This window comes from Micromys minutus, assembly GCF_963924665.1.
Source record: "Micromys minutus genome assembly, chromosome: 21".
Lineage (NCBI taxonomy): Eukaryota > Metazoa > Chordata > Mammalia > Rodentia > Muridae > Micromys > Micromys minutus.
The window spans coordinates 36,871,162-37,015,340 of record NC_137956.1 but is presented as its reverse complement, the minus strand read 5'-3'; the positions used below and the strand labels follow the sequence as shown (position 1 = coordinate 37,015,340).

Sequence of the window (144,179 nt, the reverse complement as noted above, 5' to 3'; positions counted from 1 at the left end):
CCAGGGCTCTCAGGTTTGTTTGCCTCTGCCTCCCCAGGGCCAGGATTAAAGGCATGTACTACCACATATTGTAAAAAAGTATTCAAAGTGAGGATATAAGGAACTTATTGCAGATGTCCAAAGAATGGCAAACGGGCCTTGGGGAGCCACTCTAACATGGAGCAGGGTAAGAGGCAGATTTGAGGGGACCCTGGATTATGTTAAAGGTTTCTTTTTGAAGATTTATTTATTTTTATCTTATGTGTATGAATATTTTGCCTGCAGGTATGCCTGTGCACCATGTGTGTGCCTGGAGCCTGCTAAGGCCAGATGAAGATGTTGGATCCCTTGCAGTTGGAGTTAGAGACAGTTGTGAGCTACCACGTGGGTGCTGGGAACTGAACTCAGGTTCTTTGCAAGAGTAGCAAGTTGTCTTAACTCCTGAGACATTTCTCCAGCTCCTTTTGTTTGTTGAAAGCTTGACTCATGTTTTCTGTCTTTCCAGTGAACTGGGATCATCAAGATGAATGATGTATTTATTCACTCTGGATTGAATTAGCTCAACTTTTCTAGGAATCATCTCTTTTAAGAAGGCCCTAACTATTCTCCCTTTGCTGAATTTTCTTTCTTTTCTTCTTTTTTGAGTCAGAATCTCACTTTGTAGCCCAGACTGGCTTTGAACCTTTGGTCCCCCTGTTGGAACCTTCTGAGTGCTAGGACTTGAGGCTCTGTGTGCTTGGTCTCTTACATCTCTTGGCCACTTGCTATCCTGGAGTCTCTGAAACCTGAACTTCAACCACTTCTCTTAGGTATTGCCACAGCGATGAAAAACTGAGAAACACAGGTCTGTTTTGTCAACTTAGGGACCGTTTTAAAAGAAGTTGGGGTTCATACTAGAAATGCCATTCATCTCCTTTGAGATACATCTTTAGACTTCACCAGGTAGGCCTCTACCCTCATGATCTGCCTGTCTTTAGTTCCCCAGAGCTGAGATTACAAGCTCATGCTATCATGCCCAATGTTTTTATGTGAGCTCTGGGGATTGAATTCAGGTCTTCATGCTTGGGCAACAAAGCCTTTATCACTTGAGTCATGCCACCCATCCCCGGAAGAACTCATATCTACTTACTCCAGGGGAAAAGGAACTTGTGAGTCTCGATTGTAGGTTTTAGACCATGGCCCAGGAGAAAACGTTTGAAACTTTGTCTTCTGGTCAGCTGACATTCCAGTGGCTACAGCAATCAATTGTTCTGGTTTTCTTCAGAGAGCCCATTTCAGTCTTGACCCAAAATACTTCCTTGACCAGACTAGAGTTCCTATCTGGTGCAAAAGTTTGAGGCCCAATCTACTGTTTTAACCTTCTTCTCTTTTTAATTCTCTTCACTGAGACATAGCTTTATAATTTCCTCTATATTCCTCTCATTTCTCCTTATTGGAGTTCCCTTCTGTCTTATTTTCTTTCTTAAATTTATATTTTGTAACAATACTTACATGATTTTAAATTTAGGCTAAATTAATTTTTCCTCAATAAATATATTTATGCTTTTCTTCTAATTTTCTCCTTAAAAATGTAGCTTAATTTCTTTTTGTATTCTGGGCATATAGAATCACACTTGCAAATTGGTTTTCCATATACCAACAGCTTATGATAACACTTTTATGAGTAGATCAAAATATATATTGTTTTCCTAAGCATATTTGAAATTAATTTAACAATTGATCTAGCAGTTATTTTTTATACATATATTTTAGATCTTTTATTTTAAGTATGTGAGTACACTGTCACTGTCTTCAGACACACCAGAAGAGGGCATCGGATCTCATTTCAGATGGTTGTGAGCCACCACGTGGTTGCTGGGAACTGAACTCAGGACCTCTAGAAGAATAGTCAGTGCTTCTAACCACTGAGCCATCTCTCTAGGCCCCAATCTAGCAGATTTTTTAAAAATTACTTAGAAAAAACTTGGATTAAAAAAAAAGATTTACTTATTTTTATTTTGTATGTGTATGAGTGTTTTGCCTGTATATATGTGAACCCTGTGTGTGTTTGGTCCCTGCAGAGGGAGTAGAGGATATTAGATCTCAGGAACTAGAAGCATTGAGTGAATCCTGGGAATTGGACCCAGGTTCTGTGCAAAAGTACCAAGTCCTCTTAATTCTTCTGACCATCTCTCTAGTTGCTCAGATAAATCTATCTATCAACTTGTCTGTCCATCCACCTGTCTGTTTGTCTATTTATATATTTGAGACAGAGTCTTGTATATCTCAGCCTGAAATACTCTTTCCTGTAGGGAAGCTCATTAAGATGAAAAGTGAACAACTCAAAATAGTTGCAGGAAGTCCCTGAAACTGACCAGACTTAGTAGGTTTCTCCCTCCCCAGTAATAACTACATAAACAGAAAAGATGGCTGAGAATCACTCTCAGAGGAGTCAGGCTGTAGAGACTTTGAGACAAGCCTGGCTGCCTGGAAGAGGCAGAGACCAGCCGAGCTGCCTAGAAGAGGTTTAGACCACTGGAGCCACCTGGAAAGTACACTCTCTAACCTGCTTGCAGGCTGTGTGGTATGACTTCCAGCTTTTCTGTTGGGTTTTGATGATGCTCTCTTTGAATCATTTCTGCTCCTGTAAGTAACCCCCCCCCCAAAAAAAAACCACTTTGGTTTGCCAAGTTGAACTTCAGTGGTATTCATAGTTTTGGTCTGTCATGGGCTCTCTGTTTGAGGTGAGTCGACAGGTATGTGTTGTGTCTCCCAGGAAAGTCACAACAACGTCATGTTGTACTTTCATTTACATATGTGTTCTCAAGTCTTTAACATCTCATAGAGATAGTAAAATCTTGATGGGGCAAGCCAAGCATCACAATCCTACACCTGTACATCTGTAAAGGAGTTCAAGATAATCTATGGTGGCTTGAACTACCTAGACTGTTTAAAACACAAACTGGTTAGGATAACAGTTCAGTGGGTAAAGTCTTTGCTATGCAAACATGAGGACCTGAGTTAGGATTGCTAGCACCTAAGTACACCAATAACCACAGCATGGCAAATATGGGGAGAGGACTGGTAGATACCAAGAGTTCATTTCCTGGTCAGTCCAGCCAAAATGGTGAGCTCAATCCCAGCAACCACATGGTGGCTCACAACCATCTGTAATGGGATCTGATGCCCTCTTCTGGTGTGTCTGAAGACGGCTACAGTGTATTCATATAAATAAAAATAAATAAATAATATTAAAAAATAACTATTAAAAATGCAGGGAAAAAAATCTTGTGCTCCACCCCCACCCCAGGCACCTCCATTAAAGCCGAATTACATTTTACCCGATATTGTCTCTCAGACCCAGTTAGTCTGTCAACTCTCATCTCTTGTCTGGGTGTGGAGGTACACTCCTGTAATTCCATCACTTCAGAGATGAAGGCGGGAAGCTTACTAATTGGAGGTCAGCCTGAATATATAGTTAGTTTGAGGTCTGTCTTTAAAACCAAAACCAAACACATGGTTTGGGGAAATGGCTCAGTGGATAAAGCACTTTCTGCCCAAGTGTGAGGATCCAAGTTTGGCTCCTCGGAACCCACATAAAAATGGACAGGTGTGGTGGCTACCTGTAACCCTGGTGCTTAGGTGTGTGGAAGGCAAAGGACAGGAACCCAGGAGAAGCTGGCTACCTAGACTAGTTAGAATTGGTGAGCTCCGGATTCATTGAGACTACTTCAATAAGTAAAGAAGACCCCTGATGTAAACCTCGGGCTTCCATACAAACACGCATACATGCACATTTGCATTTCTCCAAGGCACCAAGCTCACATGGGCATATGTGCAGGGAAACACCTGTAAACATAAGAATAATTCTTTATAAAAAAATGAATCAAGCTGCTTAGCCATTGATCACGGGTAAAGGTGCTGTCTGCCAAGCCTGACGGCACTCATAGCTTTCTGAGAGAGAGGTGGGTCCCTAATTCAGGATATGTTTCCTATGTGCCTGAGGGGACAACTGGTCAGACAGATGTTGAGCCTTCCGTCTTTGATTTATGCACACAAGCCCACAACCATAAGCTTAAAGTTACCCCACCACAGTTACAACACTGGGCACAAAGTCCAACAACTATTTCTGTCTTAACGTTACTACTTTTGGATTTCAGAAGGCTCAGGTGACAGAGAAAGAAGTTTTTGACATGCATGTCACAGTGTTTTTACTCAGGGCAGGAACAAGTCTGTTCACCCAAGTTGTGTGTGTGTGTGTGTGTGTGTGTGTGTGTGTGTGTGTGAAACAATTACAATTGGGTACCCTGTGCTATGATTCTATGACGAGGAAGGCAAGAGAGAGATAATCCCTGGAACCAAAGAGAACAAACTATGCTAGAGGTCACAGGGCTGGCGCACCTCAGTCCTCCTGGCTGGCTCACCAGATATCATCCACAGATCAAAGTCCAGTGGTCTAATTAAAAGGCAAAGTTTTGACGCAGTCTGATTTTATTATTTTCTTAAATATTTATAATTTTAATTTATGTGTGTGTGCATGCGCCTGTATGGATTTATGTGTACCACATGTATGTAGTTGCCCATGAAGGCCAGAAGAGGGCATCAGATTCTCTGGATCCAGAGTTACAGTTAGTTGTAAGCCATCTGATGTGGGTGCTGAGTACTGAACCCAGGTCCTCGGCAAGAGCAGTAAGTGTTCTTTATATTTGTGCCTTCTTTCTGGCCACAGGATGGCTTTATTTGAAAAGCTATCTAATAAGATGGAAGACCTCTACCTAAAGTCTATCTTAAAGACATTTATTTTTAAAGTCTGTCTTACAGGGAAGCTGATGTAGGGGCAGTTTGCACAGGAGATGGGTCATCTCCGTGCTGGGTGTTTCTCCCACGTGCAGGTTTATGGCCAAATGATGTACATCTGACTCTAGTCATCTAGTCAGACATATGGCCCAGTTACATAAAGCTTTTTTGTATTATTTTGAGACAAGAGTCTTACTATGTGGTCAAGGATAGCCTCAGACTCACAATCCTCCTGCCTCAGCTGTTTTGTAAAACTTAAGAACAAAGGTCATCCATCACTTTGCCGGGTATTTCTGTCCCTGAACTCTGTGCTTATTTTTGACATTACACAATGGCTATGCTGGAGGGGACAGCTGTCCCAAATGCCTCCTGCACGACAATATAATGACGGTGAAGGAAAACGTGCTTCACATAACTTTGGGAGACTAGGGTCAGGTGAGGTTAAATAGGGAGAAGGGTACCGGATTTGCTCTCAGTGCTGGCTTCATTTCTGGTGTTGCCAGATTGACAAATATCCACTCAGTCTCTGGGATGCTGCTCATGAAAGGGAAATCCCATAATTCAGGAAGCCCAGCCACTAGGCTTGGATTAGAGAAAGGGGATGGGGGGACCCCAGATCCTTCTACCTTTTGTTTGAGACAGGGTGTCTCATTGACTTGGGCCTTGGCCAGCTAGGCTAGCTAGTAAGTGAGCTCCAGTGATGCACCTGTCTCCACCTCCCATCTCTGCCTCCCATCTCACCATCAGGTCACTGTGTGATATAAGCATATGCCGCCACGCCCGGCTTTTGGTTCTGGGACTTGAACTTAGGCCCTTATAATTGCAAGACAAATGCTTTTCTGACAGAGCCATTTTCCCAGCCCTCAAGTTTGTATCATATTATTTCTGGGACAAGGCTGGTTTCAGCGCCACTGCTTGCTTAACTCCACAGGTGTGTCTGCTGATTGTCTTTTCCAAGATACATTAACCTCTTTCAGCTCTAGCTTTTCTGTAGAAGGGGGAGCGATAATAGCCATTGCCCTCTGTCTTAGTTAGGGTTTCATTGAGGTGAAGAGCCATGACCAAGGCAACTCTTATAAGGGAAGATATTTAGTTGGGGCTGGCTTACAGTTTCAGAGGTTTGGTCCATTATCATCATGGTGGGAAGCATGGCAGTGTGCAGGCAGGCATGCTGCTAGAGGAGCCAAGAATTTTCTGCATATTGATTCTGAAGGAGCCTAGGGGCATTCACCAGCCTTACACCCCTGCCTCAGGTCAAGACTAGACCAAGCATCAGTTTCCTGCCTCGGGTCAAGGCTAGGCTAAATTTTATTCTCCACCCACAGGAGGAATAAGGACATTCTTGAAAAACTGCAGAATGTACTGACTGATAGTCACCTGACCCTCTGGTCCCAGATAGAGTTTGAATGTATGTCATATGCTTGCTAGCCAATAGAGTCAAAGGTCAATATGCTTAGCCAATAAGTTTAAACTGTAACCTTGCTGATATAACTTGTAGCTCTAAAAAGTATAAAAACTTCTTGTTATAGCCATTTGGGGTTGCCTTCCAGTCATTCGCCATGAGGGGTTGAATAAGGGTTGACCCGAAGTGCTGGAAAATAAGCCTCTTATGTTTTCATCAAACTCTGTTCTTGTGTCTCACTTGGGGAGTCTCCTGGTAGTTAAGACTCACTTTGAGCCTTACAATTTGAATGCAGCAATAGGAGACTGTTCTATGTTCCACACTAGGTAGAGCTTGAACATATATGCGACCTTAAATCCCTGGCTTATAGTACCAGTGGATAGTGAGAAAGGTAGACCCTGTGCCCTTCTGGTCTGGGTCATCCAGTGACAGAACCATAGCCTAGGTCTAAACACTACTGTTGACTTTGCTATTGATTCCTTGAAGCTTAGCTGTGTGGCCAGTCATAGGGGAAGAGGTTCATGAGAAGAGAAAGTGACATTCTTGGGACAGCAGAGCTGTGACAAGATACAGGACCACTCGTCTGGTTTCCAGAACCTGGTTTCCAGTGGCTTCTCTGTGCAGCATCCACTCCCAAGGACAGCAGCAGGGACAGGCCCAGCCACTTGCTCTGTTCCTTAGGCCTCTCACTTGAGGGTCCCATGGGGAGGGGATAGCTGATCTGATGAAGATGCTGGTTGCTGTGCTCTGAGGACCACATTCCTCATGAGCCTGGGATCCTTGCAGGATGGTAGACTATAGATCATTGTTCAGGATGCCTAGAATCTGTAACACTGGATGTGTACTGAGCCCACGACAGGAGGCTTGCAGGATCTCCTGAATCCCCCCTATGCACAGACGATGCAGTCCAGGAAAGAACAAAGGTGAGCAGGGTGTGGTGGGATAGGCCTTTAATCGCAGGGGTAAGGGGCAGGAGGAAGGGGGCAGGAGGTAGAGGCAGGCAGATCCCTGTGAGTTTGAGGCCAGCCCGGTTTATGAGCCAGTTCCAGGACAGCCAGGACTGTTACACAGAGAAACCAAACCAAGCCGAACAAACGAATAAACGAACAAAGGGTGTTCCTACCTCATCTCTATAGCTACCCTGTTGCCTTCCCACTGGCATCCCACCCCATCCTATCCCAGGAGCCCTCATCTGCTGGGCTGTGGCTTCTCTCCTGCTTCAGCTCAAGGGTTCTCTAAGACAAGCCAGGGCCATCTCAGGGGCTCAGACAGTGCTGATCTCCCAGTGACTATAGAGCAGGGAGAAAGCAGCCATTCAGGGGCTGTGGAATCCTGCAGGGGTGAGGGTGGAAGAGCTGGAAGGTAAAGGGAGGCCTCACTTTTTGTCCCCCGCTGAGAGATCCTCTTGTTTATCTCACATCGATGGGGGTTGGGTTATGGGAGGCAGAACGCCATAGGCCTCTTTACCCACTCATCAAGTTCTTGTTTCCTCCCCGTGGGAGTGTCAGGGAGAAACAGCTGTCAGTATTGTGGGTGAAGTTTGGGGGCCTGAGCCCTCGAGGACCTGGGTTCCCAGTAATTCTGGCTTTTGTCATTTGCTCCCTGTGGGTATGATTCAGACGAGGGCCCAGCTTTGCTTTATGCCTCAGTTTCTCCAGTTGTACCAGGAGTTAAAACACTTGTTTGCCCTATGCGCATTTGCTTCTCAGAGCCATGGTGCACCAAGGGAATGGGGTGATCTGGGGCTCCATTCACAGATGGGAAAAGGAGGCTGAGAGGTGGGACTGGAGAGCCTGGGTCCAGGGTCATTCCCAGGCCGGAAGCTGCAGCTCTGAGAATGTGGCCAAGCAGCTTGAGAAGAGGCTCTAGGGGGCCACTGGGCAGCAGAACCCAGCCTTTTTACATCTCTAATTTTCTTTAGTCTACCCTCCAGTCCCTCATTGCCTGGGGTTCACAACTCCACCCCAGCTGAGGCTGGTCCCTTCCCCCCACTTCCCAATTATGGTTGTTCACAAAAGCTGAACCATGACCAGACAAAGGGACAGGGATGAAAGTGTTCGTTGTCATGGCAACCTGGTAGGGTTGCTGGGACCCAGGGGAGGGGCCTGGCTGTGTGCCTGAGCCCATGCATCCTGAGGACCTCTGAGCATGAGCCAGGGTGGCCCAGGGGCTCACAGGAATTCCCCTTCTGCCCTGAGCCCACCAGAGCTGGCTATACAATGACAACTTCACCCCCACCCCTCATGGGCAGCACCTGCTCCCTGGGTCTCCCCTGGTGGCCCTATTATCCCGCACCTGCTGCTTCCCCACCTGCTCCCTATTCTTAGCCCCCTCCCCACAGCGTACCCTGTTCATCACTAGACCCAGCTGCCTGCTCTGACAGCCAGCCAGGAAGGGGTGTAGAACCAGGAGAGGTAGCCTAGAGGGCCCTAGGGCAGAGGGTCCAGAGGCCAGTCTAACTCTGTATGACTAGTAGTCTGTATGCTTACATTGGACTTCATTTCAGAGCCTTAGTCTCCCCACCTGTGAAGTGGGAGCAGCAATCTCTGACCTCAAGTTTCTACAAAAATCTTATGCTTAGGAAGATCTTAGGCCATCATGTCCCAAGATATGATGAGTAACAGTGGGCAGCCAGGTTGGAGAGAGAAGAGGGAGGTGATATACCTTAGGATGTATTCTCAGGGCCATGTTTGTTAGACCACAAGCAGGCCGGGACACTTCTCTAGTTACTGAAGAGTCCTCGGTGGGCTATTTACACAAAAGTGTGGGCCCAGCCTAGGTACCTGGCAATAGGTGAACGGATAAGAAGAATGTATTTATACACCATGGAGGTTTATCTATCCACAAGAACCAGTGCTGTTTGCAGGAAAACAAATGGAGCTGAAAAGCCTTGTGTTACATCAAAGAAGTCTGATGCAGAAAGACAAAAGCTATGATTTAGCCCATGTAGGAGATATATATATATATATATATATATATATATATATATATATATATATATATATATACATTGAGAGTAGAAAGGGTTTATGTGGGCAGGAAGATGTCTAAGGAGGAGGAACAAGGGAGGAGAACAGGAGGGATAAAAGACACATCATGTGGTTTCATATTTAAAATCTAGATTTTAAAAGTGCATGTTAAAAAAGTATCTCACATGAAATCAAAACTACTTACAGGAAAGAAGGGGATCATGAAGATGAGGAGGGGACAAGGGAGAGTGACATACAACCTTCATGTGCATGAAGATGTTAAAAATTCATTATTTTATATGCTGAAGAAAAAAAAATCAAAAGGACTAAAACAATTGCCATAGTTAAAACAAAATAAGGAAAATCACTTCTGGGGCTGGAGGTGACATTTCTGAAGAGGGTTCTTGAGAACTGGAACCACAATGATGTTTCACAGAGAAATGACAACTCGGTTGTACGCTGTCATTAGCCAAATGCTCTGATGTTAAGATTAGGTGAGAAATGTGACATTAGCTGATATTTACATTTGTTTGTGACAGACATGACAGTGAAACATATCTAATGCTTTATTTTCTTGGTAAGGAGAATTTGCTAGATGGGATGGAACTAAGTGGCCTACTGGAATGAGGTATGATGCTGTCTAGGTGCTGATGGGCATAGAGGAGGTAACTGCTGTGTGCTGGGTGGTGATGATGGAGGAAGTGACGACTATGATGGTGGGCAACTCCCTGGAGAGACATGAGCAAGCACCTGGATAGGGCAGTGATGACAGATCATAGACACAGTTCCATCTAAGTCCAGCTTAGTGAACCAGAAAGTTTATAGTTACTTACAAGGAACATGAGTGACTCAAAGTATCTTCATGGCTAAAAGGCCTACTCTAGGCAGCTGTGGGTGGAGATTCATAAAGGCTGCATCTCTGGAGCTCTCCACACAACTCAGCATATAAAACTTTGGGGTAGGGCCTTGTGAATCCTGTAGGTTTTAGGATCTTCCTGTGTCCTGTAAGTTTTGTTTACTTCCTGAACCTTGTGAACTTGGCACCTCTCTCCAGTGGGTTGGAAAAAGGAACATGAAATAAGCACTCCAAGAATGATGGAGGGGGTGGCTGTGATGGTACTGAGGCTTATAGGAGTACGGAAGGTAAGGACCAAGGTGGGAGTATTAGTGGTGAATATGGGAGTGGAGGGTGTGGAGGTGATAGTGGTAGTGATGGAGGTGCTTGTGATGATGGTATTAGTTACAGTGTTCTGGTGGTGGTAGTTCTGGAGATTGTTATGGTGAAGATGGTGAAGGTATTAATGATGGTCTTGGTGTTGGTAGTGATGGTAACAATGGCAGAAAGTATGCATGGTGACGATGGTGGTAAATATAAAGCTGGTGATAATAGCCTAGTTTTAAAAATAAATTTAAAATATGGGACATGGTCACTGTCTTAGGATTCTGTGGAGAAACGGAATTGATAAAATCTATCTATCTATCTATCTATCTATCTATCTATCAATCATGTATGTATGTATGTATGTATGTATGTATGTATGTATGTATATATCTATCTATCTATCAAAAGGGGATTTACTAAAATGGCTTACAGGCTGTGTTCCAGCTAGTCAAACAATGGCTGTTTAACAGTGGAAGGTCCAAGAATCCAGTAGTTGTTCAGTCCCTGAGGCTGGTCTTCAGTATATGCAAGACTTCTGAAGTAGGCTCTAATGCTAGTGAAGGAATGGACTTGCGAGGGAGAGTGAGAGCAAGCAGGCAAAGAGAGCAAGCTTCTTTCCCATGTCCTGTATGTAGTCTGCCAGCAGAAGGTGTGGACCAGATTAAAGGCAGATCTTTCCACCTCGAAAGATCCTGCTTAAAAGTAGGTCTTTCTGATTCAAATTTAGTTAAGAAAAAAAAAATTCCTCACGGGGGCACTCAGCCACTTGGATTTTAGTTAATTCTAGAACTAGTCAAGTTCACAATGAAGAATATTCATCACACTCCCAAAACTTCAAGGGCTGGAGATGTAGGTTTGTAGTTTAGTTGGTAGAGTGTTTGCCTAGCATGTGTAAAATCCTGGGTTCCTCCAGCTCCAGCACTGAACAAACTGGCCATGGCAGAACACTACTGTAAATCTCAGCTCTAGAGAGATGGAGGCAGGAGAATTAGGAGTTCAAGGCCATCCTTGACTACATAGACAGGCAGCTGAAGCCCAGTCTGGGCTACCTGAGACCTGTCTTAACAAGAGGCAAACCTCAAACCACTGGCTTGGGTTTCCTGAGGTCCTTAGTTGCAGTTGACACTGCCCTTGTTACATTCTGCTGCCCCAAGGATTGTCCTCTGGCTTTGCTCTGTACTCAGTGTGGGCACATGGTGGCCTCTAGGTGGCACTAGTGGACTTTCCACTGCTTTGAGGCTACCCACCTGTGAGTTTGATTTGGTCACAGTCACATTCTTTATGGAAAGTGTGAGCAGCATTTACCAACCCTTAATAGAACTCTAAAACAGCATTCGGAAGACCGTGCTGAAATAAATGGCATCTTTTTATTTCCCACATCCTCTTTCTATAAATCGCTCTCTGATGAGTTCTCTTTCAAAACAGCCTATAGTTGCCAGCCTCTTGGGACATTGTCTGCTATGCAAGCAGGGAAAGAAGGCTGTTTTTTTGGATATAGGGTCTGGGTATAGAATTCAGGCTGGCCTCCAGCTTCTTAACGACAGACCATCAAGTTCTAGGATAACAGGTAAGAGCCATATCCCCAGCTGGGAAGGCTTGCTTGACGCACACACGAAGGCTTACCAGCATCAGAAGCTTTTAGATGGTGGGATTGAAGATTCCAGAGTTCTTCCCAGACACATAGTGTTAGATTCACTTCAGAGGCTATAGTTTGCACACATACCAGGGGATTAAGATATAATTATTTTTATTAGTGTGTATGTGTATATTTGTATGTGTTTATGAGTATTGCATATATTCATGTGCTTGAGGAAGTCAGAAGAGGGTGTTGGATGCCCCTGGACCTGGAGTAACAGGCAGTTGTGAGGTGCCTGATGTGTGTGCTGGGAAAGGAACCTGGGTCCTCTGCAAAAGCAGTGAGTGCTGTTCACCACTAAGCCATCTTTTCAGCCTCACATATCAGTTACTTATTTTTTAATGTAGTCCTACTAAGGAATCTAAACACGGACTCTAGGTGATGTCGCTCTAAAAGGCTAACATATCCACACTTTGCCTTTAGCTGTCTCTCTTATCTGCTACCAGAGTCCTCTGAAGAAAGCTGTATGTTTCATCATGGACAAGGCTGGCATTTAGGAACCCAGGTCCTCTGGGGGAGCAGTATTCTCTTAACCACAGAGCCATCTCTCCAGCCTCAGGGCTGCCATTTGAACGGCCCCTCTTCTCTTCAACAGATGTTTTAAAAATCAACAACTAGTCAGAACTGACTGACTGTTTTGCTCCTTTGATTCTCTCTTCCCTCTGATTCTCATCCCCATCTATAGCTGGCTCCACCTTAGAACCTTCCAGATCCAGGGACTAGAAGGATGGTTGAGTTGGTAAAGTTTCAATGTATACAAACATGAAGATGTGTTGGATTCCAGCATGCATGTAAAAAGCCAGGGGTGGCCATGTGTGCCCGTAATTTCAGTTCTGTGGGAAGTCGGTGGCAGAAGGTCACTGGGGTTGGATGATAATCCCAGCTCCAGGTTCAGGGAGAGACCCTGTATCAAAGGACTAAAGATAGGACTGGATAGTGGGCAATTGTCTTCTAGCCTCTGCCTGCACAAGGACACACATGGACAAAGGCTATCCACACATACAATGGTTGGATTAGTCTATGAAGAGGGGTTATCCTCTTAGGGATAATCCTGCTTAGCTCAGGATTCCACCAACACTGGCATCCTTTTTACATACTCTTATAAAAAAAATCGTAAAGCTGGTTTTGCAATTACTTGTGGTGGTTTGCTGGAGATGTCCCCTATAGTTCAGGCATTTGAATACTTGGTCTAGAGTTGGTGGCCCTGCTTTGGGAGGTTTGGGAGGTATAGCTATGCTGGAGAAAGTATGTCACTGGGGGGAGCTATGAGAGCCATTTGCAGCATTTGGAGTTTGATCTGTTTCCTGCTTTCGGTTCAAGATGTGAGCTCTGGGCTGTTCCCACCTTCATGCTGGCTGCTTGCTCCTGTGATCTTCCCCACTGTAATGGGAACAGACTCCTATCTCTTGGAAACCATAACTCCAACATAAATCCTTCCTTCTATACGTTTTCTTGGTCGTGGCATTTTATTACAATAAGAAAGTAACTAGTACACTTATTATCTTAGGTTTCCATAAGATTCCAACCTGCCCTCCTTCCTTTAAGACAGTTTAGGAAAACCACAGCCTTTCTTTCCCATCTTGCAAGATGGCAGCCGAAAAAGCCAAGAAGCCTCACACGAAGGAGCAGAAACCTGACAGGTACTCCCGCTCTGCGCTGCATCCCTGAAATGCCTTGTACAAAAGAGGAAATACTCAGCTGTAAAACCCAAGGTCCCTGTTTACTGTCACAAACCATTTGGTGGCAACAAGAATGGTGGTACCCGGGTGATTAAGCTTCACAAAATGCCTAGGCATTATCCTACTGAAGACGGGACTAACGCTGCTGATCCAGGGCATAAAGGCCTTCGGTCAGCACGTGAGAAGGCCTGCCTGTTAGCATCACTCCTGGGACTGTCCTGATCATACTCACCAGGCACCGCAGGGGCAAGAGAGGGGATTTCCTGAAGCAGCTGGGCAGCGGCTTGCTACTTGTGACTGACCTTTTGCCCCCAACCGAATTCATCTGTGCAGAACACACTAGGAGTTTGTTACTGCTACCTCTACAAAAGTTGATTTCAGCAAGGTTAAAATCCCCAAGCACCTAACAGATGCATCCTTTAAGAAGCAGCTGCCGCATAAACCCAGGAGAGTGAGATTGTCCACCTGGAGAAGGAGGAATACGAGATTACAGAGCCCCACAAGGCTGGTCAGAAAATTGTGGGCTTGCAGATTTTGCTAAAGATGAAAGCTGTTACTCAGATTCAGGGTTATCTGTGATCTCGGTTCTTTCTGAAAATGGGATGTACCCTCACAAACTGATGTTCTAAATTGCTAACAACCTAATCAAATAGCTTTGTATGTTAAAAAGCAAAGCAAAAACCCCAGGGGATATTTTGACTTTTGTCAGTTACTAGAATTTACATTAAAGTAACAATTCAGATATTGTCTGGAATCCTGACAGGAGGAGCTCAACAACACAATGGAAGGTGGTTTTGTTACCAAAGAATCCATCTCCTGTCCTTTCGTGTGCTTGCTTTAGCAGAACATCCCTTCACCTGTGTCTGCTTCAGTGAAACGGTCCTTCACAAGTCTGCTTTTAGCAGAACATCCTTCCGCTTGTGTCTGCTTCGGAAGAACACTTCACCTGTTTGCCTCAGCAAGGCGCCATCGGACACAGCTGACTTTCCAAAGAACCCTCAGGTTTCCACTTCATACCATTATGGATTGAGCGGGTTGTAGTGCTAACGTTTAGGAATATATCTGCAAAGAAAGAAAAAGAAGCTGTACATGTGGGCGAGCACGGGAGGATCTGTGAGAGGGGTTGGAGACAGGAAAGGGAAGAGGTAAAACGATGTAATTAATATTAATTATGTTTAAATTTCAAAACACAAGAGAATATTGAAAATAAAGTGCCAAATCGTCCCAAAATCCCACAACTAAAATTGGAACTACCTATAGAATACCAACCCTGGGTGTGTGATTGAAGTGTGTAAGGCAGCACAGCACAGAGGTTCCTGTGTAGCCAACTCATTGCTCTATATGCCCAGTAAAACTTTACTTAGCTATAAATAAAGATGGAATTGTGACATTTGCCAGAAAGTGAACAGAACTGGAGATTCTGTGTTAAGTGAAATAAGCTGGATTCAGGAAGCCCAATATCATATCTGTGTATGTATTTTATCTCTCTGTACTACCTGTCTATGTGTATCTGTGTGTTTGTCTACCTCATGAGACGGGAGAAAGAGCACTAAGGGGACAAGAGAGGGTCATGGGATCTAGATGACATGGAAGCAGAAGGGAGGACTCTGGGGAAATCCAGGGACAAATGAAAGAGAGATGTAGGGTACGTGTGCTGCGCTCTGGGGCAGAACTGGTAAGGCTGAGTGAGCTCAGACCCGGGAATCTCAAAGACTTGAGCTTGGCAGTAGCTCAGCCACTCCCTACCCATCTCTGTACCAGCTCTGGCACCACACTGTGAGGGCCATGGGCAGCTGATCAGATATTGTAACACCCAGAGTCTGTCCCCATGCAAATAGAGCATCAGTAACTTCTCTTACTGAGCCAATAGGAAGCACCTACCTTTAAATCCCACCCCAGTGTTTATAAAGTCCTGTCCACATGGAATAAAGCTTACAAGTTATTTCACCGAGGATCCTCTGAGAGTGGCTGTTTTTGTAACCCTTGGGGAAGAGTCCTCTCTCCTGAAGCATCCATCATGAATCTTGGACTTGCCTGGCTGGTCCAGATCACACCGCTGCTGCTACCTCTGCCACTGGCACTGTCCTTGCGAGAGAGACCATGGACCATGGCTGCTAACTGCCCCCCACAGACCACCCAGATCTTCTTGCTTCTCTTCTAAGAGCTGTATGTAACACTCCCAGCGTTTCTGACTGGACCAGAGCCCTGTGTAACATCTTTGTCCCCAGCTCTGCTTCACCCTCTGAGCAGACAGTGGATGACAGGAAGAGGAGGGCAGTGAAGGACAAATATGAAGAAAGTGAGCTGATATGTGTGTGAAAAGTCACGATGGAACCTGTTTCTTTGGAGTCTCACCAAAACATCCAATACCAGGAGGTCAGCCCAAAACTATATATATATATATATATATATATATATATATATATATATATATATATATATGTCTCCTTCCTCTCCTCCAGTGCTTCTCACATCACGGAACCCAGGCCAGCAGCCCCAGAGTCATCCACACATGTCAGTTGGGCCTCATCTCAGATGCACCGAACCAGGCACTCAGACTGGGTACCAGCAATGTATTTAAAGCTCTCTAGCTAGGTTGGATGGCAGATACCTGTAGCTCCAGCACTTACAGAGTAGAGGCAATGGGATTAGGAGGTTCGCTATGGTTGGGCAGAGGATATGACTGAAGGCCCATGTGTTAGTAGTTGGAGATGGTAGAACCCTTAAAAGAATAGCCTAGTGGAAGGAAGTCTAGGCCCTTGGGGGTATGTCTTTGAGTGCTGTATGATTGAGTCATCTGCTTCTCCTCTTCCTGCTATTTGGCTTCCTGGTCACCTTACAGTGAGCATCATTGATTGCTTCATGGCACAATCCCACCACTGCTTGCCACCCATGATCTGCCTCAAAATCCATTGAAGCCCTAGAAATGGTGTGGTGATACAACCTTTCTTTCTTAGAAGCTGTTTGTTTCAGGGATTTTGTTACAGCAATGAAAAGTTGAAGCCCCTGAAATGGTGAGGCATGAACCTTTCCTTCTGAGAAGTTGCTCGTCTTGGGCATTCTGTTACAGCAATGAAGAGCTGCCTGGCACAAACGACACCAAATGATCTTGATTTAGGTTTGGGCCCAGAAGGAGAGGTAGAATTAAGAACTGCAGAGGGAAGCTGAGAGAATGCCATTTGGGAGACAAAGCGTGCAGAAAGCATGGTAGGGGAGAATAAATTTGTTTTAAGTAAAGCAGAGAAGAAAACAAAATGGAGATCTATCTAGTGATGCTTTACAGTTGTTAGCAAGGGCTGTGCCATTTTGTAAAGCTCCTTTGTTTTGGTTAAATGGTTCTAATTCTTAAAACTTTAATAATTTGTATTAACTAAAGTAAGTTATTTTTCTACTTACATTCCCGTCTGTTTTCACACTTTCACCTCCAGTAATGGCACAGCAGATTGTCACTAGTCCTCCATAGTCTCACTCCCCATTCCTGACAACTTTTCTACCCACTCGGCTCCTTCTGCCTTTCATCCTCTAACTATGCCTAGTTAGGAACGGAACAGTGAGTCTCCCCCTATGCAGGCCTCCCTCCCGACGTTACACCTGTCTTGTGGGGTTGTTTGGTTCCTTGTCTGGCTTTCCCCTTCAGCCTTCCAATAATGACTTTTTTTTTTTGTAATCTCGTGTTCATTTATTCATGGAAGAAGCCTGAATTAATTTCTCTTGAGCAGTCTGGGGAGCTCTTGTGAATGTCTGAGCAGGTGAGTGATTCATGCAGCTTAAGAACTAAGAAAAGGCTTAGCTGAGAGAGTGCTTTTAAAAAAAAATATTTCATCTTAAAAAGCAGGGGTGAATTTCAGTTGCAAAGTGTGTGGATGTGTGTGCCCTCCCTCATGAGTGTGATTATAATACCATGTGGAATTAACCCCTTTCTTCCATAGTGAAACTTAACAGACTCAGGGAGTGGAACTCCAGCAAGAGGCTCTGCCACCCATCCTCAATCCCAAAAAAAGGAAAAAAAGAAAAAGGGGAAGAGGGACAGAGAGTCAGTGACCACGCCCTATCTACCTTTGGGGTCCTGATGAGGGTAGGGCTTAAATACAAAGCAAGAAAGATGTGTAACTAAGTTCAGCCAAGGTGTGGCCCCCTGTCCATCACTGCCTCAGCCCAAAGTCTCTTCAGCAAGGTCATCTGATGAATTGTAAATCTTTCTCCTTGGGCTGGAGAGATGGCTCAGTGGTTAAGAACACTGACTGCTCTTCTGAAGGTCCCGAGTTCAAATCTCAGCAACCACATGGTGGCTCACAACCATCTGTAATGATATCTGGTGTTCTCTTCTGCTGTGTCTGAGGACAGCTACAGTGTACTTATAATAAATAAATAAATAAATAAATAAATAAATAAATAAGTAAGTCTTAAAAAAAATCTTTCTTTTGGAGACAAGTTCCTTCTCTGGGGACCCCAGATATTGTTCTTCCCAGCCAGAGATTGCTGGGGAAATGACTTTCTTGGGATCTGTTCTTTCAATAGTGTGATAGCCAAAGAGTGGAGCACAAGAGGTTGTTAAGACGAAAACTTTCTGTACATCATTTCTGCTGGTCCAGTTTAGCCCTTGTTTATTGCTCTTCTCTGGATGTGACTGAACATCTTTTGTGACTGTTAGGTAGATCCTTTGGAATGAATAAACAGACCACAGTTTCACCAACCAAAGGGCTAAGACTGCTGTCAGACCACGTCTGTGGTTAACAGTCTGTTGTTAGCTTACGATTTTCTTCATCTCGTTACTATAAAAGTTTCATGAAATCACTACCTCACTGGAATATGGTATTTGGGAAAACCTAAATCTGTTCTGGGCTGTCATCTCATGTCTGGCTCTGGAAGATGTCTCTGTCTTCCTTGAAGTGAGAGCCACTTTTCTCCCCAACAGCTTGAGCTTGTGACCATCCCTCAGCCTCCCAAACAGCTGGTGTTCCATTGCTAACTGTGCCTCCCAGCCCCAGCTTCTGGATTAGCAATAGCATTTGTTCTTAGGTCTCTCAACTATCTAACAACTTTGCCAAGAGCAGAGAGCAGGACAGACTAAGCTAAGATTCAATTCTTTCCTTCCTTCCTCTCTCCCTCCCTCCTTTTTTTCTTCTTCTCAGCCTCTTCTTTCTCTCCCTTTCTTTAGAAATATAAAAGGCACAAATATGCAGGCTTTACTTCCTTTTCGGAAGCTTTGTCTGCAGATTCTTCCACACATGTCCCAAGGAGAGGCAGGGTCTATGTCTCTTCCTTGGGGATCTGAGGATGTTGTCTCAGTGGCTTTTACAGTGTGGGCAGGTGTGATGCTGTCATATGATTTCTGAAGGTTCATCTGTTTTTTTTTTTTTTCTGAATGTCACTATAAAAGAAGTCCCACTGTCTGGGGTTCCCAGCCAGGCAAAGGCTGTCCCCCTACCCCTTCCAACTTTGATTTGCTCATTAACTTCATGTTCCTCCTCCAATTCCACCTTGTCAATCAGAAGCCTCCCTTCCCAGCCTGGGTCCTCTCACCCTCTGTCACTAATTGCTACCTGACAGGGCTGAGTTTGCCTTTGCTCCCCCTGCTCTGGAATAAAGTGTAGCTAATGATTCTTTTGAAATTGTAAATTGGCAATTTACAGTTGTATAAATTGTTGGGGCCCCAAGTGAGGGCAGGATGTATGGATACCAAGTGCAATAATTAAGCTAGTTAAATTGAACACTGCCTTAAACTCTTTGTTCTGAGGACATTTGGAACATTCCACGGCTTTGAAATGTATCCTACTCTCTTCTCAACTATTATTCAGTATTCGGTGCAGAAGAACTGGAAAGAACAATCCCCTGGCCCGATATTTGTGCCTTTCGACATCACCTCCCATTTCCCTCATTCTCCAGCCTCGGTTACCATCTCCCTACCCCCTGCTTCGTTGAGTCTGAATGTTTTAGATTCCTTGTCTAAGTGTCATTGTGTGTCTGGTGTATTTCAGTTAGCCAAGTGTCTCCAGTCCTATATAAATTCTTGCAAATGCCAGAACTACTTATTCTTCCTGCCCTCTGCCCCCTCCTCCGCCCCCTTCTGCTCCCTCTTCCTGCTCTCTTCCCCTCCTTTTCTTTCTCCCCTCTTCTTCTGCTCCACGACTCTTCCTCCTCTTTCCCTTCCTCTTACTATGCATCTCACTCCCACCTCCTTCTTTAAAAATCTTAGCATCTACTTACATTGGCACGCATGTGTGTGTGTGTGTGTGTGTGTGTGTATGTGCATGCACACCTGAGTGTGTATATATATGTGGACAACATTTGTGAAGGCTGCAGAGATAAGAAGGCGTCAGATCTTCTGGAACTGGAGTTACCCGTGGTTGTGAGACTCCATGTGGGTGCTGGGAGTTGAACCCAGATCCTCTGCAAGAGCAGTAATCACTCTGATTGGACAGGACTATCCTTTGACTTGAACTGCCATCATCTTGAGGAATTGTCCTGGGCCTGTGTGATTGTCACACAGCTAGACCTATTGATTGGATATCTGAGTATTCCATGCCCCCTTAATCAGGTGTATGCAATTTCTCCTTAATTGTATGTGGTCTTGGGGGAAGGGCTAGAGGACACTAGTGGAGAACAGTAAGGAGAGAGGCTCCACCTGCACAGGTCTGGGGACACCAGCATCCCCGCTGGCTGCAGCAGACTTTCCAGTGTGCTGTTTGAAGGTTACTCACCTACACAGCCATAGAGCCACATCTCCTGCTATGTATGTACAATTGATAAACTCACTGGTTCTTCTGGGTGAGCTTTGGTGGGATTTGACTTTAGAAGGAGGGGTAGACATTTGTCTTTCTCAGGGAAGGAATTTTAACAGCAGCTCCCAACTGCTGAGCCATCTCTCCAGCCTCAGTTTTCCCTCTTTTAAGGCCAAAAGATATTCCATTGTTCATAATACAGGTTTCTTTTTTTGTTGCTTTTGGACACAGGTCCTCACCACATATTCTTTGCTGTGCTGTAATTTGCTAGTTTACAGGCAAAGTTAGCCCTGACCTTAGGTGATTCTGTCTCTGCCTCTGGTGTATGAGATTACCGGCTTGTGCTGTCACATGCAGTTTGGCTAATGATCCTTAGAATGTGACCTCCTGGGCCAGCAGCCTCAGTGGTGCCTGAGACCTTGATGGCAGTGCAGGTTCCAAGGTCTCAGGGACACTTGAAGTGGGGCCCACTTGCCTATGCTTTAAGAAGGTCACAGAGCTGAGGTTGGTAGCTCAGTGGTAGAACACCTGTCTAGCATGGGTGGAGGCGCTGGGTTAAAGCCAAGAGACAAAGATTAAACAAACAACTCGGATAGTTCTCCAGGTGATCCTGAACCACTTAGGCTAGTGAGATTCTGGCAGAGAGGGTAAGAGAGTGGGCCTTATTCGGTCGTTGTTGCATCCTCAGGCCTTAGATGCTCAGGGAATATTTGTTGAATGAATGCTGAAGCTTATGGAGTGCTTTTTGAGCTAGGCTGACCTTTTAAAAACTTTGAAAGTATGTGCTTGGTTAATCCTTGTGCCCTGTGCTGAGTTAGGTCCTACAGCCATTTCCCGATGAGGTCGAAGTCAAAGCTTAGCTCCCCTTCTTCCTGGTGGCGCAAGATATACTCACATATTCCAAACCTCTGCAAAATGGGAAGGAGTCTGGAAACTTTGCACCTGACAGGGCTGTGGTAGCTCATACAGAATAGAAGCAGACATAACTGATGCGTAGCACCACTTCCCCTGGGCTTTCAGAGGGAGCCAGATGCACAGATAAATGTCTCAGCCTCTCTGACGAATCCTGTCTGTTGCTCTGGGTTTGCTGTACTGGGGGGCGTCGAGCTGATGGCAGCTGAGACCCATCTTGTCTTCCTCGGTCCTGGGTTCATCTCCCGGATAAAACACCCATCTCAAATTTCTTTCATCTAAAGCTCTGCTGCAACTGAGACACCTGTGTTCTTCCAGATTGGAAAAGGAGAAAAGGAGGTGTTTGGGGAGATGCAGCTATTGAGGGAGGACACGGCTTCTGCACAATATGGCCAGCAGATGGCAGTGTGTGTCCACGTCCTTGCAACTGGGTCCAGCTGGTTCAAGCGCAAATCAGATAAAGAGAGCTTTTTCCCTCTTGTTCCTGGGGTGATCAGCTTGTCCATTTCAGCTTTTGGAAGGGCTTTACCGAGAGGCGGACATCTTTTGTGCTTAGGAGCCCTGATGAGAGGCTGGAATTTGCTGGAAATTTAGCCTTTATCTTTTGGACTCGGAAAAGGCTTGCCTAAAAATCTCTGCCAGTGGCCTATGCTGGTCAGATCAGAGAGATGCTGGAGCTGACAAGTCCACGACCAACTGACCCATTCATCCGTTCAGAACCACCTCATCTACCAATGAAAAGAAGAAGCAAACAGCTTTTAAAGAGCAAAGCAAAAGAAGATGTCCTTTAAAAAGGACCTTGAGATTAGTTCTGACTGGCAGGGTTACCTGAATTTTAACATTTTATTAATATCCCGGATTGTGAAGTGTTTTTGTTTGTTTGTTTGCTTGTTTTGTTTTGAGACAGGGCTTTATTTAGTCCAGGCTGTCCTGAAATTTGCTATGTATACCCAGTGGCTTTGAACACATGATCACCTTGCTTATGACTCTCGAGTGCTAGGATTATAGATATCCACAATCCCAGTTGTCCATGGAATAGTGTTCTGTGCAATGTAGAAGGTTAAGAGAGAGTCAGCTGCACAGAACATTTATTATGTAAGCTTGTCATCAAAATGGCTGAATGTAAACAGGTTGGGGTTAGGGACTCAACTTTCTGTCAAAGTACAAAGTTAAAAGAATAGTCCAGGGGCTGGCAAAAGATGGGCGTTTCTGTGGCCAGCATCAACCTTGGACAGCTCATAACCATGTGTTCTCCAGCTCCAGAGGATCCCATGCCTCCAAGGGTTCTGCACTCATATGCACACACCCTGACAAATAATTAAAAGATAATAAAGGTAAATTTCAATTTAGCCTTTGAAAACAGATTTATTTATTTATTTATTTATTTATTTATTTAATTTGTGTGAGTGCTCACTTGCGTGTTTGCATGTGTACGATGTGCATGGCTGGTGTCTGCAAAGGCCAGAAGAGGGCATCAGACATCCTGGGAATGAAGTTATAGATGGTTGTGAGCTACCATGTGGGTGCTGGGAACTGAATCCAGATCCTCTTGAAGAACAGTTAGTGCTCTCTAGCTCCATAAAAATAAATCTTAAAAAGCAAGCAAGCAAACCAAAAATGCAGAAGACAAAACAGAAATGAAATCTGTACCTTCTGTAGTACCCTCTGAAACAATGGAGTAACATGGATCTCAGTTTATTTATGATGCTAAGAAGTTTTGTCTTTTGCAAACCAAAGGATGTCAAGTTGTATACTGAGTGTTTTAGGTCTGAGACAATGAATGGTAAGCCAATCAAGAAGATGGAGTTAAATGATTCTGTTCCCATGCCTTATCTGTGTTAACTCACTCCAAGGTCATGGTAAATTTATATGATTGATTAGAAGTATTACTTGAGTTGTAGAGATGAAAAAAAGAACAGGTAGACCAGTTGGCCCAGGATCATGTTACCTAAAGCAGAAAGAGAGTTCCTGTTCTCAATAACGTTTCTGTATGTTTTTTTTTCTCTCATTGTCATGATGGTTTCTTCTAAGATTCCCTCTATCTGACTTGTGGGGAATTTAATTGTAGGTAATGACTGGAATTCTCATCTCCACAGGCTGAATTAGAAGAAAGAATGGCTCCTGGTCTCAGGTTGTTCCCACTTGGGCTGTAGCTGCCTGGTTCCATAATAGGGGCTACTTCTCTCCCATGTCCTTGCAAACTGAAGCAGTACTCCTCAGGCTGCACTGTATTGCAAAGACCTGCCCTCCAGATTCCCCATCCCTGGGCATATGGCACATAGCCTGTGGACTATGTATACTCTAGCGATGTACACTCAGGATACTTCTGTCTCCCTTTTTAACCTCAAGTCATGACCTCTGCTACTTATGGGTATCTTATTGAATCTTCTTCAGTTGTATAGATGCAGAATTTAAAAACAATTCCTAGGAACAAGAAGGAGTTGTCTTAGTTCTGGTCATTTCTGTTAGGGAGGGAGTTGAGAAGGGGCAGTGTACTGGCTGGTTTTGTGTGTCAACTTGACACAGGCTGGAATTAATTACAGAGCAAGGAGCCTCAGTTGAGGAATTGCCTCCATGAGATTCAGCTGTAAGTTTTTTTTTTTTCTCAACTAGTGATCAAGCAGGGAGAGCCCAACCCATTGTGAGTAGTGCCATCCCTGGGCTGGTAGACCTGGGTTCTACAGTAAAGCAAGTTGAGCAAGCCAGGGGAGCAAGCCAGTTAGTAACATCCCTCCATGGCCTTTGCATCAGCTTCTGCTTTCTGACCTGCTTGAGTTTCAGTCCTGACTTCCTTTGGTAATAAACAGCAATGTGGAAGTGTAAGCTGAATAAACCCTTTCCTCCCCAACTTGCTTCTTGGTTATAATGTTTTGTACAGGATTAGAAACCCTGACTAAGACAGGCAGTGTGTTTGTAAATCATTTACCCAACTATAAATCTTCACAAATCAACCATAGGAAGGAAGTGAATCACAAATTATAGAACCAGAAATGGGACAACTTTTGGTTTAGAGATTAGAGAAGGCAAGACCTAGACCTACTGGGAGATGATTGTTATGAAAATAGTGAACTGTATTTTAAGGCTGGGAATCAAAATGCTCCAGAGGATTTAATAAACACTTAAATGTGAGATCCTTGGGTCTGTAAAGTCCAAAATTGTGTTTCATGTATGAAATGGCATCTGGCTATTGACCGAAAAGTTTGGTGATATATAAAGTCCATCAGGAGACCCCAGGCAAGCCTGATGGATATGCCCAGTGGTAATGAAGTGTTTAGAAGGTCTATCTGTCCATCCATCTATCCATCCATCCATCTCCATCCATTCATCTTTTTATGTATATAGGTTTTTTTTTTTGACTGTTCACGGTTGTTTTGCCTTCATGTATGACTATATATTATATGTGTGCCTGGTGCATGTGGAAGCCAGAGAGGGATCTCTTGGAACTGGAGTTACAGATGTTTGGTCAGGAACTGGGAACTAAACTCAGGTTCTCTGGAAGAGTAACTACCTCCAGACTGTATTAGAGTTTTTTTTTTTTTTTTTTTAATTTTTGTTTTTTGTCTAGGCTGGCCTTAAACTCTATTTCTATCTCCAAAGTGTTCAAGATATTACCATGCCTAGTTTATGGGGTGCTTGGGGTCATACTCAGGGCTTGGTATGTTGCAATAAATATTAAATTGAATCTGGCTTATCTCTTTATTGGCCTCCGTGGTGCGCACAGACTCTATCACTTAGTCCACAAGCTGTACTAGATGCATGGTTCCCTTCCCTGGCAGTTCACTCCACCCACCCTGCTGCCTCTGTCCCGGGAGGAATTACTGTTCCAGCATCTTCTTTACCCTATCGCCCAATACAAACATGACTCTAAGGCCCAATAGCTTTTCATACAGGTTTATATAGTCAATTCTCAATCCACAAACCCTCTATACAATGAGATTACATCCAATGGACAAAGATACAAACTGCCCTACCATATAAGATAACAGACCTATAAAATCCTTAAAATATTCATAGCTACCTATCGCCAATTAAATCCACCTGGATCCAACTTGTCCTTCTTGAGCTCCAACTTGATATTCTCCCTCTCTCTCCTTCTGCTCCTGATCTTCCTTTTCTCCGTCTACCTCTCCCTGTTCAATCATGGAATGCCTTAACATAAATATATATTGGTACATGCTTGGCAAGTACATCTGTATTAGTACTTTTCTATTGCTGTGATAACATACCATGACCAAGGCAACTTATAGAAGAAATCGTTTTAATTGGGTGTGTGGTTCCAGAGGGTTAGAAGGAATGTGTGTGGCTTTTGAGACCTCAAAGCCCATTCCCAATGACACATCTCCTCCATCAAGGTCACACCTCCTAATCCTTTCACAACAGTTCCACCAATTAGAGACTAAGTGTTCAGACACATGAACTCTGGAGGCCATTCTTAGTTAAACCACAACTAGCAACTGAACTGTATCCCCAGCCTCTAAATAGAACATCCCTATAATAGTGTTTTAGGAGAACAAATTTGAAAAAAAAGAGAAAGAAAGAGGAAATTATTAAGTAAGATGATGTAAAATGTGGGGATGTAATATTAGGGTGTGTCAGTATTTTAGTGACTTCCGAACAAACCTGCCTTAGGGCACTCCGACTCTTATGAATGTCATTTTCTTTGAATTACCATCCACAATTGATTAGATCTCACATGTTTTATAGTTCTGAAGAATTAGAGATTAAATTGAACCGAAAAGAGAACCTTTTCTTTTGGTCCAGTAGAGAAGCTAGCCCTACAGATTAGGGCTTTGTTGTCTTATAGGAAACTAGTCAATACTGTGTCTGATTTACTCTTAGTTCATTTTTCTTTTGGCCACTGATTAAACACAAGCGAGGTTTCTCAGATCTGCACAGAATTGCTCATGCCTAAACTAGTAAGTCAGATAAAATTTTGATATGTGCTTATCAACCATGCATATAAGAATCATGTCTATTAATAAGGAAAGATCACGCTTTCCAGAAGCATCCTGAATGTTCTTAGGTTTGAGAGGTTAAGTTGAGGCAATGGAAACTGGTCAAGGGACAGAATTACATGAACAGGAGTAGCTTGAGAGGTGGAGTTTGACAAAGGTTGAATGAATAGTCAGGATGAAGGTGTCACATCAGACCAGGCTGCCAGGTTTCATTCTGCCCAGGCATGGTGCCACTGGTGTCCACCGAGATGGTCTAGCCACACCAACCATTGTACTTCATTCTTGTTCATTCTGTTAGAAGCCTAGAGTTAACGGTTCATGCCCCTAATCCCAGCATTTGGGAGGTAGAGGCAGGAGGATCAGAAATCTAAGGCCATCTTCTGCTTCACAGTGATCTTGAAGCTAGCCCACCAAAAGAAAGAAAAAAAGGCTCAGGGCTAAGTCTTGGCTTACTTGCCATTTCTCCTGTAGTAAGCAGCTTCTTACTTAATTTCCTGTTTTCCTGTTATGTGGCTGTTTCCTCAGGGTTGGACATGATCATTGTTGTCTTGAGTCAGAGCATCTGTGATCTCCTACAGGGCACCTCTATAAGGTTAGGTCCACCATCATTCCCTCATGGAAGGGGGTGATGCTCACTCTGCAAATGAGGCACACAAGGCCCTGCCCCTTACAAAGAACATCTAAGTCATTAACCATTGCTATGAAAGGGGAGACTCTTATGTACTATAGTCCCCTGTGACTTTACCATGCTCCTTAGAGTAACCCCAGTTGAATGCATTGGTTTCCCAAGCTAAACTTGGGAGAAATTGTTTTTTGATTTTTGTTTTTTGTCCATCCTTGTGCTGTGGTATGCACTGGTGTGCTGTCTTGCTATGGCAGCAGTCATATGGCTCTGCTAGATGTAATAAGACATGGAACGAAGGCTGAGTCACCTGCAGGAGTTTCAGGGTAAGGCTGGCTTCTATAGTATTAAATGGCATGGCTCTTTGGTGAACTGGGTCTATTGCATAAGTCCAGAGATACCTTGAAAAGGGCAGAGAGGGCTGGAGAGATGGCTCAGCAGTTAAGAGCACTGACTGCTCTTCCACAGGTCCTGAGTTCAATTCCCAGCAACTACATGGTGGCTCACAACCGTCTGTAATGGAATCTGATGTTCTCTTCTGGTGTGTCTGAAGTGTACTCATATATATTAAATAGGTAAATAAATCTTAAAAAGAAAGGAAGGAAGGAAGGAAGGAAGGAAGGAAGGAAGGAAGGAAGGAAGGAAGAAAAGGGCCGAGAGACTAGAGAGCATATTATAATCCCTGGAAGTCATATGGAATGAAAATGCACGCTGGCTAAATTGTGGGCTTTGAAATGGGGGAAAAGACATATAATTAAGGCTGAGCTGTGCTGGATTTTATGTCAGCTTGACACAGACTAATGTCATCTAAGAGGAGAGCACCTCAACTAAGAAAATGCTTCCGTAAGATTGGGCCGCAGGCAAGATTGTAACACATATTCTTAATTAGTGATCGATGGGGGAGGGCCCAGCCCATTGTGGATGGTGCCATCCCTGGACTGGTGGTCCTGGATTCTATAAGAAAGCAAGCTGAGCAAGCCAGGGGAAGTAAGCCAGTAAGTGACATCCCTCCATGGCCTCTGCATCAGCTCCTGCTTCCTGACCTGCTTGAGTTCCAGTCCTGACTTCCTTTGATGACAATCTGTGATGTGGAAGTGTAAGCTGACTAAACCCTATTCTCCCCAACTTGCTTTTTGCTCATAGTGTTTAATCATAACGATATAACATAAACCCTGACTAGATGACTGCCTACCCAAAAAGAACTTGCAGGGAGGAAATATGATGTGAAAATGAGATGAAGATAATATTTTCATATCGGTCTTAGAGTTGGAAAGAAAAATAGACAAAGGAAACTGAGGCAGAATTAATAGAAGGAAGCCCTTGCTGACCTTTAGTACAGAGGAAGGGAAAACAATCATCATCATCATCATCATTATCATCATCATCATCATCATCATCATCATCATCATCATTCAGCACCATCCAATAAGCAAACAGGAGCCTTAATGGCCTAGTACAGAAATTCCCTACCCACCTGAAGATTCAGGTTTATTAAGGGCATGCAGGCTGCTATTGAGAGCCTTCGGTGTCTTGGCATGTGCCTGGGCAGGTAGGGAGGGTTTTCCCAACCTAGAGCTGTTTGAAAGGCTAGCTCTCAGCTCTACCTAGCCCAAACTCTCTGGGCGTGAACATGGCTGAGTAGCAGGCAGGGCTGTTCACCTTCCCCACTCCCAGAGCTTGGTCTCTTCTTATCTCACCCTTCAGGCAGGGCTGATGCCGGCCCTTGTCTACTGACCTGAGTAAGCTACACTTGTCACATTTGAGGTCACTTGGTATGGTGGAGCCCAGTCCCGGAAGAGTGGCTACAGCCAAGAGGAAGCAGGCTGTGGGCTCTGTACTCCAGAAGAGAAATATTTAACAGGCACGGAATACTCTGCCTCTGAACTGCCTGAGTTAGAACAGGTTTTTTAAATAAAAAAATGAAATTGTGTGTATGTATGCATATATGTATGCATGTGTGTGTCTCTGTGTGTGTGTGTATGTCTGTGTGTGGACACAAACCTTCCACAGAACATGTGTGGAGGTCCATGGGTAATCTGCTGGATTTTTCTTCTCCTATCAAACCAGTCCTAAGGATTGAACTTGGGTCAGCAGACTCAATGGCAAGTGCCATCTTACTGGGTCAAGACAAAAAGATTTTATTTTTAGCCATGTGTCTGTGTGTGTCTGTCTGTCTTTCTGTATGTGTGTGTGTGTGTGTGTGTGTGTGTCTGGTGGGGGTATGTGCACAGGAATTCAGACCATGCTTATAGGAACCAGAAGAAGGCATCAGATTCCCTGGAGCTACAACCGTAGGAAGTCTTGAGATGTCCCGTGTGGGTGCTGGGAACCAAATTCGGTCCTCTGGAAGAGCAGCAAGCACTCTTACCCACAGAGCCGAGTCTCTAGTCCCTCCCACCCCCATGGAAGACTTAAAGAAGAAAGGAAAGAGTCCCTCAAGGCTTGGCCTGGGAGTCTGCGTGATACTTGGGGTGGGTGGGGTCCCTCTGACTGCTTTGGAAGGGAAGGCACTGAGTACGAGGACCGCCTGCAGCACAGGCTGGATAACCGGAAGCAGGTTGAGGCTGCAGTGTAGGAGCTGCAGGTGCCGTTCTGTTCAGTGGCTATAGTGTGCCTGTCACATTGCCTTCTAAGCATTTATACTTGTGCCGTAGATGTCAACCACGGTCAGAGACACTTTTTGAAGTGGGTGATGGCCACTGAAGAGACACACGGCTAGAGTCAAGCTGCCGGGAATAAGTGACCATTACTGTGTCAAAGCAGTCCAACGCTCAGCCCGGAATGGGAGAAAGTAACCATCCATCTTCTTCATTCTCCCGGAGGCTCAGGGAGCCTCGACGAGCGGAGGGAAGGAAAAGAGTGTCTGAGTCTGGGGGCGGGGAGGATTTCGTTGGCTGGCTGTTTCCTCCTGGCTGGGTGTACTCACTGCCATCAGAAATCAGGGCAGCTGTGAGCACTCAGCTGAAACCCCTCCACAGGATCAGGTCTACTGACACTGTCTTGGAGGTAGTGAGGCTCAGCATGCCCCTCCCCTCCCTGGGAGTGTGTAAGCAGTTAACATCTGCTGGGAAGGGGGCTCTTTGGTGAGGAGGTTGCTGAGAGTGGTCCAGCAAGCAACTCCAACTGGTTCTCTATGCTACGGACTTGAAGGAACCCTTTCTTCGATCTTTCAGGAACAGAGGGTCACACGACAATATGAGGGCTTTGGTCACTTATAGAGTGGGGAGGCCATGCAAATGAGAAGTAGCTATCAGAGACTTGGATAATGACGTCCCAGGCTGACCAAGGAACCCTGGGTCAGCCTCAGGCAGTCGATGAAGCACTGTGGCTATTAAATGCCTGTGTGTACCCTGGGCAAAGTCTTACATCCTGTTGGTATAAAGACAGGGAATATCTCTAGTGGTATCAGAGCCACAGATCCACACCTCACTGAAATTATGAAAGAAAATTCATTTCCAATGGCCACTGAGTTAATTTGCAAATTCCCGGTATTAGTTGGAGAGAGAGGGAACTGAAGTACTGTTTGAGGCCATATCTGCCATGTGGACTTGTGACAAAATGCTACTTGACCCCTCAGATTAGAGCAATTTGCTTGTCCTAGAGCAGTGATTCTCAACCTTCCTAATTCTGTGGCCCTTTAATACAGTTTCTTATGTTGGGGTGACCCCAACCATAAAATTATTTTGTTTCTTCTTTATAACTGTAATTTTGCTACTGTTATGAAGTGTAATAGAAATATCTATGTTTTCTGATGGCCTTAGGTGACCCCTGTGAAAGGGCCATTTGACTCCCCAAAGGGGTCTCAACCCACAGGTTAAAGAACACTGTCCTATGGCCTAGCTGAGAACTAAGATCTGTTTATATTATCTTTGTGTAAGTGTTTTAAAGGCTTTTTAAAGACATTATACACGTGGCATAGAAAAAGAACAGGATCGTGGGTAGTTTTATGTGCATTTTATTTATTTTTATGTGCATTGGGGTTTTGCCTGTGTGTATGTCTGTCAGTGTTTGTCTGCGTGTATGAGGTTCGTGGCTTAACAAGGAGCAGCCTAACTGCTGGATTTCAGGGACGGCCTGGATGGCAAGCTGGGAATCGTGACTCGAAGCCCTGTAGAAAAAGTTTCATTGCATCTGTGCTGAAACCAGATGGTCATCATTGATTGTGAGGGACCAAAATTCATTTAAGCAGATAAGGTCAAATGCTCCCTCTCATAAACAATCCCCCTCCCTAACAAAGACCAAACAAAACAACATAAAACGAAACAGGATAAAAAAACACAGAAAGGGCAGAATCTAGGACTTCAACTCCTTTGTGGTTTTTTTCCCCCTGTGTTTTAGAGTCAGAGACCAAACCAAAACCACCATTGTAATAGGAAACATCAGCATGTATCTCTGAAACTTCATAACAAGAGGTGTGTGTTTCTCTCTTGCTCTCTCTCTCTCTCTGTGTGTGTACACACTCATGTGTCCACACACGCTTATGCATCTGAGTGTGCCTGAGTTGTGTATGTATTAGTTTGTCTGTGTATGTGTATATGTGTGAGTGTGTCTGTTTGTGTATGTGTGTGGGTGTGCTTGTGTATATGTGTGAATATGTATGTGTGTGTGTGTGTGTGTGTGTGTGTGTGTGTGTGGTGGAGGTGGTAGTGGTGGTGACTAAGGTAAGATTGTTATTGGCCAGCCATGGTCACACACTGAATCTTGGGTCAGGGGCAGTATGCACTGTTTTCTGTGACTGGTAGTTTGGTAGTTCCCCAGGAAGCTAAGGTGGCATTTCCCATCAGAAGAGTGGTTACCACTGTGTCTCTCTGGCTGGCCTTGAACTCAGAGATCTGCCTGCCCTTGCCTCCTGAGTGCCTCTTTCATAAGCTCATCAGGTTGTGCCTAGGGGCTCAGGTTTGCAGGCCCATCACGTGGGAAACTGAAGCAGGGGGACTGCTGTGAGTTCCAGGCAAGCCTGCCCTTCAAAGTGAGACTTTGTCTCAAACAAGATAAAGCAGGGGCTGGAGAGGGGACAGCTCTGCAGTTAACAGTGGCTACTGTTCTGCAAAGGGACCTGACTATGATTTCCAGCAGCCATTCTGGGCAGCTCCCAGCTACCTGTAACTCCACCTCCATAGGGATCTGATGCCGCTGACCTCGTGCTCTGTCTGTCTGTCTCTGTCTGTTTCTGCCTCTGCCTCTGTCTGTCTGTCTGTCTGTCTGTCTCTCTCTCTCTCTCCATCCCCCTCTCCTCTTTCCATTCTTCCTCCTCCCCCTCTCACTCAGCAAAGCAAAGGAAAACAAACAGTAACAACAAACTTGAAAGCTCCATGAAAATGAAATCAAAGCCTATCATACCTTAAATGTTTACGTCTTTAAAAACAAAATCCTGACTTGGTTTCTGATTGACATTTACCTGCCCATTGAGTGCTTGTCTGTCTGTCTGTCTGCCTCTATGTGATTTTTTATTTTAATGGCAATGACTAGCAGGCTAGATCCAGTACTGTGCTGTACACAAATTGGCTGGAGGTGAGACAGCCAAGCTCAGCATAGCAGCACACCCCACATAAGCCTGTCTCAAAACTAGAGAACAAAAATAAAATAGCAATAAAACCAGAAAAAGTTTGCCAGATAAAGACCATGCTGATGCCCAACAAAATTAGATTAACTTGTGGAGCCAGAGGGATTCCCCCAGCAGAGAGTAGAGAGGCCTTGGGGCCCCTGGCCCTTTAGAGAGAGACACGGCTTGTCATAGCACCAGGGAGGTTTGGATGAAATTGCAGCTCCAGGCAAGCTGGGATGTGTGTATACAGAGATTGGCATCAGGCTTAGGCTGAGATGAGAACTTCGGGTCTTTGTTTCCTTGGAAACTACAAGGCAAAGACACGTGTCTAAAGCTGGGTGCCAATCCTTATCTGGTGCTGTGCACCTGCGGTGGAAATCCAGGCCGAGTTAAAATGACTTCGATGCTCCGGGCAGGAAGGAGGTGTTTCATTCTCACTGGGATTTTTAACGGTTGAGTTTCTGACACCATCCTTTTTTTTCTTTTTTCTTTTTTCTGAAAACAAGTTTTTTCATGTCCTTTTGTTAATTTAAAAAAAATTGTTTTTCAAAAGAAGCTTCGCAGAGGACAACCTCTTTGGTAGAAATTGGATATGTGGTGCACCAACGAAAGACCCCTCGTCCGCCTTAGCTGCAGTAACGCCATTTTGTGCAATGCTTAAATTAGACAGAGATGGAAAAATACTAAACTGAGAGTCAGCCAAGAAATAGCACAGTCCTTGCCAAACAAGATATCTGTAGTTGACCACCTGGACTGGGGTAAAGACACAATATTTTAAAGACACAATATTTTGCCATACATGCTGAGACAAGGACGAAAAACAATACCCCTGTCCCAAAAGAGGGGCCAAGGCCGCTCTTTCCGAAAACTTGAGGCTTGTCCCCAGTTCACCCTGGTTTCATTTAAACCAATTAAAACCCTGTTGCTATGCTTCTGCTTCTGTACCTTGCTTCTGCCCCCCAAGCCCTATAAAAAGGGGACTGCCCCTTTGTCCGGGGCGCAAGTCCTCCGAGAGACTGTGTGCCCACAGGTACCTGTGTAAATAAACCTCTTGCTACTTGCATCCGAAGTGAGTGGTCTCGCTGCTCCTTGGGAGGGGTCTCTTCAGACGGAAGATACCCTCCGGGGGTCTTTCACCAGGAGCTCCTGGGAACAGCAGTTTGGCTTCCCTAGCATGACATGAGGAAGTGACTCGGGGTTGGGCAAGGCTGGGAGATGCACTGGTCTGCAGGTAGCACAAACATTAGGTATTTGGCCTTAAGTATTTGAGCTTAACTGTACTGGCGGGGTTTCGAACACTATAACTTGTTTCTCTCAGGAATTCGGGACACTTGAGGGGCGACCGCTGCTTCTCACCCACATGCTAAGTAACTCTATTCCCAATCAGAACCGTATTCTCCTCCCCTTATCCACATGTCGTTCAGGAATAGCTGATGAAGGATGAACTACTCCATCATTTTGGGGCTAATTCTCTGTGTAGGAGGCGCTTTAGGTTTTCTGTCAAATTTATCAAGTCTGGAAAAAAAAAATTACACTGAGAGATGAGAATTTAACTCCCTTAATGACAGCCTGTCTTACTAGTGACAGTTTATTTTAGGAAATGTCATTTGACCCCATTTTCTCCAATATGCCAGAAACTAAATAGTACTTTATGTTAAGCATGTGCCTCAGGTCCTAAGATAATGGTAATGATGACATGTCCAAACTGTAACGGTGATGACAGCCAATTCCCTGGTCCCTTGTCTATAGTCTCTGAAGTGACAATAGAACTGAACTGAGAACATGGCCGTCTAGCTAGAGAGCAAATCTCACATCTTTCCTTATAGTTGGATATGGTAAGTGTTCATTCTTTGACTAACAGAACATGAGTGGAAACCATGGGACTTCCATTTTCTTGTCTGGGGGAAGTCTCTGGGCTTAGCCCTTTCACCCTTCTCATTGGCTGTCTGGAAGATGCTCGTAAGAATCTCAGGTATCAGGTTTTTGAGCACGTCCACCAGTTGGCATTAGCCTCAGTTCCTGAACGACTAGGTTATACCAGCCACATGCTGTCTGTAATACCTACCTATGGTGATTTGAATGTGCGTGACTCATGGGAAATGGCACTGTTAGGAGGTGTGGCCTTATTGGAGGAGGTGTGGCTTTACTGGAGGAAGTGTGTCACTGTGGGGGTGGGTTTTGAGGTCTCCTCCTATGCTCTGGCTCTGCCCAGTGTGGAATGGTAGTGTACTCCTGGCTCTCTGCAGAAGACAGTCTCTTCCTGGCTGCCTTTAGATCAAGATGTAGAACTCTCAACCCCCTCCAGCACCTTGTCTGCCTGGATGCTACCATGTTTCCTGTCATGATGATAATGGACTGAAACTGTAAGCCAGCCCCAATTAAATGTCCTTTGTAACCGTTACCTTGGTTATGGTGTCATTTCATAGCAACGAAACCCAAACAAAGACACTACCTATGTGAGAAAAAAACAAATCTTTCTTCTTTAAGCCAAATTGTTAGGTCTTTTATTAAAGCAGTTTAACTCTGTATGGGTTAATTTTTGGCAATGCACCAACATCTGGGAATAGGGAACCTCATCTAAGAAAATCAGACTTGCTTGTAGGAAAGTCTGTCAGGCATTTTTTTTGATTAAAGATGATATAGGAGGGCCCGGCCCACTGTGGGTGGTGGCATCCCTAGGCAGGTGGTTCTGGGTTGTATAAGACAACAAACTGAACAAGCTTGTAGGTAGTATATGTCCATGGACTCTGATTCAGTTCTTGCTTCCAGGTTCTTCAGTTCCTATCCCCAACTTCCCCTCATGGTAGAGCATAAATTCTAAGATGAAATTAACCCTTTCCTCCCCAAGTTGCTTTGGTCCTAGTGTTTAGCCCAGCAGCAAATATCAAACCAGAACAATCTAGTCTAACTCATGCACACATACATATACACACTAATCTATTTCTTTTGACTCTATATGCCCCTTAATCTGATTGTCACATGCTTTCTATTTAGAGCATTCATGATTAATGCTGATATTCCTTAGGTCAATGTTAGAAATGCAGGCACTGTTTGTCCTTGTCTAATTTATTATTCTTTTTCTTTATCCACCCATTATATCATTGTGTAGAAATCAACTATATACGTAGGATTCTTTACTGTAGGGTAAGTGGGTATATGGATGATATAAAAATGAGCACATTCAAGAAACTTAAGTTTAGAGACTTCTCAAAAAGTAAAAGCCATTAAATTAAGAAGTTTAATCAGAATCAGAGTTTAATTAGAATAGAAAAATAGTTGGTTTCACTCATTATTATTATTATTATTATTGAGATTATTCTCCTTGGTATTTTGTGTATTCATTTTCAAGGCCAGTGTTTACAGGGCAATTACTGTTTTTGGTGAATGGCCATAAAGCATGCATGAGTGCAGACCCTGCAGCATAAACAGCCAGGCTCCGCCCCTCCCTGGAGAGTAATAACCGCTGGAAAAGCTGGTGTGTCATTGCTCCCTCAGGCTTCCTGTGTGCTGGGGGGATTCCTAGGCTCAAACGGATTCTGAAGAGTGATGAGGACAGGGAGAGACTGAAGAAGCCGGCCTCCAGGGCGTGTCAGGTACGAGCCAGCTCCTTTTCCTAGGGGTGGGTTCATCGATGTATACTTTGTTTTGTTTTATGCCCTCCCCAAATATCATTTCTTATAAATTACATGAAGAAGAACTCTAAATCAGCAGTTTGTGAGATCTACAGCTGTTCTGTTCTTAAATATGACTGGAACAGCTTTATCTCCAAATTTTGTCACAAAATCCTGTTTTACCTGACACACTGAATGTAACACTCTGTTGCAATATTGAACAGGTATTGAAAGCAGCTATTTGGAAGCTTTAACTGGATGCTGTTGTGAATCTATTCACCAGACACCACAATCTGGTCAAATGTTGATGTGGATATAATTGATTTTATCTGTCTGTCTGTCTGTCTGTCTACCTACCTATCTATCTATCTATCTATCTATCTATCTATCTATCTATCTATCTATCTATCTATCTATCTATCTACCTACCTACCTATCTAGCTACCTACCTACCTCCTATCTACCTACCAATCTATCTATCTACCTACCTGCCTGTCTATCTATCTATCTCTATCTATCTATCTATCTATCCATCACAAACGTTCTCTTCTCTTCCTCTCCTCTTTTTGGCTTTCTTTTGTATGTAACAGGCCAGCCTTAAATGCCTTCTGATCTTTCTGCTTTAACTTCAAAGTCCTGGGCTTACAGGCCAGGGGCCTTGCCACCTATGCTTGGCCTATGAAAGTATTGCTTTCATTCGTAGGCAAAGAGAAAGAGGCTTGTGGACAGATGAGAGTAACTTCAGAGAGGGAAGAGGCAGAGAGAGGGAGAGGCAGGGATAAAGGCACAGAAGAAGAATCCGAAATAATACTTGTTGGAGAAAGAGAGAAAGTAACTCAAGTGCAAAACGGTGGTAAGAAGGAACCTGCAAGCCTCAGAACTTTTACTGAGCAAGAGAAAAGAAGTATAATGGGCTCATCCAGAATTTACCTCCTGTGTGGAAAGGGGAACCCAACTTAGTTGTGGGTCTGATGTGCATTTGGTGGATTATTCAAGGTTTTGGGGATTTAAAAATTGCAGATTGGTGTCAGGTGAGAAAACTAGGGAGAAGAAAGCACCGACAACTAATGATTTTAGCAGGTGCAGTCAAGATACAATGCTCAGGTGAAAGACCCGCTGTTCTTTGCAGAGCATGCTGGGGGAAGTGGTGGCAGCCCTGAGTCATTTTTCTTATGTTTGGTTCATTAGGATTCATTGTGTGTGTGTAAGTTTTGTTATGAGACAGTTTCTTTTTTAATTTAATTTTTATTTTATGCATATTAGTGTTTCTTCTGCACCTATACCTGTGCGTTACTTGCGTGCCTGTTGGTTGCAGAGGACAGGAGAGGCCATCAGATCCCCTGGGACTGGAGTTTTAGACAGTGTGCACTGCCATGTGGGTCCTCTGGAAGAGCAGCTGATTTTCTTAACTGGAGAGTCATCTCCCCATCCACCCCTTAAAATCTACATGTTAAAAAAAAAGATTTATTTTTATTTTATGTGTACGAGTGTTTGCCTGCATGTGTGTCTGTGCACCATGGTTATGTGAGGAGATCAGATGATGATTGTGAGTCATGCAGGTGCAGGGAACTGAACATAGTGCTTTTTTTAAAAAAAAGATTTATTACATATAAGTACACTGCTGCTGTCCTCAGACACAACAGAAGAGGGCATCAGATCTCACCACAGATGGTTGTCAGCCACCATGTGTCCACTGGGATTTGAACTCAGGACTTCTGGAAGAGCAACCGTGCTCTTAACCACTGAGCCATCTCTCTAGCCCACAGCCAATGCTTTTAACCACTGAGATATCTCCAGCCCCATGGGACAGTTTCTTTCATGTATATAATAGGTTTTGACTGCTCTCTCTCCCTACCCTGTCTTAAGGAGTTATATATTCTGACCACTATTTAGCTTTCTATTTAGCTACCATGCATAATTTGAACAAGTAAGTTAAACGATTTTAATTTTTTATAAAAATTTCAAGGCACAGTAAAATTTAACTTACAGAGACTATTTATAATTTAGATTCCATAGTTTATTATTATGCTAATTTTCTTGTAATACTGGAGACAGAATTGTACCAAGTGAGCTCCATTCATACTGGCCCCTTTAAAGCTTTTATTGTGTGACAGGTTCTCAATAAGTTGCTCAGGTTGGCCTTGAACTTGCAATCTTCCTGCTTCCGAAATCCTAAATAACTAGGATTATGGGTCTGTGCCACAGTCTGGCTCATGTTATTATTATTATTTTAGCAAATTTAGAATTAAGTGGTAGAGCTCTTTATTCTGATCACTTAGTTCTAAACATGTTAGCATTTGCTAGAGTTGAAGAAAATGATTTTTTTTTTATAAAGCACTCTAAGGAGATTTAAGGTTGAGAAGAATTTGATTTTATGTGTAGTTTTTTAGATGATTTTTTTTTTTGGGAAATCATTTACATATTTCCTAACGTTTATTCTCGAATCATTTGTGTCATGTTCATGTGTGGAGGTCAGAGGACAACTTACAGCAGTTGAGTGGAGCCTTTCCTTCGACCCTGTGGGTTCTGAGGATTGGACTTGGGTCACCAGGGCTGCTGACCAGTGCCATCATACTCGGTCAGTCAGTTTATGTTCTCTGAATAAACACAGAGAGAGTGGAGACCATTAGGATGAACTTAGTGGGATGAAAGCATCCAATCCTGGCAGAGAGTGGTTCTACTGTGCTCACAGGAGAACAAGGTATTGTCCTCTCTCTCTCTCTCTCTCTTTCTCTCTCTCTCCTCCCTTTCCTCCTTCCCTCCCCCCTCTCTTTCTCTCTCTCCTCCCTTTATCCTTCCTTTCTTCTTTCCTTCCTTTCTTTTTTTTTTTTTTGGTATTTATTTTCAGATGCTAAGAAACCAGAGGCTACAAAATGCAGAAGGCCTTTCTGTTTGTTTGTTCTGACCTCTGACCCCTGAAGCCCAGTAGCCTTTGCAAAGTCTGCTCTCAGCGAATACTGTCAGGTACTAGTCTCAGCAATGGGCTTCCAGGAAAAACTTTTGAGATGTTTGTCATTAGCCAAGAGGGATGGAGTCCTGTGTATGTGCCGCTGCAGCAAGTGCAGTGTTGTTGGTAGGAGGAAATGAAGTGAGGGCTGTTGTCTGTGACTGCTTTGGCTTTGGCATTTTGTTTTGCCCTAATATCCCTAGTTCGTCCTGTGCCTTGTGTATAAGGAAGAGCTCAGTACCTGACTGAGTCCTGTGGTTCCTCATCCCGGATCCTTCCTGGTCATAGGTTGCAATGGTAGACTGACTTCTCTCCAACACTTAAAAAATACTACTGTTTGAAAACCAAACCAAACCAAAAGGAAAACAATAAAAATAAACCAGGCCCACATTCTGCACTGTAAGTTGCACATTTGGTTATGTGCTGTTGGCTCTGACTATGTATAAATTTGGAGTCTCCCTCTGTGTCCTGAAGCTTTCCAGGCTGGCCTTCAACTCACATAGATTCACCTGCCTCTGTGATCATGAATGCTGTGATGTATGTATGTGTGTATACACACACCCACACCACACCCACACACCCCCACCACACACACACACATTTTTGAGATAGTTTGTGTATGTGTGTGTGTGTGTATGTGTGTGTGTGTGTGTAGTCCTGGATATCCTGGAATTCGCTCTGTAGACCAGGCTGGTCTCAGAAATCACAGAGATCCTCCTGCTTCTGCCTCCTGAGTGTTAGGATTAAAGGCATGTACCACCACCAATGGTGTGATTATAATTCTTAATCCAAATGCCTTATTTAAAATTGTAGCTAAAGTATCAAAGAGGATGCAATAGGCTTCATATTTTCTGTTTGCCAAAATGAGGAAGGAGTGTTGGGATTCTGTAAACCCCACCCCTCAGTTACCTGGCAGTAGCCAAGTATGCTCTGCCCAGTGACCTGACACTATAAAAGGGGCTGCTTGCCCCCTCCTCGCTCTCTTGCCTCTCTTGCTCTCCCACCCCTACCCCTCCTTCCCCACTCTCCCTCCACATGCTCATGGCCGGCCTCTCCTCTACTCCTCTACTCCCCCCTCTCTCCTTCTATTCCTCTCTCTCTCTCTCTCTCTCTCTCTCTCTCTCTCTCTCTCTCTCTCTCTCTCTCTCTCTCTCTCTGCCTCTACCACCCTCCTCTTAACTCTCCCATAACCTGAATGAACTCTATTCTGTACTATACCGTTGTGTGGCTGGTCCCTCAGTGGGAAGGGATCCCAACATGGACCCCCAGAGGCATCTCCCTTGCCTCCAGGCCTCGCTGCACGTCCATGGGCCATATGCCCCCCACTCTCTTCATCCTTCCCCTAACACTGGTGCCGAAACACGGGATGTCATCTTTTCACAACATTGGTGCCCCGTGACTTTTCCTTTCAGTGATTTTTCTTTTCATTGGTGCCCCGTCATCTTTTCCTTTCAATGAGCAGGGCATACTTTTCCTTTCAATGAGTAGGGCATACCAAACTTCCTCAAAATACTTTTAAATTGTTGATGTAGAATATTCTATTTTAACAAGAGGGAGCCTTTCCTGGTAAGCCAATGCATTTATGTAGCCATGTTTGGAAGGAAAGGATTCCACTGTGCTCTGGAAAGAGATGGGGGTGTGAAACAGTTAAGGACCACAGTGAGCATCATATAGTACATTAGACAGTGATGGGGGCCGTGACAAAGAAAACGTATATTAGGGAAGGAGGGCGGGGTAGCATTATGCACAGAGTGGTCTGAAGGTGACATTTGGGCACAGATATGCATGAGGTGAGGGTCTTGGCCATGGGGACATGATGAAAACATCCAAGCAGAGGAAACAGGAAGTGCATAGCCTGTCACCCCTGAGGGAATGTCTGACTGATTTGAAGAACAGCAGACAAGAGTGAAGTGAAGGTGAGGGATGGAATGTAGGTTTAGTAGGTGAAGCACTTGTTGGACAAGAGTGAGGACCCGAGTTCAGTCCCCAGAACCCAAGGAAAAACTGGACATGGCAGCACATGGTTATAATCCCAGTGCTGGGGAGGCAGAGGCAGGCAGATCCCAGGGCTTTACTGGCTTAGTTTAGCTTAATTGGCAGGCCCTAAGTTTTAGTGAGAGACACTGGCTCTTGCTCTCTGTCCCCCATGTACACACACACATACACACACACACACACACACACACACACACACACATACACACACATTGCCCACAGTGCAGAGCTCCCTCCCCCACCATGTTAATTAAAAACCATAGTAAGAGACAAATGAGAAAAGCCAGGGTCAGATCACACACATGTGTCCATCTTTTCCTCAGTAGACCAGGGAACCTTGGGAAGGTTGTTTTGGTTTTTGTTTTTTGTTTTCCTTTTTTTATTGAATATTTTCTTTATTTACATTTCAAATGTCATTCATTCCCTTTCCTGGTTTCCTCTCTGGAATTCCCCTATCCCATTCCCCCTCCCTCTGCCTCTATGAGGGTGCTCCCCCAGTCACCCACCCACTCCCTCTTGCCTCCCCGCCCTGGAGTTCCCCTACACTGGGTTGTGGAGCCTTCACAAGACCAAGGGCCTCTCCTCGAATTGATGCCAGATGATGCCATCCTCTGCTGCATTTGGGACTGTAGCCATGGGTCCCTCCATGTGTACTCTTTGGTTGGTAGTTTAGTTCCTGGGAGCTCTGGGAGGGGGGTTTGGTTGGTTGATATTGTTGTTCTTCCTATGGGGTTGCAAACCCCTTCAGCTCCTTCAGTCCTTTCTCTTTTGAGTAGAAGTGACTTCATTTCACAGTACTCCCTCGAAAGTGTTGAGAACAGATTTCAGGGGAAAGGGCAGAAAAGGGACCCATGCTGCAGTCATCAGACAAGAGAGATGAGGATGTCTTACGCTAGGGTGGTTGCAATAGAAACAGTGATGGCTAGGTCATTTCTATATAGCTCTCGTCAAAGGCAGAGTTAACAGGATTTCCTGTGTGTGGAGGAGGAGTGTGTGGGTAAGGCCAGGGCTTTGGGTCTGTACAAGAAGGAGGCTTTAGTTGTCATGAAGTTAAGTAAGGAGAAAAAAAAAAAAAGGAAACATTCAGGTGCGAACTATCGTGAATACTGAGTGTTATAAACAATGAAGAAAGCCTGGCAAATTTCAGTTATTCATTACAATAAGCACAAGGTTCTGAGTCAGAGTGCAACAGGGAGCAAGTGACCCTCCAGGCTTGTACGAGGATGTGGCCTGTGAGCTGGGAACATGCTTAGGAAGGAGCCTGCCAGGTGTGTGCATGTTCACGACTGTGTGTGTGTTAGGAGTCCTGAGAAGGAGAGGGAAGGAATAAATAGTGGTTTATGAATCCGCAAAGCCAGACCCCAAACTTGGCAAATGTGTTATCTTGTAATTCCCACCTCCCTGGAGTTTGTATCCCCCCAGTGAATCTTGTATTAGAAAATGCAATATCCTTTTCTTTTCAGCAGCAAATAGGTTTGTACTTTGTGTTTTTTTTCCAGTATTGTGTGTGTTTTTCCAGTTCTGTTTTTAGAAAGTTCTTTAAGATATCAAAAATGATACAAAAGTAGTAAAATGTCACTGAGATTCTTGAGATAATAACGTATATCATTGCAAAAGACACAGACAGCTAGAGCTAAGGAGCTCATTTCCCTCCGGTGGCCATGGTACCCCCTGTGTGGTGTGGTACTGACACCTGAATCATTTTGGGGTAGGGGGCTCTGTCTACATCTGCTGCCCTGCAAAGTCTGTTAGAATCTGAAATCTCCCATCCATCAAAACAATGCTATTTTCTGGATTTACCAAGTGGAAGATGTGGTCAGTCCTTTGATATAAAGAAAGCGATTCTCTTTGAGTAAAAAATACTGGTGCTTTGTTTTACCAGTGAGAAAGGACTCAGTTTGGGGGATTTTATTTTGTAGCTTGTCACTCGAAGGTGATAGAAATCTCCACGATCACAGCTTTTTACAAATCTGTCCCTTTCCACGGGTCCAGTGTCCTCACACTGACCCTGCCACGTGGTGCTGGGGAAGAAACACTCCAATTTGATGGCTGACAAACCCGAGGTGGAGAGCAGTCTGGGGATGAGCAGGGATATGCCAAAGGGGGATGCAGAAAGATTGACACAAAGCTGCAGCTGGCTCCATGTAGTTTTTACGGCGCTCGCCTTTCCTTCATTTCTGGAGAAAACTTGGGTCCTAGGATTTCAGCTGCTCCCCTGCCTGTGTGGAGTAGTAGTAGCAGCAGCAGCGGGGCACTGTGGTGGTCTGGCACTGGGAAGCTATGACTGTTCTTTTACACCCAGGTTCTTTCCCTTTTCCCTTTCTTCCTCCCCACCTCTATCTGGTCTCAGGTAGCACAGGCTGGCCTCATGTTTGTTATGTAACCCAGGCCGGCCTTGAACTCCTAGCCTTTTATCTCCAAGTGCTGGGGTCATAGGAATGCACCTTCATGTCCAGGCCTAGGTTCTGAGTAGTCGAGAGCAGAGGCCAACATCAAGTGGCTGGGAAAGAGACAGTAACTTGTTCTTAGGGAACACAGAACCATACTAGGTAGGTTGGCGTGGGATGATGCATTATCATGTGTGTGAGTGTGGCTCAATGATGACAAAGACTGGGTGACAGAGGTGTAGTAATTAATGGTCCCCGGGGTCAGGACACATTCCAGCAGTAGTAACACAGACAGAAGCAGCTTGAGTAACAGAGGGATGACAGAATACAGTGTAGGGTCCTTCACTGTAGCAGAGTAGCTATGTGACTTCTAGGCTGCTTCCCAAGCTGCCGAAAGCCCGTGTGGACCACAGTGTTCCCCAGTGACAAAGTGCAGATGTCTGGGCAGTGCTTAGGGCCACTGTGGGCTTCCTACACTTGATCTTAGCCAAAAGGCCGAGAAGCGATCACTGTGGGCTTCCTTATTTTCTCACAGGGTGAGGTGTGTCCTCGTTTAAGTTGATTTTGACTAGGGAAACGGTGTAGAACTGAGGTGCTCCCTCCCATCCTTAAGGGACCATCTTGAATTTCTGTGTTGTGGAACTTCTGCCATTCCCTTGGCTGTACCCCAGTATGACCCCTTAGTCACTCGGATCAAAATGAAGGTGTTTAGTGATTGTTCTGGTCATTTTTATGTGTGGAGGGGAGCCTGAGACACCTCTACTTGGCCATTATGCCAATGGCACTTTCAGCAAATGGCTCAACTGATGGCCTAATCAGGCATCACAAGGATTTAGATAAGTCAGCATTTGGAGAAGACCTGGGCTGGTCCAAGTGGTCCTGCAGCCAAGGCTCTATACCATTCCAAAGATTTAACTCTTTGTCAGTTGCATGGTAGTCTTTGGATTTCCATGGGTGCTTGGCACATGGTGGGAATCAGTGCATGCTTATTGCCCCACAGAGAGCTGTGCTGGCCTCTCCTCCCCACTTGCTGGTGGACCGCTCTCCATCCTGTTGATTTTGGGAGTCTAAGGAGCCATTAATTGTCATTGAGATGTTTGACACAGCTCCCCTCAAATGTTTTACAACAAAGTTGTGTTTATGTCTAAGCCAAGCTTTGCGAATGGGCACAGGAAGTGAATGTTAGTGTTTATGCGATCGTTGGAGGCCGAACTTTAGGTTTGTTCTTACTGCCAAACATATCATTTGGGTTCTGAGGTGATGTGTGCACAGGAACCTTCCCACAGCTTCCAACTGTTTGCTTTCCAGAGCTCACAGTCCAGGTGTGTATCACTGCGAGTCCATGTGATAAGAAAGTTCCAGATCCAGCATTTATGCTAACCCTGTGAGTGTGAGGAGAGAGGGAGAGTACACCATTATCAGAGGATGAAAAACAGGAAGACAATGGGGAAACATGCTAAATTAATTGTACATAAATTAAGTGTACATTTGCACTGTATAGTTTGTCCAAGTATTTTGAAACTGAATTCTGACTACAATAGTTTCTCTCTCTCTCACATGCACACACACACACACACACACACACACATGCACACACTGAACACATGCAATTACATATACATACACACATATGCACACACACTCACACACTTTGACTGCTTACTTAATATTTTCTGTCTTTCAGCATATCAGTATCTTTGAGGAGCACAGGACATTAGTTTTCAGACTGTCCTTAAACTGTGGTCTATGTAATTATCTCCCCATGATGAGATTCTTGGGAGGAGTGAAATATAAGGAGTCAGGCTTTTCATGAACAGTTCCTGGGGGGAACACAATGTTGCCTCATCCTGCTTGTTGAGGTTAATTGTTACCATTTGATTGTCTGCCTGCCAGGTTTCTCCATTAAAAGGGTTATGTCCTTTGTAACTTTTTAAAAAGAGATACTTTGAGATTGTATTATTGTCTTGGTTAGTTTTCTATGGCTGTGACAAAACACTATGACCAAGGCAGCTTATAAAAGAAAGCGTTTAATTGGGCTTATGGTTTTAGAGGGCTGGAGTCCATGATGGCAGAGCAAAGGCACAGTGGCAGGGACAGCTGAGAGCTCAGCATACACATCCACAAATAGGCAGAGAGAGCACACTGGGAATGGCAGGTGTCTCTTGAAACCCCAGAGCCTGAACCCAGTGCACGCTTCCTCCGTCAGTCTTCCCTATACAGCCATCAACTATTCAGATGCCCAAGATTTGTGGGGACATCTCATTCAAAACACCACAGTTATCATCTTGTGTTTCAATAAAACTTTATCCAATAGTTCTAGCATCCTTTGATGTGTCCAGTGGAATCATTTGTTCTAGTGGTGGTTGCAAAAGAATTTTAAAAATACTTTAATTGTGTGTGTATGTATGTATGTGTATACACATTCAGGTACCTGTGGAGCTAAAGGTATAGGATCCCCTAGAGCTGGAGTTACAGATGGTCGGGTGCTAGGAACAGAACTCAAGTCCTCTGCAAGAGCAGCCAGTGCTCTTAACCACTGAGTCCAACAAAGGAAATTTCTTAATTGACTGATTCTTAAAAGTAGATTGTTGGGTTGAGGTCGAAGGATGAGGATGTTGGGTTTGTGGATGGGGAACTGATTACATGCTTATACATTAATAAAGAAGAGTCTTGTTCTGTGTAACTTAATTTATATTGTTTGCTTTAATTCATTCAGTTGGTTTAATTTTCATTTTCTCAAGATTGGTTGCTGCCCGCAGGATGTGGTGGTGCATACATTTAATCTCAGCACTTGGGAGGCAGAGGCAGGTGGATCTCTGAATTGGAGGCTAGCCTGGTCTACAGAGTGAGTGGTTGCTGCCAGGTTGGTATGTAGTTCAAGGGTAGAATACTGACCTAACGTGCAAGGCTCTGGGTTCAGACCCTTCACTGTAAAAAGCAAGCATACAACAACAACTAGATTGTTTTAACTTTCAAAGTTTTATTTATGCTGACAGTTACACTTTCTCATACCCCTACCCCTTCTACCGTTCTTCCTATGAAGCCCCTCCTACTTCCACTTGGTGTGTGACCCACTGATCTTGATTAAGCTTGCTCGTGTGAGCACAGGTGGAAGCTTTTTTTACTGGCTGCTCTTCAGTGGCTATGCCGCTGAAGAAAATGACACTTTCTCTTTCAGCAACCACTAACTGCCAATAGTCCTTCAGGGAGGGGTGGAGCCTCATAAGCCCCTCCCCACCCTTGGTGAACTGTTGAGGAACTTTTGTTAAAATTTTAATTAAAATATAATTGCTGATCACTTTGGATTGGATAGCCAATCAGGGGCTCATCCCTGGAAGAAACTAATTCTCCTTTGAACAGTCACTAGTTCCCTGCAGTTCTTCATTCAGGTCTTGTTTAGGTGGCCATTTTATTGAGGGATCATGGGTGTTTCCTTGTTTTTTTCTAGGAGACACAGTCTCACAGCAGACTTCTTGCTTCTCTGGCTTTTTTTTTTTTTTTTTTTTTTTTTTTTGGTTATTTTATTTATTTACATTTCAAATGTCATCCCCTTTCCTGGTTTCCTCTCCCCAAATCTCCCAGCCCATCTCCTTTCCCTCCTGCCTCTATGAGGGTGCTCCCCTACACACCCACCCACTCCTGCCTAACCACCCTAGCATTCCCCTATGTTGGAACATGAAGCCTCCACAGGACCAAGGGCCTCCCCTCTCATTGATGCCAGATAAGGCCATCCTCTGCTACAAATGCGACTGGAGCCATGGATTCCTCCATGTGTGTTCTTTGGTTGGTGGTTTAGTCCCTGGGAGCTCTGAGGGGTCTGGTTGGTTGATATTGTTGTTCTACCTATTGGGTTGCAAACCCTTCAGTTTCTTCAGTCCTTCCCCTAACTCTTCCACTGGTGTTCCCATATACAGTCTGATGGTTGGTTGTGAGCATCTGCATCTGTATTGGTCAGGTGCTGGCAGAGCCTCTCAGGAGACAGTTATACCAGGCTCCTGTGAGCAAGAGCTTCTTAGCATCAGCAATAGTGTCTGGGTTTGGCGTCTGCAGATTCCTAAGTGGGGCAGTCCCTGGATGGCTTTTCCTTCAGTCTCTGCTCCACTAACTGTCCCTGCATTTTCTGTGAGCCTGGGTGTGTCATAACTCCTGGGGGGGTGTCAAGCTGTCTCTGGGTATGATTAGGGGTGGATACGGCAGCAGCACAGGGTCTGCTCTTGGGCATAGATGCAAACCGGCATTTCTCTGGATTTTTTTTTAAGGTTAACTTCTTCATTTTATTTATGTGGTTGTTGGGAATTATACTTAGGACCACTGAAAGAGCAGTCGGTCTTTTCAACCACTGAGCCATCTCTCCAGCCTTCTCTGGATCTTATAAACTTTCTGTTTCTTCTTCTGTGATGCACCCTGAGCCTTAGGAGCAGAAGTCACAGTGTAGACGTGTAGCTGGCATCCCATGATCAGCTGGCCTTTGTAAATGTGGTTTTCTGTAATGGCTTCTGTGATGGTCTACGTTTGTTGTAAAGAGAAGCTTCCTTGATGTGGGGTGAAAGCTACCTTTATCTGTGGATATCAGGATAAGTTTCAGAGTGCCATTAGGAATTATGCAGGTCTAGAAAAGTGCCATCTAAGTTTAAGACCCATGACCTCACTGGTTCTGGTTGGTTGACTAGGTTTCTAGTTTCAGGCATGGCTTCCTTCCTGTTAGGTGGGTCTTAAATCCAATTAGATAGTTGTTAGTTACTGCCAACATATGAGGAGTGTCACTATTGAATCTTTAGGGACAGCCAGCCATGTAATTGTCCTGGTTGGTGGGTGTCACAGCTGTGAAAGACTATTATTAATCATTTCTATCCCTTGGCAGCTTGCACTGAAACTTCTGGTATCATGGAAGCTAGACCGCAGGCTTTCAGGTCAGATTCAGCTAGAATCTTCTGAGTCCTGTGATCCAAGTGTGTGCTATCCTTAGTAATAAGACCTACACCTCACCTTGGGGAAGCAACTGCAAGGCAACATAAATAGGCTATATTAATAGCTTTAGAAACCACTTGGATACCCTGACCAACATTGTAAAGGTTTCTCAAGCGTGACACTGGGGTATTGTTAGCCTATGGCATTTGTGGGGGACATTGTCAGACCAAGTGGCATACTCAAACTTTATTTTTCTGAGTCATGGGTGCTTTGCCTGCCTGCATGTCTGTGAGCCATGTACGTGTGGAGCTATGGGAGCCAGGTCACCAGAACTGCAGTGAGTTCATGTGAGTCAACAGTTTCACACGCTTTGGGAGAAGTCTGTCTCCACTGCAATGCCTCAGTTGTTCTTGGACTCAATTGCCTTTGCTTTCCCACACTAATCACACTTCATTTACTGGGTTTATATCCGGCTTCCACGAGGGTCACTGCATGCTTAAATAAAAATTATCAGGCTTAAACGACTTCCTGAAATAGTACATATAATGTAAATAAAGCCATTAATGTATAGATGAGATTTCCAACACACATATGCACAGCTGTCAAATGTTTATAAACATTGGCTTTCCAACCAGATTCTATTTACAATTATCTAAGAATGCTTCTGTTTGTTGTGTTTAATTGCATTAATTGTAATAAGGAGGACATAATGGGGTATGAAAATGAAATAAAAATATTGAAGTACAACTTTTTCTTTTCTTTCCTTTCTCCCTTCCTCCCTCCCTTCCTTATTCTCTTTCTCCCTTCCACAGGATCTCATTCAATAGCCCAGGGTGTCCTGGAATTCACTCATGACCACTTTTCTGCCTTAACTATGCTGGGTGGCTAATTATTTTTAATTTCTTATTTTTTGAGACAAAGGTTTGTTGTTAGCCCAAGCTAGCCTAGATCTCTGCTCATTTGCTCTGACTTCCTGGGTATTAGGAATGAAATGTCATATATTATTACAAACGTGAGGGTTATACATGAATTTATTCTGGCTCATCTTTCCTTGCCATTTTCATGGATAGCATTTTTTTTTTTTTACAAGGATGGACTCACTCAATCTTGATTATAACACTATGAGTAGGTGCTACTGGGGAAACCAAGGCACAGAGAAGTGATGTAGTTTGCCGAAGATAAACTATTTAGTGGATTTGTAATTGAAACTCAACCAGCCTATCTTCCAGAGTTCTATGGTTGTAAGATTTATGGCTAAGAGTGTAAAGGTTAGAAGCCACCCTCTCTTCTTGGAGCCTCACATTCACATTCCTACAGCCAAAAAAAGAATAGACTCAAGACTTGATAACTTTTATGGATGCCGTTGGACATAGGTCCAAGTTCAGGGGAAAGAGGTTATTTTGTGTCCCTTCCAGGGAATATAAAATATGTTCTGGCTAAGCTGATGTTACCAGGGAGATGTCCTTTAAGATATTAGATGGTTTCTGGATGCTGCAAATGTTTATCGGGTCATCTAACTCTTGTATAAAAATACAAGTAAAATCACCCAGAAATGTTTATGTCCCAGCAAATGAATTCAGTGTGCGAAACGGGAGTTCTGACCCCCACGCCCATAGGCTTCCCCCCTTCCACAAACCACATCTACACAGCTATCAGCAGCAAGTCTGAGGTGTACACTCCAGTGTTTGCAGAATTCTTCCTCATCAGACTAATGGGGCACCTTTCTTACACAAGTGAAGCAATGTGGCAAGGTTTATTCTCCTCCTCCTCTTCATCATCATCATCATTTTATCTGCATGTGTGTGCCATGTGTGGGTGTACTCACCTACACACACACACACACACACACACACACACACACACACACACACACGAGGTTGATGTGAGGTAGTCTTCCCTAATCATATTTCCACATTATTTTTACTTATTTAGTGTGCATGTGTTTGTTGAGTGCTCTCACGTGCTATGGTACAATTGTGGCAGTTAGAGGACAACTTACAAGGTTAGAGGACAACTTACAAGTGTTGGTTTTCTCCCTCTGTAATGTGGGTTTCAAGGATTGAACTCAGGTTGGGAACAAGTCGCTTTACCTACTGCACTCTCTTGCTGACCCTTCAACTTTTCTTTTTCTTTTTCTTTTGGACAAGGTCTATCAATGACTCGACACTTGCCATTTTGGCTTGACTGAAGCAAGCCCTAGTATCATTCTGTCTTCCTCCCCTCCTCTGTGGCGAACTACATGAGATCCTGTCTTCCAAATCTCTTTTTCAGCAGGACTGAGGTCTAACTTCCATACAATGCGATACACTCATTTTAAATAAAGACCTACTTTTAAATGACAAGGTCTCTCTCTTTCCTTTTCTTTCTAGGATCACATCTAGCATGGGAACTTGGAAGACATTTTGGTTGATCATCTCCCTTGCAGCTGGTTTGGGCTTCGTCAAGTCACAGAGGATTGGTAATACACGGGAAATTTGAAAAGCCCTAATGCTTGCTTGCCAGGGACCTGGTAGACAATCTTAAGAGGAAATACAATGAGAGCATCCTTATCATTATAAAAGAGAATATATTACTTGAAGGAGAATTTTCTTGGAACCTAGAAGCACTAAGTGAGGAGCGGGAACTTGATATGTGTGTGTGTGTGTGTGTGTAGACAGGTTGTAAGACAAATAGATGTATTGAAAGCATCATGCTTCACAGTGTATTGTCAGACTCTAAGAAGCTCATGGTATAGGGCTTTGGAAGAGTTGCATGCTCTGTTGCTTTGTTTCCATGACAGAGCTGTTCTAAGGTGATTGTCATCACAAAGTGGCTACTTTTGCCCAATGCTAGTGACACTCCAGTAAAATTTTGGTAGTCCTTATGTGCATATGGGTATGTTCATACGGTGTACACACAGGTGTGTTCATGTGAGCTTTTGGGTGCTTGTGCACACGTATGTGCGTTCGGATGCTAGAGGTGTATCTTCTCCAATCACACTCCACCTTATTTTTGAGCCAGAGTTTGGTTCAGGTAGGCTGGCCGGCCAGTGAGCTTCAGGGATCCACCTGTCTCTGCCTCCTTCGAGCTGGGTGCATAGGTGTGTACTGCTGAACCCCATTTCCACACAGGTGCTGAGGATATGAACTCAGGACCTTATCGTTGCAAACACTTTACTGACTTGATTCGTCCCCTTAGCCCATTTGGCAGCCATTTTAATAGGCCGTGTGGAGTTTTCAAGATGAACGTCTTGTCAAGGGAGCACTGTGGCCTGAAGCCGCATTGAGACAGCACTAAGGTTGGAATACCCAAATGCTCTTGCACAGACTGTCATTGGTGAAAAACTCCCAGGCTCTCTCCCTTTCCCCCTTGGCTCTGTCTTCCCTTCTGGTGAACAGAGCTGTGACAGCAAACCTTGTCATGTTTTTAATACCTCCTAAAGCAGAAAAGACCTATGGGGACAGGATGAGGATAAGGTGGTTTCTCACGGTAGAGCCGACACTTGCTGGGACAATTAGACTCCAGCCAGAGGCAGTTTCTTCAGCATAGAAGGACCAGGTAACCGTCATGGCTGTGTTTGCTCCTGTGCTAGGTGTGTATTAGTCAGTGTTCTTTAAAAAACAAAATCAAACAGGAATGGATAGAATCAATGTGTATCTGTTAAAACAGGACACGTGGGAGTGGCTTACCCACTGTGGTCCCAGCAGTCCTGATGGTAAGTCCATGAACATGGGGGTTTTTCAGTCCATGAGACTGGACGTCTCAGTAATCCCGATCTGGTGCTGGAGTTGCAGTAGCAGGATAGATGAACTTGCCAGCGAGAGTGAGAACAAGCAGGCAAAAAAGCAAAAGCTTCCTTCTTCCATGCCCTTCTATATGGCTTGCCACCTGAAGGTGTGGCCCAGATTTAGGGTGGGTCTTCCCACCTCAAATTATCCAATCAAGAAAATCCCCCATGGGCATGCCCAACTTCTTGGTTTTAGATGACTCTAGATGTAGTTAGGTTGACAACCAAGATTAGCTACCACAAGGGCAGAAACTGATTAGACATGTCTACACTTGTTGAATCTTCTCTTCCTGATGGAAGAGCCCAAGAGTAACAGCTCTGAAGGACCTGAGGTGTGTTACCTGTCTTCCCTTTCTACAGTCAGATTCCACTTGGCTTTTTGGTCAAAGTCAGGCAAACTTCTACGAACTTCAGGGCTCCAGAAGAGCAGGGATTTTAATGTCCTTGGATTTTTACCAAGTTCCCCACAGCCATTCTCTGTTTTCATTTGTCTTGGGTCTTTGCTTTCTGCAGTATGGGCTTATAATTTAACTTTTATGGGCTGGATGTTGGAAGGGTTGGGCTCTGTGTAGCTCTTTGAAGGCATGCCAGTGAGATGCTGTGCTGGTGAGTTTTATGTCAACTTGACACAGGTTACAGTCATTTTGGAGAAGGGAATCCCAGTTGAGAAATGTCACAACCAGATCCGCCTGTGGGCAAGCTTGTGGTGTATTTTCTTGATTGATGGCTAATGTGGGTGGGGCCTATCCCAGTGGGTGGGGCCACCCCTGGATGAGTGAGTGGGTGTCTTATGTTATACACAGTGGCTACTCGCTGCCTGTGACTATTTGAATAGTCCAATCATAGTCTATTGTGACTATTTGATCATGTGAGTATGAAGAGGCAGTGAAAGTCCCACTTCTCCTTCACATGAGCTTCGTTCCTAGAGCTCAGTGATCATGCGTGACTAGTGGCTACACGGTGCACTGGTTACAAAAGTTTCTAGTTCTAAAATTTTAATTTCCTCCTTTGTTTTCATGACTGCTTAAGAGTTCTGTCTTTGGGCCAACAAGATGGCTCAGTAGGTAAAGGCATTTGCCATCCAATGGTGCAAGCCTGGTGAACCCACGTGAGGGTGGAAGGGGAGAAGTGACTGTATGAAGTTGTCCTCTGACCTGCACGTGCGTGCTGTGGCACACGTGTACACAATCTGCTGCTGCTGGTGGTTAACAAAAGCAGAGCTCCTTCCTTGTACACGCTATCTTCTCTCTCCTTCCTTTCTTCTTATCGCAGACATAGATGTGAGCAGTTAACCGCAACCATTTGGCAGCTAGAGGGATAGGTGGGTCAGACCTCCACAGAAAGGAGGTCTGCGTGTTTTCTAACAGCGCCCACTACTGGCAGAAAGCTGCGTGGTTTTTTTGTTTGTTTGTTTTTTATTAAGTGTGCAGGAGGTATGGAGAACCTGGTCAAATGTCTGAGGAGAGGAGGGGAAAATAGCTGGTGAGAAAGGAGAGATAGTAAGATTGGGGTGGGGGCAAAGGAAAGAGTAGTGTGTCTGGGTTGCCTACCATCAGACAGCTGCGCCAGCACACCGGTGGGGAGGAGGGCCCTGAGCTGGATGAAACTGGCTTTCAGCTGGTAGTTGTCAGCGTGTACTTTTTACTCTCTTTTGAAGTCTGCAGGGAGGCCTCTGTGGGAGACATTGTGTTTCTGGTCCCCACCAGCATCGACCCCCAGCATGCCCACAGTGTGCGGAACTTCTTGTATATATTGGCCAACGGTCTCCAAGTCGGCAGAGAGAACATTCGTGTGAGTCTGGCCCTGTACGGCGATACACCTACTACGGAGTTCCTGCTTTCGTCCTATCACCGCAAAGGCGACGTGTTGAAACACCTCCGTGGACTTCAGTTTAAGCCCGGCGGAAACAGGATGGGCCAATCCCTGCAGTTCATCTTAGAGCACCACTTCTGGGAAGGAGCCGGGAGCCGGGCAAGCCAAGGGGTGCCTCAGGTGGCTGTGGTAATGAGCAGAGGTCTAGCTGAGGACCACATTCGAGAACCTGCGGAGGCTCTCAAGAGAGCAGGAATCTGGCTATACACAGTTGGGGTCAAAGACGCAGCTCGGGCTGAACTCAGGGAGATTTCCAGTAGTCCCAAGGATAACTTCACCTTTTTTGTTCCCAACTTCTCTGGCTTGCCCGGCCTCGCCCAGAAGCTGCGGCCTGAGCTCTGCAGTACTCTAGCGAAGGTAGCTCCGTATACTGAGCAGGGGTCTCCAGGTAACCTCTCCTCCTTTCTCACACCCCTTTTCTGCTCTCTCATTTATACGTGTGTATGTTTATCTCAGAGATCACAAATTCACTCGACGAGATATATCTGTTTTCCTAACCACTGACCACATCTCTCCTGTCCCGAGGGCCTGTGGCGGTGGCGTACATGGAAGGTGTGTAAGCCCATTTCTGAAGGAAGGATTATTGATCCTAGACTGGTGTTATTATTCGTGGGTTTTCCTGCCCATCTTGCCTGGCCAGGGGGCAGGAGGCGAGTGACCAGGAAGTCAGCATGCTGGTTAAGAGGACACGTTTTCGAGAGAAGAAAGACCCTAGCTTAGACCTGGTCTTTCACGTCTGGTGTTATCTTGGACAAGACATTTAACCTCTCCTAATCTGAAGTTTCTTCCTAGGATGATGGTACCCGAACCAGAGAGTCGGGAGCATTAAACACGGCTGTGTATTTACAAAGCTTGGCTCTGTGGCTACACCACTAGGGCTAGCCATGTGCATTCCTACTGTTCTGCCCATCAGCTGCCTTCTGCTCTCGACAGGACCCAAAATGATGAAAGTTTTTCATAAGCTGGTTACACAGCCTTATTGGGAAACATACAATTCTGCTTTTCAAAATTCTCTGAACGCATTCGTTTTAGACTCGAGGCACCTGCACAGGATTTTCTAAGGCACAAAACTTCAAGTAGAGAAAGAGATGGCTGTGTATGGTCCCATCGAACTCCACATGAGGACAGGCCCCACTGTCTCGTTATTTCAATATTTCCCTTTAAGAGCATGTGATGTGGAAGATGTGCCAAAACCCGACAATGTGTGGCATTGAACAGAGATCATATACTTTAGAAATAGCGCTTGAAGGCTTACAAAGATGCCTTACATACATAGGCATAACTACCACCTGCTTGTTGCTCTACGGCAGTGGGTTTCAACCTTCCTAATGCTGTGACCCTTTAATATAGTTCCTCATGCTGTATTTTCATTGCTACATCATAACTGTAACTTTGCTACTGTTATGAAGAGTAGTGTAAGTATTCCTGTTTTCCTGTGGTCTTAATAGACCCCTGTGCAAAGGTCATTTGACCCATGGGAGGGGTCTCGACCCCCGTGTTGAGAACCATGGCTCTAATTTGAGCCTTGCTCACATTTGTCATTAAGATGGTCCTCGGTCTTCAATCTGTAAACAAGCAGGATGCTTATCATTGTTTCTTTTTGCATTTCTCAGAGTAGGAAAACTGAGGTTACTGGCACCACGAGTGTGTGGTAGAGCTGAAGAGTTGCTTCCCAGAACTCTTAGACCCACTGTCTAGAGCAGGCATGTTAGAGTGTTTTCAGAAGCAGAGCCTATGGCGAGAACTGGAATGACATAATTTAACGAGGTGTCCCTCTAGGGGGACAGTCGATAAGGCCGTGCTAGACAGACGTGCAGAGGAAAGTAAGGAAGGGTGTGAACTCTGCCAAAAGTCCCGCAAAGCCAGTGTTGTTCTGACCCTTTGTGGGAACTTAACAGCACATACTTTTTGGTACTTAAGAGCAGATGTTACATCTCGGGGTTGTCTTGACCCTGATTCTAGGCCCAGCGAGAATCTGGCTTTTGTAAAATTGAGAAAATGACAGTGGCTGGAGGGAAGTCCTCCAAAGAACAACGCTCTGAAATGTTCATATCAGTGGGACCCGGGCAGAGCCTCGGTGTCTGATATAGTAGATGGTCTTTAAAATACCCATGAGCAGGTAGGAACTGGTGTAGATTTCAGTGGCGAGGAAAAGTCTCAAAGAGGAACAGATCACAGGGCTGCTAAGTGCTAGACCGGCAGTGGGACTTACCAAAGAGAAGGAGACATGTTCAAACTCTATGACCTGTCAGTACCAGCACATGCTGAAGAGGAGGTTTTCGTCACAAGAGGGGAGAAAGGAAATAAGACCCTCTTCCTGTATGCTGTTAAAATCACAAAAAGCTTACCTTCTTGATGTGAGTCTGGGATTGTCCAGTGGGTTTTAAGGCTGGAGGCAGCAGCAGGAGGGTGGGCCTGAAGCCTTAGAAGATGAGGGGAGGGAGGGAGGGAGGGGAGGGAGGGAGGGAGGGAGGGGAGGGAGGGAGGGAAGGAACACACTCCAGGACACCTTCATTCTCCCTTCTTCATGTTCGGCATTGTGCGTTACCATCTCTAGGTATTTAGAATAAAACCTCTGAGACTCCCTTCCTTTTACCCCTTCTCTTGCAGCTTGCACAGAAGCATCCCTGGCTGATATTGTATTTTTAGTGGACAGCTCAACTAGCATTGGACTCCAGAACTTCCAGAAAGTAAAGAATTTCCTTTACTCTCTTGTCTTGGGGCTTGATGTCAGAAGCGATCAGGTGCAATTGGGGCTGGTCCAGTACAGTGACAACATCTACCCAGCCTTTCAGCTGAAGCAGTCTTCTCTGAAGAGCTCGGTCCTGGAATGGATCCGGAATCTACCCTATAGCACGGGGGGCACAAATACGGGAAGCGCCCTAGAGTTCATCAGGGCCAACTACTTGACTGAGAAGAGTGGCAGCCGAGCCAAGGATGGGGTTCCTCAGATAGTTATCCTGGTGACCGATGGGGAGTCCAGCGATGAGGTCCAGGATGCCGCTGACCAGCTGAAAAGAGACGGAGTCTTTGTGTATGTGGTAGGGATCAACATTCAAGATGTCCAAGAGTTGCAAAAAATAGCCAGTGAGCCATTTGAGGAGTTTCTCTTCACCACAGAAAACTTCAGCATCTTGCAGGGGCTCTCAGGAACCCTCCTCCAGGCTCTGTGTTCCACAATGGGGAGACAGATGAAAAGTAAGCCCTGTTCAGTCTGCCGCTAAATCTACCACTGAACTGCCACGCAGCAGTGTGCTTCCGAAGGGGAAGGGAGGTCTGCAATCATGGGAGCATCTGGGGATGTTTCCTAGAGGACAGAAAGTCTAAGTTGGCCTTAAGAAGGATGGATAGAGATCTGGTAGGTAGAAAAGAAGGGAGAAGACATGCTGTTGTGTTGTTTAGAAGAAACAACACGGGATTTGGGGTACAGAAGTCATACTTTTAAAATCTTGCAGATACCACATCCCGGTTACTGTCAGATCCAAAAGAAACTCTAATCCCCCAAACTCCAAAAGGCTCTCCGTAGATCCAGGATGGGCTCAGCCTGGAGGATAGGAAGATCACTGGCAGTTAGATGTAAGGCAGCATTCTCCAGGAACGTGTGAAACTGGTTCCCTCCCATCTGCCAAAATGAATCATTTCCCTTACCTCTGGCAGATGGGACAGATGGCTGGCTACTTGTGGCTCCTATTAGTGCATCAAAGCTTATGCTGGCCTCCAGACTCCCTCTGTATCACAAGCACACATTTCAAAGTCCACGAGTCTCAGCCCTTCTCACGGCTTCCCTCCCTCCACTCTCTCTGTTTCATGGGCTTCCTTCCCCCAGCTTCTCTTCCTTCTGACGTTCTGCTATTCTTACTGCTCTCTGCTCTGGCTAGTCTTGCTGTGTTCTCTCTATTCTCTATCTCCCAGCTCCACCGTCTCCCCTATTCCCTCCCACTCTCTGCTTCCATAGCCCCGGTCAGGTCAGGTCTGCTGGACATATCCAGTCGACTTCTTTCTCCCTCTGCTCTGGATCCTTCCAGATGCCTCTAGATAGTCTCTCTTATATCCATTAAGACCCTCCCCCTCAGCCACGTCACAAAGCGGGTTATTTGAGTTGGCATATGAGTATTGAAATAGCTTTACTTCTCTTCAGTGTCCTCACCCGCATGATGGAGATAAGACGCTAGTAGAAGAACGATGTATAAGGATCAGATGAGATGACCTCCATACAGAGTGATGGCCCCTATAGAGGCCATGCAGTAGGGGTTTGTTTCTTGCCTTCTTCATTGGAGAAAGATGTAAAAAAAAAAAAGCATATAGTAGAGAGAGAGAGAGAGAGAGAGAGAGAGAGAGAGAGAGAGAGAGAGAGAGACTGCCTGTCTCTCTTATTGCCCGCAGCAAACCATGCTTGTACTCCGCTTCTTTACAAGAACTAAATCTGATTCATCTTTTCCTTTGTCTTCTCCTCCTGCCCCCTTCCTTTATTTACCTCTAGGGTCTACCAAGACCTACGCAGATGTAGTTTTTCTTATTGACACCTCCCAGGGGACATCACAGGCCAGTTTCCAGTGGATGCAGCATTTCATCTCCAGAATGATTGGCATCCTGGAGGTTGGCAAGGACGAATACCGGATTGGGCTGGCTCAGTATAGCAATCAGGGTCACACTGAGTTTTTGTTCAATACCCACAAGACCCAGAATGAGATGGTCACACATGTCCATGAGCACTTGGTGCTCCGAGGTGGCTCCAGAAAGACAGGCCAAGGCCTTCGGTTTCTTCATCGGACTTTCTTCCAGGAGGCGGCAGGAAGCCGGTTCTTACAGGGTGTCCCTCAATATGTGGTACTTGTTACCTCGGGCAAATCTGAGGACGAGGTCCGAGAGGCTGCACAGACCCTGAGGAAGAGAGGCGTGGGCATCGTGTCTGTGGGCTTGCAGGACTTTGACAGGACAGAACTGGAGGGGATAGGGCCTGTGGTGCTTGTGTCTGACCTGCAGGGAGAAGATGGAGTCAGACAGCTAATGCAGGATGTGAACATGGTGATCCAGGGGAGTCCACAGCCTACGGTCAGGATCGAGGCTTCAAAGGAAGCTGTAGAAGGTAAGGAAGCCTTGGTCCTTGGCTACGTGAGTCACCAGGAAGTCATGGGGGGTGTAGTTCAATCGATAGAATGCTTGCCTAGCATGCAGGAAGGCTTGGGTTTGGTTCCCAGCACCACACAGAAACTGATGCGACCATGCATGCTTGTGACCTCAGCACTCCAGGTGTAGAGGCAGGAGGATCTGAAGTTCAAAGTTAGCCTCATTCGTTACATACTGTGTTTGATGCAAGTGTCACTTCACAAGGCCATGTTATTTTATTTTATTTTTCTAAAGGTAGGGGGGGGAGGAAGAGGAGAAGGAGAAAGAAAGATTGGGAAAGAGCACGGGGTAGAGGAAGCATTCTGAATCTCTCAGTAGGAAAGACTTGTCTCTGTAGATAGAGAAAGCCGACATGGGATGCCTCAGTTAGACATCCTGAGGTCCCTGTGCTCACCACTAATGTGCTGGTCAAGCTGCCTGTGTCAGTGGTTGAAAATGATGATTTATCTCACAGGTCTGGGCTAGCTGTAAAGTCCAGTGGGGCCACCTGTCGATCTTACCTGGGCTTATCAGCAGGTCTGAGGCTTGGCTGGGGTTGGCCCTGCTTCAGGCTTTATCCAGCTACTCTGAGCAGATTCTCCCTGTGGCAATTGCAGAGACAAAGAGAGAAATCCAACTGAATAAGTGCTTTTCATATCTCTCTGGAACCTACTGTCATATTATTAGCGAGAGCAAGTCACGTGACAGCATCCGTGGCGGAAGAAAGTATATTGTTTCCATGGGCATGAGGAGCAGGGAGCGAATCTTTCCGAATAATAACCCAAGCTAACACTGCTGAGCCATCCCTCCACCCCCCTTGTTTATTATTTCTATTTATATGTGTATGTACCTGTGTGAGTTTGTGTGTACCACATACATGAAGTCCCCAGAAGCCAGAAGATAGCATCAGATGATCCCTGGATCTGGAGTTATAGGTGGTTGTGAGCTGTCATGCAGATGCCAGGAACTGAGCCTAGGTCCTCTGCAAAAGCAAGAAGTGCTCTTAAGCACTGAGCCATGTCTCCTGTCACCCCCGTCTGTCTCTGTGTCTCTGTCTGTCTCTGTGTTTGTCTCTCCCTCCCCCCTTCCTTCCCCCCCCATCTCTCTCTCTCTCAACAAAGTCTCACTAGGGCCTTGAACTTGTTACCCTCTGCCTCAGCCTCCCAAGGGCTGGGATCATAGGCCCGCCTCACCATGTCTAATCACCCTGATATTCAGGGAAAGATTTTCACAAAACTTGCAGAATTTCATTTCGTCTGTTGAAGTTACACGAAGAGGGGAAAGCCATTAAATAAAGGGTGTTTCAGACCCATAGAGAGGATTTTGACTCAGAGTCTTCTTGAAGGTAGAAAGATGAAGGGAAAAGCCAGCCAATGCCCCTAGCTTCTAGACAGTCAGACAAACTGGAAGGTGATCTTGGTGGTTTTGTGGTGGATGTCCATATATATATTTGTTTGGTGAGACTTTTGGGATCTGTATGTACTCTTGATGCACTTTTGACTATGATATTAAAGAGAAGATTTTTCTCTACATTCTAAAGCATACAAGTAGAAGTTAGCATATTGTTTGTAACTTAACACCTTAGACACATTATTGTGACAGACAGACCACGTCCTAGCTTCATATCAAGTGTTTTCTTTAATCCTCCACTCTCAGGCTGAAACCCTCTGTGTCCTTTGGTTTTCAGCGTGTGTGGCTCCCATTCCATCTGACCTGGTGTTCCTCGTTGAGGAGTTTACCAGTGCCGGGCAACCCAATTTCCAGCAAGTTGTCCATTTCCTGAAGACCACTGTCCGCTCTCTCAACATCCACCCCCATACCACGAGAGTCAGCTTGGTCTTTTACGGCGAGGAACCACGGCTGGAGTTTTCCCTGGATACATTTCAAAATGCTGCCCAAGTCTTAGGCCATTTGGACAGGTTAACCTTCCGAGCAAGAACAGGAAGGACGAAGGCAGGTGCCGCTTTGGATTTCCTGAGGAAAGAGGTTTTCCTTCCAGAGAAGGGCAGTCGGCCCAATCAGGGAGTATGGCAGACAGCCGTGGTCATCATGGAAAGCCCTTCTCTAGACAATGTGTCTACACCTGCTTCCCACCTCCGCAGGGCTGGGGTCACCATCTATGCAGTGGGCATCCAGCCTGCCTCTGAGAGTAAGGACCTGGAGAAGATTGTCACATACCCTCCCTGGAAGTATGCCACCCGCCTAGAGTCCTTTCTGCAACTCAGCGTTGTGGGAAACAAACTTAAAAAGAAGCTCTGCGCGGAGACCTTGAGGGAAATGCCTCCTCTGATGAGTTATACTCCGCAAAGCACACAAGAAGGTAGGAGGGAGGGAGGGAGGGAGGGAGGGAGGGAGAGAAAGAGAGAGAGAGAGAGAGAGAGAGAGAGAGAGAGAGAGAGAGAGAGAGAGAGAGAGTCTTCTTCCTGTCTCTTTCCCACCATAAAAAATAAAATTGGGGTCAACTCATAAAAAAAACCAGAAATTCCAACTTAAAAAATCGTTATTCTGATTCTAAATACAACAGAGGACATTGATTTTCTAGTAAATAGCTTATTTATTTATTTACTTATTTTAGAAAGGGTTTATTATAAAACAGGCTGGTCTCAAATTTACTACGACCTGATAAAAGTCTTTATCCTCCTGCCTCTCCCTCTCAAGTGCTGGAACTAAACTGGTAAAATTTAGATACCTTTGGCTGTTATGAAGGCTTTTGTGTCTGCTTCTCTACCCCATTGGTATTTCTTCAACTCAACTTAGAAGAATAGATTTAAATTCACATCACTGAAATGCAGATTAGAAGCCTGTGATTATGTCTTGGGGGGGGGGATCACTGAACTTCTTTTAAAAAAGTACTAAATGATTTTTACATTTTCTTGATTTTTCATCCTGAGGATTAGAAATATGAATTATACAAATGAAGCTCCATCTTTCCCGCTGACCTGTGTTTTTAGTCTCTTTTCCTGTTCTGGTAATAAGAAATTTGTTAAAAAAGGCTTTCATTTCCTGGTCAGTTCCCTGCTTATCCCCTGTCGGGGTGAAGAGGAGAAAAAGCTAATTCACAAATGGACTCAAGAGTCGTCGAGCTGACTTCTGTCCCAGGCTGCGCAGCAGCTAAGAAGGCGTCTGGAATCATGGAAGTCATTCCAAAGTCTAGAGTTTGGAGGAAGCTTAGATATTAAATAGAAACCTCGGTGATTTTACCAGAATTCTTCCTGGATGATCATAATGATCCGAATAGCTACCAGTTATGGATCAATGTGTACATATCACACACACAGAGGCATACATGCATGCATACATACAGGCACACACATGCATGCACATGAACCTTTTAAACACTTGGTGTGTGTAATACATGTAGGTGCTCAGGAGAAGCCTGACTGTAGGAATGTCCTCCCTCACTCTTTTCCTGAGAGCTATCTCAGTTTGACAAGATTGGTAAGAATGTATGATTCTAGGTGGCGTTCAGGGCCCCGGGCTCCTCAGAATCTCAGGAAGAGCCTGGCTTATGTCTGCTGCTGTGTGAGCTTCATGCAGACACTCCTTCCTGCACAGTGAGTGGTCCATCTGTCAGTCTCTAGACAGCCATCTCCCTGTCACCTCCCATAGGGGCAGACTTCTTCCTGTAAACCACATGCCAACACAAAAACACAGCTCTCACTTTAACGGTGAGATATTCTGTTCTGGAGCCAGATATGAGGAAGAACACTAGGGCTAAGGCAGCTCTTATAAAGAAGAGCATTTGGTAGGGGCCTGGCTTACAGTTTCAAAGGCTTGGTCCATGATCATCATGGTGGGAAGCATGGTAGCACAGAGGCATGCACCGTGCTGGAGCAATAGCTGAGAGCTTGTCCATCCTGATCAATAGGCAACGGGTGCAGAGAGAGAGGAGAGAGGAGAGAGGAGAGACAGAGACAGAGAGAGAGAGAGAGAGAGAGAGAGAGAGAGAGAGAGAGAGACAGACAGACAGACAGACAGACAGACAGACAGAGACAGACAGACAGAGACAGACAGACAGACAGAGACAGACAAAGACACAGAGAGAGACACTGACACAGAGACAGAGGGGACACAGTCAGTCAGTCAGTCAGACAGACAGACACATTGGACCTGGTGTGTCCTTTTTGGATCCTTAAAGCTCACACCAGTGACACACCTACTCCAATAAGCCTATGCCTCCTAATCCTTTCCAATAGTCCTTGAGCTGGTAACCAAGGCAACCACTCAAACATATGAGCCCATGGGTGCCAGTCTCACTCTAACCACCACACATAGACACAGACTTAAGCTATCCCAAGTCTCATGTTCCAATATGGCAATAATCTGACTGACAAAGGAAATCATAAATTGCAGCACTCTTTTCAGATGCAATGGTGGGAAAATCTCTGCCATGGGTCGCAGAAGATATCTGATGACATTCTTAGGCTTTTGGTCACTAGAGCCAAGCCAAGTTAATACATTCAAAAGGCCTGGAGAGATGGCTTAGAGGCAAGGAGCACTGGGGCATCATGGCTGTCTGCATGGCAGACCTCAGCGGATGCTGGGAGGGTGTGGTTGCTGTGGCCCTGGGGTGGGGCCAGGAGAATGGTATAGAAGACTTCCACATAGCCCTCAGTGTGAGTGCCCATGTCTGCTGGCATATCTGTGACATAAAATAGAGGATCTCAGCAGACCAGTGAAACCTCAGAATAGATCCAGAACAGGAAGGTGGCTGCTTCACCCTTCTTTACAGAAGTCTCTTTGGGTGCTGGCAGCCTGGCACCTCCCCATAGCGACAGGGGGATAGTTGGCTACTCTGGTGCTAGTATTGGTTCGCCATTGTTCCAAAGGCGGTATACAAACTTTTGCTGCTGTACAATACAGTATTGTATATAGATATATACCTTGATGCTGGTCCAGAGTGTTTGATCGCTCTGCCTCCTTTATCCTTCCTGGATCCTGGTTCCTACATCAAAGGGGATTAGAGAGTTGGGAGTATCATAGAATAGGGTGAGTTGGGAATGAGAGGTAACCTAAGGTTTGGCTGCAGGAAAATTCAGATCCAGTTCTGCTAGAGCCTCAGGGAAGAAAGATATGGGGGAACTCAATTCAAAGTTGTCCTGCCCAAGAGTGAGGAAGCTTGTACATGTATATGTGTGTGTGTGTGTGTATCTATGTATATTTGTATATGTATGTATGTTTTTTTTTTTTTGAGACAGGATCTCAGTGTATAGTTCTGGCTGGTCCCGAACCTTCTACATACAACAGACTGACCTTGAAGTCACATACCTCTGTCTCCTGAGTGCTGGGATTAAAAGAACATACCACCAAATTGTGCTGAGAGTTGGGGCATTTAACCAATTCTGCCAACTGTTGGCTAGTGGCTGTGACTAGTTTTTTGGCATTGTGTTCTGCCCAGGATGAGAATTATGATACTCCCCGCTGGGGGAGTAGGGTGGTAGTCAGGATCAGTGGCTTTGGCTACATTCCTCTTCCTGACATTCTGTTTTAATGGGTTGTGGCTTCTTCTTACTGACTAGGTTGTCTGAGTGTGGAGAAGGCAGATATTTACTTCCTTATTGATGGATCTGGCAGCATCCAACCAAATGACTTCAGTGAGATGAAGAAATTCATGAAGGACGTGATAAAGATGTTCCATGTTGGACCTGACGGAGTACAGTTTGGAGTCGTTCAGTACTCGGATAAAATTATAAGCCAGTTTTTACTCAACCAGTATGCCAGCATGGCAGAGCTGGGGACAGCCATTGATGACATTCAGCAGGGAGGAGGTGGTACTACCACCGGTGAGGCCTTAAGCAAAATGGCGCTGGTCTTCGAAAACACTGCCAGAGTCAGTGTTGCCCAATACCTCATCGTCATCACTGATGGTCAGTCTTCAGACCCAGTGGCTGAGGCTGCACAGGGACTGAGGGACATTGGAGTCAATATTTATGCCATTGGAGTAAGGGATGCTAATATGACTGAGCTTAAGGAAATAGCAAGCAACAAGATGTTTTTCATATATGAGTTTGACTCCTTGAAAACCATCCACCAGGAAGTCGTACGGGACATCTGCTCCTCAGAGAGTAAGAATTAAAAAGTGATCATATATTAACGATGCATGATAATTGGCTTTCGTCATAATCCATGTATGTCTATGTTTTGATCATACTCACCCCGCAAGTCTCTCTTGCTCCCTCTTCTTTTTGCCGATCCTCTTTTCTTTCTAACTGCCCCCTTCTATTTTTGTTTTTTTTTTTTTTTTTCTCCATCCTTTTCCCTTTTCTTCTGTTTGCAACCCAGTGAATTTCATGAAAGTTGCTATGGGAACACGGGTGAGAGGTTACTTACGGGTGCACGGGCACCTTGCCATGGCCTCTACCACTGATAGAGTAAAATTTTTAAAAATCTATTTAGTGGATTTTAAATTACTTGAACGGTCTTTATTCTCTTATGTAACTCACTGGCCAGGGAGTGACTGGAGCTCAGAGTGACAGTGACCTGTACTAAACCGAGCTGGTCAAATTTTATGTCTCTATCCCACGGCTGTGTCTTATTTTGAGACTAGTTTGTGCTGAGTTGCAGAAAGTTTATTGACTGATCCCCATTCCCTTTAAAAATAGTTTTGGGCTGTGTGCATGCTACCTTGGGTTGTCGCTGGGGACTCGTAATCCGCCGGTTCCAGGTTCTGACCAAATGTTCTCTTGTGCCGCTTCTACCCCCAGACTGTAAGAGCCAGAAAGCTGACATCATCTTCCTGATCGATGGCTCAGAATCTATCGCTTCTAAAGACTTTGAAAAGATGAAGGACTTCATGGAGAGGATGGTGAACCAGTCTACTATCGGTGCCGACAAAATTCAGATTGGCCTTGTGCAGTTCAGCTCCACTGCCCGGGAAGAGTTCAGGCTCAACCAATACTTCTCAAAGGTGGACATGTGCCGAGCCATCTCCAATGTCAGACAGATGAATGATGGAACCCATACCGGGAAAGCCTTGAATTTCACTCTGCCCTTTTTTGACAGTTCAAAAGGAGGGAGACCCAGAGTTCATCAGTATTTGATTGTGATCACTGACGGGGTCTCCCACGATGATGTAGCTCCCCCAGCCAAAGCCCTCAGGGACAGAAACATCATTATTTTTGCTATTGGGGTGGGAGAGGCTCAAAGAGCCCAGCTTTTGGAGATGACTAATGATCAGGACAAAGTATACCATGAAGATAATTTTGAGTCCCTGCAGAACCTGGAAAAAGAGATTCTTTATGAGGTCTGTAGTTCGCAAGGTGAGTGACAGAGAAGTTATTTGGTCTGCAAGCTATCAGGGAAGTCAGGGACCCTGTTTGCTCTCTTAATAATGCAGAACTCTGATCCTTTTCGCTAGGCAGGAGGTAGACGGGAAGATATCTGTTGGTTCAGAGTTCTTGACACAACAGTGGCTCAGGTTTCCCTGGAAACCCTTATTTTTTCCTGTGCTGCCCCTGCCATGAATACCTGAGACCTGAACATTCTCAGAACTGTCACTGCAATTTCTTACCACTCTTGCCTTGTAGCATAGACAAATCCAGATAGGAATGTGTGCACACAGCTTCCTGAAGGTTTGGGACTACTGACAGGGAAGGAGCAGAGAGCCATCTTACTGAGACAGGCTCTCATGAAGCAGAACACACTGCCTTTTCTATAAAACCCCTGCCCAAAAAGGTTCAGAGACAGTCTAACCTCATCCTGTCAGCCTGGAGCTATCCTTCTCTTCTTAGACTTGACTTTTAGGGAGGGATAGAGATAGAAAAGACCTCTCCATGGATGATTACAGGAAATGAGGTTATTGCAAATACTTTTATCACCACAGAGGCTAATACATGTACATGCAGATACACACACAGACACATATACATGAACACACACATAGACACAGATGCACACAGATACAGTCACAGACATACATAGACACACATATACAAATGTACATACAAACACACACACACACATACCATGCACACACACAGATATACACACATGCACATACTCATACACTCATATCCCCTACACTGCAACTTTGAGGACTCAACCCAGGGACTTGAGCATTCCAGGTAAACTATTCTGCCATTGTATTCCATCTCAAACCCCCAGAATAGCTAACTTTTCATTTTTTCCAAATATTTATTTTTATTTTGTGAGAATGCTTTGCTTGCCTGTACGTATGTCTGTGGACCACAATGTGCAGTGCCTGGAGAGGTGTGAGAGACTGGTGTGAAGGGTGGGAATTGAACCCAGGTCCACAGATACCCCTCTACCCCCATACTGAATACAAGGCTTTGGGAATTCTAAGCAAATGCTCTACCACTGAACTACATCCTCAAGGCAGATGCTTCTATAGTCTGTGTGGTGCCTTTTATTTCATTTATTTTTTGAGACAGGGTTTCTTTATGCATCCCTGGCTGGCTCTGAATTTGCTATGTAGACTAGGGTGGCCTCGATCTCCAGAGATCCACCTGTCTTTGCCTCTTGAGTGCTGGAGTTGAGGGTGTGGGTATCACCTTTCTTGGGCCACCCACTATTGTATCTTTTGATGTAGTTTAATATAGCATGACCAACTTTCTTTGCATGTGAACAACACCTACCTTTTCCTTCTGTTTGTTTTTTTCCAGTTAGTTTGGAATTTAGTTTAATATAGTCTAAAAATGTAAATATGTTGGAATCATCTGGGACAGTGTTAAAATGAAGACTGTGGAGTCAGGGAAGAAGTCTTCATTTTAAACATTAATTGACTAATTACTCTTTAAAAATTGTATCCCCGTCTCTAATGCATATCAGTCATTTTTATGCACACCTTTCATTCCCTTCCACTCCTGATGAACCCACTCTTCTTCCCAACAAATACTCCTCTATGCACATGTGCGTGCACATGCATGTGTGTATGTATGTGCCTGTGTGTGTATGTGCATGCATGTGTATATGTGCATGCATGTGTGTGTGCATGTATGAAACCTACTGAGTTCAATTCAGGGGGAAGGAAGAGAGGGAGAAAGGAGTCAGGAAGAGAAGAGAATCAGAGAGAATAAGAGCGTAAGAGAGGAAGAGACAAACAGCCCCTTTTATAGTAAGCCGGGCATACCTGGCTGTTGCCAGGCAACCGTGGGTAGAGTCTAGAAGGAATGCTAACCCTCCTTGTCTCCTATTAAAGCTTGAAAATCTGTTTGTGTGAGGTAGAAAATGAGTGTCTCTGCTTATGCTGTTTTGAGATGATCATTAGCCCAGTGAATTTGGAAATCATTTCAAGGAAACATGGGTGCAGCTATTGTAATGATGGGGGCTGAGGCATAGTTCAGTGGTAGAGCATACTTGCCTCAGACAAAACAAACCAGACAAAACAGACCCCCAAGTTGTAAAGCAAAACAAAAACATCAAGGATATGGGATACCCCATATGCTGTAGTTCAAATTCTTCAGGTGTCAAAGTCCTATATTTTCTTTCTTTGCACGTGAACAACACCTACCTTTTCCTTCTGTTTGTTTTTTTCCAGTTAGTTTGGAATTCTTGCTCATTCCAGGTTTTCTTTTTAACTTTTTGATGAGATTGGACCAGACACTTTAATAACAGCCAGGAACTAATTAATTACAGAAATCTAGAGTCATACAGCTGAAAAAAACCTTTGTAGATTGCCTGCCAAGATCCAACCCTCTCCATTAATAAGAAAGAAAATGGTTCCTTGCCTTTGTTAATTACTGAATAAAGCCGACTGAGAAAGTTCTAGGGGGATGCAAATTAGAAACACACTAATAACCATACTGACAAAGGAAAAGCTCTCTTGTATAAAATTGGGTCTAACATAGAAATGGAATTTATATCTGTAAAATTCCCATTTTGTGAACTTGAACTGGATTTGCAAAACAAGTTATTTGATATGAAGGTAGGAGAGGGGGCACTTTTCATTGTGCTAGCTTCAGACACCAGCTACTGTGGATATGACCTCACATCCCTGCCCTAGATCTCAGGTTTTGGGGAAATATTTTACTGGTGAAGGCCAACTACTTCCTTATTCTTGCCTGAATTCTATCCCTTAATCTGTAGTTTTAATTTTTCTATGCATGAAGATGAAATCATTACATTTATTGTGTGTGTGTGCATATATATGTTTAGTCAGAGGATTACTTACAGCAGTCTGGTCTCCTTCCATCGTGAGGGTCTTGAACTCAGGTCCTCTGACTTGACATCAAACACCTTTACCTGCTGAGCCATCCTGCTAGCCTACCTTGTGTGAAGATTTAAGGAGAAAAGGACCACATGTCTAGCTTGTCTAAAGTAGTTTTAAATGTGTAGTGCCCCTGCTGAAGTAATTAATAATACCAGATCTTTTGTGGTTACTAAGTTATTCATTCATCTGCACTCTAAACTAGATGTTATCTGTGAGCATCAACTCTGCATTCTCAGTAGAATTTCATAAATGGACTTATTATACACTAATTATAGCCCCAAACACCAGTGGACTTTTGAATTCTATATTTAGTTTCCCCAGAGGGCCTTACAGTTTTTCAGGCAGAAGAAAAACAGAAACAGAGGATATACCATTCAGCTCTGACCTTTTCTAAGTTTCCCACATACTCACACATGACAGATGTATGGGCCATAGAGGAGGAAGAAAATTGCCAGGGCTGAAGGTGACTCAAGACTTATTTATAGGCCCCCATACCTGTCAGACATCCAGTGATGTATTAGGTCATGGGAGAAGAGATACCATAGCTCCCACTCTTAAGGAACTCCTGTTTAGTAGAAGAGACAACCAAGTAAAGCCTCAATAGATACACAGGATGTTAAGTAGTTGAGGAGGAGGTGCAGATAAAATTAGAACACTTGGGAGGAGGGTCAGGAGTTGGATATGTCAATCAGCAGGGTGGGAAAGAACACTCCAGGCAGAGGAAATCCAACAAAGGCATGGTACTTTGTGTCAGTTAGCTTTTACTATGTAACAAATAACCCCCCTAAACTTCACTCACCATTATTTAAATTTGGGCTTCTGGGAGTTGCCTGAAGGGCATTCTTTCCCCTGTACTGTCTCCTGTAGCTGCAGGCAACTGATCTTGCTTTTGCATTTTTCAAAGGATGTGACCTGGATCTGTCCGTAGCAATTGAAACCTCAAGTTCTTCAGAGCGAGCTCAGCAGGAACTTCGAAGGTTACTGCCCAGGCTGATGCAACAGCTGGCCTTGCTCTCTAACATCAGCTGTGAGGCTCCTGGCCAGATGGAGCCGAGGTTCCGCTATGTGGTTCCAAGCTCCAGTGGCGGGCTTGTCTTTGACTCGGGCTTTGAGAAATACAGCGATGAGACCATCCAGAAGTTCTTGGTGCATCAGGGTTCTGTGACCAGCCGTATGGATGTGGACTTTCTGTCCTCTCTGGGAGAGACTGCCCTCGGCCTGTCTTTGGCTAAAGTGAAGGTATTGCATGGCTCTGAACATGGGGCAGGGTAGGATAAAAATGCTTTTGTAACTGAAGCCAACAAGAATGGACAAGAGGTGGCTTCCATTCATTGGGCATGTCTGTATCAAACCACGGAGGCCCTGTGCTGAACAAGGAGGGACCAAAGAGTAAAGACCTGCCCTCCAGCTGCACACTGGTTAATTGGCCAAATCCTTCCCTGGCTGAATTCCTTCTTTTCTTGTTTGTCTGAGATAGGGTCTCTCTATATAGTTAAGGTTGGCCTTGAACTCACAGAGCTCCACCTTTCTCTGCTTTACCAGTGCTGGGATTAAAGCAGTGTGCCACCACACCCTATGCACAATTATTCTTAAGACACTCAGAGGATGCTGTATGACCCCCCAGTCTCTTATGTTCAGAGCTAAACGGTTTTTTTTCCTCTAATCATTATCTTGAGCAAGCCCAAGTCCACCCATAAACTTCTTCTGTTTTCCTGATGCCCCCTAAATGGTATAATTCAGACTTAATGTATACTCAGGTTTTTCTCCATTCACAGTGTCCCCTACCTGCCTTCTCTCCTCTTGTCAGTGGCATTTTGGTATTTTTTTGAATGGATAAAAGATTGAGGAGACAACTTTTGTAAGGTGTCTTTAAGTGAATAGTTTAGACTATTTCAACACCCCCCCCCCTCCTGTGAAGGGAGGGGAAAAAAGTTAAAATAAAAATAGATTTGTAATTTAGTAACAAATGGGTAAGTCAAAAGGAATAGAATAAAAGGCTGGGCACAGTAAAAAGAAAATCACTTGTATTTTAAGAATTGTGGCCAAGTACAGTGGTGGTGCACACTTATAATCCAGAACTCTGAGTTTCAGGTCAATGTGGTCTACAGAGTGAGTTTCAGGACTACCAGATACAGAGAAACACTGTCTCCATAAACCAATAGGGCTGGAGAGATGGCTCAGTGGTTAAGAGCATTGACTGCTCTTCTAGAGGTCCTGAGTTCATTCCCCAGCAACCACATGGTGGCTTATAACCATCTATGAAGCGATCTGTTGCCTTCTTCTGGCATGTCTGAAGACAGCTATAGTGTACTCATATAAAATAAATAAATAAATATTAAAACCCAATATGTATTTATATGTCTATCTATAAATATATAACTTAATATATTTATATATGTCTATATATAAATAACTTATTATATAAAATTATATATAGATTAAAAATTTAAAAATATAAAAATAAATAAAAATATGCATGTTTATATTTATATATAAACAAAATAATAAATAAAAAAATCGTACAATTCATAGCATCTGCTTCTGCATTCTCCGTTCTTCTTTCGTTTCCTCCATTCTTCCTGCTCTCTTCGCTTCTCTCTCTTACTTTCTCACCACCTCCTCTGCTCCCCTAGGTCCTTTTAGTGTTTACAGACGGACTTGACGAAGACCCAGAGAGGCTGAGGGGAACCTCGGAGCTCCTTCGAGGCAGAGGTAAGTGCGCAGGTGCCCTGGATGGACTGGCCCCTCCCTCCCGAGCTGAGCCCCATTGTTTTGCCTCAGGTGAGGATGGACTCCAGAAAGCCACCTGCCCTAGTGGGTAGAGCATGGCGCAGCATGGCTGAAGCCCCTAGTCCCTTGTGTGAGTCCGGGATGCGGAGGCATTTGCCAAGAATATATATTTAAGGACTAATTGGGAACATGAACAAGATTGTCAGCGACTTGCTCAGGAGCAGAAAGCCAACTGTGTATGTGATGAGAGTTTACTGATCAAAATTTCAACAGTAATACTTGTTACGGTGTTCGACAAACATGGCAATTCCTGGTTGAACTTTTTAAACACTTGTGTGCATCTGGTCTTGTGTGCATCTGGTCTTGTGTGAGCGGACTAGAATATAAGTACTTTATGCCTCCTGCTCACCGCCCAGGCTCTCTGGTACTTTTTAACTGTTGTGGTCAGGGAAATGGCAGAATTGTCCCTGAAGAGTTGTCCCTGGGAGTGGCATGTGTCACTCCTGTTCACACCTTATTTGATGGAGCAGAACTATCACTTCGAACTTAACACACTTTGCAAGGTAAGGAATTGAGGCTTACTGAGGTCTATGACTTCCCCTAAGAAATGAAGTTCCAGCCTGGAAAGATGGCCCAGTGGTCAAGAGCAGCTTTGCTTTCCTAGAGGACTCGGGCGTGGCTTCCTGCACCCACATGGTGGCTCACAACTGTAACTCCAGTTCCAGGGGGTTCTAGACATCCCTTTTCTGATCTCTGAGACTACCTGGCATGTATTTGGTACATAGACATATATTTAGGCAAAGCACTCATACATATAAAATAAAATAAATATAAAATTTAGGAGTGTGGTCTTACCGTGCAGCCTCAGGAAGGGGATCAGAGAACACATGGGGCATGCATATATTAAGCAAGAGTTCTGTCATTGTGCTCCATCTACATCCCTAGACATTATTTATTCATGTCAGCTTTTGTCTACTTGCATGTATTCATGTGTGTGTGCACTTTGTCAGGTCCCAGAGAAACTTGGAACAAGACTCGCTCAGTACCTGTGCCTCCCAATTCTCACCCCACCCCTACCCTAACCCTCTCCATTCCAGGGCTGGGCTTCCCTTCCCTGGCTTCTAATTCGTATACAATCCTATATAACCCAGCCATTTTTGGCCCCATGCTTGGGCCTCTCCTTTCTTGGTTCTGTTCTTCGTTACTCTGGTCTCTTGGTCCTTGGCTCCATCCTCCCTAGTTCTGCTTGCCCCCGCCCTCCTCTCATGGTCTGGTTCATTCTGGACCCTCCCTGATGCCTCTGGCTGGTCTTTCCTTCACATCCACACTAAAACCCTTCTCTTCAGGCATACCTTGGCACAGCTGCATCCTTGTTTTCGTTCACACACGTGCATATGTGTATGTGGAAGCACACATGGCACACATGTGGCAGTCAGAGTACCACGTGGGAATCAGTACTCTTTCTACCATGTCCTGGGATTGAACTCGGGTTGTCAGACTTGTCAGCATGACTTGGTTTCCATCTTACCAGTCCCTTGACATAATTTCCAAGAGTAAACTTGAAGTCATTTCAGAGGTAGGTGTAGAAGAATGTAACTGTACAAGAAAAGACCCCGCAGGCCCTGGAGAGCCGGCTCCATGTTAAAGAGCATGGGTTGCTCTTTCAGAGCACTCGGGTGCAAGTTTCAGGCACTTACGTGGCAGCTCACAACCCTCTGTAACCCCAGTCCTGGGAGTCCTGATACCGTCTCTGGCCTCTGTGGGTACTATATGTGGTGCGTATACTTATATTCAGGCAGATACTCATACATACAAAATCGTTGATACTTTCAGGTTAGCCTAGGCTTTCTTGAGAGCATTGGGCCAGCCCGGGCTACATAAATAGAATCTCAATGAAACAATCAGAACCAAAGCAAGCAACACCAACAGCAATGAAAAAGAAGCCTAGTTGTATTTTCTTCTTCTCCCTCTCCTTCCTTCCCCTTCCCTTTCTTTCTCTCCCCTCACCCTCCTCCTTCTGTTAGCATCTCGATGTATAGCTCAGTCTCAGCAGCCCAAGCAGGCCTCGAATTCCTGATCTTCTTGGGGCCGCAGATGTAAGCCACCCTGCCTGGCCTGGGGACTTGTTTTGATTTTAACACAACTGCATTTTGAGATGAGACAGACTGAGGATGTGGCAATGGTGGGACCATGGGTGACCATCTGGGGGAGGGACAGAGACAGATGGATTCTCAGAATGGGTAGTAAACCTCGCTGTTGACATTTTGAAGGGTTCTCCGGACTCCTGCTCATCGGCCTGGGAGGTGCACAGAAGTTAGAAGAGCTGCAGGAGCTGGAGTTTGGCAGAGGGTTTGCATACAGGCAGCCTCTGAGCTCCAGTCTGCCATCCCTCCCAAGCATCTTACTGAAGCAACTCGTGAGTCCTCTTCCAAAGCGTTGTTTTTCACGTGGGCCTGATGATGATGACGACGACAACAAAGACTTTGAAAACTTGTGGAGGGTGGGGTGGGGGTGGAGGGAAAACTTTGCCTGTCTAGTATGTAGTGTGACCCAAAAGGAAAAACCATATGTGACACAGGTTCTTTGTTTCAGGACACGATAGTGGAGAGGACATGCTGTAATATGTATGCCAAGTGTTATGGAGAAGATGGGGTCAGAGGTGACCCTGGGAGTCACGGAGAGGAGGTAAGAGCTCCTGGGTGAGGGTGGGGAAGAGAGAGGTGATGCTTGGTACCCAGGGCACACCAATTCTTACATCCTCACAGCCTTCTTTCTAGCCCTACATTCCTAGCAAACCTTTGAGGGCCCTCTTATTTTACATGTGTGATCCTGAAGTTCTGAGACAGACAACACGCTCCCAAAACCTTATAGTCTGTTCGTTCTACTATAGAATGTTACCTTTTTATTTTTTTAATTTAATTTTCATTGCATTTATTTATCTGTGCACACATGAATGTGCATACGTGCAGGCTGTAGTGTTCCCGTGGAGTTCAGAGGACAATCCTGGAGAATCAGGTCTCTCCACCATGTGTGTCCAGAGATCAAATTCAGATCATATGTTTTTATTGTGGTTTTTTTTTTTTTTTTTTTGTTTATTTCTTTTTTCCCCTCCTTTTTTGAGAAAGGGTTTCCACTATGTAGTCTGGCCTCACGCTTGCTCTGTACACCAGGCTGGCCTTGAACTCACATAGATCTGCCTGCCTCTCCTTCCCAAGTGCTGGGATTAAAGGTGTGCACTATGTCCAGTCCAGGCCACCAGTTTGCTCATCTTTAACTTTTGAGAAAGTCTTTTTCTGAACTCAGCGTCTTCCCATTTGCTAGGCCAGCCAACCGGCCAGCAAGCCGCAGAGTTCTCTTTTTTCATACTTCCCGCCCCCCTCCGGTGTAGAGATTGTGTTCTGGTGCACCCGGCAACCTCAATGCAGGGGCTCAAGGTCAGGGACCTCATCCTTGTGGGGCAAGTATTTCACTTGCTGAGCCATGCCCCAGCCCTGCCTCATGTTTATTTGATAAATACAGTCACAGAGCCTACCTCTGCATAGGGGTCTCCAAAGATTTTAACCTAACATCTTTTTTTTTTCTTCTCTTCCCCCTCCCTCCCTCCTTCCTTTTTTTTTTTTTTTTTTTTGCAGTAAATACATTTTTCCCTCCTAACATTCTTTCCACAGCATTAAACTTTGAGAAATGATAATCAGTTTCATGCGGCAGCTGACTTTCATCTGTGTTAATTCTGTGTCAGTCCTTAGCACACTGAAGAAATGACAGCTCATGGAAATGTTCCTTTAGGCATTCAGGCCTGGCCAGGTTCCAAGGTTCCTTGTTCATGGGAACCAAAGTCTTATGACAGGTACACAACCTCAAATCTGACGGAACCGAGCCAAAGCCACCATCTTTGACACTGTCCTGGAGCTCTCCAGGCAGCTAAGGTGACCCTGGGCTCATTACAGGTGTGTGCCACCATCCCTGGCTGAAATGTTTTTTTTTAAATTCTAAATGTTTACTTTTTAATCATTTGTATGTGCGCCCCGGTGCCCATGCATTGGCTGTGTGCAGACAAGAGCTGGTGCCTGCAGAGGCTAGAGGAGGGTGCCTCCTCCCATCCCTTGTGGGTGTCCGGACTGAACCTGAGCCTTCGTCAAAAGCACTCTGCTCTCTTGGGAGCCGTCTCTTCAACCCCTAGGATGAGTTCTCAACGGGTTTGCAGATCAGTCTGAATCAATTTGAAGGAAACAGTGTCAAGTGTGCAATGATTTTTGTTTTGTTTTGTTATATTTTATTTTATTTTTGAGATAAGGTCTCTGGTGGCCCAGCCTGGCCTTGCACTTCTTATGTATCTAAATATGGCCTTGATGTTTTGATTGTCCCGGCTTCAGTTCCCAAGCACCAGGACTAGTGGTATGCATCACCGTGCTTGGTTTATGTAGGGCTGGGGTTTGAACCCAGGGTTTCATGCATGCCAGGCAAGCGCCCTACCAACTGAGCTACATCTCTAGTCCTATAAAGGCTTTTAGTGATAGGTTTCTCTTTCATGGTCTTTAACATTAGACTAGAGGAGTGAATTTGGGAACCTCTTACTGCATGTGGCAACCGAGTCACCAAGTCTCCAATGCTAGTCTGGAGGGTAGAAAAGGTTGACTTCCCTGCTCGGTTAGAACCGAGTGCTTGGTTGTATTGAATTTTACAAATAAAACACACCTCACTGATTTTATTGGTGAATTTTAGGCTAAATAAACAAATCTACCTTTTAAACAGCAAGCCAGCATTCCTTAGGATGATGCAGTTTTTAAACTTAAAACTGAAAAAAAAAATAAAGAAGACTAAACAATTGAGTCAGACGTAAACCCTTTCTCATGAGTAATATGAAGCCTGACCTTTGCAGATTGTTGTATTAAGATTTATTTATTTTCTGTATATGAGTACTCTATCTGTATGCTGGTCAGAAGAGGGCATTAGATCGCATTATAGATGGTTGTGAGCCACTATGTGGTAACCCGAAAGCCATCTCTCCAGACCCTGCAGATTGTTTTAAAAGTAAGGTTGAAGACCTGTTTAAGAATAACATCTTTCTTCCCCTTTAAACTTTAAACTAGAAACTGATCTCAGTCTGAATTTTCATGAGCCAGACACATAAGTGTTCATATTCTCCCTGTACTGCGGGCCAGGGGTCTCTGTTTTTGTGTACTTCCTTCAGTCGCTCCTAGGTTTTTAAATAACACATGGATGTATGAGACAAGGCTATCTCATAGTAGCAACTAAATTACTTTGTGTAGACTTGAGAAATGATGAGGAGTCTAGGGTCTGAGTTACCTATTTCAGTTTCTTGTTTTCTCAGGGAGAGAGTGGTTTGAACGGGCTCCCTGGCCATCCTGGTGAAGAGGGAGACCACGTGAGTACTGAATCTTTCCTTGTTCTCGGCCTCCCTTCCTTTCTTGTCCCCTCTTTGTCACTATCACCAAGCCTCAGTGATTATGACTGGTGTAACAAGATGAACTCAAGAGAGACCAAGTCCATCCTTAATGTATAACATGGTCACTCAGTTCTTTCTCGAGTGACATAGAAGGTTCTGGAATGGTAAACCACTTAAGGTTTGTATAACACCCCCCCTCACCAGGCTATCTCACTCCAACCCCAGGATGAGCTTCAAGAGAAGGATGTACCGTGTGTTTATCAGTGGACAAAACTGAATGTTAGAGAGAACCATAAGGCAGGAGAGCGGAACGTGGTGGGCCATCTTCACCCCATCCCAACAGTACCGGGAAGACACATGGATTCTCCATGGGTTTCAGTTGACTTTAGAAGTCTGTTGTCCCAGGAGCCTATTTTAAAGTTGATTCGCAGGCACAGCCCTGGTTGTCCAGCTTTCTGGTCTCAGGACACTGTCTTACCCTTTAGCACTCCAGCACTCAGCTTGATTGACAGATGGAACTGCATGTCCTAAGGTGTGTAAGCTCCATGTTTTCATATACTCGCATGTTGCGAGACTGTCATACAATTGAGGTCATTGGAAGGTTGGCCATCTGGCAGTCAGCACTTGTTCTGGTGTGTGGTGAGAACATTTCGGATCAGCCTCCTTCGAGACTTTCCAGCAGTTAGTGCTGTGTGTTAACTATGGCTGTCATGCTGTGTATTAGAGCCCAGGATGTACCCATTAAAATTGAGTTTACATCTTCTGGCCGGTGGCTCTCTAGTTCCCATCCTTCAGTCTTTATTCTTTTCACAATAACTGAGGCCCTTGGCCTTGCAAAGGCTCAATGCCCCAGTGTAGGGGAATGCCAGGGTGGGGAGATGGGAGGGAGTGAGTGGTGGGTGGGGGAGCACTCACATAGAGGCAGGGGGAGGGGGGAAGGGATAGGGGCACTCCAGAGGGGAAACCAGGAAAGGGGATAACATTTGAAATGTAAGTAAAGAAAATATCCAATAAAACAAAACAAAAAAAAACCAAAAAACTCTCAATAACTGGGGTCCTCATAGACATATATATGTATGTATATATATATTATTTTCACATATATCTATATTTATATTATATTTATAATATATTTCATATATATACATACATACATACACACACACACACCATATATATATATATGTGTGTGTGTATGTATGTATATGTTTATAGGCAACTGCCCTATCCCTCAGTCCTTCCAAGCTTTGGGTTTTATTCTCGTGATATCTACTCCAAGTTAAAACTGAGAGGGTTTTTTACTTACTTATTTCTTAATGACAGAAAAACCCCACTAAGTATTAATATACACAATATCTCACCTTATGAAAAATGAACATATTTGACAAAACAAGTGTTAGCAAGAAAAGAACACTGTTTTACACATTCAGCTTTTAGGAGGCGGCTGAACTTGTGTAGCTGCTTCTGCCTCTCGGCTGACCTGCAACCACTTCTGTGTTGATTTTCCTCCCACTCCATACTGGGGGAAAATGAGAGTTAAAACAGAAAATAACATTGGAGGCCATAGCTGCTCACAGAGACTGAACTGTCAAACAGAGTGATCATGGGAAGGACCTATGCTCTTTGCACACACGTGACAGATGTGCAGCTTGGTCTTCATGGGCGACTCCTAACAGCTGGACCAGAGATTTCTATGACTCTGTTGCCTGCCTTTTCCCTAACTGGGCTGCCTAGTCCTGAGGCAGATTGATATCCACGGAAACCCTCCCTTTGTGAGGAGAAAGGCAGGGCAGGAGGATATGGGAGGGGAAAGGGAGGGGCTGGGAAGAGAGGAGGGAGGGGACACTGTTGTTGGGATGTTGTAAAGTAAATAAATCAAAACGAAAATTTGGAGGAGGAGGTGGGAGGGGGAAGAAAATACATTGGAGTGTAACTGGGAAAAACACCCTTTGTGCAAACAAGTGTAGATATTTTCTTTCTCCACCTGCTTTTTAAAAATTTATTTGTATAAAAGTATTTTGCCTGCAGATGTATCTTTACACTGCATCTGTCCCTGGAATCCACAGAAGCTATGAAGGACTGTCAGACCCCCTGGAACTGTAGTTACAGGCAGTTGTGGCTGCCATATTGGTGTTAGGAACAGAACTAGGTCCTCTGGAAGAGCAGTCAGTGCTCTTAACCGCTGAGCCATTCATCCTGCCCCTCCTCCTGTTATTTTGAACATCTACACTACCTGATAAGCAGAAATGAAAGGCAACATGTAGTTGCCAGGACTTGTGTAAACCAACCCACCCTACAGTTTGGGGGAAATCGCTCAGCCCATCCCTACCCCTTCTTCAGTAAGGGCAGCCTCACTGAAGTGAGTTTTTGCTATTCCATTTAGAACTAGCAAAAAAACAAAACAAAACAAAACAAAACAAAAAAAAAAAAAACAAAAAAAAAAAAAAAACAACAAAAAACCACCTAATTTTTGATGTTTAAAATGTCCTTTAAATGTTATTTTTCATATGTGTGGGATTTTCCAATGAGCTGGGCCCACATTAGATATGCGTGAAGTCCTCACAGCTCATTTAGGGCTCTTGGATTTCAGAGCAGGACAGCTCAGGTTTTAGCTAGGCAATAGTTTTGTTCTCAGGTGTTCTAACATCATAATAGTCATGGTATCTTTATAGACTGCACTGACAGAGTTAGAAATGTAAGGGGGTACTTACTTATAATTTTAAGTTTTATTGTAGCTCTTTAAAGAAGACGAAACAGACGGAGCCTGTTTTAATAATACACATTTTCACTCAATATACCTAAACAACGTCACTGTAGTTCATAATATATAACATATAAATCAACAAGATATCGTACTTAAAAGTACTTTGTCTTCTACGTCTGCTGTTTTCATGTGCAGCACATTTCTCTTTGGAGCAGACACCTTTGGAGAGCTTGATTATCACTGCGGCCGGGACTATTATATTTGATAGAACAGTGCTAGTCAGTGTGTGTGTGCGCGCACATGTGTGCAAGTGTGCATGCGTGTTGTATAGAGGTCATTTTCAGGGATGGGTTCTTCTTCCATGCTGTTGAGGCAGGTTCTCTGTTTATGCACTGCAGACTTAGGCCAAGTGGTTTGGAAGACTCCAGACAATTCTGCCTCTGCCTCTCGTCTTGCTACTACATGAATCCTGGGATCACAGATTCCTACCACAGCATTGGGTGTTTTTCTTGGGTGCTGAGCACTCAGATCAGGCTTGTTCATCAGGCTCTTCTGCCCACTGAGTCATCTCTCCAACCCTTCTTTGTGTCCAATGCAATTTCTTACAAGAGATGATGACTTCACTGTGCTGTCCTCTGAACAGCTCTGAATATTGTTTTTCTGAAAATGGCCCAGGTTTCCTGCTCAATGCCAGAGATATCTTTGTGGGTGGAATGCTGTCAGAGGTGTGAACATACATTTGTGTCTTAGTCAGAGTTTCTATTCCTGAACAAATCATCACGACCAAGAAGCAAGTTGGGGAGGAAAGGGTTTATTCAGCTCACACTTCCACATTGCTGTTTATCACCAAAGGAAGTCAGGACTGGAACTCAAGCAGGTCAGGAAGCAGGAGCTGATGCAGAGGCCATGGAAGGATGTCACTTACTGGCTTGCTTCCCCTGGCTTGCTCAGCCTGCTTTCCTATAAAACCCAGGTCTACCAGCCCAGGGATGGCACCACCCACAATGGGCTGGACCCTCCCCCTTGATCACTAGTTGAGAAAATGCCTTACAGCTGGATCTCATGGAGCATTTCCTCAATGGAGGCTCCTTTCTCTGTGATAACTCCAGCCTGTGTCAAGTTGACACAAACCAGCCAGTACAGTTTTTATGTTCAAGTTGAACATGTCTAGGAACAGACAGTTTATTCTTCCAGCTCTCTCTCATTCCTCTCTCCAATGTGCCTCCCAACTCAATGGTGTAAGTTAATGTTCTGAGACTGGGGAATGGCCCAGTGGGTAAAGTTCTTGCTGTACAAGAATGAGGACCTGAGTCTGGATCCCAGAACTCATACAACGCCAGACGTTGCAGTGTGCACACCTGAGGCCCCAGGGCTCATATGCAGCTAAGATCAAGAATCTCCATGTTAAACAAGGCAGAAGGCAGCGTTGTCTTCTTTCTTTCATTTCAGGCCACAGGACAGATGTGCTTCACCCACACAGAACACACATGAACACACATGAACACACAGACACCCATACACAGATTAAAGAAAACAAATTTGCTATATTCATTGACCTTGTGGGCGAGAAAACTCAAAAGGGCTCAAAGGCTAGGTGTTCCTCCATATTTGGGGTCCTAGCTGGGCTGCTGAGGCCTTCTGGGACTCTAGACACAGAGTGGTGGTCTCACCTCAGAAGTGGCATCTTCCCTCATGTGACTGTTACCTCTGCTGAGATGCTGGATTGACACAAAACTCAAACCATAGCAGGTGACTCTAATATATTAAAAAAGGAAGTTGGCTAATGAGATGCCTCAGGGGTGAATGTGTTCACTGGTTACTTACCCCAAAACCTGAGTTTGATTTCACCTGGAATCAACAGTGGAAAGAGAACCAACTCCTGCAAGGTGTTCTGTGACTTACACACATTCACTGTAGTACCTTACACCTGTGTACACACATGCATATGTATACACACACACACTCACATGCATCTATAATAATAAACTTCAAAAAATTGGAAAACATGTATTAGTCTTGGTGGTATGTATTTATAAACTCAGTACTTGGAAGCAGAGGATCAAAGTTCAGTGCTAGCCTGGGCTACCTAGCAAGACTTTGTCACTCACTCACAAACAAACAAACCTAATTAAGATACATGCAAAGTAAATTTCCACAGACACTGCAAGGATCAGGGGACAACTAGGTGATCTCAACAGAATAAGTTGTTGAGATGAGGTGACAAACAGGGACCTTAGGGATAGGAAGGGTGTCACTGACAGCAAGTGTTAAACAATTCATTCTCTGTGAGACTGCGGTTTGAGCTGTCTGAAGGGAATACTCAGATAAATCTGAGGTTTGAATTCTCAAATTTTGCAGGGATAAACATATTCTTTTGCTTCTCATTTGGGGCTTCAGCTTGGCCAGTTGATGAATTTATAATCTGGGGACCAGGTAGGTTAGTTCTGGCCAGGTGTTTGAAGGTGTAAAACTGTAGGGACCATCTATGTTCCAGTCCCTTTGATGGGCATCACTGCTGATATGAATTACTTCGGTGGGTGTTTTAGTTAGGGTTTCATTGCTGTGAAGAGACACCATGACCGAGGCAACTCTTATACATAAAGTATTTTAATTGGGACTGGCTTACAGTTTCAGAGGTTCAGTCCATCATCATGGTGGGAACCATGGCGTCATCAGGCAGACTTGGTGCTGAAGAAGGAGCTGAGAGTTCTACATCTTGATCTGAAGGCAGCCAGGAGGAGTAGGAGGAGGCTTCTGCACTAGAAGAAGCCTAAGCACTAGAAGCCTTCAAAACCCACACCCATTGCAACAAGGCCATACCTCCTAATAGTGCCCCTTCTGATGAGCCAAGCACAGTGGGCATGGAGACAGTTGCTCAAGTATCTTCCTGTGTCTTTCTTTACAGGGACAAAGAGGCCCCCGAGGTCTTCCTGGACTTCGAGGTGAGGAAGGCTGTCCAGGTGTGAGAGGACCTAAGGTAAGTATGATCTTTAACTTCAAGATTTTTTTTTGCCTTTCCTGTTCTTACCCCTTGAGTTGGAGAAACATCATAATTCCTCACCATAGATATGGAACTTTATCTCCTAAGACTGAAGGTTGCCTGGAAGTAAATCCTACAGAGTTTGCAGGGCGGTGATCCCAAGACCCCCAAGAATGAAGCAATGATGTAAGATAGAGGGGAAAGAGATCTAAAAAAGACAACTATCAGATTCTGCCTGTGAGTGGAGCAAAGTCTGTGCCCAGGAGCTCTGATGGTCAACGTTGAACATGGACCCGAGCGTCATGCACTCAGACATGAGGGAGCTGGGGGTTCTACTCCAAATCCCACCAGGAAAGAGTTGGGGCTGGTCCTAAGAGGAACGAATTCCCAAGTGCTTTAGCTTGACCTACATTTGGGAAGAACAAGTTCTGGTCCTAGAAAAACAAAACAAAACAGAATAGAACAAAACAAACAAACATGAAGACAAGAGTTGAATGTGCTGATGGTTGGAAGGTAGGCTTGAGAATCCCGAATTTCAACAGCTAGGGGGCAGATGAGCAGAATGCCTCTTTTGAAATGATTGCATCAAATGGCTCTGAAGCTTCCAGGATTGGAGGATCTCCTTCAGTAAGCTCAGAAGAAATATGCTGATGCTGGCTTGGCCTATTTCCCAACCATGTCCCACCCACATGGCCCTTACCTGCCATTTTGGTCTCAGCCTGGTACTTCCTTCTTCATCTGTGTCCCGATGGTGACTCTCTGGATCCCACTTGAGACCCTCTCCCTGTCTCTGGGTCCAGAAGTTTTGCCTTTTAATCCCCTCCCAGTTATACACTGCCCAGCCCTCCATTGTAACCAACCAGAAGATGGTGGAAAACAATATCTTACAAAATCCTGAGTCAGGAGATGCTTCATATTAAAGACAACATACCAAAGCCCAACTGTAGCCAGATCTCTGGGTACAGAAATCAACATTTGAATACACAGTGTACATTCCCCCAACATCTCCTAATGCATTCACTGGAGAGAGAGAGAGAAAGAGAGAGAGAGAGAGAGAGAGAGAGAGAGAGAGAGAGAGAGGCCCTTAATTTTGATCTAATCCATATATTTTCTTCAAGTGAAGAGACCTGACTTTGTTCATGAAGTTCAATCTCTCTCTCTCTGTCTGAAGCCACACCTCACATGATCTCACGTGAGCTAAGTAAGCACTCTACCACAGAGCTGTATCCCCAGCCCTCAGTCCTTTTTATCTTACTTTTGATTAATATGTATGGAGTGTATCCATGAGCAAAGTCTTACTTCAGTGGCTGCACAGAGAGGATGCCAGTTGAGCCCAAGCCCCACCTGCCCCTGCTTTCTGCTCTTCCCTACCACCACTGTAGCCCCCAGTGATCAGTAATCTACATTTGGGTTGACCTTATTTTTACTTTAAAAATCCTCTGCACATGTATTACCAGTCCTTTCGTGTCTAGCTTATTTCATATAACAATGCCTTACAGTTCCAATTGACAGAATGTTTCTTTTTTTTTCTTTTAAAATGGTTAAATAACACCCCATTGTATATATCACATTAAAAATGAAACAACAACAGCAAATCCCATTCCTCCATTGATAGGTACCTAGGTACCTTGGCCATTGTGAATTTTGCTATCGTAAGTGCAGGCATGCAGGTTTTTTGCTTTTGTATTTATTTTCATGGTAACCCCACTCTTTGGGGAGGTCTTAATTCTTTTTATTTCTTCATAATTTCAGGGAGCAAGAGGATTTTCAGGAGAGAAGGTAGGACCGCCTTCCCTTTTCTTGCCCTGGTTGGCAGCTCTGTTGGGAAACACAGTACAGAGTCCATCCTGCGTTCCATAACTTGAGTGAAATCCCTGCTTCTAAGTCAGAGCAGAGCTTGTCTAGAGGCTGCCTGGCTGATGGGTGGCAGTTTGGAAGACAGATGTTTAAGCTCAAACATCGTGACATATATTATTTTTAAGCCCGGATAGCTTTGTAGTAATTGAACTACCATATGCATCACATGATGCTTTGAAAAGCGTTGGCCCTGAATCCAAGGTGTGTGTATTGCAGGGAGAGTGGAGTCAGGATGTAGCCTGTGGAGGAGGGGTGATGAAGTGTGGTCCTCACAGTCAATGAAGACCTTTGCATCCTGACTCAGAATCAAAGTATTTTTTCATTTACTTGCTCCAGAAATACACGTTGCACACCCTCTACGTTTCCCCCCATTACCATGGAGGGAACATTTACAATAGGAACTGACAGACAAGAACTGTGGGGTGGATCTTACTCAGGGGTTCAGAAACCTCCTATCACTTTCTGTTGCCTCTGGCAAAGCATGTCACATCAATTCCAATTCAAGATCTCTATGTGCTTAGTATTGTGTGCTAACTGAATTTTACCTGGGTTTAAAGAAGAATTCCTTTAAACTCGATTTGTTTGAGTGGACAATAGGGGTAAGCCCATTCCTTCAGAGGTCTGAAACAGCTTTTATTTGGCTTACAAAGTTTTGATTGTTTTTCTTTAAGAGATGGGGTGTGTGTGCGCTTATGTTTTAAGACAGGGTCTCACTATGTAGCCCAGGCTGGACGATCTCCTGATCCTCTTGCTTCAGATTTCTGAGTGCTGGGATTACAGGTTTAAGGGCCATTTTTAGAATGTGATATCCATTTGGAACAGTTCTCCCAGTTTGGCAAAAGGCTTGCTTATCTTCCGTGCTGAGATGCAAGACTCTTACCCTTTTTACCACACGTTCTGCCCTCCTCCCCCTCCATTTTCCTTTCCTCCTCTTCTATAGTATCTCCCTTGACCCTTCTGCCTGGAATGGTCTGAAAAAAGCAGTAAGAACTGGTTGTGGAGGATCAAATTGTTACTTTTTAATCATTGGATGTGGTGTTACCATAGTTTCAGCAACTCTGTGTTCTTCTGTTCTCTATGTTCTGCTGAAAGAGAAACAGTAGCAAGGACATTAACATACCAGAAAGCACACACCTGTGCTTCCTGTTTCTGACTTCTGCCCTTCCTTTCCACAGGGCAACCCTGGGGAGGAAGGTGTTTCGGGCTTAGATGGAGAACAGGTATGGAACTACCTTGCTTTATATTTTCTGCCCACTCCTCTAGCATTATTGTATGTGTGTGTGTGTGTGTGTGTGTGTGTGTGTGTGTGTGTGTGTATGCCACTGCATACATGCTAAAAGTCAGGTTGCAGTAATTTGTGTCTTCTTTCATCTTGTGGGTCCTGGAGACTGAATTCTGATAGTCAGGATTGGTAGCAAGTGCCTTTACTTGCTAAGCTATCTTGCTATCTCCCTATCTATCTCCCTATCTATCTCTTTATCTATCTATCTATCTATCTATCTATCTATCTATCTATCTATCTATCTATCTATCTATCTCCCCATCCATCTATCTATCTAATCACCAACCACCTTCAGTTCATTAAACGTTTCCCTCTCCCTTCTGAGAACCATCTCATATCAATATTTTAAATTGATTATATAAAACTTTACAGGAGTGATTATTAAAATAAAATTGAAAACTTAAATTTTTTTCATTGGCAGGCCAGACTGTAGAACAACTTTTCATGCACACACAAACACAATACTCTTTGATCATTGCCCCCATTGTTTTCTCTTATCTCCCCCATTCCACTGAACCCCACTTCTTCCCCATTCACCTTCCTATTTTCATGTCATTTTGTTTGTGGTCCACTGCTTTTAGTCGGGGATGGCTGCATAAGTGTGGGTGGGGGTTATTCAAACAAGGGCAGCTTACCAGTGGCTACAACAAGGACTAGGATTCTCACCTCACAGCAACCATTAACCTTATGGCTTTTCAAGGGAGGGTGTGGTCTCTCCATTGCATGATGGAATGTTGAGGACCAGTCTTGTGCACACAGCCATTGCCACCATGAATTCTTGGTGCAGCATTCTTGTTAGGTCTAGAAGAAAGCTTTATACGGTGCAATTCACTGTCTTCTGCCTCTCATATTCTATCCACCCCCAGTTTTACAGTGTTCTCTGAGCCTTGGAGTGAAAAAGGATCCTTTATCTCACAGAGTTCACAGTATTCATTAAAAAAATAAAGTCGAGTTAGGGGGCTGGAGAGATGGCTCAGTGGTTAAGAGCACTGACTGCTCTTCCAGAGGTCCTGAGTTCAATTCCCAGCAACCACATGGTGGCTCACAACCATCTGTAATGGGATCTGATGCCCTCTACTAGTGTGTCTGAAGACAGCTACAGTGCATTCACATACATGAAATAAATAATAAAAAAATGGCCTAATGGTTCTTTTAAAACTGTAAGTTAATATGTAAACTTATGCATCTTTGTATGTATTTGTCAGTATCCTCTGTTCTTCACGATCCTCTCCTCCTACTTTTCTCTCCCCTCCTTCTTGCTTCTCTTAGGCTATCACAAATAGTCTTTTCATCTGCTCTTATTTTGGTCTCACACTGATATGGTGTCAGTGAAGACAGCTTTTCCTCACTGGTCCTTTTCAGATGCACACATGGCAGGGTCACAGGGGTCTATCTCTTTGTGCTCATCCACCCGATACAAGGGTCCTTAACTTTGGTCGGCCCCTTCCCAGGCTGCCTGTTATGGTCCTGAAGTTCATTTTCATTTTATATTTTGTTAAGTTCTAGCAATTAGACATTAAAAAAATTATATTTGTGTTTATGTGTGAACATTATGCCCATGTGCAAAAGTGCCTGTAGAGGCTAGAAGTGGGCATTTCATTCCCAGTAACTACAGTTAAAGAACCCTGTGCATCCCGGGAACCAAACCTGGGCCCCACCGAAGAGGATTTCACCACCGAGCCACCTCTCCAGCCCCAGCTTCATTGCTCATATTAGATGCAGCTGGCTTCCTCTTAGCTTTTCTCCCACATTTATTAGGATCACAGATGCCTTCCTTTTAATCGTTGATATCTTCAAAACAAAACAAAACAAAACAAGAAACAACCTGCAGACTTTCCAGTAAAGACAGTCAGGTTCCTTGTAAACTTCTCTGGCTTTTGTTTCTCTGTAATCACTTTATTTTATGTTTTTTTTTTTTTTTCAGAAAAGAGATAGCTCACTGAGAAAATGGTTCTGTTTTGAGAGTTGTCCCTTCTCAGCACTCTGAGAATGCCTTCTGAGTCTCTGTCTTCTTTTACCTTAGATTTTTTTTTCATTGTTACTGCTAAGAAGCTGTCAAAATAATTATTTCTCAGTAAGCAGCATTTCAAAAATATATATCAGGTCACATAAAAAATTCCCTTTGTTGTTAGTTTTGACAGTTTTAATAAGATATTTTCAGGTATAGGTTTCAATTTATTTATTCTGCTTGGGACTTGTTAAGCTTTTGGATCTATTTATGCCTTCTACAGATCTTAGAAAATCCTTAGAAAATTACCCTACTGAAGGTTTTAGCATTCGTATTGTATTGGCCAGCTTCCTGTCAAATAATGAAATATGCAGGGTGATTTGCATATAGAGAGAAAAGGCTTATTTTCTCTCATTCATAATTTTAAAACTCAAGTCCGTGGTTGGGTAGACCCATTTCTCTTCAGCCCTTGATGGGTTCCGCACAGAAGACCATGGCGTGGAGTATGTGGTGGAGAGATCTGCTCTCTTTGCTTAGTGATTGGGAAGAAAGATACAAAGAAAGGACTGGAGTCCCAGGGTGCCCTTCCGGGGCTCAATCTAGTGGCCTGAGGACCTCCCACCAGGCCCCGCCTCTTAAAGGCCCACAGCATTTCCTAGCGCCAGCACACTGGGATCAAGAGGCAGCACCCAGACTTCGGGAGAGGGGAGCCCTGTACAAAGCATAGCATCTCTTTCCTCTGTTTCCCGGGTCCTCAACCTGTGGGTTTCAACCCCTTTACGGGTTAAACAGCTTTTTCTCAGGGGTCGCCTAAGATCATGGAGCGAACACAGATACTTACGTTCCCAGGCTTTGGTTTCTAATTTACTATTTCTGACTTCACGCGCTTTTACTCTGCTATTGAACACGGCAGCTGAATTTTAAATCCACTTATATTTTTCTAGTTCAGGAAGTTCTGTTTGATTCTCTTAAAATGCTACCTAGTTTTTTCATTGAGAACTCTAGGAATTCCTTATGATTTGTCGTCTTAACGCACCTAATCTGGCAATTGTTTTTGGTGTGAGAGTTACTCAGAGCCCCTGATCTGTCCTCTTGCCAAAGGTGCTAATGCCCACACATTCCTACTCTTGGCTAGGATGTAAAATGACATGAAGAATGCTTCCAGTGACTAATAGGATAAAGATGCTGTGTCTATTTTATTTTTCTTTTCCTAGGGTGATCGTGGAGCTGCAGGGTCCTCTGGAGAAAAAGGAAGCACAGGCAGCCGGGTAAAATACGAGGGTGGTTCCATCTTTCTGCTCATAATCAGACACCAGCAGTTTAAGCAGTGGGACGAAATCATCTGGTGACTTCGTTTGAGACTGAGTGTGAAAGGCAGTCACGTTAGACCACCCTTTGAAAGCTTTACTTGGGACCGAGTTGCATGAACATAGGACTTAACCCTTGTGCTTTGTACTGTGAGTGGGTCACTCTGTGGCTCATAAGCTTTTTATGAGTCCCTGTCACTGATGACATAGTCTCCCCCCAGGACCCTTTAGCCTTCCTCCCCATACCCAACTCTTTATTGAACATTTCAATTTCTTATTTGACCTCCAAAATGGCCCTATAAGGTCATGCCTTACCCTCCTCAACACTGTGGTATGAATCAACAATCATGCATCTTCTCTCCACCCGTGGACTCTGCTGACCCTACCAAGATGCATGGTGGATAAAGTTGTCCCCCCTCCCGGCCATGTGACCTGCTCCTGCCCCCCATAAGTGATTTTTTATAGGGCATCAGGGAGAGGTGAAAAGACCAAGAGCTGAGACAGTGGGGGAGGCTTGGGTCCTACTGTGTGCAGAAGAATTAGTTTCTAAGGTCCTACTGTGTGCAGGAGAATTAGTCCCTGACATGTGAGAGTCAAGTGTGCTGATACTCATGTGGGGCCTGGCAGAGGGAGAATTTGCAGAAACAATAACTAAATGCATACCTTTCAACCATAACATATTGACTGTGAATATTTTAAGCTTCAAGGACTGCCCTTAAAACCTGGTCCCCCATTGTCCCCTTTATTCTTTCCTTTTAAGCATCAGGTTATGATTCTATGATGTGATTCATTTTCTTTTTTTTTCTTTGTAATTTAAGGGCTTGACAGGTCTGCCTGGACCAGCCGGACCTCGTGGGGAGCCTGGGCTGAGGGGAGAGCCCGTGAGTGATGGCTGTGGCTTTTCTCTTGCTTTAATTCCTCCGTCCTAAGGTCTGTACAGAGCCTAAGAACGATCTGGTGTTGGTTAACAAGGCACCTGTCCAGTCTGTCTTTATCGCATTGAAACGAGCTAGAGATCTGAGGGTCAGACCATCTTATGGAAGAGCTGGGTGTCAAAAGAGTTGGGGTTTAATTGGGTTGGGCCTCTGGAATTATTGAGTAAACAAGACTGGACAATGGAAAGGGTCCTCTTTGATCCCCTTCCTCCCTGCCCTGCCCCCTCCTCCCTTCTCACCTGGTGCTACAAATAGAACCTCCAACCCTTCCTCCTTTCCCTTAGAACCTTTTCCCTTTTCTTTCTTCTTTTCCTCTTTTGCTGTCTATTTGAGGAAGGCCACCTTTTGTTTTTTTCAGGGGGATCCTGGGATTGATAACTTCATTCAAGGCCCCAAGGGAGAAAAGGGAAGACGTGGTCATCAGGTAAGATGGTCGTAGTTTCATGCAGGGACGACTACTTGCTCTTTCAGAATACACGGCATTTTGACTGAATCCCCATAGGAGATGGGGCAAAGCCACAGGACTCCCATCTTCCACAGGGACAGGAGCCCTGACAGCCCACCTCCCCTTAGTTCCTAATCCTTGAGGTCTTGTCTTTACTATTTCTTTTTGCTTTACAGGTTCTCCTCCCCCCCCCCCCCCCCCACTGCATGCCAGTAATGTTTTAAAAGCTACCTTAAACCTCTTCAGTCTTTAGGTTCTTTTCTAAAATGAAAGCCTCAACTCCGGTAGGTCTATACTCTTCTCTGTTGTGAGTTCCCCTCTTCTGGAATGCTGTGTTGATTTAAAAGTCACCAGGCAGCTGGCTTGCTTTCCATCTTAGCCGGAGCTGACTGGCGAGGCCTCAGGATCCTCATCTGGAAGATAGGTAGATTTATCATCTGGTTTCTGGGGTCATTGGTTGTCATGGTAAGAAATGTCACGGACACAGCACAGCCATAGAATGCTCATAGCCTGCTGCTAGGAAGGAAATCAGGCTTCCGAATACACTGTTCAGTGTGGTGGCCACCATAGCATCACAGCTGTAGTAGTGACAGCCTCAGGGCTACAGCTTCCAAATGTCTCCATCCTTGACTTTAGCCTGTTACCCCTGACTTCACTCTTGTGTGGAACAGAAATTGTAACTGTTTCAGATTGTGCCATGTCTGATTGAATTTTGTCTTTCTTGTGGTTTCTCCTCCTGTGCTGGGCTCAAAGAAGGGTGTTAATGAATATCCTTTGAATAGACTTCAGATGATAGCTACCTAAGCCTTGCTTGCTGATTAGAAGATAGACCTCTAGGGGGCAGTCTTTCATTGCTATTATTTCTGAGAGGCCCTGGGACCAGTGTCACAGTTAAGCCTGGAAAATTCCTCCATGAAATAGTGTTTCCAGCAAAGTAGAGAAACTGTATTACATACCTAGTGTGGGAGGGAGTGGAGAACTGATTGTTCAGGTCAGGAGTGTAAAAGAATCTCAGAGAGTGAGAGAGGGAGTGCAGGGGAGAGGGGGAGAGGAATGGAGGGGGTAGAGGGAGTGGGACAGAGACATACACACAGAGAGACAGAGAAAGGCACACACACACAGACACACACAGACACACACACACACATACACACTCACACAGAGAGACAGAGAGACAGAAATTCCCATGCATGTGAGGGCCAGGGGTTGATACTGAGTATCTTCCTTAAAGCTAATCATGGAGCAATAGAAAGACTTAGCTCCAAGCATTATCATTGCAGTGATTTAAAAACTAATTAAAAATTAGACTGGGAATATGACTCAGTTAGTTGGGTGCTTGGCTAGCAGTGCACAAACCCCCGCATGTATAAAGAGAGTATGGGGGCACATTCTGTAAGTCCAGCACTTTGGAGAGTTTGGGCAGGAGGATTGGAAGCTGAAGCCCATCCTTGGCTCCATGGTCAGTTCAAGGTCACTCAGGCTGTACCTGTAAGATCCTGTCTCAAAAAAAGTAAAAGATAAAGTAGTTAATATTCAGTAATCAAAGATAGGACTCTTAAACACGCAGTGAAACATAACAAGAACTATTTATTTCTGTTGGTGGTTTGATTCAGTCTTACCATGTAGCCCAGGCTAGTCTCAAACTCATCACCTACCTCCCTGCCCTGGCTTCCTAAGTTCTGGAATTACAGGCATGAGCTGCCATGCTTGATTTTCTACATGTTTTCCTTTCCCTCCTTCTTTCTTATCACCCCCATTTTCTTTTTCCTGGGAATTAAAACTGAGACCTTCTGATATCAGGCAAGTACTTTACCAGTGAGCTACATCATCAGTAGGACCACTGTTTCTCCATATGGAAAACATCCCTGGTGCAGTGAAAAACCAGGCTTACACGAGTGTATTCAACCTGAGACCAAGTTTGTATAGGAGAAAAACCCCTTTCTATAGTGCACAATGTGTGCATTGCTTTCCCTTTGCATTCTGGGTTATTGACACGGGCCATGAAGAACTCACAGTGCTTTTTATTTTTGAAAAATTCTAGATCTACAGGGGAAAATAATATAGTTGTAGGAATGAACTGTAACCACCACCATATCTGCTTTCTATCCATGTATGTGAGTGTGTACACTTGTATGAGCATGTGTGTGAGCATGTGTATCCTTGGGCCACTTGAAGATAAATTAAGGGCATTAGAACACATTACCATACATATATAACAAGCATAGTTTCAGAAAAAAAGGAAACCACTCTATATTGACATGACAGAGACTTCACACTAAAAAAACATAGTGTTTATACAATATTTCTTTTTAAAAATTCTAACATTAAAATAGAATTATATCACTTCCCCTATCCCTTTCCTTCCTCAAGTCTCTTCCAGCTACCCCCCTCAAAACCCTCTTCCACGCCCCCCACTCTCAAGTGTATATACATGTGTGTGCCTGCAACAAACAGACACACACACACATATACACATACACACACACACACACACAAAACCTGCTGAGTCCATATAAGTAATATTGTTGTCTAACATCCAGTCCATGTTCAGATTTTTCTACTTTTTTCATGTCTTAGTTTGGTCTACGGTAACAGAATACAGTTGACGGGTTGTACCACACAACAATTTTTCACAGCTCTAGAGTCTTAGAAGTCAAAGACCAAGGCACCAGAAGACTTAGTGTGTGATGAGGGCCCAGTTTCAGCTTCTTGTATTGCCTTTTGGCTGTCACTTCAGAGAGAGAGAGAGGGAGGGAGGGAGGGAGGGAGGGAGGGAGGGAGGGAGGGAGAGAGAGAGAGAGAGAGAGAGAGAGAGAGAGAGAGAGAGAGAGAGAGAAATGGCTGGGGAACATCACAGCAATTCTGTCTTCTTGACTCAGATCACTTTCTGGAGGCTGTATGCCTGTTCCCTGCACATTGGAGATTAAATTTCAACATGTTCGTCTTAGCGGAAGCACACTGAGGGCAGGCTTTCACAGTGCACAGGTCCTGGGCAGACCTCTGGGGAGAAAGGCCATCCTAGTGTTGTATCGTTGACCCCTGAATTCTGCAATACCAGCTTGCCAATGAGATGTGTTCACCGGTTCAAGACAGACATGAATGCAGTATCAGAGTGGTCACTCCATCACTCCTGAAGTGTTCTTTACGCCTGTCTTTGTTGTTGTCCGTAAGAGCATTTTGCCTTTTCAGATGTCTTTAGTCACAGCAGGCCCTCCATTGCTTGTTTGCTTATAGGACAGTGACCAATTCTTTTGCTGGACATTTTCCCCCTCCCCCAATCCCAAACCCCATAGCACTTGTTTGATTCCTTCTCCATGTGTAGAGACAGAGTAATTTCTCTCTCTCTTTTAACAGATGACTTAGTAATGCTATTCGGGAGTTTGGCTTGTTTTGGTGATGTTAGATTTGACCACTTCATTGCACCCATGCTCACCAGCTCTCTCTATTGTGAATATATTTTCTCTCCTCTCTAATAAATAAGTAATTTGAGGGATGACACTTCTTTAGGGCTGTAAGTTCTCTGTTTTTCAACAGTCTTTTACCCAGTGGCTCCAGCATCTGCCCCAGAAATTACTTTACTATGCTGGTGGCAAAATGCTGTCTGTTATGGAAGGAGAAGACAATAAATCTTCTAGGAAAAAAAATTATATCCAGATCTATTATGCCAGGCTTTATCTATAGCCTTCCCCCACATACAACTCATTTCAAACAGAAGTCCATAGAAGTGGCATTTACTACAAAATGTGAGGCTATGGAAAACACACAGAAGAAACAATCATTAATATTTCCAGTAGCCGAGAACTTTTCTAACATACAAAAGCAATTCCTCCCCAGAGGAAGTCAAGGAAAATCCCAGGGGCTTGTTAAAAATGTTTTTGTGTGTGGCATATGGCATGTGTATATGTTCACACGTGTAAGCACCTGTGTGTGTGAGAGAGAGACACAAGAGATGAAGACAGACAGACAGACAGAGAGAGAGAGAGAGAGAGAGAGAGAGAGAGAGAGAGAGAGAAACACAGAAAGAGCATATTCATGTACCATGGTACATGTGTGGAGGTCAGCATACGACTTGTGGGAGTTGTTTCTTTCCATCCACCATGTGGTTTTCTGGGGATCAAACTCAGGTTGTCAGGCTTTGGCAATAAGAGCTCTTAAGCCGCTAAGCCATTTTGCTTGCCAGCAGTCCATGTCATGTTTTGGGCCAGGATCTCATCTGTGGCCCTAGAGCTCACCGACTCAGCTCAGCTGGGTGCCCAGTGAGCTCTGGGGATCCATTTGTCTCCGTCTCCAAGCACTGAGGTGCTTCTGCCTTTATGCGGGTGTCCTGACTTCAGGTCCTCATGCTTGGCTCACAAGTGTTTTACCCATCGAGCCATGTTCCCAGTCACTGATTGTCACCACTGCAGAGGTGGTAGGACCTGGGAGAGTGGAGCCTAAAAATGAGGTAGATGAAAGTCTCATTCAATAGCTAACTTTATTTTGAGCATCAGACAATTTATACTCTGAGGGTTAAGCAAAGTCGTATGAGCAAAGTTCACAAGTTCAAGCTGTGTATAATCACATGGGCAGGCCTTGCATGGAAACAGTATTCAAGTAAACAGTAACAATGGTAAACTAATTACTATTTTGAGTAAACCCACCCCTATTTACTGTACCTGGAGGGATGGCTAAAGCACATTCCAAGAACAAACAGGTGTTTAGATGTAGCAGAGGTCACAGAATTGCCTCACTTTCTTAGAAATGTCTCACAACCCTCAGAATTCTCCCCACACAGTTCCATTCTCAGACTGTGTTTTGACACCTAGTATAATTTTTTTTCTTTCAAAAATGAGGGATTGTTATTTTTTATTATTTGGGATAAAATGATTCCTTTATATAATTGAGCATACCTTAAAGGAGCAGCACAAATCAAGAAAAATCCTGACCATTTCATACTTGTGTATCATGACCATGTCCCCTCCCAACTCTCCAAAACCTTCCCATCATGTTCCCTGCCCACCTCTATGCCTTTTCATGCTTTTATTTTTCTTGAAACCCACTGAGACAAGCCAGTGGAATGAGACTGGTCTTGCTGGCTTGATCTTGTGTGGGTAAGCATATTTTGCAGTGAGGCTGTGGTGTAAAGCCACCGCATGTCCGGAAGACAGCATTTCGAGGCTCTTACAGGCTTCCCATTGTCTTCTGTTCAGTGATCCCATCTGGGGCTGAGTGTTGAGCCATGTTCACCCGTTGTGAGTCTGCGTTAGCTGCTGCCTATTGCAGAAAAGCTTCTCTGGAGTGGTCAACAGTAGCTCTAGTCTATGAGTATGAGCAGAAGTATTTACAGTACAGTGTGGCAACTTTCCATGTAGCTAAACAACAGTGGCAGGGTCCCTGTAGGGCTCCTGATGTCCACACTCATGAGATTTTGACTAGATTTACAGTACCAGACATTGATTCCCTCCTGTGGAGCAGGCTTCAAATCTAAATCTAAATCTACACCATTGGTTATCCCCATAACCTTTATACCAATATTGCATCAGTGGACACATCTTAGTTGGCAAGTTGATGTTGCAGAATTTAGAAGCCAGTGCTAGGGATCACCAGTGATGATGTTCTCCTGCTCCCAGGGGTGTGCACGGTACCTTTTCTCACCATGAAAGCTAGCCATCAAGGGGAATGTTTTCAGATCATTTCCAGGTTGATTTTACTGTACTCTGTAACCAATGTTTATTTGTATTTTTAGTAACAGGCTGTGATGATTTTGTATGTTTGGCCCAGGGAGTGGCACTATTAAGAAGTGTAGCTTTGCTGGAGTAGGTGTGTCACTGTGGGCATGGGCTTTAATACCTTCACCCCAGCTGCCCAAAACTCAGTCTCCTGTTAGCTGCCTTTGGAACAAGAGGTGAAACTCTCAGCTCCTCCAGCCACACATCTGACTGGATGCTGCCATGCTCCTGCCTTGATGATAATAGACGGAACCTCTGAACCTGTAAGCCAGCCCCAGTTAAATGTCATCCTTAAAAGAGTTGCCTTTGTCAGGGTTTCTGCTCACAGCAGTAAAACCCGAACTAAGACATAGGTCTTTCCTCTCTAGTTCTGGTAGACAGTAAAGAGCAACGGTAATAGGCTAAGTCTCTAGGGCTTTTTTAAATCAGTAACTTGTAAGACTGTATCCCACACTTGACACCAAAATGTTCATCTAATAACCTGTCTTCTGGGGGAAGCACTGTGCCATTATTTTTTTAAAAATGTTTTAAAATTAGCTTACAAAGTAGTGGCTTTCTATAAGTGTTTGTTTTACATCCTTAGTTTAAGTTAACCTCCTCCTCCTCCTCTTTCCTGTCCCTCCTGCCCTACCCCTTAACCCCAATACTTCCCCTTTCTACTTAAATATTTATACCCTCTCCTCATCCCCTAAGCACTTTATAAACTTAAAGTCAAACAGATTTATTATTTGTGTTGACTTTAAGGATCACCAAGATATAAAAAGTGAAACTGTAGAGTGGTGTTCATTGAATGATCCCACCTGAGTTTATATATATATATATAAAACATGCATTTATATCTTCTTGGGCAAGCATAACAATTTTGAAATTTTACACGAAATAATTGTTTCTCAGTGGCTGTTTATCTTAGTCACTGTTTTATTGCTGTGAAGAAACACCGTGACCAAAGCAACTCTTAAAAAAGGAAGCATTTAGTTGAGGGCTTGCTTGCAGTTTCCGAGGGTGAGTCCATGATCATCAAAGCAGGAAGTAGATAGGCGTGGCACTGCAGCAGTAGCTGAGAGGTGCCTCCTGACCTACAGACAGCAAGCAGAGAGAGAAAGACACTGGGCTTGGAGGAGGCTTTTGAAACCTTGAGGCCCACTCCAACAAGGTGAGTCCTACGCCAACAGGGCCACACCTACTGATCCTTCCCAACAGTTCAACAAGTGGATCCTAAGCATTCAAATATATGAGTCTATGTGGGCCAGCCTCATTCACACCACCAGGCTACCGTGGAGGAATGGGCTTAAGATTTTCTTCTCAAATTTGTATTCTTTGATGCAGTGTTTCTCTCATGTGTTTGTGTATGTATCATATGCATGCATGGGTGTATTATGTTTGCATGCATGTGGGCACATGTGTGTGCACATGGTTGTGGGAGGCCCAAGGCTGACACCATGGATCTTCCTTGATTGCTCTCTACCTTAATCATTGGAGCAGAATCTCTTGATAGAACCCAGAGCTCCTCAATGTAACTAGTCTAGCTAATAGAACCCAGAGCTCATCAATGCAGCTAGCCTAGCTAATAGAACCCAGAGCTCATCAATGCAGCTAGCCTAGCTAGCAAGTATTCTTGCTCGGAACCCTAGGATTATAGGAGGGTTTCACATCCACTTGGCATTTACTTGGGTCTTGGTGATCTGAACTCTTGTCCTCAAGTTTTCCTGGCAAACACTTTACTTACAGGGTCATCTGCCCAGCTCCATAGTGTGTGTGTGTGTGTGTGTGTGTGTGTGTGTGTGTGTGTGTATTAAATTATAATACATTTAATTTCTTAAAAAAACCTTAAATATTTAAGAATAAACTTTGGAGTCCTAAAGAATATAATGACCAGAAGTCAGAATGTAATTCAGAATAGAAAAGCCAAATTGAACAGTCTCTGATCCAAAGAACACAGAGGACCCAGTGGTCAGTGAGTGCTTCGGTCTTTCAGATGTTTTCGCTTCCCAATACCACCATCTCAGCATGTGGACACCATTTTCATTTGTATATTTTTCTCACTATCTGGTCTTAAGCCAAAATCAGTACAGCACCTCTTTAAATGTTGACAATACAGCAATATTTAAAGTCTGTGAAATATTTAATGTCAAATATTAACTTATTGTATAACAATTATTTATTACAATATTTAATAATGATAAGAATATTAATAATATTATCTTGAGGAGACACAATGAGCTGGGCATGGTGGCTCACACCTGCAATCTCAACACATCAGAGACGGGAGCGGGAGGATTGTGAGACCCCTGTTAGTCTGGGTTTGTGTGCATCTCTGTCTCAAAAGATAAAAACAAACCTGGGTGTGATAGCACATGTCAGTAATATACTTGGTTGGTAGGAAGATCCAGAGTTCAAGGTCACCCTTAGCTATACACTGAGTTGAAAATCAGCTTGATCTACAACCGAATCAGAGAGAAAGAGAGAGAGAGAATATTATCACAGATACACATTTTCACGAACCCACAACAGAATCTAAATTAAACTAGTATTAATGGTCCTACTGCCCCTCCCATTGCAGCTCTTTCTGTCTTGAATTCTCACACTTTCTTGGTGTTTTGATAAGTATTTTAAAATTATTTCATAATGTTTCAGTAAATGTTTGTACCATGTTTGACTATCCATCCACCAGCATGGTGGGCTAAATTGTTTGAGAATTTAGTTTTTCCTAAATAACAGAGTAACAAGATGAAGGTTTTACTTCAGTGTTATGATTACTTTCCTCCTTCCTCCCACAGAGGTACCAGGCAACTTCACTGAGTGCTTATCCATGGCGTTGGGGATTGCAAGCAGACATTTTGCAACCTACTTTTAATAAGCGCTCAGCCTCTCCTCTAGCCCACCACCCAGCAGAGGTAGTGGAAGAGAAAAGTTATTGGGATGTAGGGGAAGTGGACCTGTTTGGCAATAGTTCTTTAGGGGCGAGCTCGATCCTCTTTCTTAGCAGTTCAATTCCATAGCAAACATCAAATACAACTCAGCAGCGGCAGACACAAGGCATGAACCAGCAACTGTAGTTCAATCCTGAAGAAACAGCCAAGCAAGCTGCTGCAGGAACCTCATGAGCATTTCTTGGGCGAGTTTCTCTCAAAGGCAGCGTTATCACAGGTTGAGCTCAACAATGCTATGTAAGGCGAACCAATCCATGTGTGTTGTTAGTGAAGTACAAGCAGGTAAAGCAAACGAAACCAATGCTCAGTGCTCTTCTTCCACTGTCAGGTCATCCATTTACTCCTTCATCAAGCATCCTTTCACATGTGCCTCAGCAAAACATCATCTGACATAACCAACTTTCCAAAGAACTAGAAATTTCTACTTCAAGGCATCCTATGTTGTTTTCATTTCTCTGGATTCTGCCCACTTCCCCACTTCTAACTCCACAGAGGTGACAGCAAAGTACCTTCTCATGGTGATTGTGATATTTCTTCCTGTCACAACCCACATGTAATATATACTTTGTGTTGGCCTCTATACACTCAGAGAGACACAGCTTCCCACCTTCTCCTCTACCTACCACTCAGGACCCTGTGTGGCACATGTATGAAGGAAAATGCTGGTATGTTTAGATGCTAGGCATGGCTTGTTGAAGAACATATTTGACTGCTGTCACAGTATGATGAGCTTCATGCTATTAACACAGGGACACTCAGCAGGGAACAATAACCTATTGGTATTTAGAAACATGAAAATAGAATGCCATTTGCTTCTTTTCACATATGTGCATGTGTGTGTATATGTGTTCGTGTGTGTACATGTGTATATGTTCGTTAGCATGTGCATGTGTATACGTGTGTGCATTTTCATAACTGTGTGCATGTGTGTGTGTACACATGTACATGCTCATGTGTGTGTATGTGTGTATGTGTAGGTCAGAAGTCTGAGTTGGGTGTCTTACTCAATTGCTCTCGCTACCTGATTTTTTTTTTTTGAGACAGGGTCTCTCACTACTCACAGTTTCTCCTAAACCATCTGGCCAATGAGCTCCTGTCTTTTACCCACCAGTGCTGGTATTACAGGCACACACCTCTGCGCTCAGCTTTTGTGTGTACTCTAGGGATCCAAACTCAGTTCCTCATGCTCACACAGTAAGCACTCCACCCGCCGAACTGGAGGCTGGTGCTTGAGCGGTGCTGATAGACATTCTAACTCCGCACATCCATACAAAAGCTCCCGGCCCTATGCACCTGTTGAACCCTTGGGAGGGAGCCAGGATGACCATTCATTTTATTTCATTTTAGGTAAGTTGAATCATCACATATTGCCAGAAATTTCAGCATCAGACAACTCAAGCCTACAGAATAAAACCAGGAGTTTGTGGCACTTAAACAGAACTTTCTTTTATTTCAGGGAAGCTCTGGTTTCCATGGAGCTCTGGGGGAAGCCGGCAGTGTGGGACCTCAGGTAGGTGTAACTGTCTCAGGGGGAGGGGGGCAGACTCCTGCTTTTGCTGAAGAGGGAGCTGGTCTTCTACAAGGAAGGGCTTGGTGCTGCAGGCTTGGCTTATTTTCTTTTCTGAGATCTTTTCTTTTGTGCTTTTAGGGGTCACCTGGAAGACATGGCTTGCCAGGGTTGAAGGTCAGTATTTCTGGAACGTTCTCTTTGTTCCACAAGTAAGGCTACTTTCATAGTTCTCGCTGAGGTCAAGGGGAGTGCTAATTGGCTGTTGCAAACGGCACAGGAGAATCTATGGAATGTTACTGTGGAAGAAGGGAATAGCCAAAAGACTCCCACCCCTGCTATGTTTCATTTGGAATTAAAATAGTAGAAAAGAGTTCTCATTGTTGATAAAATGGTATTTCTGAGTGAAGGCCAGGGCTTCCTATTTGTGCATGAGCAAGAGCACATGGTGGAAAAGGTTGAGTCCGTGGCATCTCCAGAGGAAGCTTGTGCAGTTTCATAGTGGGTTGGGACTATTCCCAGGACAAATCTTGCTTTACTAAGCCGTTATCTGGCTCCCAGATGGTGTACTGAATGCTTGTCTGTATCTTCTTATGGAAACCTTCCCATAGATCTTGTTCCATATAGTCAGGAGAATGATCTAAAGTAGTCATACTAAGTACATAGCAGGTCAAAGAAGATGAATAAATAGCAAAAGACATAAATATCAGACCATCATCAGATTGGGCATTCTGAACATCCAACAGAAATCAACAGGGAAGCCTCTTTCAGGACCCAGCACGTTTTCCAGATAGAGTCCCAGGCAGAGCTGAGTGTGCCCTCGAGAGAGGTGTCCAGTTAAGGAACAAATAGCAACATGTAGGGATGATATTGTCACGTCTAGCATTCACAATGTCAGGCAGACACTGACGGGGGAAGCTGAGGCAGTGACCTCGAGTTCTGGAACAAGCTTCCCTCTGCTTGGAGGAGCTTTCCACAGCTCAGCCTTGGACTCCTCAGTTCTCTTCAGCCAGCAATTTTGTATCACGGGATAAACATAAACAGTGGTAACCTCTGCTGGGAGCTGCTTTTTATCTGTTTCTCAGATACAACGTTTTACTTGGTTCTCAGATACAATGTTTTTCTCTTGGGGTGTGTTGTTCTTCTCTACACTCCTCACAGAGCTGGGAGTGCACAGCCTATCCCCAGACAAGGGGGCCTTAGAGGACACCTTCAGACAAACATGCTGAGGTCTGAAATGGGAGCTTAAGCTCTAAGAGTTCAAACAGCATGTGCCAGTTTGCCAATATCATTTATGTTGCAATCCTCTCATTCTGGCAAGGATGGTAACTTTAAAGCTTATCTGAGCTTTTACAGAGTGAGTTCAAGGCCAGCCTGGGCAACGTAGTATGACTGTTTCAAAATGAAAAGTAAAAACCGGGCCTGGAGATAGCTCTGCCTTACATCTCTTGCCCAGCAGACCAGCTTGGTGAAGGGAACGAAACTGGCAGAGATGCCACCGCTGACCGATTCAGATCTAATGTCTGAATCAACGACTATGATGCTCTTTGAAGACTTTGTGCGAAATCAGCTTAATTCCTGTAGGCTTCTCTGGAAGTCAACTCTGCAGTGCTCTGCTCTGCTCAGGTGTTTTGGAGGTGGGAGACCAGCTTAGTTCGGCACTCAGTGCACTGTTGACTCCTTACAATAGAGATGAAGACTTTGCTTTCTTACCAGTCTACCTGCTTCCCCTTCCGCTCCCTGCCACATCCTGGTCATGCATTCATTTTGTCCCCTCTTGGTCAACTGAGCACCCACAGCTTTGTAATTTCATTTTATGTGACTAGACCCCACTCTTTCCTCATTTGCTCTATGTTCTCCGAGCCTGTTGTTAATTACACAGCTCCCTAATAGAAGCGATGGACCCCCAGTATAGTAGGTCATGCGAGGATTACTTTTCTTTTACTTATTCCCCCCATCCCTCTTGTTACCGAAACCCTGGCTTTTCACCCTCTAGGCTTCTGTACTGTTCCATCGGGTAGAGTCCTTTCATTCTGGAATGGGAGCGAACTGGTGTGAGCTACAGGATGAAATCGGACACGTCGCCCTTTCATAGATTATAATCATGACCAGCCCTTAAAATGGCTTGCTTGTGTTCCTATTCAAGTTTTCAGTCAATAGTTTTCCCCACCATAGATGAATTGATTAAAAAAATTGGTACATAGGATGCTGTTTATCTCTAAAAAAATAAATAAAATCATGAAATTTGTAGAAAAATTGGGGGTGGGGACTTAAAATGTATACTATTGAGCGAGGTCACATAATCTCAGAAAGAAAAACCCTGAGTATGCTCTCTAATATGTGGATTCTATGCATATGCACATAAAGGATAACATATAGAAATGCACATAATCCTATGCACATGCAGACAAATGCTCATAAAGCTACAGTGCAACATGTAGAAAGGAGACTAAGAAAGCAGGGGGTGGTGTGAAGTGTAAAGGCCACCTGCGTCCAGAAATTCAAGAACAGCCTGGCCATAGTAGCAGGATCACATCCTCCAACCTCAAGTGACGGCCACACATGGCCACTATTCTGTTTTCCTGTGAAAGATAAAGTTCCTTGACACTAGAGAGATGTTTTAGAGTGTTTATTGCTTTGATAGATACACAACAAATTAACACATGGAGCTTTATTAAAATTATAATATAAATTTAGCTTTATTTTATAGTCCATCACTGAGGGAAGTCAAGGCAGGAACTGAGACAGAGACTATGGAAGCATGCACTTACTGGCCTGCTTTCCCTAGCATGTTCCCTTTGCTTTCTCATATACCCCAGGACAACTTGCCCAGGGTTGATACCACCTACAGTGGCCTGAGCCCTCCCACTAATCCTGAAAATGTCCTATATAGGCTTTGCCCATGAGTCAATCTGGTTGTAGCATTTTCTCAACCGAGGTTCTCTCTTCCCAAGTGACTCCAGCTTATGTCAAGCTGACACAAAACTAGCCAGCATGTGAGCATTGAGTTCATATATCTTAAAGATAGGGCCAAAAAGCTTAAGAGATGTCTCAGTTCCTGAAGTGCTTGCTGCACAAATGTGGGGCCTAAGATCCTTCTCCAGAACTTGAGGGAAAAGGCCTGTTATGGTAATGCTGTAATCTCACTGCCAGGGAGGCAGAGATGGGGAGATCTGGGCTCTTTGGCCAGCTAGCTTTTCTAATTGGTGAGCACAGGTATCAGTGAGAGACCCTGCCTCAAAAAAAATTTAATGTAACATTCCTTGAGGCAGATGACCCAAGATTGACCTCTGGCTTACACCCCCCCCCCCACACACACATACACACACACACATACACACACACACACACACCTGCACATATGTGAACATATAACCTCCTCCCCCAGCAAAGTAGCGCTAGGCTTTTAGATAACAGTTCTTAGGCAAAATAGGAGTTTGAGTTATTTAAATATAAGATTTCTGCCCCTTCCCTGTCTGAGCTGCTGGAAAGAGTCGTGTGAAGACTCAGGAAGGCAGTAACAATCAGTCCCTGCATTTTCCCAATCAAACGGGAAACCCCTCAGATTTGTTCTTCAGCACGGATCCATCTCTGGGGAAGATTGAACACAACCAGCCCAGTCTTTCTTTGTGGCTTATCCTCTGTGTTCTTAAAGGCCACCGTTCAAAGAAGGCTGACAGGTTTTTTTGTTTGTTTGTTTGTTTTTTATTTCTGCAGGGTGTACTCGGAGAAGCTGGTGAGCTGGGCTCCCAAGGAGAGCCTGGGTATCCAGGCCCACAGGTTGTACCAAGAACTGGGTTTTAATCTAAGGACATTTGCTTGAAACCTTTTCTTTGTGTGACAGAGATCTGAATCAGAATGCCCTAAAGGAAGCTTCCTGAGCCTTTCCAAAGGAAACTGCACAGCCCTTCTTTTGGGAAGGCCAAATTGCAATACTGATATTGATCAGATTCCTGGCTACTAGCCTGCATATTAGCAATAATTCATCTAATCCAAAGTTGGGGTGTTGAGTGGGTTTATTAGTCCATTTCAGAGGGTCAAAATGGAGAGGAGAAGGATGAAGATATGCAAATAGTCCAAAGTCACATTGCTAGTGAGTGACAGATTTGCAATTGGAACTTGAAAGGCAGAACTCTTAGTGAATGCCCCTGGAGCTCTGACTCCAGTTTTACCCAAGTAGAGTTTAGTTCATCAGCCAAGTGCTTGCTGGGTATCTGTTATGCACGGGGCTCCCTCTTAACAGACCTTGGAGTACCTAGACAAGCAAGTCAGGGGTCTAACCTCTAATGGCTTCCGTCCAGTGAGGGGGTTGTAAACTCCCAAGTGACAAGTGGAAACTTGAATTTCAAAATTTGGAATCCTTAAAGAAGAAACAAAACCTACCATTTTACAGCCCTTCAAAGCCTTTCTCTTATAGAGCAAAGTATTTCCAAGTCCCCAGCCATGAAAGACCTTTAAGCTGACAAGAAACCTTACTCACATCAAGTCCTTTCCCCACCATTAAAAATCCAGTGAGTGTCAGCTGATGATTCAAGAAGCTGCTTGCTGATACCAGATGACAAGGACACTCAGAGAGAGAGAGAGAAAAAGAGTAATCAAAGTGTAATTAGAGTGTTTGCTTTATGATGAAAAATGGCTTCAGGCAGAGATTGTTTTTCCCATTTTCTCTTTGATCGCTAGCCTATTTCAAATTCAGACCCCCACTACTGTCCTGTCTCTGCTCTGTCTTTTGTAGTCACCTGATTCTGCCTTTTGAGAGGCATGTACATCATGCTGAGAGCCATAGGGGAGATAATCTATTGAAAATGTCCTCTGTTCTCACCTCCCCACTGGGTTGTGGGGATGATGGTTTATTTAAAAAAAAAAAAAAAAAAAAGATTGTCAATACCTCACCTGGGAGAGTGGAAACTGAGATCAATGCTTCTATTAGGAAAGCATCTCTCAGAAAAACCAGAGAAAAATTTAAAGTGTCGAAATCAGTCGAGCAAAATAGACCAGAGGTAAAAATAAGGACCTCCTATCCCCAGCAACAGGGATTGGGCTATTTAAATGCACCCCTGGTTCTTGGCAGGGTAACAGCTGAGATCCGGCTGTAGGAAAAGGTTCCTTTCTAATGAGAGGGATACCACAGCTGCTACTCTCAGCCCACTCTGTAGATTTGAAATTAGTTGGGTGGCTGAAGCTATGAAAACAAGTCTTTTGAACGTCAGGTCTCAGCAGATCCTTCTGGAAAGATTGCTAGGAACATAGATGCAGAGGACCTGTGCCCCCCATCGACGGCTGAGTGTGGAATGAGAGTCCATGAGCGCTTCAGAGTGTAGACAGCACCTCATTCAGTCGGGTAGATGGCACAGAGCTGGGTGTGGGCACCTTCGTCCAGCAGATATCTCAGGTGACTTTACACTTACATGGAATATGATGGGATGTATAAAAAAACGATTGACTTTCAATGTCTTTTTTGGAGCAGGGACCCAGAGGAAGGCAAGGACCACCAGGATTTTTTGGTCAAAAAGGGAATCCAGGTGCCCAGGTAGGTTTGTAAGACAATTAGCTACGGTATAGCTAGCTGCTAATTAGAAATGGCTGATTCTAGTCCTGAGGCATCACAGGGTGAATCATTTGTTCTGGGGTCTGTGAGTACCATAGATTTCCAGGACATCTAGTTTGACGAAGTTGGCATTGGTATCAGGCTTGTGCCCCCTTCATTCTGGGAACATGGTGGGCAATAAATTCTGGCTTTGAACCTCACAGACATGCACCACAGCTCCTGTTCACTCATAGTGCAAGGACAAATAATAGTGTCATCCAGGAGGCAAAGCTTAAATTGCCCAGTCCTCATGAGGATCCACGGGCCATGATTGACTGTGTAGATTAGGTCACAGAGGTTCAGGGAGACCCAGTGACTGTTTTATCAAATAGTAAGTAGTCAAATGCCCTCTGACTTGGGCATTTTCAATTGGGGAATTTCCCAGGGCCTGTTCAACAGTCCATCTAATGTCTGTGGCCAGTGGGAAGGTCGGAGAGACTGAACCACATTGTCAGGGTGGCTTCTTAAGGTCAGGAGCATTTGCTACAGCATAAGACACTTAAGCAACAGGACTTGAGTCAGGTCCATGGTCTCTGTGCAGAGATTCAAAACAGCAGCTCTGAGGACAGAACTATGGCTTAAGTCTTTCCCTGGGTAATAAAAGCTAGCCTGCTGTTTTTAAAGTCTTCAAAGCACATTTGTTTGTTTACTGAGACAGGGCCTCACTATATCAATCTAGCTGGCCTGGAGCCCATAGAGATCGGTCTGCCTCTGCCTCCCTAGTGCTGCGATTAAATGAGCATGTCACAAAGCCTGGCTAAACCTGTTATTTAAAAAATTCTCACTGTGATATTATTAGTCTCATTTTAACATGTTTCCAGTTCAGAGCAGGTAAAAGCCCAGGCTTTAGTTTTCCTGATCTTTTGACCAGGTCCTTTCCCAGAGAGTGTATAGATAACCCTCCACTCCTCACCCCTTTCTCTCAGAGAGTGTATAGATAAGTCCCTTTACCTCTTTGTCAGTGTTCAGTAGATTCGATTCTTATATAGTAGACTTTGTTCTTCCTCAGGTCTCCCCCAACCTAGAGTTTAACTGTGTCTGCTTTGCATTTTGCATGTTGGAAGATAAAATGAACTGGTGGGAGCATTAAAAGCTCACCTTCCCTCTTCATACCAATTCTCTTGTTCTATATGAAGATATAAGAAAATGTTCTGTTTCTGTAGATAACATCACAGAGGCTCTAGGAGATTAAATGACTTGCCACCCAGACAGAAAGTAGCCAGACTGGCTTCTGACTTGGATCTTTAGTTGGTAATTCATGACCACATTGATGATTCCAGACCATTTTGATCTTGACTAATAGTGGGATGATACTGAAGCCACCAGTATCTGAGAATGTCATGGAGTAAAAGCTCACTTACATATTGACCTGCCAACATTTAGCTTAAAACAAAATAACAACAACAACAACAAAAACCAAAAACACTAGTCAAATGACTACAAATCAGGGGCCATTGTAGTAAGAGAGTCATGATTTTGTCATGATATCATTGTAGGGGAATCCTGGGCCTCCAGGGCCAAATGGCTCAAAAGGACCAGATGGACCCAGAGGACTGAAGGTGAGTGTCAGGGAACACTCTCGGTTATGTTACTCTTGGATACTCTGCATGTGTTACTCTTACATACTCTATGTGTTACTCTTGCATACTCTATGTGTGTTACTTTTGGATACTCTATGTGTGTTACTCTTGGATACTCTATATGTGTTTCTCTTGGTTACTCTATGTGTGTTACTCTTGGATATTCTACATGTGTTTCTCTTGGTTACTCTACATGTGTCACTCTTGGTTACTCTACGTGTGTTACTTTTAGTTATGTTACTCTTGGTTATTTTATGTGTGTCACTCTTGGTTATGACTTTAGATGACCTTTGGGCTTTCTTAGGCAAATCTTTCCCTAATATGCAAATCATAATGATTATGGTTGCATCCATTTTCTCTGCAATATTGTGATTTAATTTTTTTTTTACAACTGTATCTAATTCCACTGTGCATTTTTACCCCATTTCCAGAGCAAGCCTTAACAAGCCTGGTGAAGGTAACAGGTTTTGAAAAGGCTAACCAAACAGTCTCTAAGCAAAGGACACAAAGAATCAGAAACTCATGGAAGAAAATTAATTCCATCTTTCCCCTCTATTAAAAGGGAGAACTTGGTCACACAGGAGGAGGAGGTCCACAGGGTCAGCAAGGTCCAAGAGGGCAGCCTGTAAGTCTCATGTCTCTGTTTTGAATTCCTGATTGAATACCCTATTTTTTTCTTGTTTGGTATGTGTTCTTGTTGCACATAAAACATGATGTGATTAAACTTGGGCTTAGGAATGATGGCTTGAGCTGTTGAGGATTTAGCCAAAGGTTCATAAGTTCCACATAAATAAAGAATGCAAAGATGTGTTGAATTTCTTTTGCCTTCTCTTTGTTGAAGAGGGAAGTGTCTGTGAGCCTCTTCTGTTTGATAAGGAACTTTTGCAAGTATCTGAGTCTTTTGGGACCAATGAGATGCTCAGATAAACTAAGAACAAAACAAAACAAGACACTCTTGTGTTCCTGCTCTTGCTCTCCCACTCTTGCTCTCCCCCTTCCCCTTCTCTCCCCCTTTCCTTCCCCCATCTCTCTCCACGTGCTCATGGCCGGCCTCTACTTCTCTACTCTCCTCCTCCTCTCTCTCTGCCTCTACTACACCCTTAATTTCTCCCCATGACCTGAATAAACTCTATTCTGTACTAAAAACAAACAAACAAACAAACAAACAAACAAAAAAAACCCAACACTTTGTGTGTGTACATGTGCTTTTGTGTGTGTGAACTTTGGGTAGTGGTCTTCATTTTTGACATTTATGGCAAGATGCATTTTATATGTATGGGTGTTTTGTCTGTATGTATTTCCATATAGCACATGTTTGCCTTGTGCCTGTGGGGGCCAGAAGAGAGTGTTGGATCCCCTGGAACTGGAATTTAGGTGATTGTAAGACTCCATGTGGCTACTGTGGATTGAATCTAGATCCCCTCTGCAAGAGCAGCCAGTGCTCTTAACTCCCAAGCCATCTCTCCAGCCCCCAGCCTTGTTTGAGGCAGCATCTCCTATATGTATATGTATATGTATATGTATATGTATATGTATATGTATATGTATATGTATATGTATATGTATATGTATATGTATATGTATATGTATATATATCTATATATGTGTGTGTGTGTGTGTCTTCTTGTGAGGCAGTTCAGATAGCCATGAGCTCCACTTCCCTCTAGGAACACTGAGATTAAAGATCGTGCTACCATATCTGGCGTCACATGAATTCTCTTGATTTAAACCCAGGTCCTCATGGCTGTTTGGCAGGTGCTTTGCCCACTGAGCCATCTCTCCCAGCACCCAGACCCATTTTTGTAGGTACCAAATAAGAATACTTAGCTAGAATCATTAGCTTTTCAGAGTGCGTGTTTAATCATCCAGAACCTAGGAATAATGTTGGAGACCAATAATCGTGAGTGATTTCTTTCTACAGTTGAAACTTTCGAAGTTGCTTCTTCCTTATTCACTGATCTGAACCCAGGGGAAATTCATTATTTTGTGATTATTTTTCAGCTCACTGCTTCTCTGCACTTCACTCTTCATCAGAGCAGAGCTGTCTTCTGGAGCTCTCTTTCTCCAACAGTTAGGAAGGGCCTATAAAGGTGCTCCCCCAATTCTGTACTGAAATTGCATGTGTTGGGAAGGAGAGAAACCTGAAACAGACCCAGGAAGCTTACATTAAAATGTACGAGGAGAGCAGAACGAGGCCGTGAAACACACTGTGAGGCAGACAGTGCCCTGTGCCCATACTCCGGAAGGTAGATGGTAAAATGGTGAAGCTAAAATTTTGTTTGTTTTCATTCAGCTCTCTTTGGCTGAAATAGCATAGAGCTTATGTCCCTTAACACCGTCACCTATCAGTCTGTCTGTCTATCAATCATCTATGTATTTATCTCTGTCTCTATGTATCTATCAGTCATCTATGAATGTATGTATCTGTCTATTTATCTATCAATCATTTATCTGTCTATACTCTCTCTTCCCCCACCCCCGGAAGCTAGGGAAGAATAGCCTTCTTAGAGGTGGTATATCAGTACCCCAAAAGCCTGAGGATCTAGTCTCTAGAACTCAGGTAAAGATAGATGTGGTATCACACATCTTTAATCCCAGAATTGTCACAAGTTTCCAAACCCAGGCCTTGGTCTGTCCCTTGAGGGGCAGGCACGAATGCTCTGCGAGTCTTTAGGAGGGTGAGGACGGAGAGACAGCCAGCAAATGGCCCTTTCCTCCCCACCAGATTCACCTCCCCACACTTCCTGGACTTTGCTTTCTTTCTTATGTTAAATGTTTCCTAACTAGGCCACTGGAACAGTCTTCAGCCCTTCAGCTTGTCATTTTCCCTTGCTGACATCTACTTGATCTAGAAACAGTTTCTGGTCACCCCTGCTGGATCCCCTCAACCTCACAAGCCACTAAAAGGTTCTGAATTTGCTCCTTATGATACACATTTATGATCTGGACCTACCGGTGTTTGGACCTCTTGTAATGCACCAGTGCATGCATGTGTGCGTGCATGCATGTATGTGGATGCATGTGTGTGTTGAGATAGGGTCTCACTGGTCTCACTGAGCCCAGGCTAGCTCAGACTGTCAGTCCTCCTGTTTTGCCTTTCTGAAAACTGGAAACTATAAATATGTCCACTAGACAGAGAGCACATCAGTGCATGTTCTTGGCACTCTTCCCGGCAACCATGTAGGTGACAGTGTCACGGTCTTTTAAGGTTTTAAGTCCCATCCCCTCCAATGTCGTGTTTATCCTGTGAAGGCATTCTCCTGGTCTTCACTACCCACCCCTTCTTCCCCAACTTTCGGACTTTGTTGGCTTGTCCAGAGGTTTGGGTATTGTCATCAGCCACGAGTTGGTCTGGGTGAATCTATAGTCAATTCATCTTGTGTTATTATCTTAGGGTCTTTTTGGTCCAGACGGCCACGGTCATCCGGGAAGAAAAGGCAAGAAGGTGAGTTCCTGCAAAGAGCATTCCAATATCAAATCACAGTTTTGAGTTTTACTAGAATATAGTGAATTTTGAAGAGGTATGTCAGGAATGTTTCATTTATTTATTTATTTATTTATTTATTTATTTATTTATTTATTTATTTATTTATATGATATGTCATTGCTCGACAGAGTTCCCTTCCTGAGAAGTAAAGGGCTGGTCTCACCCCTTACTTCCCCGCCTTCTCCCTTCACTCGCATTCTCTACACTCACAGGCTCCCAATGATAGACTGAACCAGCTGCAGGCTAAGACAGTCGAGAAAAGTCTGCATGTGTTCTGAACATGTACGGACCCTTGTTATCCCCAAGTAGCACGAGGCAATGCTTGTTTCGTGGCATCTGTAGTTGCGGGTGTTCTGTGTCATCTGAAGTCTAGTGTAGGGTGTTCATGTGTCACATGTATGTGCTGGACGGCACCATATTGCACCAGGGAGCTGACTGTGCTCAGATTTCTGTACCTCTGGAGGATACCGGAATCAACCTTCTGAAGATATTGAAGGGCAGTTGTATTTCTTTCTTTTAAACATACATAATATTCTAATTTGTCTTGGAGAATTTCTTTGTTTCTTAAAGATTTATTTATTTCATGTATGTGAGTACACTGTCACTGTCCTCAGACACACCAGAAGAGGGCATCAGATCCCATTACGGATGGTTGTGAGCTATGATGTGGTTACTGGGAATTGGACTCAGGACCTCTGGAAGAACAGACAGTGCCTTTAACTACTGAGCAATCTCTGCAGCCTGAGAATTTCATATTCTGGTTTTATTCCCTCTTCCCATTTCCCCACCCCGGCTCCTCGAAGACCTCCTTCCAACCTTGTCTCAAGTCTTTAAAGCGCACTAAGTCTGACTATCCCTGCCCATATGTGGGAACAGGACCATCTTCCAGAGTTATAATTTCTAGGTGGTGGTGGTAGGGATTGTAAAAACTATTTACAAACTGTTGACCTCTGGGATTGAAATGTGGCCTCTTGACAACCTTCTTCCTCAGAGGAGTGTTGAGGATAAACCTGGCACTGAAGGTTATATAAACATGTTCAATATAGAGAGCTGTACTGTGTACCTACAGAAAACTGGTTTTCCTTCTAGCGGCCATCAACTTAATAATTCTTTAGGGACGGGGTGGGGGGGGGCTTGTGTTACTTCTCAGCACTTGCTGTTGTAGCCCCAGGGAGGTGTTAGTAAACCTCAAAACAGAAAGGAGTCTATGCAAATCCTAGCAGGGTCTTTGTTTGAACTAGCTCGGGCCCCTTAGCCCACAGCTGACAGACAGGATGGTTTTAGTGGAGAGAAGCTCTGAATATATCTTTTGGGGTAAGGCTTTTTAGAAAGTAGCAAGTGTGTGTGTGTGTGTGTGTGTGTGTGTGTGTGTGTGTGTATGTGTGTGTGTGATGTTTCTAGCCCAGCAAGCATTTTATTGGAGAGCTACTATGGCCTTTAGCATAATTGGCTGATGCTGGGAGTCAAACTATAAGCTTATTTTCTGCTTTCCTCTGTATTGGTGATTGTTGGCAATGAACTTGGAACTGGATTGTTGGGGAAAACTAACCTGGAGATGCTGGTCTGTTGGGGTTAGCCTAGAAACTGAAGCTAGGTGTTGTTGTGTGGTAATTTGGAAACTAATGCTAGGTACTGGTCTAGTCAATAGGTACTGTTAGTTTAATCTGAGTTCAAATTTTCTAAAATGGAGTCTGAACTTAAAAGATTTGGTCTCTTACTACGTCATTTATTTATTTGTGTGTGTACAAGCCCTGTGCCATGTGTGTGCACAGAGAGGGGGCTGCTTGCTAGGATTGGTTTTCTCTCTTTACCACCTGTGGTCTCAGGGATTGGACTCAGGTCGGCAGGTTTGGTGGAGTGTCTTTCCCCCACAGGGCCATCTCACCAGCTCTGTTTTCATTTCCTGGTCTCCTCTCTGGAATCCTGGTCCATCTTTGGGATGCTATCTACTTCTTTGGCCACTTGCTTCCTCAGGAATGAAAGTTCTGTAGGGGTCTAGGTTTTGTGCACTGCTGAGTGCCCAGTGATCACAGAACCCTTTGGTAAACAGCAAGAGCTAACTAAATGCCTGTGGGATGGACGATCATCTTGAAGCATGCCCATGGCTCTGATAATTCTATGCTGATTCCTAACACTCAGGTTGAGATTCCACCTTGCTTTCTGTTGTCACAAACCTCAGGGGCTTTACACTGAGAAATAAAATGCCCAAGAAGGAAGTTTCATTAGACTCGGCATCAAAGACGCTGAAGATTGTAAAAACTATTTATAAACTGTTGATCTCTGGAATTAAAATTCGGCCTCTTGACAATAGTTTATTCTTTTCTGGTTGAATGTTGGGGTAAAAATCATCTGGCACTGAATGTTATCTTATCATTTCTGACCCTAGGGAGAACCTGGATTCCCTGGCTATCCTGGTGCACAAGTAAGAAGAGATCTCAGTGGGCCTGGCGACTGGTAGGCAGTGTGTGTCACATGTGTTCAATTCTTTCTTCACATTCACAACCCTGCTTTTGCCTTTGCTAAGGGAGAAGATGGTAACCCAGGCCGTGGAGGAGAGAAGGGGGCCAAGGGAATCCGAGGAAAGAGGGTAAGAACCGAAGGGTCATCTGCAGTCATCACAGGTGCTGGCAGGGCTAGGCTATCCTTGACCAATTAGTACACACACAGACACAGACAGACAGACAGACACACAGACAGACACACACAGACACACAGACACAGACAAACAGACACAAACACACACACACACACACACACACACACACACCACCACCACCCCTTCTCATTTACATTCAGGATTGAAATGCAGCTTAGCAGTTGGTAGCAACAGAGCTCACAGGTTAGAATTTAAACTCTGCACTACCAACCACTCAAGACAACTTGAAGGCACCTCTGTCTTGGTGACTCTTGGGAAAATTTGGAAGGACATTGTCACAAATAGTGCTTTCAAGCAAGTGTGGTTTGTCTGAGTCTTCCCCAAGATTCTTTGGGACTTGATGCTCAAGAATATAACTTTTGTCTTGGTGGGCTTTGAATCTAGTTTGATTAATTGAGTCTCCTGGGCTGGAGAGATGGATCAGTGGTTAAGAGCATTGACTCTTCCAGAGGTCCTGAGTTCAAATTCCCAACAACCACATGGTGGCTCATAATCACCTGCAATGGGATCTGATGCCCTCTTCTTTCTGGTGTGTGTGAAGACAGCTACAGTGTACTCATATAAGTAAAATAAATCTTAAAAAAAGAACCCATCTCTTTAGGTTCTGTAGATTATGATTTTAAAAAATCTTTTGATTGTTTTTAAGACAATCTCAGATAACTCATGCTGGCCTTGAACTTGTTATGTTAAGGAAGGTCTACCATGGATCCCTGATCTTCCAGTGCATCCTGAGTGTGCCACCATGCCCAGCTATAAAGATTGGATCTTGAAGAGCCACAGTCAGTGGCAGCTCATTTTGAAAAGAGTAATTCTGTGAATGTTAGGATCTAGGTGTAAAGCAGATAGACATTAGAAAGTGATCTTTGGGTTGGGAGATGGCTCAGGGGGTGTTCCAGTTTCTGTGACTGTGATAAACACCATGACCAAAAGCAAAGGGGAGGAAAGGGTTGGTTCTGCTTGTACTTCCAGACTACAGTCCAGCCATCACTGAGGGATGTTAGGGCAGGAACTGAGGCAGAAGCCAAGGAGAATGCTGTCACTGGCTTGCCCTTCCTGGTCTGCTCAGTTTGCTTTCTTATAGAACCCATGACCACCTGCCCAGGGATGGCATGCACACCTCAATCATTAATCAAAAAAATGCACACAGACTTGCCTCTGGGCTGACCTAATAGGGACATTTTCCCAGCTGAGATTCCCTCTTCCCAGTAACTTGAGCTTGTGTCAAGTTGACAAGAATTAATCAGCACCATGGATTAAAGGCACTTGCCACCAAGCCCAGAAACTTGAATTTGAACCCCAGAACCCAGATGGTAAAGGGATAGAAACAACTCCTATAAGTTGTCATCCGATCTCCACAAGTGCACCCTGGCATTCTCTCTCCAGCAAGTGGGTGAATGCATGCACCCACACACAGATAAATGAAATTTAAAAACAGTTAAAGTAAAGCCTTCTGGGGACAGGACATGAACTGGTGTTCAGAGCAAAGAAGATGGAGGGATAGAAAGCATGTGTTTTCTTTGGACTCAGGATTTGTTTTTTTATCTGCTACCAAGATCCTACTAACAGGCCCATGCTTGCTCAGCCTGATGCAGCTTGTGGTTATTCTGATGGGTTAATTTGTCTTTCTACTTTCAAATTAAAAAGATGAGCCATTGGTTCAATCCACATAATTGGTGCTGTTTTACTTCAAATACCAAGAATATTAGCAGTGAGCCCCTGGCCACCCAAAACCTTCTTTGAGACACTGAGGCCCAAAGGTGATGTTAAAATTTTTCCTTTCTCCACTGTCAGACCCTATGCATTATGTTTATCCACATGACCTTGAGACTTAACCTTCAAGGTCATGTGGATAAACATAATGCATCTTTCAAGGCTCTGGATGGAAATGCATTTGTGTGTGTGTGTGTGTGTGTGTGTGTGTGTGTGTGTGTGTAAAACCTGTGGACAAGCTGAGGTTAGATGGGCTAGAATGGAGTCATTCCCATAAAGCCTCTTGTCTCTCCATGGATACATGGTTCACAGGGGCAGACTCACTAGCCTTAGGTATGAAACAATTTGATATCTTGGGAGAACCAGTTCTTTTAGCCAACGGGGAAGCTTATTCCTTTGGTTTCTTCATTGTAGGGAAATTCTGGATTTCCTGGGTTTGCTGGAACTCCAGGTGACCAAGGCCCACCAGGAAAAATGGTAATGGCACCCTTTCCTTTTTTATTCTCAACCTTGTACCAAGATGAGTAAGAGCTTGATAAGAGGCCTCCCTGAAGAAGAAGCAAACATCTGAGACATTCAGCAGGTTCAAGGGAACCGGCAAACTGCTTAGAACACTAACTTCAAACTCTCCACAGTGTTCTAGATGTAGTTTTCCCTGAATAGAGAGGTGAGCTTGAAGTGGATCTTCCTGAATACCTAGATTAATACACAAAATGTACCAGAGAACAAGCTTATCTATGCAAACACACAAAGCCGGAAGGAAAGCCTTATTAAATATTCCATCATACAATCTTAACTGAACTGATAATGTTGTAAGACTAGAAGAATGTTTAGGATACACTGAGATGTAGAAAGACCCTGAAGCTTTGCCCTATGCTCTGTTTTAAAGACAGCGTGGTATAGTTTGCTTTCCTGGGAGAAACCATTGACCACAAGCAAGTTGAGGAGGAATGGGTTTATTTGGATTATAGTTCACAGTCTATCACTGAGGGAAGTCAGAGCAGGGACTTAAGGCAGGAAGAAACTTGAAGGCCAGAATTGAAGCAGAGACTGTAGAGGAATGCTACTTACTGGCTTGCTGCCCTACCTGTAACATCCCAGGCCCACTATTTTATTAAGGGTGATACTACCCACTGTTGGTTTGGACTGCCTTTATCTGTCAGCAATGAAGAAAATGCCCCATAGACATGTCCATAGGCCAATCTGAGACAATTCCTCAACTGAGGATTCATCCTTCTGAGATATATCAAGGTTTGTATTAAGTTGATAAAAACTAATCAGTGTGAATCTGTCATTCTGTGAGGAATAACACATTTACCAGCCAGAAGGGGACGTCAGCATGTCCCTTACTGGAGTTCAAGGTTTTTACTGGAAAGAATCAACTAAGCCAGAAAAACCAAACACCACAGAGGTAGTTCATGGTCATCTGATGATGAAGTACAGATGTAGTGGATTTTAGCACAGTGACCTACCCAAGGCCTCAAGTTACCACCATGTAGAGTTGGAACAAGGACAATGGCTAGGTGGGCTCCCAGAAGGGTTGGAGCCAGAAAGTAGTAATTGAAGGTCCTGGAAGGGGTTCTTTACTATGAGGGCAGGGATGAGGTAGGGATGAGAGGCCTGGAAGAGCAAGCCCAGGGGAGACAGCAGGATATACATTAGAATAGCTTCTGGTAGGACCTGGGATCTTGAATGGTTTTAAAATTACCTGGTCTTCCAAGAGTCTATGTCCTTCTGGGCTTCCTGGATTCTGAGGTTTGGGATGCACCAAGGTGCTTTGTCCTCTTTACTGGGCTGGGCAGAACTCCAGGGCCAGGAGAGGAGGGCAATGTATGCTCCATGGTGAACACTCAGCATCTCCAGTTGCTTATAGAGAAACAGTGTTGGGAGTCAGAGTCTGCAGCTCTAACTATGTTTCTGTTCTTCCCAGGGCATCAAGGGCTCAAAAGGCCTGGCAGACAGGACGGTAGGTGAAGACTGCTAATTTAAAAATTTACTCATCTTAGAACATAAGTATTTCTATCTCAGCAAAGCAAGATTTGTTAATCTTAAAGCGTCTTAATTTTTCCTTCTTATATATTTTGTTAATACTTTAAGTTACAGAGTTTTCCCCAGAGATGCCACTATAAACCTAGAATAATATTTTAAATATTAAGTGACACAGAAGAAGATATTTGGAAGCTACCTCCTTTCTGAAAAATGCTCTTCTGTGAAGCCAAAAACACTGTTTATAAAGCTATGCATTTTTAATACATCAATTCACAGGATAGCACAGGCTTTTGTGTCTTATGGGGCACTCCAAAAATAGTAATAGCAACGACAAGGAGTAATTTTCTCCCACGTGCATCGAGACTGGTAGGTGGGTTGCAGGAAGCAGAAACTGAAGAGCAGGAGGTGGTGGGGTCTGAGGTTGAGGGGAAATAAAGGAGTGGGGGGATTCTAACTGTAGGCTTTACCCCCATCCCCTAGTTCCTGAATAGTGACTCTGAGGCTCATTATTTATTAATAAAATATCTAGGCCTTAAGTTGTTACTCAACTAGCTCATAAATCATATTAGCCCGTTTATAATATTCTATGTCTGCCATGTGGCTAGTTGCATCTCCTTTGTTCCATGCATCCAACTTCCTCCAAGTCCTGGTGGGGAATCCTTCTACCTATTTCCCAGAGTTCCCTTTTCTCTGCCAGATGTCCCACCTTCCGATCCTGCCTCAGTTTATTGCCCATTAGATGTTTATTATTAAGAAATTATCTCTATAAGGGATAAAAACAAATAAACAAAGAGGCAGAATTCCAGGTGTTGGGTTATGGTGGCACCTGTCTTGGCAGTCATTCTAAAGAAGTCTAGCAAACACTTCTATAAAAATGCATACATTGACAGCGGTCCCCAACATTCTTTCCGGAGATTCCTGGATTTTTAACCTTCAGCATCAGATTTGATCCCACTGATTTGTGAGGCAGATTGCCAAGTAAGACAGTTGACCCCACCTACCTGTCTCAACATGTCACCTAAAACCCTTTAAATGTTTCAAAGTAGTGGCTGGATCTGGAAATAATATTGTTAGGTGGCACCATCCACTCTAACAGTTTTGTGCTTCTCTGTTACATATTTAAATGCTTCAGATAGTACATGTCATTTTAAGTCACAACAGTGACATCTGCTCCACTTTAAATGCTTATTTCCCCTCCCTGTCTTTCCCCATCTCTCCACAGCCTTGTGAAATTGTTGATTTCGTGCGGGGAAACTGCCGTAAGTTGTTTGGGAGGTGGCGGTGGGTTGATCGAAGATCAAGCTCTAAGGACCTAAGTCACCCGAGGATTTGACTGAGCCTAGGGAGGTGACTTGTCCATCATAAAAAGATCTTGTAGATGAACAGACTGGACCCAATCTCCCTTTAAGTAAGTCATCTCTGCCTCAGTGGGCTCTGAAATCAAATAGTTTGAAAGGCACACCATCTCAATAACAAACAAGGCTGGTTCCCTAATGTAACCATACTTGCTTACCCATGGACCTGCATGAAACAGAACATGGGAAGCCCCGGCCTCTTTATTTCAACCAACAGTGTTCGCAATGACCGTTTGAAAAGAAATGTGCCCTATTTGGTTGTCATGGCCATTGCAGAAATGGAACTAAGAACCATCGGATCTTAGGTCTGGCTTTGTCACATGATTGGCTGACATGTTGAGCTCTCTTTAAAAACATTGCAGGCTCTCAAGTCCACAGAGAGCACACGCCTCTCCTCCCTGGCGATAAGAACACTGAGTTGAAAGCTCTTAGTGTAGAAGTTTGGGTTTTCTGCACAACCACTTGCCTTCTTGCTCAACCTTCCGGCTTCTGTCTGCTCCCATCTGGCTGCTGTTCACGGAGAGTCCAGGATCCATTTTCATGGGAGTCACATAGAGTAATGTTATCAGCATGGATAGCAAGAAAGAACTGGCCATGGAGAAAGTAACCCCATATACTGAGGAGCACCACAGGGTCAACAGCAAATAGAAAAGCAGGGAAAACAAATATTCAAGGTAGAAGCAGCAGGGTCAGGTGAAGGGCTCAGTGACCTAGCTGTGTCATGTCACAGTTAAAATTGCTGCATAATCATTTTTTATATATAAGCATAGACATTTTTGGAAAGCTAAATCTAAATGTTTAAAAAGAACCCTTTTGAACTGAAAATAGGCAAGAGACATAATCAGAGAAGAAAAAAATTACAAATTAACAGCACACCTGTGAGAATATTCACTCTCCGTGGAAATCGAAGATTATCAATTAAAACTATGATATTCTTTTTATGGTTCTCAAACAAGAAGTATATAATGCCTGTTACATATACATACACACATAATATATACAACACACATATTTATTTATATAGTTCTGGTCTTTAGAGATAGGGTCTTGCTAATTAACCTATATGGCCTGAACCTCCTTACGTATACTGCAGTGCCTTCCAACTTGCGATCCTTCTGCGTTAACCTTCCGAGAACTGGGAATGCAGGCTTGTACCACCAGGTCTAGGCTTCAAGTTGGAAATATTTTTGAAAAGTCAAAATAATCCTTACCCCTAATTCGAGGAATGTATGGAAGTGACTTGTGGGACTATAAAATGCTTCCTAAAGAACCTTTGGAACGGTCATATAAAAGACCATAATTATTGCCATAGGCAGACTGCAATTGGACAAGTAGGATAGGAGAATTGTTCATGTGTGCTCGTACGGAGAGACACTGGCTGAAGAAATCATAGGACAGCTACGTAGTAGAATATGTGATAGCATTTACTGATAAAAAATGTCACACTAAATGTAACATGATTCAGAGTCAAACACACTTTTAGCTCCAAGATTTATAAAATAAGATGAAAGTAATTTTATGTTTGGATACATAGATGGTAAAGTAAGAACAATCTTAACTTTTTTATAAGCATGCATTACTCAGATATATATATATATATATATATATACACACACACACACACACACACACACACACACACACACACACACATAAATACTTTACACAAGATATACATATATTTGTATATGATATATATGTATATATGTATATATACACACACATATATATATCTGAGACACATGTAAAATACAGCTTCAGAATAGCTTAGTGCTTTAATTGGATTTAATTTTAGTTAATGCAGCCAAAGTCCTCTATAACGATGGGGAAATGTGTCTCTCAGATCACAGCTTAGACATGATCTGTCTGGGTTGATATGGAATCCTGGGGTGTGCCTGCCAGGGGTTTCAGGATGAAGTCTCCTTGTTTCTTCTTTGTCATCGTTGTGGTGTGTGTGTGTGTGTGTGTGTGTGTGTGTGTTATTTGCTGCATTTCCTAAATTACCTCATGCTCTGAGAAGTTAATCAAGCTCCAGTCACTGAATCCACATTTCATCCAGCTTGGAAAGAAAGGGAGAGGCAAAGGGCAAAGGGCAAAGGATGCTCTTGCTTCTCTCTTTTAGGCTACAAAATAATGGGTATCATTAGGATATAAAGATGCTTTTGAAAAGTCTTACTATTTCTCTTAGTCTGTATTATCCAGAATGTAGTAAGCCAGCTAGCTCAGTGGAAGCATGACCTTTCTTTCAGGCAGTGATATACCCAGTCAGAAATTGAGGCCCTATTATAATGGGGAAAAAGATGAACAAATAGTTGGGGCTTTTACCAGACTAGGGAGGTGTATCTAGGAGGTCATTTAAATTTTTCAAAAGAAGGTTTTTCAGAGTGGATATGGTTTGAAACTCCCAATACTTAGAAGACTGAGGCAAGAGGATTTTAAATTCAAGGTCAGCTTCAGTGACACAGAAGCTGTCAAACCAAAAAAGTGTATTTTAAATTGAAATGCAAATTGCCCATATATCTATATCTATATCTATATCTATATCTATATCTATATCTATATCTATATAGACACTAACAGTGCCTTTTCCCTTTCAGCTTGCTCAAAAGGTAAATATTGCTCATTGTTTACACAAGCCCTTGCCTGTCTAGCTGCAGCTCAGACATCTCAAGCCTGTATATCTCTTTGTCAAGATGTCTCCAGGTGCCCAGTATTCCCAACGGAGGTGGTCTTTGCCTTGGACATGTCCAACGATGTCTCCCAGTCAGACTTTGAGAGGATGAGAAACATTGTATTATCTCTGTTGATGAAGCTGGAAATGAGCGAGAGCAACTGTCCCACAGGTGCCCGAGTAGCCATTGTTTCCTACAACACAAGGACAGATTATCTAGTGCGCTTGTCAGACCCTCAGGGGAAAGCTTCCCTTCTACAGGCCATCAGGAAAATCCCCCTGGAACGATCATCTGGGTCCCGGAACCTTGGGGCCACCATGAGGTTTGTGGCTAGACATGTATTCAAACGTGTACGTTCAGGCCTTCTGGTGAGGAAGGTAGCCGTGTTCTTCCAGGCCGGTAGGAACTATGACACGACCTCTGTCAGCACAGCCATGCTGGAGCTCCATGCAGCTGACACTGTTACAGCAATTGTGACCTTCACAGAGGAGCACAACCTCCCAGACACCCTGCTGGTATGTAAAATGTGGGAAGGGCTGATGGGAGGAAGTGCAAGGGCTGATGGGAGGTGCAAGGGCTGATGGGAGGTGGTGCAAGGGCTGATGGGAGGAGGTACAATGAATGATGGGAAGAGGTTCTGGAATTGTCTGGTTTTTATTCCTCTACCAGGGATGACATGAACAGTGAGAGTGGTTTAGGAGAAGAATTCTCCAGAAATTTCTGAATATGGGAGAGGTGAGGGGGGTCTCAGTATGGACACTCTTGACAGAGCTACTAGAGACTAACGGGGTCTTAGGAAGCACACAAACTATGTTAAGGGCCTCACAGATGTTATTGCGTATATTGTCCCCAAAGCAATATTAGTTAGGTCTTGGTTCTCTCTACTTCAAGAACGTGAAAATCAAGGCTTAGAGAAGGTAAGGATATTTTTGAGGGTCAAGTTACTAGTTAGTGGCAGACTACAATCTGCATCAAGGTTGTTCATTACAATATGCTAAACTAACACCTGTGGCATTCTTCCTCCTCTTCCTCCCTCCTCGTATCTGTACATAACTGTATGTGCCCATTTAACAACATGAGAAAATGCTGTGCTTTTGAAGCACACACAGGAATGGATTGTGTGATACACACTCACATACATATATACATAGGCATACATGAGCCAGAGCTCAACCTTGGCTGTCATTCCTCAGGAGCTGATTACCTTGTGATTTGAAACAGGGTCTCTCACTGCCCTGGAGTTTGCTCAGTCGGCTAGGCTGGCTGGCCAGCAAGCCCCAGTATTCTCCTGGCTCCATTTCTACAGTGCTAGGATTACAGGTTTGTGCTGTATCTGGATTTTTTGCTGACCGAGCAAGCCCAGATGGATTCTTACGTATTTTACTCCTCTGTGACCAGGATGTGACTTAAGATTCAGAGTACCTTTGGCATTTATCAGTTCTTTCCCCTTTCCTTACCAAGCCATACAGCCCAAGGTAACTACCCCTCTGACTTAGGTCACAAGCAGTTAACTGTTGCACATTCTGAGTCTTGAAATAAATGGAACCACCCATTATCTTGTCTTTTGTATCTGACTTCTTCCAGTCAACATGTCTAGTCTTGCTCATCCATGTTGTGTGCATGGGCAAGTTGTTCCTTGTGACAGTATGGTGTGTCAGTATGTGTAGAAACTAGCAGTTGTCCAGATGTCTAGTCTCTAAAGTTTTCTCTCCTAACTAAAACCTATGCAATACCTGCTCACAGAATTTCTGGGACAGTTTGTCAAACTGAACGTTGATTTTCTTCCACCGTTGTGTGAATGCTGCTAGATTTAGCCACTTGACATTACCGACACTTGAACATTTCTGACCGGGAAAAATGGAAATGTCACATGGTTCTCCTTAATAACTCATGGATTCAGCTGCGCCAGACCACTTCATTTTCTCTTGAGATAGAGTTGTGCGGCAGGACTGTGAGGTGAGAAATTTGGTTGACACACAATGTGTGTGTCTAAGAATCAATGGGTAAGCTTGTGACAGCAAGCAAACTGCCAGAAAGGATGGGCAACCATCTCAGGCTGAGAAACAAAGAGAAAATGAAGAAATGGAGTTCTTTCTTGTCCTGGCTGCATCCTTCTGGCCTAGCAGGATGTCTGGCCAGGGCAGGTTCCTGGGGGAAGTTCTCAGTAATTTTCAGAATGCTTTGATAAAGGCAGAGTATAAAGCTAGCCACTTGAGTTAGAGATGCAATGTTTCTTTTTTCTACTTTCATAGATGACGAGGTGCTTATAGGTGCTCTCATAACAGTTGAACTGTATGGGTCCCATTTTTCTTGGCTCAGAAATGAAGGATTTATCTCAGTTACTAGGGTAGTTGCCTAGCATGTGTGAAGTTCTGGGTTTGATCCTAGCCCCACACAAACTGAGGAAAGAGGCATATGCCTGTAATCCTATCACTTGGGATGTAGAGGCAGGGGAATCAGAAATTTATAGTCACTGTTGTCTACATAGTAAGTTCAAGACTAACCTGGGCTGTGCAAGGCACTGTCTCCAAAAAAGCAAACCAAACTAAACTAAAAAAACAAGCTACCCAAACAACAAAAGGCACAGAGAGGGGTTTGTGCTGCAGTGTTAAGTAGGCTTCTATCCAGGTATAACTATGAACACATGTATTTTTCAGGAAGGTCAGCCCCTGACATTTAGAGAGTGACACTGTGTGCAGTCACACACCCCTGAATGCATCCCTGTGCTGCTCTCTAATGGGCTGCTGGACAGCTAGTGTTAGCTTCTGATTTGTAGGTACATCCTTAGTCATGGCCTGCACGCCCTCTTCGTGGTGGGCGGGCTTCAGAGTGAAAGCACGAAACACTCTGTGAGGGGAAGTTGCCGGCCTGAATGTACTTGACACTCTGTAGTTTCGCATTTAGCCGCCCTTCTCTCCATCCTGTGGACACGCTCTTGCCCCAGGCTTCGGGGGAGACAGCTCGGCATTTTGAAAATTTAATGGTTTAGAAAGGATGTTAAATGGTGCTTGTCAGTTCAGATGTAACGGTGACCTTGCTACTGGTGACACTGGCAAGGAGAGAAGTTGTCAAATTGACAACCGCCTCTTCAGGCCTTCTTGGCTCTTGTTCTTCAGTGGGCCTACAGCAGCCTTCCCTGTTCTTTATTCTTTACATGAGGGCAATCTAGTGAAGGCTGTGGGGTTATCGTCTCAATTCATTGCCCAAAGGCTCACTGATGTGTGTAAGGCTTTTGTCTTTCATCTCTGTGTTACTGTAATTTTCAGAACAACCCATACATACTTCTTCTGGGCAAATGGTGTTGAAAAGATTACACAAACAGATAGCCTACCTTTTTAGTTCATCGAAACACACTTGGAGAGCACCGTGCTTATTGGGAAAGCTTTTTGTTTTGTTTGTTTTGTTATCCAAGGAATTGTTTCAGCCCTAAATAAAATGGCATTATTGCACTCGGACTCCCTGTGCCTGATCCCTTCATTACTGAGGTCTTATGCCTCTAAACGAAAGCCTTCATTAGATCATCTTTTTAAAGCAAAGGAGCGGAGCGTTAGAGAGACAGTGCAGCCTGTGTGCTAGGCTTTGGATTTCATTTTTCTTTCTAAAAAGCCTCGCACAGATTTCCTCGAAACAACACCTAGGAAGAGAGCTCACGTTTATTGATCCAGCCACCTTTCTAAGCCTTTATCGATTAACTTAATCCTCGGAACCCAATGAGACAGGCAGCATGATGAGCCTTCTTCAGACAGTGACTGAGACCCAGCAGTTAAGTGGATGCTCAAGGTCTGGAGCTTTTACGAGCCCCAAGGCTCTAAATTCAAAAGTTAAAAGCAGTAAAACAGGGACCTTCCAAGTTCTAAGTCCTTTCTCTCTATTAGGGCATTTTATTTTTATAGTTACATTAGGAGATTATGTCTACAAACTGGTTTACTTTTACTCCTTAGCAAATCCGAAGACTGGGAAGCCGGCTGTCACAGAAGTCCTCTCCCTTCACACACTGTCAGCTTTAGAAGATAAAGAAATCGGGATGTGTGTGTGTGTGTGTGTGTGTGTGTGTGTGTGTGTGTGTGTGTGAGAGAGAGAGAGAGAGAGAGAGAGAGAGAGAGAGAGAGAGAGAGAGTCACATAAAGATATTCTTTGTGTGTGTGTGCATGTGGAGGCCAGCAGTCAACTGTGAATATTCATGCAGAGCTGTTCACCTTGGTTTTGCCCATATGGTCTCTCACTGCAAACTGAAGCTCTTCTATTGGGCTAAGTTGGCTGGCTGAGGAGTCCGAGGGGTTACAGATTCACCCCCATATCACCATGCCCAGCCTTTTACAATGGGTGTTGGGGATCAGACATTCCCAAGCCTGTGTGGCCAGTACTGTAACAACTGAGCTATGTCCTCAGCTCTAGATACTACTTTTAAATTCTCTACTCTTTTTGAGGACCCCCTGCCTTGGGAATGGTGGCTCTCATGGCCACGGTCGGCTGGATCTTCCCATATCCAGGAATTTAGTTAAGATGTTTCTCCCACAGACATGCCAGTAGACCAACTCAGCCCAGCAGATTCTGCATTGGGGACTCTCTTCTGAGGTGATTATAGTCTGTGTAAGTGTTATGGTTTGCATATGCTTGGCCCAGGGAGTGGCACTAGTAGAAGGTGTGGCCTTGTTGGAGGAAGTATGTCACTCTGGGGGTGGGCTTGGAGACCCAAGGATGCTGCCTGAGGATGCTGAGTCTGTTCCTGGCTTCCTTTGGATGAAGATGTAGAACTCTCAGCTTCTCCAGTACCAAGCCTGCCTGGATGCTGCCATGCTCTCACCTTGATGATAATTGACTGAACCTCTGAACCTGTAAGCCAGCCTCAATTAAATGTTGTTATTTATAAGACTTGCCTTGGTCATGGTGTCTGTTTATAGCAATTAAACCCTAACTAAGACAGAAGCTGGTACCAGGGACCAACTGGCTGTGATAGGCCTGACCATGATTTTGTTTGAAAGAATGTGGATTTTGGGACTTTGGATTTGGAAAGTTGTAGAAGGCTTTAAATGGGGCTATGGGTGATCTTAGTAAGAATATGGAAGACTTTGCTACTGAGAGTGATTTGGAATGTGCTGACCTGGATCAAGCTGTTTCAGTGGAGAATTTCAGTATGTGGCCAATAGACTGTTTTTGTAGTATTTTGGTGAAGAACATGGCTGCTTTTTGCCCTTGTTCAAAGAGTCTTCATGAGTTTAAGATGAAGAGATTTAGATTAATTGCTTTGAAAAAGAAAGTCTCAAAACAGCCTGGTGTAAATTCTGCTGTGTGGTTACTATAGCTCACCCTTATGAAGAGGATTTTAATGAAAAGGAGCAAGTTGAGAAAGGAAAGATACAAAATATATGGTTCCAGTATTAAAGGGACACCAGGAAGTAAAATGGAGCTAAATTCTGTGTTCAAGAATTTTAAATTGAATTAAGGAAGTAAGGACCTTGGGGCAAGATCCCACCCAGCTAAATTAGCTCCAGGCGACTTAGTGCAAACCTTTAATCATGGGAGTCAAAGATGAGCAGAATCTCTAAATTCAAGGGCAGCCTAGAACAGAGCAAGTTCTAGGTGAAGAAAAGTTTAAATCCAGGTGTGGTGGTACATACCTTTAATCCCAGGAGACTGGCATACAGATCTCTAAAATCAAGGTCAATCTACAGAGAAAGACCCAGGACATCCAAGTTTAGGTAGTGAAGGAGTTAGAAAAGAGGAATCTAGTGATAATGTAATAGAACGGGGGGGGGGGGTGGGGGGGCATGTTCCAGCTCCTGCAAGCAGCAGAACTTCGGCCATGTGGCTCTGGCCTTATATTTACGAGAAGAAGACCACTGTGACAATTGATGCTGGTCAGCTGGAGCTAAGAAATTAGTGGTGATTAAGAAGAGACCAGCATCACTGAGGTGAAGTTTTCTGGGAAATGTTTTCTGAGAGGACCAAAAAAGCAGTGTTCCAGAGATAGCCAAGGTTGTACCTCATGCTACAGCTGTACTTGGTAATGAGAAAGAATCACCCAGATGGTACTGGTTTTGAAGGCATGAAGACATCATGGAGAACAGCTGAAGCTTGGCACTATGAGAGGCCATGGAAGGCCATTGGTGAAAGTGTAGCCTTAGTTGTTGACAATCCAGAATTGAAGGGGTTATGCCAAAGATATAAGGCTTGACACCATGAAGGGAGCCTATGACAGGCTATTGGTGAAGCCTAGTTGCAATGGAAGACCTCAGTATATTTGAGATGCCAGTACCATGGGATCATCACCAAGAACAACAGCAAGGTGTAGTGGATCAATGTGAGCTTGAAGTGCTACCTTGGGCAGAGCTGGAGAAGTGAAGCCAGCCCTTGGATGAACCAGAAGGTCATGTGTAAATTCCAGACATTGAAACAAAAAGCTATAACATTGAAGCTGCCTTGGGGACTCAAAGATGTTAAAGATTCCAGAGCAGCGGGAAACCTACCAAGGAAAGCTGCTAACGGGGAATGGAACCAGTCCAGGAGAAAGAAGTTTGTTGCCGTCAACAAAGATGAAAAAGGAGTTGAAAATTTGAAGACTGCTTTGACATCAGGCATGGAGATGGCAGAATTTGGAGTTTGCCTAGCTAGTTGCCTGACTTAATTCAAGGATTACAGTTATTTGATTGGATGGATCTCAGAAGAGACTTTGAACTTTGGGCTTTTAACGTTGTTGATACTGCTACAGACTATGGGGACTTTGGAAGTTGGACTAAATGTACTTTTTATTATGCTATGTTTAGGTATGGCCCCCATAGACTCATGTGTTTGAAAAGCCTATGGGTACCACGGAGTGGAATGTTATGGTTTGCATATGCTTGGCCCAGGAAGTGGCACTAGTAGAAGGTGTGGCTTTGTTGGAGGAAGTGTGTCACTCTGGGGGTGGGCTTGGAATCCTAACTAAGACAGTAAGGTTGCTAAATAAATCTAACCATCTCAAGGACTGTCTAACCCTCACAACTATTCCACCTGTTACAAATTATACCCTACATTGCCCAGATGAAGTGGACAAAGGCAAGAGGGAGAAATGCTGTGTTCTAAACTACTCAGTTCAGGACTTTGCATCCTGATATGGTAAGTTCCAAGTCCCTCTTTCTCACTGTATATGCACTGTCTTAGTTAGGGTTTCACTGCTGTGAACAGACACCATGACCAAGGCAAGTCTTATAAAGGACAATATTTAATTTGGGTTGGCTTACAGGTTTATAGGTTCAGTCCATTGTCATCAAGGCAGGAACATAGCAGCATCCAGGCAGGGATGGTGCAGGAGGAGCTGAGAGTTCTACATCTTCATCTGAAGGCTGCTAGCAGAAGACTGGCTTCCAGGCAGCTAGGAAGAGGGTCAAGCCCAAACCCATTGGACACACTTCCTCTATCACACCAACTCTGATAAGGCTACACCTCCAAATAGTGCCACTCACTGGGCCGAGCATATACAAACCATCATATACACTCTTTCCCAAGTTCTGACTCCTAGTGTTCCTGGGGAGCACAGGGTGTGGGTTGCTTGTCTGACTTTGGTGGCACTATGATAGTTTAGAGGAGCCAAAGCTCTACCCAAACTTCTTGGGCCAGCCACAGGTTAGATGGCAGCTTTCTCCTTTCCTCCTCTGGCCTCTTAACACCCTCACTCCCACAGTTGTTTCTTTCTTTCTTTTTCTTTCTTTCTTTCTTTCTTTCTTTCTTTCTTTCTTTCTTTCTTTCTTTCTTTCTTTCTTCTTCTTCTTCTTCTTCTTCTTCTTCTTCTTCTTCTTCTTCTTCTTCTTCTTCTTCTTCTTCTTCTTCTTCTTCTTCTTCTTCCTCCTCCTCCTCCTCCTCCTCCTCCTCCTTTTTCCTCCTCCTCCTCCTTTTCCTCCTCCTCTTCCCTCCTCCTCCTCCTCCTCCTTTTCCTCCTCCTCTTCCTCCTCCTCCTCCTTTTCCTCCTCCTCTTCTTCCTCCTCCTCCTCCTCCTCCTCCTCTTCCTCCTCCTCCTCCTTTTCCTCCTCCTCTTCTTCCTCCTCCTCCTCCTCCTCCTCCTCCTCCTCTTCCTCCTCCTCCTCCTCCTCCTTTTCCTCCTCCTCTTCCTCCTCCTCCTCCTCCTCCTCTTCCTCTTCCTCCTCCTCCTCCTTTTCTTCCTCCTCTTCCTCCTCCTCCTCTTCCTCCTCTTTCTCCTCCTCCTCCTCCTCTTCCTCCTCCTCCTCCTCCTTTTCCTCCTCCTCTTCCTCCTCCTCCTCTTCCTCCTCTTCCTCCTCCTCCTCCTCCTCCTCTTCCTCTTCCTCCTCCTCCTCCTTTTCCTCCTCCTCTTCCTCCTCCTCCTCCTCTTCCTCTTCCTCCTCCTCCTCCTTTTCCTCCTCCTCTTCCTCCTCCTCCTCCTCCTCCTCTTCCTCTTCCTCCTCCTCCTCCTTTTCCTCCTCCTCTTCCTCCTCCTCCTCTTCCTCCTCTTCCTCATCCTCCTCCTCCTCCTCCTCCTCTTCCTCCTCTTTCTCCTCCTCCTCTTCCTCCTCCTCCCCTTCCTCCTCCTCCTTCTCTGAGCCCTTATCCCAACTCAGTGCCAGAGAGTTTGTAAACTCCTCAGAGTCTAGTCAGCTCCAACTCTCTTCAAGCTAAACCCTCCTCCCGAGAACTTGCTTCCACCCTTCCCGTCTGTTTTCAGCATTCTTGGGCCAAGAGCCTCCCCCCACTCAGTCCCAGGAGTGAACATTATCTTTTGGCCACTGGCAGCTGAGCACAACAGCTGAAGCCTTAAGTTAAAGCCTGTGAGTGTCTAGGGAAGGTCTTTAGTGGGGGGGGAGGATGCGGTGAGGTTTGAGTGTCATTCTTGAGTCGGTCTGCCAGCAAAGAATGTCCGTGCAAACTCATGGGTATGTGTATTCTTTCCCGGTCTTTACCACTAAAGTGGGATAGAAGGACAGGAAACATTCGAGGTGACATGAAAATAGAAAGGACCCCTCAGCCGAGTAAGTGTCAGGAAACTTCAACACAACTGGTCAAACTGCAAGTGCCTACAGAAATTGTGTGTTTCCTTAAACCAAGACATCTCAAATGAGGGCATCATAATGAATAAACTATGCCTATTTGGGGTCAGAATGTTTGTAAACATCCCTCTCTCAGCGTTTATCCCTAAATCTCTCCTCTCTCTCTCTCTCTCTCTCTCTCTCTCTCTCTCTCTCTCTCTCTCTCTCTCTCTCTCTCTGGTATATGTATGTATGTATAGTATAATGTATAGTATAGTATATGCCTGTAGCCAGACTTTGGCTACTTTGCATTTTTCTTTCTTCCACCCTTTCAACTCCCTAACACTCGATGGAGAAAAAAAGGGAAAGAGGGTATCATTATCCTTAGATTACTTCCTGCTGATTTGGGGTGCCAAGTTCCTTGTGGCAAGTTTGAATGACGGCATCAGGAGATCTAATTTCTTCTTCTTCTTTTTTTTTTTTTAAACAACTTTATTTTACAAAACAAAGATAAATGTACAGATTTTAAACATTTTTGCTTAAAATTATACATTTTTTGTCAGTACCTTTTTTCAGATTTTAACATAATTTTTATATAAAACTATATGAATATATTTTTTAGTCAGTACTTGATTTTTTTCAAGGTTTGATTGTATGCCTTGAAAACTTAATAGTTACAATGAGCTAAAGTACACGTAAAACAAAATGTAACATGGAAATAGTTAAAGTTTTCTTGTTTTGTAAATATTTTTTTTGTTTTGTTTTCTTTATTTCTTGGACTTCATACAGTCTGTGAGTTGTTTCTGGGGGAGTGCAAGCCTCTGGGGTTAGCCTCCCACTATCAGTGACTGCATATTATGTCTGTTCTTTTGTGACTCAGGATGATCTTCTCTAGATGCAGCCATTTTCTTAAGAATTTGGTTAAGTCATTGTTGCTGGTGGCTGAGTAGTATTCCATTGTGTATATGTACCACAATTTTTGTATCCATTCATCTTCTGAAGGACATCTGGGTTCCTTCCAGCTTCTGGCTATTATAAATAGAGCCGCTATGAACATTGTGGTGCATGTATCTTTGTTGTGTATTAAAGTGTCTCTGGGGTATATGACCAGAAGTGGAATAGCTGGGTCTTCAGGTAGTACTATATCCAATTTTCTGAGGTGTCGCCAGACAGATTTCCAGAGTGGTTGTATTAGCTTGCAACCCCACCAACAGTGGAGAAGTGTTCCTCTTTCTCCGCAGCCTCGCCAGCATCTGCTGTCATCTGAGTTTTGGATCTTGGCCAATCTGACTGGTGTGAGGTGGAATCTCAGGATTGTTTTGATTTGCATTTCCCTGATGGCTAAGGATGTGGAGCACTTCCTCAGATGTTTCTCGGCCATTTGGTGTTCCTCAACTGAAAACGTTTTGTTTAGCTCTAATTTCTTCTTAGTTTTTCTTTGTACACAACTACTTAATAAGCCACAACCAACAACTACCAACCAGTAACCCACACCTCTCAGGGTTATATCCCCTCTGAAGAGGTCCCAGAATTTCAAACATTGCACAATCACAGAAACTGTCTGCAGCTGGCAAAATCATACCCCTGCTAGAGCACCAGGTAAATCATAGTCAGCTGCCCTGGACAGTGTGAAGCAGCCCTGTATCCCATGCCTGGGATTAAAATGAGAACCTAGTCTTATAATATTTCTGTGTTTTTAAGGAAACCAAAATTCTCACTACATATGGCCCATGTGGGTGAGAACACTGACAGAGAAGACATTTAGTGTCCTACTCTGTCACTCTCCTTCTTATTCCTTTGAGACAGGTTCTCTCTTGGAACCTGGAGGTAGCTGGCAACTAGCAAGCTTGAGAGATCCTCTTATCTCCAGCCTATCACAACACTGGGGGAACAGGAGTGTGTTGTGTGGCTACCCTGACCTTTTTATTTTTCATGCTTCTTGGGGATTTGAACTCATATCCTTATGCTGGAACAGCAAGGACTCTTACCTATTGATTCATCTTTCAAGCCCCTTATTCGTAAACTGTATATTTCACCTCATAAAACTACATTACAATTTCATTCACAAAAGGAAATTCTTTGTGTGTGTACACATATGTGTCTGTTGTGTACATGCAGGTTCGTGTGTGTGAAGGTGGCCTGTGGTGGTCAGAGGACAACCTTGGCTGTTCCTCGGGTGTCACCTTTTCTTGTGAGACAGGGTCTCTCATAAGCTTGGAATTTGACAAATTAAGTTACCCTATCTGACTGTTGAGCCCCAGGAATCTGTCTGTCCCTGGCTCCCAGTGCTGAGATTATAAGTGTGGGTCAACTATATCTTTTTTCCCTCCCACGGGTTCTGGGGAATCAGACTCTGTCTCCATGCTTACAGGGAAAACACATTATGACTGAGCTACCCCCCCCCAGCCCACATTAGGAAAGTCTCCATGGTAAGAAAAATAAGTACACAAGCTTAAACAGACTCCAATTTCACTTAAAATTTAAGATTTGTTTACACTCAAGTCTTAGCCAGAACTCTGAGGAAGGATCATTTGGCTTAACCTTTAATTCTTGTTGATTACATCCTTGGAGGGAGTGTAGACAGTTCTCTGAGGGTAAAGATAGAAAAGCAGTTCTCTCTCTCAAGAGGCCCACACCCATACCTTGGGGACTATGCCTATCGCTTTCCTGTATTCTGTATAAATGCTTAATCATCAACGGTGCCACGTTCTAATATGTCCTGAAATCCTTTTCTGTGGCAGAGTCAGGAATCCCAATTTACCCTGACCCCTGTGCCTCCCCATTGCTGCAAACACCACTGGCTGTTTAGGAATGGACTTCAAAGGTGCAGATTCTAATGACAGTTGGTTTCAGCCTTTGAGGTCCTTTGTCTTCCCTGCTCTGATGTGGATGTGACTCTCGGTAGGAAGCAAGAGGGTCAGTGTTCTCTCTTTACACCAGTGACAATCTCACTTTCTCTGCTTGAGTTTTCTCAGGAAACCTTTTTTTCTCTTTTTACTGACAATGGTTGTGCTGGCAAGCCTAAAGTCAAAATCATGGAAAGTTATTAATAAAACCCCTTATAAATGCATCTGTCCCAAGTCATAGCTTCCATGTGGCTTCCTGCTGTGTTTTGTTCTTTGTTACTACAATTATTTTGCAAGGACAGTACAGGCGTTAAATGGGATCCTAAAATTATTGTTCCCAAGAAAAGTTAAAACCTGGAGGTTGTGTAGTCCAGTTTTGATTGAATTTGGCAACTTTCCAGTGGTCTGAACAAAACATGGAGACATTATAGGTTCTGAGATGCAGAAGGTCTTTTTAAAAAAGATTTATTTATTATATATAAGTATGCTGTAGCTGTCTTCAGACACACCAGAAGAGGGCATCAGATCTCATTACAGATGGTTGTGAGCCACCATGTGGTTGCTGGGATTTGAACTCAGGACCTCCGGAAGAGCAGTCAGTGCTCTTAACCACTGAGCCATCTCTCCAGCCCCAGAAGGTCTTATATATTGTCCTGAGGGACCTTGGACACTGATGACAGTAACTTAGGACCAGGTTATTCTGCACAGAACCCAGATGTACCTACTTCCATCCTAAAACTGTGTTCTCTTGGAAACTGAAGGCAGACACACCTTTCTGTGGCTGCATTGCCACATCAGGCAGATCAAGGATTATAACCCAGATTCCCTATAATTCAAACTCCTAGAACTTTCCCCTGGAGCCATCTCTAAGATAGAGGAGCATGAATTTGTACAGATGTAGGGTGAATGTCTACGTTTGTCTGAAGTACTTTAAAACTTCACTTAAAGTTTGTATTTTATATATAGCTTCAGCCACACTTTCTACGATTTGAAAATAGTTGTATACCAATTTAACATATCCCTACAAGGCTTTGATAAAGCTCTTAGGGTTATCCCAGCTTCTCATTTCTCCTGGCTCCAGAAGCTTCCAAGTCTCCTTCTGTGACTTCCAGTAAAATGACATCATGTCATATTCCTGTTTACACTGGCTTAATCTGGAGTGATAAACTGGGTATATTTGGCTAATTCATGCTTGGGTCTGTTGGCCATTTGGAGGAGATCTGAGTGGTGAATGTCAGCAGCTCTGAACTGAGAACACTGTGTGTTAGTGTCTCCCATGGGTTGTCAGGGAGGCCCACGGCTCAGATGTACGGAGAAGGGGCTCACTGGGCATTGTCTAGTGCACAGGAAATGGACCAGTGAGCACGGTCCAGCTCTGAGTCTTGGTACACGCCATCTCTCACACTAGAAGGTTACCAGCACTGCTTTGCCTGTTAAACCCCCTCCTTATGTTCTGAAAAGTGCCAAATGTCATTGCCTTCACCAACCCCTTCCTTTGCAATGACTCTTCTCTTCCCGAGTTCCTAAAACACATCGTCTATCAGCATCCTTTGATCCTTAAAGATCCCCTGTCTGTTTTTCCACAAGTGAAGGCATGGCCCTGTCACCTTTCTGTCCTCTACATGGCTTGCAAGGACTTTTAGGTAGTAGCTACTGATCAGCCTGGGTTTTATGCCAACTTAATGCCCTTTTTGTGCCATAAAGAATGAGAGAGGAGGTAACTTTGCTTCTCTTCTTAGATTCTCATCTTTTTGTTTTGGTCTCTGTGTTGCATTAATATAAATAAATGTCAGTTCTTCTTCATCTTTCTTTCCTCATCAGGATGTTTCCTTCCAGTGAGCCTGCTTTGAAAGGCAGTGACAGAGGTCTGTTGGCACATCAAGTAGAGAGAACAGTGACCTCTGTAGAATCTATGGTACAGAAAGTTCTTTGTCTTCCTCAGAGCTAGCAGGACATCTTCATGGCCTGGCCACCTTACTGCCTAGCAGAATGCTGAGACTTGGCTTGTTTCTGGACATGAGCATAAAGGGGGAGGAGCAGACCCTCAGTGGGGCTCCATCTTTCATGCGTTGACAGAGTGGATTAAAAAAGGTGGATGTGGATAAGCTCAGACCCCTGCAGGTTGCAGACCCCATCTCAGTGTTTGAGAGGAAGGATTGGAGAACATTTCTAGTTTTCATCATGAGGTAGAAGTCTCAGGAACGGTGTTGGTCAGGCCTGGGTAACTGTGGGACCATTCATCCCCAGCCGGAAAGCCACGATGTGAACATAGTCCTGTAAGATTTTGGGGGCAGGGCATGTTCTACTATATATAGCTGCTTCAGGACCCTTGCTTTTCCTAGCAGTGGCTTCATTATACTTTAGGGGATCAAACCCTTCTCTACTCCATCCTTTAAATCTGGCTGGCAGAGGTAGGAGAGGGAGCAAGGAACTAGAATGCATGCCTTGGAATGACATGAATCACTTTTACCTAAATCCCATTAGCCAGGCCACAGTAATTTGTAGGAACTCATTGCAAAGGAGGTTGGGAAATGTAGTCTGGCTGTGCTTCTAAAAAGAAGGCACCTCAGAGGTGTTCTAGGGACTTTGATGGACTTGCTGTTCACAATGGACTTATTCACATTTTGCTTTTAATCCTTCCTGTTAGTTATACTAATGATCAGAGAGATTAACAGATTTCCCCATTTGGTCAAATCTCCTCTGCTGCTTCTTCATTCTTACCTGCTGGCTCTATCATGCCCAGGCTGTGATCACCAGGGATATTCTCAGGTGCTTCCTTCATGGTGTCTACCTTTTTTTCTTTGAATAGTACAGGACTTCCTCCTTAGTACATAGTGTGTGTCCCCTTAGAGCTAGGATCCGACAAGATTCTAAATGTGTTACATAATGTCAAAATATTTCTACACATTTATTTATGTAATTGTGTATTCCCTTAAGAGCCACAAAGACAATGACTTGGGATTTAGCCCAGCTGGTCATGAATTTGTCCTGTGTTTGAACTAGGTGGGTGGACTCAGCACATTTCACTTGTTTCTGTGGGAGACTGAGCACCAGCAGGACGTGGACCGTCTGGCCAGCTGTACCCTCTGCTACGGTAAGAACTAGGGCAGTGCTTCTAATCTGACTGAGGGCTTGGGAGCAGATGAGTGCATGCCAGCCCAGGCTAGACCTGCCGTTCAGACACTATATTTGCTCGGCATGCACTGTGGGTGAGAATCTCGGAATTCTTAACTGAATGAAGATTTTCAGTTTTTCTTAGGAAGTCAGCATTATCCTGAGAGGCACACACACTGCATTCCTGGGCGACCACAGGCCAGAGGATGTATGACTCCCGATGAGTCAAGTAACTGCTGTGCCCCATAGTCACTCCTTATCCCCTTTGGCACACTCTGATACAGTCTGTTCCATTCTTCAGAGTTCCCGTATGTGCTGAGCATGAGAGTCAAATGTTAGTGTAACTTTGTGTGATGGGCGGTCACTGAGCTAAGAGCTCAGGGTCCTGGGTCCTAGATAATGGACCTACTTCTGGTTAGTGGTGAGATCCCCCCATTTATCTCTTCTGCCTCCACTACTGTATCTACCCCATGTTGCATTCTCTGCAGAAGTGCATGCATGCCTGCCTCCCTGGGAAGCATTCTCATGCAACTTCCCTGAAGTGAACCACCCACACTCACAGAGAACCCACACCAGAGTGGTTAAACTCCCGGAGTGATGTAGTCATACACTGGTAGGAGAGAGAAGGCAGATTCAGGAATGACCGTGTGTGGACCATGCTGTGGCTGAAAAGCTACATTCACACACAATATTTCACAGGGCACGTGGTGGTCTCTCCTTGAGCCCCAGTTCCTCTTCTATAGAAACCTAACTTCATGGGTGTTCCTCGAGGTCTTACTGTGCATTGGGCTCTGTTCTAAGCAATACATATACAAACTCAGTTTTTTTTAAAAACGTAAACACCAAAACCAATGGCAGTTTTACTATTTGTAACTTAAATGTATGTGTGTCCTAGAGGTCAGTGGTGTGTCAGGGTTTCCTGGAGCTGGAGTGACAGGTGGTTGTGAGCCACTGCATGTGGGTACTGGGAATAGGACATGAAGGTGGTATGGGTCCTAACCACTGAGCAGTTTCTCCAGCCCCTGGACCATTTGATAACTACACAGTAAGGATAAATGCATATAATACTGACCTTCTGCCCCAACTCTAATACTCGATTCTTTGCCTTTGTGCATAACAGGAGGAAATGTAAATGTTCATTTCCATAGAGGTTATGAAAATAAAGATGTCACCCCCCCCCCCCCCGTCTACTCTATAGATCCCCTGTAGGACCTGTGGTTCCAAGTTAAGAACACCAGCTGACCACTAGTTCTTAATGAAAGGGGTTATGTCATGGGTGGGTTCCTAAAACATTGTCAGAAAGCCTGAGTGTACTTCTGTGGCAAAACTCCAAGCTCTGACTCAGCTTTCCCAAACCAGAATCCATTTTTTTTTTTTAAAAGGGAGAGGAAAAGAGGGAAAAGATTTTATATGTTCGTAAAGTCGAACCAGCCTAAGAACTCTGCTCTCCTGACCAGGAACCCACTTTAGAACCACCAACATTGCTTTTATAAAAATATAAGCGTAAAATGTCAGTAGAGTTATTATCTGTTTTCAGAGCTCACTGTCGGCTCTAGCAGTCAACGTGTGGCTTCTCAAATGGAAGGGTTGGTCTCGTGAGTGGGATCCTAAAACCCTGCTAGAATGCCTGAGGGTGTGCGTGTGCATGTAAACTTACATACCTACTTACACAGTTCATCTCTAGGCCCTTTTTATGGAGAGGAAGCAATAAGTAATGAACCAGAGATTAGGAATTTAGAAGACCTATCAGGCATGTCCAACCTGGCCCCGCGGGCACCATGTATTTCAGGATAGCTACAGTTGTGCACTTGAAGACCCCGATCTGCTTTTGCAGTATCAATAGTCTTGGCATCCCTGCAGTACAGGAGAGCATTAGATGTGCAGTCAGCTTCAATTCTGTCTTCTGAAAAAATGGACAACTGTTTTTAAACTGTCAAATCTGTCTCAACCCATGTCTTCCGGGGCAGCACTCAAGACAGATTGACCATGAGGCGGGTAGTGCTTTCTGCACGGAAAGAAAGGTTGCCTGACTTAACTCTGCCTCTCCTCCCTTCCCTGCCCCCCCCCCCCCCGTATTTCCTTGCTAGACAAGTGCCGACCAGCCCCGGGATGCCAGCCGGATACTCCCAGGCCTCAGGAGCTGGACATGGACTTGGTATTCCTGGTGGACAGTTCCGAGGGTGTCAGCAGGGACATATACCTTGGGGCTTTGCGGCTGGTGGATTCAGTGCTCAAGGACATGGAGGTGGCTGCACAGCCTGGCACATCCTGGCATGGGGCACGCGTGGCCTTGCTGACACACACAACCCCAGGCTTTTGGCCTGATGTGGGTCAAGCCCCTGTGCTTGAGTACTTCCACCTGACCTCCCACGGCCACCGGACACAGATGCAAAGGCAGATTCGGGAGGCTGCGAGTGGCCTGCTACAGGGAGCCCCCGCCCTGGGCCACGCCCTGGAGTGGACGCTGGAAAAAGTGCTTCTGGCAGCCATATTGCCTCGGAGGTCGCGGGTCCTCTTTGCCATCGTGGCTAGTGAGACAAGCATCTGGGACAGAGAGAAACTAAGAGCTCTGTCCCAGGAGGCCAAGTGCAAGGGCATCACACTGTTTGTGCTGGCTGTGGGCCCAGGAGTGGGAGCCCAGGAGATGGCTGAGCTGGCCAGAGTGGCCAGTGCACCCTGGGAGCAGCACCTGTTACGCCTGGAGGGCGTCTCAGAGGCAGAGGTAGCCTATGCCAGCCGATTCACGAAGGCCTTCCTGAACCTTCTAAAAAGTGAGTGGCAAAGAGGGTGGGTATGGATGTGGGTGGGGGTGTAGGGGTGTGGGGTGGGTAGGGGCTGGGTTATTTTAGGTGGTGTTGGCTGCAGAAACTTACAGATATTTGCTTTTTAAAATGGTTTATTTTATCTTTTTTCAGCATTATTTTATTTGATAGTTGAAAGCTTTTATATTCATTGGTAATTTCATACAGGAAAAGAATATATTTAGGTCATATCACTCTTTCTGTTTTAACTTTTCTTGAACCCTCTTCCACATCCTCCTCCCAACTTCTTCATTTCCTCCTTCCTCCTCCCCTCCTTCATCCTCCTGCTCCCCTCCTCCTGCTTCTTCCTCCTTCTTCTTTTTCCTCCTCCTCTTTTCCTCCACCCCTCCTCCTTTTTCCACTCCCCCCTTCTTTTCCACTGAGTTCTTCTAGCGCTGTTCCTCTCTCAGAAGCAGTCACCTACATATGGCTGTGTTTCAGGATAGAGTTTCCAGCAGTCAGTCTGCTGCAAGTCCCTTGATCCGCTCTCCCCACCGGGTGCCTTGGAGGCCCCAGGCTTCCACAAAGCTTCTCAATTATTTTCAGTTATCAAAATAAGAATTTTGAGTGTGCGCGCGCGCGCGCACACACACACACACACACACACACACACACACACACACACACCATTTGAGACCTAAACTCTGCACATTAGAGGAAGCAGGCAGTAAGAGTTTTGTCTTATTATTTTAAAGTACAGGCTAAATTGGCAGCATGAGGTCAAAAGTCCTCAGAGACCTTCCAGGAAGCAAGAGTGACAGGTCAAAAGCTTGGGGTCTCCCTCTTCAGGCTGGGTAGATTACACCAATGGTGGGAATTAAAGAATGGGCTGTGTCAGTGCATCTGGTCTGGAATTCTCTCCTACATCCCTGCCCCAGCAGCCTCACCTCCCATCATACCCAGAAGAGCCTAATTCATGAGCATCCAGGACCAAAGTGTACCCCCAACATAATAGTGGCGAGTTATCGTGGGGGTGGGGTATTATCTTAGCCAAATTCAGGTGTTTGTATTGCAGTTAGCAATTAAAAATAAAACATGCTCAGCCTATGCTGTGAACTCTGGGGAATGCCTCCTTCCCATCCATGCTGGAAGACATGAGTTCCTCAGTGGGTATGACTTCCCACTGTGGGTCTCGAGGGGCATCTGCTCCTTCATGGCTCAGGAGATGAAGGGATGCTAATGGACATCTTAGATGCACTGGAGTGGTGTTTGTACCTTCCCATTTGACAGATGCTTCATCAGTGAGTTAGTTCTTGTTCTAGCTTTGTTACTCAGGAGCTGTACGACAGGAGAAGCCACAGGCTTACTTCCTCCGAACCTTAGATTCCCGGTCTTTGCAGAGAGCAATGGAGGTGGTTTATAGCTCAGTGATCTCTGAAGGAGAAGCTGAAAACCAGTCTCTTCTCCCATCTGTCTAATGTGATCTTACTTTACTTTTGAGGTTTTATTAGATTTACACTTTACATTCTGTGGTATTCTTTGAAGTCGAGATATTATTTATCTAACAGAATGTGCTTTATGTTTTTGTTTTGCTTTTAATTCAATTTTTATGGTTTTATTTGCATTTATTTTTACATTTATTTTATATTTTCCTCGAGTGCCTTTTATGAGTCTTTGATTTTTATATCAAGGTTTTTTTTTTTTTTTGTTATTCTTACTGTTCAATTTGCTTTTTTTCCCACATTTATTTTGTTTTATTTTAGATTTTGCTTTAATTTTATGACTTTTGAGTTTGATGCAGTATTTTTGGTGGTGATTTTAGTGGTATATAATTTTATTTTTTGCTCTGTTTTTTATCTCTCTCTCTCTCTCTCTCTTACACACACACACACACACACACACACACACACACACACAGTCTCTGTGTATTACTGGCTGTTCTGGAATAGACCAGACTAGCCTCGATCTCAGAGATCATCTTGCCTCTGCCTCCTGAGTGCTGGAATTAAAGGCATGCACTACCACCACCTGGCTAAAATTGATGTTTTTATTTTTTGAGAATTTCCTCCAATGTATTTTGGTCATAGGCATACACATTTCTCCCCCTAACTCCTCCCAGATCTATCCTCAGCTTTCCATCCCTTCCCAACTTCTTCATATCCTCTTTATATTTTTAATAACTACTAAGTCCGGCATGTACTGCCATATTTGTGTTCATACATATATATGTATGTATGTGTATGTTGTATATGTATATTCATGGCTGTGGGGCCGTCCACTGGAGCATGGTTGACAATCAGTGGCCGTGCCCTTAAAGAAAACTGGTTTTGTCTCCATCAGCACCAACTGTCAGCATCTCCTCAGACAGGTGTGGGCCTCTTTCCCCTCTGTGCTAGAATGTTGACTGGCTTATCCCTCTCGCAGCTTTCTGGCCAGCAACCACACCTGCCCTGAGTTCGTGAGTGTAGGGCACTACCCTGTCAGGATACACTGCTTTTCTATGCTGGTGTCCACCCCTGGCTCCCACAGTCTTTGTATCTGTTCTTTCCTGAAGTTCTCCGAGCATTGTAGGGCTCCCAGCGGAGGTGCTTAGATGTCCCATTTTGTGCTGGGCACACCTTGGACACTGTTTTCATTTTCATTATTTTTACATTCTTTATGATTTTATGTTTGATTTGATTTTAAAATATGTTTTACTTGTAGGTGGGATAAACCAGTATCCACCCCCAGAGCTCACTGAAGAGTGTGGGGGCCCAAACCGTGGGGACACCTTGCTGCAGTTCTACGCTTCTGCCAAGAGGTGAGCTCTGGGTGGGGTGGACCCAGGGCAGGGATGCTGTCTCCCTTCATGAAATCCCAGTCTTTAACTTGACCCAGACCATTTGGGAAGCACCTGGGTTTGACAACTCCAAGGGTGCTTAGTATTTCTTTTGTAATTTTTTTTTTTTTTTTTTTTTGAGAAAGGGTCTCAGGCAGCTTTGAACATATGATTCTCTTGCTTCCTGAGCGCTGGGACTATAGGTGTGGCACCACGCCCAGATCTCTTTTCTAACTATTTGGTGGTGGTGGTGGGGACCTGCCTACTTCTGCCCCCTGAGTGCTGGGACAAGTGGAGTGCATCACTGCACAGTGTTAGAAGCAACAATGGGCCTGGAGAGATGGCTGGCAGTTAGGGGACTTGCTGGGCCTGTTCTCAGCATCCATGTGTAGCTTTCAAACAGCTGTAAGTGAAGTTCCTGGGGATGCAACGCCCTCGCTGGCTTCCACAGGCACCAGGCATGCACAGGGTATACACAAATGCAGGCAAGGCAAACACTCAGGCAAACGCTCATCTAAAGCTCCCATCTCACCATAGCAACTGTCCTCCAAGCTCAGGTTTCAGAGGGGAAGCTGATGATGCTGAGTACCCAGCGCTGCCCCCGGTCCAGCCAGGGCTCAGCACAGAGCCACAGCATCTGTATCCACCAAGGGCAGAATGGCTGAGTTTGGTCCAATGACAAGGCTGTGCGAGTCTCTCGTGATCCTGGAGACTGAGCTTTGGCAGGTGTCCCACCACTGAGCTACATCCCTGGCCATGCAACATGACAAGGATTCCTTCCCTACAGGTTGTCCAAGCGCCAGTTTGGCATGTCTGCTGCCTCTGCGTATGACTCAGAAGCACTCAAGTCACCAGACATCTTTCTAGAGGGGAAGAGGGAAAGCAGGATGTCATCCATAGCTCATCAAGAAGTGCTGGGAAGCCATGAACAGGACAGAGTGGACACTGAAGATATCCATCAGGAAACACCAGCAAAAGGAAGATGATTGGGCTCCGCCCACGGTGAGACGCCACGCCATGGCTTCCTTGTTCTCTAAGTTGGATTCACGTTTGAAAATATTTATCTCTAAAGAAAATGATTCTGTGGACCTTGTCATCATGCACCTTTTTAAAGCACATTGTATTTACAAATTTATTCACTGAGCTGTAGAAGGTACTTTGAGACATCAAAAAGACTTCCCTTCCCTAGAATCCATGCCAGGCCAAATCATGTCACCATCTTTCCAGGAAGTGGTGCCAGATCACAAAGACTCAGAGGGCCCATTACAAACAACCAACCCACTGGCCAAATGATTGTCTCCTTCAGATATGGTGAATTTATTCTTGACCTTGACCTGACCTTCATGGTAAACTTCTTGGTTTATAATGTTCACTGTGGTGCAGCCTCACCGCGTTTAAGGAGCATTTAAAAAAAGATTTGTTTGTTGTTTATTTATTTATTTATTTATTTATTTATTTATTTATTTATTTATTATGTATACAGTGTTCTGCCTGCATGTTTGCCTGCAGGTCAGAAGAGGGCACCAGATCCCATTATAGATGGTTATGAGCCATCATGTGGTTGCTGAGAATTGAACTCAGGACCTCTGGAAGAGCATACAGTGCTCTTAACCGCTGAGGCATCTCTCATTTAAGAAGCATTTTAAAACACTGTTAGGTTGATTTTAGATCACAACATGGAGAAATGTTATATCTTATCAGTGATCAGCGGATAATGCTGAACATTAAACACATTAGTATGGGATATGGGAGAACTTGAGTGTAATGCTTTCTGAAGGGTTATTTATCTTTATTTTCTGTTCCTGTGAGAA

General features: G+C 44.3%; 1 protein-coding gene across 1 annotated transcript; it reads left to right on the top strand.

Annotated features, from left to right (window-relative positions):
- Positions 1-50,589: 50,589 nt before the first annotated feature.
- Positions 50,590-143,405, top strand: LOC308434397 (collagen alpha-4(VI) chain-like; the record flags this gene model as incomplete). The annotated part of the gene is given in 36 exon segments (XM_080934674.1): positions 50,590-50,665; positions 53,631-54,233; positions 56,456-57,043; positions 58,326-58,931; positions 60,639-61,271; positions 64,471-65,016; positions 65,656-66,210; positions 70,024-70,358; positions 71,753-71,831; positions 74,120-74,265; positions 74,442-74,534; positions 77,182-77,235; positions 82,866-82,937; positions 84,693-84,719; positions 85,973-86,017; positions 89,242-89,295; positions 90,153-90,215; positions 90,628-90,693; positions 100,809-100,862; positions 101,001-101,036; positions 104,577-104,639; positions 106,327-106,389; positions 107,943-108,005; positions 108,589-108,651; positions 111,421-111,471; positions 113,900-113,935; positions 114,038-114,100; positions 116,294-116,356; positions 117,810-117,845; positions 119,091-119,127; positions 121,896-122,410; positions 136,699-136,789; positions 138,897-139,580; positions 142,254-142,350; positions 143,156-143,351; positions 143,355-143,405. Coding segments are annotated over 36 exon segments (6,903 nt in total).
- Positions 143,406-144,179: the final 774 nt, after the last annotated feature.